This window comes from Falco biarmicus, chromosome 7, assembly GCF_023638135.1.
Source record: "Falco biarmicus isolate bFalBia1 chromosome 7, bFalBia1.pri, whole genome shotgun sequence".
Taxonomy (NCBI): Eukaryota; Metazoa; Chordata; class Aves; order Falconiformes; family Falconidae; genus Falco; species Falco biarmicus.
The window spans coordinates 44,207,504-44,351,682 of record NC_079294.1 but is presented as its reverse complement, the minus strand read 5'-3'; the positions used below and the strand labels follow the sequence as shown (position 1 = coordinate 44,351,682).

General features: G+C 43.7%; 1 protein-coding gene across 1 annotated transcript; it reads right to left on the bottom strand.

Annotated features, from left to right (window-relative positions):
* Positions 1-31,720: 31,720 nt before the first annotated feature.
* JAG2 (jagged canonical Notch ligand 2) lies at positions 31,721-104,225 on the bottom strand. The gene is made up of 26 exons (XM_056347065.1): positions 103,878-104,225; positions 103,295-103,618; positions 77,135-77,189; positions 69,788-70,042; positions 68,666-68,726; positions 56,947-57,077; positions 56,447-56,566; positions 53,990-54,103; positions 53,738-53,851; positions 53,067-53,180; positions 52,468-52,514; positions 52,020-52,193; positions 49,620-49,770; positions 49,165-49,329; positions 48,419-48,532; positions 46,946-47,059; positions 46,462-46,575; positions 45,391-45,507; positions 44,349-44,376; positions 43,215-43,300; positions 40,883-40,996; positions 40,568-40,683; positions 38,682-38,927; positions 38,117-38,248; positions 36,955-37,111; positions 31,721-34,020 (listed from the first exon to the last, which is right to left on the bottom strand). The coding sequence occupies exons 1-26, from the start codon at positions 104,208-104,210 to the stop codon at positions 33,548-33,550; spliced, it is 3,969 nt and encodes a 1,322-aa protein (XP_056203040.1). The 5' UTR covers positions 104,211-104,225; the 3' UTR covers positions 31,721-33,547.
* Positions 104,226-144,179: the final 39,954 nt, after the last annotated feature.

Below are 144,179 nucleotides of genomic sequence, written 5' to 3'. Positions count from 1 at the left end.
CGGTAGGTAGAGAGAAGAACACAGTCATCAGACTCAGGATAAGCAGCACAGGTAACATCTCCACATGCAAATAGCATCACCCAGCTTTTGCAAAAGGGTGTGCTTGTGCTCAAACACCAGGGTGGTGCAACATGGGCTTAGCAGTGTTAACAGCCACCACCGCGGTAATAAAAGGCGATTAGAGCATTAATGCTAACAATACGGTTTAGGCAGCTTTTTCCACCAGTCGATCTCAAAATACTCCAAAAAAAAAAGGATCAATAACTTGTTTTTATAGATGGAGAAACAGTGGCACAGAGCAGTGACCTTGTCACTGCCATCCAGCTGGCTGGCAGCAGAGCCAGCAGCAGAGCTGAATTCACAACCCATGCTTTTCTCAGCCTAAAACACACTCAGCTTTGCCATTTTGACTTTCCACAGCGCCATTCTAATATTTGGCAGAGAAAGGCACATGTGTCCTCCACTCACCTCCTCTGTGTTTGGGGCCTATCAAATGTTAAATGAAATGGCAGAACCAGAGCAATAAAGATTTCTATCAATGGGGGACCTCCCACTGCACAAGGAATGTATTTAGTTTGACCTTCAAAAAAGTAAGTAATTTGCCAGAAGTCAGCCCAAGCTTTTTAGGGGTATCTGTGCTTCTTTCAAGGAGATGGTCTGCGTATCAGATGAGCCAGAATCTTCTGGGATGTGAAAATTACAACAGCCTCTTTTTCTTTTTTTTTTTTTTCTTTTTTCTTTTTTTTTTTTTTTTTTTTTTTTGTTATTAGGTATCAGAGTAAATAAGTATAAGCCTTACATGGAGCATCTTGTTGGGGCATACATTGTATATGCTCCAGGGCGCAAATATTTTACACACCCTCCCCTTTGATTTTTTTTAATGGAATATGCAAATCGTGCATGTTTCAGCTGGGATTGTCTCTCTTTGATCTGACTGTTCTCCATCCTGGAATTTCTTGCAGTGGGGAGAAACCAAACTGGGGTGTGCATATAGAGGGAATTTCATCCTGCACTTTCTCCAAACCCATCAGGGGCCAGCAAACTCACGACAGAGACCCTGAATGGTAGCAACAGGTTTGGAATAAAGTCTCTACAGAGGAAGGGCCAGAGAGCACTGTCCCTGGCCCTTGCAAAGGATGAGCAGAAGGACTTTGGTGCCTCCTTCTATGCGAGGACTCACCTACAAAGGGGATGGTTACGTGAAAGGAAGTCATGGTTTCCTCTGAATTGCAATGCCTGTCCTCAGCCTGAGATGGTGGAAGCACTTACAGCCAGGACCAGTGAGTGTGATGGATACATGCTCATGTGCAGCAGGATGGAGAGCAGTGTGTGGCTCTCCTGCCCAAGCAAAGACCCATACTAGCCAAATCCCTGGCAGCACCTGCTCTCAGTGTAGCTTCCGTTTGCTGCCTTTGCCCAGAACCTCTTGGCCCCACAGGGTCTTGAAATAATGCAGGGTGAAAACTGTCTGGTGGGAGGACTTTCAGGTGTCCTGCTAAGTAGCAGACATGCTGCTTCATCCACCGGTGAGTCACAAGATAATGGTTTTTAAAAAATGCACTGCGGGGAAGGCTGGCATGAGAGCCACCTGCATCCAGCAAGGATGCCGGTGCAGGCGCCGCCGAAGAGGTCAGCTGAAACAACAAGTGGTGCCTAGGCTACGCTGCCAAAACAGCTCGCGCCGGGGCTTGAATTACCGCCTTTGTGCAAACACCCCGCGTGGCTGCCACGATCAGCTCCCTTTCTCTGATGAAGCAGATAGGGCCAAAAGTAAAACAGAACAAGGAGAGAAAGCAACATATGGCAGTACATGTGGATTTGCTGGACAAAACGTGCTCCTGCTCCCACTGGAGCCAGAGGAAGCTTCGCCTCTGACTCCAGTGACAGCAAAAGTGGAGCTCAGGGGACTGGAGGAGCATGTGGGCACACAGAGAAGTGAGATGTTGATCAGGGATGTATCCATGGCCAGGAAGACCGGTCACCTGTATGCCAGGTCATGCTGCAGCAAACCAAGCATAATCAGGAGTTTATACATATTCAGAGAGAAAGATTCGAGCTGTCCGGAGAAAATCATAATAATACTGGGGGAAAGAGGGAGGGAAGGAGGGAGGGTGTCCGTCCTGAATTTGGAAAGTATTCTTGTTTATTTCTACTTGCCTGTGAGGGAGATGGCAGCATAATGAATCATCCTAGCCGCATAAAGAGCACAACTAAGATTCTACCTGAACAAGAAGAAAGCTTTTTTCAAGGCTCATAAATGCTTATTGATTTGTCCTTTTCTATTTGTGTGCCTCTGCATTCCCAGGAGCACAAGTGGAAAGAAAACATCCCTGAAAAAAAAAAAAAAACTATTAGCAGAGGTCTGACCCTTAGCCCCTTGATAGCACTGAAGCCACTTGCCTCCAGCAATGGATTTGGTCCATCCTCTGCTGACAAAAGCAAACCAGCCCGGGTGTGCGGAGCCCCTGGCCCGCAGCCATGCCCTCCTGCGCTCCCAGCTGCCTCTCACCTGCACACATTCACCCTTCAGGCAAGCCCAGGACACTGCCTGGGGTCAGCTGGGGGGTAGCCAAGAGTTTGGCCCACAGTGTCTTTCGGCTTATCAATGGACTGTTGTTCGGCTTGGGATTCCTGAGCTCCTTAGTCACGTCTTTGCAGGTAACTATAAATCACCTTCTGCAGAGCCCAAGGTTTTGCAATACTTGGCCCTTTGCAATTTTGCCTCTTCTGCAAATAACAGGAGTGGCCATCTTTGCTCTGCTTGAGACAGACTTTCAAGTTATGGGCTCTGGGTGTATAAGAATTAGTTGGGCTGATTTTTCTTCCTTGCCAAAGTTATTAGATTTCATTAAAAGCAGCTAGAAACACAGTAAGTTCCCCTATGTTCTTGTTTCTCCAAATAAGGAACAGTTGCCACTGGGCTGGAAAATTGGCAAAAGCATCTATAAAAGCTTCTCTAAACAGGCTTGGGAAAAGACTGGGAAGGGATCGCATACCTGGTCAAGTTTATGTCTCTGGTCCAGGACCTCCACTGGTGGGTGGCCTTGCCCCTCAGGTGAGCTCATTGTTGTTTGCTGGGTGAAACCCTCCTGCTGTTGCTGTGACGGTGATCAGTTTGGCAGAGGCAGGTGACTTCTGGGGTCTCCCATCCTCCCCACATCAATTCCCATCCCATCACTATGGGTGGTGGAGTCTCAGAGGACAAAACCCGCACCCATGCCCTGCCCCTGTATCTCATGCCATGCATTTCATGGCACAGCAGTTCGGCTGGGAGCACGGCTGCAGGGATACACCTGCACAGCTAAATGTGGGTCCCAGGGAGGTCCTGGCTGATGGCTTAGGAGTGTTGTGCCCATGGCACCATGGCCCTGCCACCACTCCCAAATGTGCTCAGGTACCAAGGGGGCGTACTCTCTGGGGAGACAAAGCTGAGCTGATTAGCACCAGCCGTGGTGTCCCCCAGCCTCAGGTGCCAGCAATGCCACCCCAGGAGCACTTGGCCAGGCTCACAGGCTGTACATAGCTGATTGGGACTGTAGCACTTCTGTGACATTTGGCTCTGGGGCAGCTCATGCAATGGCAAAGTATTCCCACTCCCTCAGCCCTGAGCTAATTAGGACAGAAACAAGTGCACTGCAGGCTTTAACATTTACTGCCTCATTTTTCACACAGGCTCCTTCCCTTTCTAGGAAGTTGCGAAAATCATGGAAAAACCCCATGCTATTACAGCAAACCATCAGCATGGCTGTCATGTCTCTGTCTCACGTATGGTCAGCTCTGCCCGTGAAAGCAGCTGCCGCATTGGCTACTGAGGCTGCTCAGGGTTGGGTTTATTTTTTAATATTTTTTTTTATTATAGGGATAGATTTGACTTTTCCACTTTTCAGGTTCACTCACCCTCTCGTTGGTGCCTTTCTCTCTCTCTCTGAGCTTGCTTAATAATGCATGACAAGGATCACAGGCTGCTTGCTCTGCCACAGCAGTAATAATGCAGCATGTACCCACTCCGTGCGGGGTCAGGTTTCTGCCGCTCGGGAATTCAACAGATGGAAACGCTGGGATTCTTTCCATGGCCCTCCTGCCTCCCAGGCCCCCAGGATAGCAGAAGATTATCAGGGGCATATCCCAGCACAGTCGCTGGCATGGGAGAGGGAGGACCTATGGTGAGGGCTGGGGGGAGGCAGAGGTGGTAGAAGTTATTATTTTAATGAAACTGCTGAAGATAAGACCCTTCCCTCTGCCTGGGAAAGCAGTTCATTCATAATCATATTGCTAATAAAATCAGTTTTGCATTTTTAAACTGATTTTGTTTTCACTGTCATGACTCACCTGATTAAAAAAGTCAGAACCAAGGTCCCCTCACCTCCATCCCCAAACTGATGCTGCTGTTTTCTGTCCTTTGTTTTCTTTGCACTGAGTCAGGAGATGTCCTCTGTTCCATATGAGCCTGAAGAAAATGTCCAGACACTGGGGTCTGCCTAGACTCCCTCACCCAGCAGGGCTGAGGCCGTGGTTGCAAGCTTGAGTGCTTCTGCATGAACATTGCACTGCCGTCCCGAGGCTACTGCTGCTTCAGATACCTGCTTCTAAAGATGTGGGGACTGGCTCACACGATCAAGCCCTATCCCTGTTCATGCAGGGGACTTTGCTTTCAGATTGGTCCCATTTGTGCCCAGTGCCCCATAGGTGCCAGTTTGGACAGCAGAGGAGAACAGGGAATTTTGGAAGCTGGTCTTGTGGGCAGCAGGTTATATATCTTATTTCCCTTATCTCTGTTGTCTATGACAACTAGGGTTTTCAGGTGACAGAAGATGGGACAGAAAAACCTGGATTAGGAAGAGCCAAAATGCACAGGGTGCACTGAAGAGAGATGTGACCAAGCAGATGTTGCAGCCAAAGCTGAAAAAGAACAAGAAAAGACATCTCATTTGAACAGGTTTGTGTTCAGAAAACAAAGAGCCAGTGGTGGTGATCTGTGTCATGTGTCTCTGTATCTTCTTTACACTGAGAAGCATGGACAGAAGCAACAAGGTGCAGGCCAGGGATTTCAGGATTTCAGGATCAAGTGTCACCCATGCTGGTGTGTACACAGGTGAGGACATCCTGAAAGACAGGCTGAAACCTACACTCAGCTTTGAGCTCTGCAGCTGCCGCCCATCACCTCTCACATTCATTGGCATTGTGGCATGATGGTTTTTTACTTTGGCCCCAATCCTTTCTATATGGGGAAAGACCTGGTCTTGTCACCAGGAGTCATCTTTCCTTCCAAAAAAACCCACCCACCTACCTTCCGGATTTCATCCCAGATTGAATGGCTGCTTGTTTCAGCAAGAGCCGTCTGTACTGTAACAAAAATATTCATCTTAATTTTAGCGTATGAAACATTGCAAAAGTCAAAGTTGGTTATATTTTGCAGTTATGGCAGAGCCAGCTGGAGCAGTCTCACAAAACCGGCAGTGCTGTCAGAAATGATTGCTGGAATGTGAAAACATCAGTGTGGCAGATATTGTGAAGTTTTGGGGATCATTCAACCTCCTCTATAGTTGCTTCCAGTGGCATTAAGTAACAGGAACCCGTTATTCAGTGCCATACAGTATCGGTGTGTACCTGGGATGCTCAGTTATGGCAGAGTAAGCGTGATGGGAGCTGGTTGCTGTGCCTGGGCACACTGAGTGCGTGCCTACAGCTGGTGCTGAGCCAGAGGCTGCCTCCCCAGTGCTCCTCAGAGGGTGCACGCTGTGCTCCTCCTTCTGCATCTGCACCCCTCATTTCACCTCCTAACGCTGCCCCACGCAGCGACAAATCGGTCTAATATGGGACTTAGGTATACCCATAGTGTGAAGCCATCGGTTTTTGTCTCAGGCAGGACACGCAGGGTGCTCTGGCAGCTGTAGGAGCAAAGCGTGCAGGAGCAGGAGCCACCATGCTCCCGGGCATGCAGGCGGGCTGGTGCAGCCCTAGGTCTTCACGGCCAGCAGGGCAGGCAGGGGAAGGATACGTGCTGGGCTTTTGCATCCTCAGCTCCTGCTTGGGGTGGCAGGGAGGAGGTGGTAGGGTGCAGCGGGGCTGCCCTGGGCCTCTCACTGGTGGTCAGTGACAGACAGCTGGGAAATCACCGCGGGGCATGGCGAGCCTCCCCTTGGCTCCGGAGAGGAGAGGCAGGGCGTAATGCGAAACATCAGGCAGGCGTATCGTTTGACTTTATCCCTTCATGAGGCCACTTTGTGGCCACTGTCAATCCTGGATGACAAGATATGTAGACGGAAGCCAGCATTTGCTCTGTGTCTCAGTTTGCCCGATCCAGCCGCATGCAGAGGCTTAAAGCGCCTTGAGAACAGGGACAGAGACAGCTCCTGGACCAAAATATGTTGCTGCGGGCTGACGCAATCCAGGCAAGAGACAAGGGGACTTAAGACAGCTCATGAAAAAAATGCCATTAGACTCACTTTTAAACTTTGTCTTCAGGCTTTTGGACTTAAAAATAACACACACCGTTGACCATTTATGTTTAGCTCACTGGGGGCTTTCTTTCCTGCAGGAATGTGAGGATTAGATGGTCTTCTCCGCTTCTGCAGTGACTCCACCAGCGCCCTGTGAAGTGATCATGTTCTCCTCTCCTAAAGCCTGGGCTGGATTGGCAGCAGTGGTGCAACAGCAGATGCATGAATGAGATTCCAGTGTGCTGCGTCCCATCCAGGCGGGAAGGAGGGGACCGCTGCACAGGGCAGGCTCCGTGGTGGGCTGGAGTAGGATCTTCCAGCCAAGCTGACTCTAAGGAAAACGTGGGTGGCGTTCAGCTCCATTTTACAGGCAACAAAACCTACTGATAGCAATGCCCTGATTTCTGAGGGTCAGATCCAGCTGCCTGCCTGAAATCGATGGCAAGCTGCCAGCAGGTTTCAGTGGAGTAAAGCGGCTATGAGTGACAGTAGGAAGTGGCTACAGAGGTTTGTTAACCAAGGAAGTGTTAGAAAAGCAAGTACTTAGCAGGGTGCAGCAAAATCGTCAGAGAGGTGTAACACTATGTTGTGGTTGGAGCTAGGACTGGAGCCGTGTCTGGGGATGTTGGGGACTCAGAAACCTCACTCTGCTCTCAAGTCTGAGCTCTCTGCCATACGTCAAAATAAGGTGTGGGGTGAAACAAGCTGTGGGTCCAGTGCTGGCTCCCCTCCAGTTCTTCCGCAGGACAGACACCTGAATCTGAAAGACGCAACCCCTGGCCTCAGTCTAGGCAGCAACTTGTTCTTTGATTGAGTTGTGAATATACGTGTGCAGTCCCAAGGCACAATCCCTCAGCCTGACGAGACAGTGCAACTGAATGCAAACGCCTCCTGCCCCATGAGGAGAAGGGACTGCCCCAAATGGGAAGCTCATTTCTGGGCACCCTGGGCAGGAGCCAACCCGTTACACAATGGGCAGAACAAGGTCTCAGACCCCACTGCCGAGTGCCTTGGCTGCTGCTAGCACCTCCTGGTGTCTCTGGTGTGCACCTTGGGGTCCGGAGAGCTGTCATTAGCCAGGACATTCCAAAGAAAGAAAAGTGTTTCCTGAGCTCACTGGCACATTTCTTTCTTTTTTTAAAAAAAATGTATTTTAATTAAGCAGCTTTTTGGCCAAGTAACAATTTGGGGATGGTGGGTAAAATAGGAAATAACAGAGGAGGCTTCCTAGAAGAGGCTTAGAAATAGCGTTCACACAACTGGAGAGCAAGCTTACTTCTGAGAGTGAACCTGGGCTGCAGGCTCTGCCTCACAGTAGAAGACAACTTTGACACAGGGAGAGACACTCGCGTCTTCATCCCTCAGGGGACAGACAAGTGATGGAGCAGTGCTCCAAAACAAGCCTGCTATACCTGTACACTGTCTTGCAGATATAGGGAGACAAATTTTTTTCAGAAGGAATTTCATTAGCAGGGCCAGTGAGGTTGGAGTAGGTGCTGGCTGCCATGCTGGGTATTGAGGGGCTTTCCCAAGGTGGTACCAGCCCTCTGTCCTCCTGCAGAAGCACTCTGGCCAGCCAGCCAGAGGGCTGTGGCAGCAGACACTGCTGAGCTCTGGTCTGTGCACTGCAGGATATGATTCACAGAGGCGCACTGGGCTTCCCCAGCGCTGGGGAAGTGGTTTCAGCCCAGATAATGCAATACCTCCCCACCTCTCACAGCAGCTCAGGGCACCGGTGATGCCTGTCAGAGGCCACTGAGGTTGCCATGACTTTCTCCGTCAGACAGTTTCAGGCTTTCCTAGTGCCTGCTTCTTGGGTCATTTCACCTATTTTGGGGTCTAGCTGAAATACTTCTGTGGCTCCCTTCACACTAGTGCCTCAACACATTTCACCTCCAGCTGTGAGAAGAGCTGATGCTGTTACCTTTGCTTCACAGAGTCTCCTAAGGTACGCTGGTTTTGGAGGCTTTGTTACAGTATTGCTACCACACTTGGGTAATAGCCACCTCCAGACCACTGGCTTGCATTGAGATAGGCAGCCCTCTTCCAAAGCTGCTTCAGCCTTCTATGATCTTTGTGGAGCACTTTGTTATGTTAAGCGTAGGAAGTAGCATAAGACATTAGGGCAGTGGTCCTTAAAATATGCTTGCTAGAGAAGGAACATTTGCAAGGGTGAACTTGAGGTGAGAAGAACACATAGCTCAGATGTCAAATGCTATACTGAAAAAGTTGTAGCGAAATAAAGATTGGCAAACCTTGTGATGGCTGGTTTAAGAGATCAAATATTGCCTTCAGGCTACCTGTAAAAATGTGGAGCATCTAAAGACACATGGGGGCTGGTGAAAGAGAAAAGTGGTGGGTGATCATTCATACCAATCTAATAATGTTGGAAATAATTTGAAACAAATTAGCAGTGGAAACCAGAGGGTCAAAAAAAAAAAAAAAAAGAAGAAGTAGGAAAGAACAACCTGTAGGTATTGCTAATATTTCTTGTCCTTTATGAGAAAAAAATTTCCTTGTGAAAAATTGGACTCTCCAGCCAAGTGAGAATGTGTAATTGTAATTCATGTGGAGAAGAAACTGTCGGTTGTCATCATTAATGTTAATATATTAGTACTGGATGTTCCAATGAGGGCCCTCTGTGGTCAAGTAAACATGCCTGCAGGGCTTAGCTATCATCTCTTCCTTTTAGAGAGCACCTAATTACATCTACAGAGACCTATTGCACATTTAATCGTGATAAATTATCGTTGCTATTCTGACACTAGAGCTGCCTATCTGCTGAGCAATGGTAGAGATCAGGAAGGAGACTTAGTAGGTGGTTCCTAAGTAAAGTAGAAATCACTACTGCCATCTGAGTGTAATGTGTTTTATTTCCACACACCTTCTGATCTTCTGGGTCTGAGCTGGCCAAATGACACAGACAATTTTCTTTTCTTCTGACCTCCCAGCCTTCTGCCAAGATGCAGTTCCCAAGAGGCAAAACACCAGGACATGGTCTACCACAACCATTGACCTGACTCTCAGGATGAAAGGAGGTGGCTCACCCAGCAGGTCTTCACAGGACTGAGCACCCCATGGAGATCCATGAAAGAGCCTGTGTTGAAGTACCTCAGGACAACCGCAGAGGTATTTGCCAGAGAACTTTCTTTGCTTATGAAGGGAAGAGATCATCTCTGCCTCATGGGGCCTTTGCAGAAACTAGCTTGAAGAACAGCAAAACCTCCTGGTGATCCCTCTGCATTTATGCAAATTAACTCTTAATGGGGAAAAAAAGAACTTCAGATTTTTTTCTGGTCACCTTTCTGATTTGCAGCTACAAAGTTTTATCCAGTGGTACCTATTAAAATATTTCTTGAGAGCCGTTGGGGTGGCACTGTTCAGGCAGGCCAGGAAGCGTTCAGAGAAGCAAACTGGCTCTCTTGATGCAAATGAGCCCTCTGAGATAGCTGGAAAGTTCTTTCTTGTGGGCTTTGCTAAATATGTGGTCTAACGGGCCGTTATTTGCTCCTTTGTACTGACGGTACATGCTGAATGCACACCCTGGCATGACGTTATGCTGTTTGTCCAGACTGCAGGCTGGGCACTAAAATTAATGAGCACAGACACATTGAGCTTGCAAAAACAAGAGGTTCAGAAACCACTTTCAGCTGTACACCAAGCCGCACAGCTAAGGGCCTTACTTGGGCCGCGTTTGCCCTTGTTTTCCACTGGCATAGCCCTGATGACTTCACTGCCATATAAACAGGGTCAGAATCACATGGTAAATATCTCTGTGCTTACAGTAGGACTTGAATATACAACAGTGGTACAATACGTCTGCTTCTAAAATCCCGTGTGTTTCCTTCAAGCAACTGTATAGAAGAGATCGGAGAGGTGCAGGCCCGAGTGGCTCCAGAGCTCTCTGCTTCGGTCTGCTGCTGAGACAGCAGCTGAGCAAACTACCAAGCACCAGGAAGCCCTTAGCTCACTCTGAAGGAAAGCGATTATCCCTAAATGGCTGGGGAAGTCAGGCAGGCTGTGGTTGAGGTCTCAAGTCAAAAAAGTCTCCCCCATCGGTCAGCACATGGTCTACCCTAAAATACCATTACATATATATATATATATATAACCTAAATAATCTATATATAACCTAAAATACCAGTCTGGCAATGATGTGCTTAACGCTGATGGTGAGCATTTTCCCAGCTCAGTGCCCATGTGTGTGAACAGTCCCACAAGAAAATATCACTGAGAGCTCCTCAGCCTTGCTTGTCCTGGGGCAGCAGGGACTACACCGACAAGGCCTGAGCCAGCCTGCCAGCCAGGCTCTCCTCTTACGGCCCAGCCAACAAAGCCCTGACCACACATGCAAAGCTGCAGAGAGCTTCTCCATGCACATTTCTGCTGGACAAGGTGGTCAGGCCATGGTGGTTTGGGGCTGGTTTGGGGTGGCCTGGACCACCACACCAGAGCAGTCGTGGCATCCATGGTGGAGCAGGAAAGAGCTGGTGGAGTGAAGAACATTTCCATTGCTGTGAGCCCCAGCTCCCCTATAGCATCCAACTGCAAACTGCAGCGAGGCAAAGAGAGACCATTTCCCTGTACTCTTAGTGGCTTTTTGTCATATTTTCGGCATTGGTTCACATCCTGTTCTTTTTTCACAGTACCTTTGAACTCCCTTCTGCCTGTCCCTTCCAAGCCTGATGCAGCGAGGATGCTCTGCCCTGCCAGCACATTTCCTTGGGGAATCTCCCTGCCCTGAGTCCTGAGCCAGCCCCCTGCACGGGATGAGGGCACCTAGTGATGTTCATTTGCCACAGGGCAGCAGGGCTCTGGTTTGCTCCTGCTTGCCCGCACATTCCCACCGGGGATAACAGTATTGTCTCAAGGAGTGGCAGGTATAGGTAGGGGATCAGGAAACTTGTTTGGTCATGCCGTAAGCACAGCCAGAACTCTCTTACCCGCTCTTATCACGCAGGGCTGCAGTGCGGCTTCCCTACTGCAGCAGCCCATCTGAGACCTGGCCAGCGGGGCCCGAGACCCCAGGGCAGCAGTGCCACCCAGGAGTCACTCAGGCTGTCCTCCTTGCGCTGACGGCCACATTCAGCTTCCTTGGGGATCCTGTAAAAGCGTGGAGGGATGGGAAAGAGGGCAGGGGGGAACCTGTGCATTCATTGCAGCTGTCTCCCAAGTCGGATACTGCTACGAGGCTGGGGCCAGCCTCTCCCTTGCCAGCAGCGCTGTGTACTGGTGCTGCACCTGGCCATGTGGTGAACCCCAGTGAAGGGGGGCTTGGCTACCCATGAGCCTGCACAGGGGGCAGCCGGGCCTCCAGGAGGAGTGCCTTGGCATCAGGTGACAGAGATGGGAGAGGACCCATCAGTCAGGAGGTGCCTGTGCCACCTTATCCCTGCTACGGCCAGCTTTCCTGCACTCGTGTTATCTGCTTATGAGTGAGGTTTGAGAAGGCTAAGCCAAGGTTTTGGACAGCTTGACAGATCCAAAACAAGATATTAACTTCAGCATGGTGTTTGCCACCCCTCCAAAGCCTGGCTGGTGCTGCCTGCCTGGTTTCTGGTCAGGAGCAAAGGTGAGTGCCAGATCTGCTGTGCTCTGCAGCCCTTGGCACAGAGGGTGGCCTGTTTCAGGCAGCAGCAACCAGGAGCAGCTAATTAACCCTGGCCTTATTTGAAATAATTGCTATGCAAAACAGATGCATGCAGGACTGGTTAATGCATGCCCCTGTTCCATGGTCAATCATCTCCTCATGCTCCTGGACAGCTGGGATTTGATGGTAGTTCCTCTGGACCTCTTGTCTGGAGGAGTTTCTTCCATAAGGAGGAGCTGGGAGGGTGAAAATTCACATCCTGAGATGCCCTGTGCCTCCCTGCTGCCCACCCCACACATGTATGACAAGATGAAGCAAGAAAAAGAAACAGGAGTGAGGATTTCTGATAGCATTTGAAGAGAAGGAGGGACCGGTCTTTAGAAGCTGGGTTCAGGATCATTTCTGCACTGAAGCTGGTGAGCTTAGCAGCTGTATTTCAGCCTTTTGTTTTAGACCTTGTTCACCATGAAAATACTGTGATACCCAAAAGTATAGGGGTGAGCCAGTGGCTGCAATCTTTGGGTTGGGTCCAAGTGTGGACAAACTGACCCTGGGCTGTTGGCTGATGCAGCACCAATTCTCTCTTCCTCACTTTGTTGCCCTTGGGGCTGCTGTGGCTGACAGCATCTTTACTGACCTCCTCTAAATCCAAAAACAAACAGAATTTTTCTATCATGTGAATACTGCTGTGATTTATTGCAGAATAATCTACCAAAAAGGCAATGGGGGAACAGGTCAAGACAGGAGGGTCACGGTGTCCTGGGCAGGCGCTGAAAACAAATGGTACAAGAGGCTTTAGAGCGGAGTTGGGACATTGAATCAGTACAGAAGCAAGATGTAAGCCTTCGGTTCAGCAGAGAAAGCTGCTGACTTCAGTTTCAGGCTCCAGGGTTGAACTCAGTGCAGTTAAAATATTGCAGAAGAATGGGCAAAGGCTGTTGTGGAAATTAAAGCGCCATTGCTTGTTTGCTTTTTTCCCAATATACTGCAAGGAGCAGTAGCAGCTAAGCAGCATCTCATGGGTTTGTCCTGCATGTGAGGCATTGCCATCATCTACAAGCCATTCTTATAAATTATTTTACAATATATCACAGCAGATCTTCCGCCAATGGAAACTCTCTGTTTGTTCTTGGATTTACGGGGAGAGGCACGCTGGGGTCTGGCTGGGCCAGGATTGAATGTGTTTGCACATTCCCTCCCCTTACAGGATTGAATCCCTGTCAGCCTGGTGATTGATGCACTGCTGAGCCAGTATATCTGATAACCAGAATCATTAACTAAATTGTTGGAGGGTCAGGGGTCGGAGGGCCAAACACCGTTCTCGCTCCCAGTTTTACAAGGTTCCTTTGTCACATTGTGTGCAAGTGCAAGTCGTGTAGGCAGGGAAAGCCACCGCAGAGCCCTGCAATCACGGCCGAGCCACGGGGGGATGTGGCAAGTGAGGGACAAGCTGTTTGCACAGGGATGCAGAGAAAATTGTGGGTCTTGGGTCACTCAGCCACCGGATCTGCCATATCTTTGGAAATGAATGCAGGATTTCCCTGTGCTCATGGCTTCGTTTGAGAATGGCATTTGCCTTTCCTCTCTGCAGAAGGAGAAAGGGCACTGTGGTTGCAACTGGCTCCCCCCACCCATCTTCCTCACTGCCCTCCCCTCCTCCTCCTCCTCCTCCTCTGGGAAAGGTCATTTATGGGACGCAGCCTCTCTCCCTGCTCCATCAGGGCCTCCCTGCAATTTCTAGCTGTCACACACACACAGAGAAACTTTTCTGGAAAATTGCCCTCCATTTACTTACATCTGATGCACAAATGTGTGCGGATCCTGGGGAGGCGGCCACTCTCCCAGGCAGATGTCTCCAAGTGTTAAAAAAAAAATCAGCTGCAAGCTGGGATGCTCCTATTCATCCTGGAGGGCAAACTGCAGCAGAAAGAAAGGGCTGTGCCTGTTCCCTAGCTCTTTATGGAGGGGCTGTTGCTTAAAAGAATTGAACCAGATTCAATGCACCACTGAGGCATCTAAGAGGGGATTTAGGGACTGAAATTTGCCTGTGAGCACTGATACATGCTTTGTGAACAAATAGCTGTGTCCCTGAAGAGGTTATCAGGCTGCCAAAAAAAAAAAAAAAAGGAGGGAAGAAGCAATCGACTCAGGTTGGATCAGACAAGAGGGAATGGGAGGAAGTGGCAGCAGGGAGGTTCAGGTGGGCACAAGGTGGGGAGCAGTTCCCCCAGGATGAAATTCCCGAGCAGAGACATGCGCTGCCCAGCATCTCGAGGAATACTCTGGGAAAAGGGTAGAAGGAAAACTGGTGATATTAAGTACATCCATTTCAGTGACCAAAAATACTATTGCTCATTCTTCAGTGTCACAAGAATACATTTTTGACATAGTATATTCAGACAGCTGCCTGCAAATATTCAGATTGAGTTCTCTACTGCCAGGGAGAAAAAAAAAAGAAAGAAAAAACCAGAAGAAAAAGAAGAAATGAAAAGGAAAGGAGAAGAAAGTGCCATTTCTTAAAAAAAAATGGTAACTTTTTGTGGGAATATAGAGCTTTCAAAAGTGACTTTGCAAGAAGCTATACTGGCACTTTCTTGCCAAGGTCAAGATATTCTCTTGGCCTTTTCCAAGAGCCTCTTTTTTTTGAAACAACTTTTCATTAATTTTTAATGCATATTCTATTACAAACAGCACAAATAGCAGTGCAGTTCAGAAAGGACTGAGCCTGGAATGAGGAGCATTGATTGCATTTATGGAGAAGGTTCTTCTGACTTCTGAAGTCCTACTTGTACCTCTGGAAGATTTCAAACATATATTTTTTTTTTTATTACATTTTGGTTTGGAAGCAATGTTTCAAACTCAGATAAGTTTCAAAATCACATAAATACCAAAGGAAATTCTCGTGCTGCATAGCTTTACTCATTTCCCTCGCAGACCTGTGAAATGTGTCATCACCAGTGCCACTGCCAGGCTGAGGGGCGAGGAGCTGCAGAGCTGGCAGAAAGCCACTTATTGGCTGTGGGGAATGGGAAAAACTTCCAAGAAAAAACCCCACATCACCCACTTCGAAACGTGGACATTCTTAAATCAAAAAGCCACAGGCAGCCAAACACAGAGCCCAGGGGATCTTGCCCCTGTGCGAATATATTGATATTCATTTGACTGAGCACCAAAATGATTTCAGGGAAGATTTCTTGGGGTACATCTGTGAGAAGCCTGAAAGGCAGTGGGGTGTCGTGACCCTGTTAGCATCCCCTGGTGAGGGAGGTGCTGCAGACAGCGCAGCAAGGACCTTTTCCAAGTTCAGTCCGAATGATACCCGGTGCTGTTTGTGGCCTGGGCTCTGGCTCAAGAGGGCTGTGCTGTAGATTTGTGACTTTATTAACCCTGTGGCTTGCTGACCTTTGAAAGGAGACAACCTGGCTGCAGTCCCTGGGGAGCTGCAGGCAGAAATGGAAACCAGGGATGGCTGGAGACAGACCCCATGGGACACCCAGCTTCATGACACACTGTGGTGGGGAGAAAAAAAATGCTGAAAAGCATAATATTCAGAGGTGCTTTTCTTCAGCTGCTCTTGGCATGACTCCACTCCTAGAGATAGGAGAGGGCCATCAGGAAGCCCCACTGCAGACTGCCCAGCGCGGTGACACAGCTGCAAGGAAGCAGGGAGTAACAGCTGCAGGACCAGTGCAGGCACACGGTGGAGACCAGATTAGAGGTGACCCAAATTCCTGGGCTGGAGCACTTGCCAAACAGGTTCTTTCACCTGCACCACCAAAATTTGAGGGCTTCTGTGGACATGGTGGCTGCACACCACAATGTTTGTGGAAAGCAATGCTGCATGGCTGCGGCCCACGCCAAGGGCTGGTCCTACACCAGCAGCACTGAGCTGGGCTGCTGGGCATGCTCTGTGGTCAAAGGCAGGCTGGGCAACCCTCCCTCATGGTTGGCTCCAGACCCAAACACGAGCCCAGACCTAAGGAGCAAGCCTGGGAGCGTCTCTGTGTATGGGCAGAAACCAAGCAGGTACTCTCAGAAGGTCCCATTGACTCTCCATCAAGTAACTCACCTTCTGGATACATGGGGGAAGGCAGAAGAAAGAAGGTGCACTAAAAACTGGCCTCATACAGTAAGTTTTTTGCACGTCTTCCTCTCCTATGTCCTAGGACATTCTCCCTCTGGGGTGAGTTCCTGCACAAAGAGCCTTTTGGTTGCCTTACTCGACAGCAGATTCCCAGCTGGATGTTGTCCCAGTCCCATTGCAGATGTGTGGGCTCCAAACGCTCCGCACTTGACTCCCCATTTGGCAAACCACCTTGAGGTCACTTGGCAAATTTGGCACCTCGAGGTGTCAAAATTGTAGCTGACTCAGAGGTGGGCAGAAGCTGCTGCCATGAACTTGGTTTGTGAGACAACCGCACACGTCATCTCCAACATGAGAGCTGATTAATGCCACCGAGGTGATTGCTGGAGCATTTGCTGAATCACTGCACTCCTCTGCCTCAGATGGGTCTTTTTTATTATTCATTAGTCATAAGGAAGAAAGGCTTCTCATGTTTGTAAGCCATGGGCTGCTCTGTGGCATTCAATTAGCTTTGCAGCAGGAGGCTGCTTGGTCTCCTGTCCAGATTAAAAGCAACAAATATTAAATGTTCCTTCTTCTGATTGTATATTTACAGCAGGGTAGTAGAAAGGTGTGAGTATTCCTGTGTGAAGACTATATTTTAAACGAGAAATTATTTGATAACCAAACAGACCCCATGCTATGACCCCTTTTAGTGACATTATTGCAGGGATTGGTGGATGAAATGGTAAATTGCACATCTCTGGAGTCAGCCAGCTGTGGGCAAATGATTCTTAAATTGTCATCTGTGATGCAACACTGCACGGAGGGCAAGAAAACACTTACTTCCAAACAAGCTAATAATTCTCAGCAAGGAATTTGTTTGGTGAAGGTGAGTGAGGTCCCTGTGAATTCCTTGGAATTATTGACTACAAGGCTTGGGGGGGGCGGTTGCGGGTTGTAGGCGGGGAGTTTTGTTGGGGTTTTTTTGCTCGTTGTCAGAATTTCAGGTGCATTCTGGTGGGAAATGTAAGCTGTGGCATACGTTTCTATCCCCTGATAAACTCTGCAAAGGATTTGCATTGAGAGAGGACTTTCTGTAGCAGGAAGGACAATTCAGTGAGGACCAATAATTGTGCCTGAGGGATAAAAATGGGGATAAACTGAGCTGCCTGGGGCCTATGCAGAAGAATTAAAAGAGAGGAAGAATAAAAAGAGAGAAAGAATAAAAAGAGAGAAAGGATAAAATAGTAGTAGTAATACAATGAACTAATAATGCAATGAACTTTGTTTCTCAGGCAGTCCTGCATATTTATATGAAGTCATGCTGGGTCAAAACTGACAAGCCACAGGTTTGATGTTTCTTTGGTAAAATAATGGCTCAAGTGAGGATTTGGTTACAGCTAGCTCCAGGACTTGAGCATGTCCTTGTGCCAAGACACTAGCATGTCATTGCTCTGGGACATTGACACTTCATTGCTCTAGGACATTAACTTGTCACTGTTCCACGAAGTGAGCAAAGCCCAACAGGCCAATGTCAAGTGAGTCTTAATGGGGTATTCAAGCTCTGGGGAATGTTTCCGTTCTGTGATGAACTAAACCCAGCTTGAGGAAGCAGCTGCAGCTGTGAAGTGATTCCTATGGACAGAAGGACAATTCCAGAAGTGTGGCCCACAGTACAAATCCAATGTGCTCTTTGCCTGGTTTCTTACCTCCAAAACTGGAGGTGAGACCATGTGTTGCCAAAACCTGGGCCCAGACTGAAGACCAAGGAGCCCTTTGATCTCTAATTTTTCTGTGCTAACAGGTACCAGGCCAGGCACTAGCTGGCCAGGGAGCAAGTGGGCTTTTCTCCCTGTCTCTAGAGCAAACCACAGATGCTCCTGGCTCTTCTCCACCCAGGGCAAAGCCAAAGTCACAGTGAGGTAAGCACAGCTCTTGGGCTTTGTCATGGGATGGAGGGAATGAGGAAGATGGCTGTTTGCTCTGTACACCACAGGTTGAGTGCAGAGGGAAGGGTGCAGGGGAAGCATCCTATGGGTAAAAAACATGCCGTGGAAAGGAGACAGCTTTCTGCAGTGAGCAGCTGTGGCAGTCAAGGTCCTACATCCTGAACTGCCTCACCCCATCCTTCTCTCAGAGCTTTGGGGCCTGAAAGCATTGCCATAACCTGGCATGAATAGTTCAGATTTTAGATGGTGACTCATTTTTCCTCCAACATTTGGGTTCTGTTGATGGTTTTTCTCCTTTTCCTTTTCAAGGGCATTTGAAAAGCCCCTGTGCTAATGACTTGAGCCTGCTCCTCTTTCAGTGTTTGAGTCAATACCCTTCCTTTAGCACATGATGGGCTCAAAGCACCACTGATTGCTCCCCACAGCACTATTACCAGACCTGTCTTGGCTGGCCAGGGATCCCCTCCGGGATGCTAATACCCATGTCCAATGCAGTACCCCGTGGGCCCTGAGTGGTTTCTCTGTCCCCATGTTGTGTTTTCATCACGTTTATCAAGTCATGCCACCTCTGAACAGCCCTTGGGTATTTTGTCAGGCTTCAGATTGATTAAAGGATGCTTTCCTATCTTTTAAAATCCATTGTTTATTCTTTATTCACTTACTTCTGTTGATTCAATCTGCTGCAGAAATGAGCCATTGCATGGAGGCTCCTCTGAGCTCCTGGAGGAGCTGTGCACTTGGGCAAGGTGCAGCCCTCCCACAGAAATCATCAGCTCCTTGTTCAGTGGTGGCCATCTTCCATGGAGATGCTTTCCCAGGACCTGCTGCTGGGACAACCTTGGCCATAGGGGGGTCTTCAGTTAAACTCATCCCAAAGCACCTGGTTTTGGTCACGGGCCCTTTCCAGAACCTGAGGAAAAATGAAACATCTTCAGTTTTGGAAACTGTGGAACACCAGGCTTCTAATGCTGCATGCCAGGGATGTACGTTATTCATCATGGATGTAAGAGGCACAGCAGCAATACAGGGACAGGGGAGGAAGGCAGACCTTATAGTCAGTCTGTTAAGAAGTTGAGTCTCCCCTTCATTTTAGCAAAGGGGACTGAGAGACCGCCTGCTATACATGCTTTGAAGGGGTGAAAACATTCAGTGTTACAGGGATCTTTAACATTACCAAAGGCATGGGTGGTTTGAGAGTTAAGGACAAGCATATTTGAACCAGAAGGAACGTACATGACTAAACAATGATGGTGACCAGTTACTGGGGCAAAGAGAAAGAGGCACTCCATCTCCCAGCGTCTTCCAAGCAATGTGGGCTTTAGTGAAACTCAAGCGATTGAGCTCAGTGATCTGGGTAAAGCCAGATTTAGCAATTCCTTCTGGTCATAAAAGCTATGACCCTGCTGGTTCTCACAGTTTAGTGGCGGGAAAGGGCTGAATTTGGTAAACTCAGACATAAATGTCGTGTGTTATATTTATACAAAAGAGTGCAGCATTCTCTGTAGGGAAGCAGCCCTCTCACTGCATGGCAGCAGTGACTCATCAAAGGGTAGCAGCAGGCCTTTGCCCCCAGGAGGGTGTCTGGAAGCCATCCACAGCTGTCCCAGGGTAGCGGTGCTGCTGGCATCCCAGACCAGCTTCTCCACCCCCAAGGAAGCTTGCAGGCAGAGAGGGAGGGTTTTGCGTACCTGGAAAGGCACCTCCAAGAGGTCCAATGTTGGCAGCATCCTGCAGCGCCAGGACAGGAGCCTAACACATAGAGGTGTGCTGTTTCTGAAGATGGCAGATAAATGGCATCTGCATTGCTGTAAGCAGATCTGATGACAGTCAGCTTCATCCCACATTTATGTAAATGCAATTATCTGAACACTCAGAGACCCCTAAGCTTTCCCAGCCAACCACACTAGCCCTATCCCACTGATCCCTGCAATAACAAAAAAACCACAAACGTGTTAAAACACTACAAGAAATACAAGTTTTGTAACTCTCCAAATCCACTTTGGTTCCAGGACAATACTCTTGTAAGACAGAGGCCGATTTCCAGCTTTTGTCTGAAAGACAGCTTCACCTGCTGGGCAGAACCCCCTGGTACCAGCCCCCTGCTCCCCCATGGGGCACGCACATGGGTGACCAGAAACGCTGCCCCAAGCCCAAAGCTGAGCTTGGGCACTAGTCTGCTGTAAGGCTCATGGTATTAACCAGGCCTCCTATGAAAGGATCTTGAGCATGGAGGGTAACACAGGGAGTGGCGTGAAACCCATCGGGGAGAGTAACCAGAGCAGCTGCATCGCTATGGCAATGGAGATAAGGGGCAGCCCTCACACCGCAGCTGACGAGTGACATGTTTTCTAGCCCTTTCAATGCCTTGAAGTGTTTTCCTTCTTGACTAGAAGTAGCACAACTTAAAAACAATCAATGTCCCCTTGGAGAAAATTAAAAAAAAAAAAAAAAACAGCAGCATTTTTCCCTTCTATTTTTAAGTCTCGTTTCACCACAATAGCTCCAATATTTCACTCCTGACTCAAAGGCAAAGTCCGAGGGAGCAGGATATGCTGTAGGGTATCTCTCTTGCCACACTATTCGTGTTATTTTCAAGTTCCTCTCTCCTGGGTTGATCTTGGCAGCAGATCACAGCGCCGGCGCAGCACAATGTAAACCGGAGCCATTGTTACTCCATCTCCCGCTCCTCATCGCTGCAACAACATTTCCCCACACGCCTCCCAGCAAATTGTTGCCATGTCCCGTCCCACCTTCCCCCCCCCTCCAAAATCCATTAGCCTGCTGCAGTTCAGCTATTCATCTAGCCCCCTCAGAGGCACCGAAATAAAATGGTTTCCCTTTGTCGGCTGACATTACGCAGGGCTTTGACGAACGGTCTTGGTGACAGCGGTAAGGAACTGGCTGCCTGATGGTTTGTGTCATATGTGCTGAGCGGGCAGAAAAGGGTCGTAGGGAAGCAGGCAGCTAGTGAAACAGCCTTAAATTGCTTCATCCCCTTCCATCACCTGGTGAGGGCACAGCAGTGGGTCTGGTGGAGGGCTGGGGAGGTGACCTCTTCACATGGGATCAGGCTGTTGTGCCATCCTAGGAGCATACTGTGGTCTGGGGTGGCTTTTGCTGATGGAGCCAGAACTGAGGATGAGTTGCAATACCAACGGAAAGTGAGGGCTTCAGTCTTCATTAATGGCAGCAGATGCTGTCTGCTGGGGTTTTTGCTTACAAATTGGTGGCTAATGAGGCCCTGTATATCTGTGTATGCACGTGGGCTCACCCCTTCAACAACACAAAGCCAAACACAACACAAAGCTGATGCACAGCAGGGTGCTCAGCCTCAGCTATCCCACCTTGCCTCTTGTGGGTGCATGTTACCCTGGCCCAGCAACTGCAGCAGAAGGATGCTCAGCCAGCAAAGGCAATCCCATCCCTGCAGAAATCCTCATGGCCATGCTCTGTCCAGGCTGGCAGTAGACGGTACCCACGATGGGCTGGGAGCAGCGATAAAAGCAATGTCCGTGGGAGTTCACTGCCAATTTCAGTGAAACAGGATCAAGCCTTCTGTCACTTGGCAACCCGCTTTATTAACATGAACTTGTATCTCTCTCTGCTGCTGTTTTTCCAAGGGCTATTCATGGTTCAAAGCTGTAGACAATACTGTTCCTTTCTTCACTCACCGCCACCTAGTTATCTCTGGCAGAGTGTGACTCTGGAGAGAAGCAATTTGAGAGAGGAAATACATTGGAGATGGAAATAGCATGGAAGATACAACAAGGACTTGACTTTCTTGTTTCTGTCTTATTCAAGATTATGTTTCCTGACTGCATCCCCAAAGTCATTTGAGTTGTTCTAAAAATTAAGAAAGGAACAAAAAATAATTTTCATGCACATTATAGAAAATCCAGAGTGATTCTGCTGACTTCCATGGTGTGGGAGTGGGAAAGGGGGTTTGGAACCTGGCCCTTGGCTAAAGCATGAAATACAGGGAAGTCCAGGGCCACAGGAGAAAGAAATGCTATATCCGATTCAGATACCTAGATGGGAACATTTCTGTCAGCATCCCAATTCATCGCCCACTGCAAAACCCATCTTGGTCTCTGCAAATATTCAGTGTCATAAAAATGCAGTAGGTGGACAGAAAAATATTACAATGGAAAATTCTACAAATAAAGACTGTGGCAAGACAGGTTTAGTTGGGAGGAATGACTGATAAAACTCAAAGCCATATGTGTCAAATCTTGGGTGTAGTCCTTTTCCTTGGAAGTCTGTTGGATCAGTTCACCTGTACGGCAAGAAAATTTGTCTTCTCATGCTGGGCTTACCCCAAGTTCCCTGAATTGACATTGAAAGTTGATTAAGAAGCTTCCACAAATTTCATTCATGGAAAGGTGAAAATGAAATACATACACACAAAGACAGGACAATTTTTATAGTAACAGCTTTGTAATTTCAACAAAACTTTTCTTGAAAGACCAAAGTTATCCTCCCATGGGTAAGTCTGATCTGCTTTCTTTGATTTTCTGAAAAATGTATACATAGACTTAAGGTGGTAAGTTTGTAATGAATTAACCAAAAGGCATAACGGAGCATAAACAGAATAGAAAGAAAATGACAGGGAAGGTGTGAATACAATAACCTTGAGAAACAACAAAAACATCCAATCAGCCTTTCCCCCACTTGGCTGACCTGCAACAATTCAGGCTAAAAGGTAACCGCAGCCCCTGCGGGAGGGCCCAGTGGCCCTGCTCTGAGCGGTGCCCTGAGGCTGGAGGGGGCTCAGGGCAGCCCCATGGGCAGAGCTCCTGCTGCTGCCCCACCACCCAGGACCGAGACACTGGTCTGCAAAGCAGCACTGGGATGCCAGATTATCCCCTCTGTACTTTTGGGGCCAAATGTTGGAAAGCCTCACCAGGACAGTGGCTCTGAAGAGACCCCAGGATGCCAAAATGCCCAAACTGAAACTTTCTATTTTGATCAAATCCAGCTTGATTGCAAAGGTTTCTCCTGCCTGATCCCAAATGGATTTGCAGATGGGGAAATTTATGAGAAATAAACAACTACAGTTAGATTAACACTTGCAGGCCTCTGGCTATCCTGGTAATAAATTAAAAAATTAAAAAAAAAAAAGGGAAAAGGAAAAAAAGGAAAAGGAAAAGAAAACGAAACAAAAAAAAAAAGAAAAAGAAAAAAGAAAAGAAAAAGAAACCTGACAGCAAATATTAGCAATAGATTTTTAACAGGTGGAGGAATTATCGTATGTATCTAGGAAAGAAAACAAAACAGGCACTCCTAAATCACTAGCGCTGTTTTAAACATGAGCTTTTAAATATAGTGTGTGAGCAGCAAATGAGTTCTAATTGAGGAAAGCTTGTAAACAAACAACAGCTTTCATCTGCAGCATCACAGGCAATACAGGCTTTGTGCTGGGGGTTGGACTGTGCTGCGAAGCCCAGGCCTGGGAGTGGAGGCAGGTATGGGTTCTGATCTCCCTGATGGATTTCAGGGCAGGAGCATCCTGGAGCAATGAGGAACAGCAAACCTGGACTCACCTTCTCAGGGTCTGGGTGAGCAAAGGGAGCAGCGTCAGGGCAGTGAACCAGGCACACACAAGGATCCCAGGGCTGCTCCATCTCATCCAGGTGCTGGAAAGAACCAGAGCAACATCTGGAGACAGCCTTGGAGCAGTCAACCTGCAGCGAGAGTCACTTTTTTAAACCAGCTTTAAGAGATGTCACTTGTCTTGAAGTAAGAGAGTTGAGGGCCCTTTCCAGTGCCCATGTGGGCATCTGATCCTTGCCACATTCACTTTTCATCTCCTGCTCTGGGTAAAGACTTGCCTCGACATCCAACATCTATCGAGCACCATGAAGAAGTATTGGAGGAGCGACCTGGGGAAATGGGAGTAGCAGAAAGGAGGGAATGCAGCTCTGAAAGATAGCTGGGGCTGCGGTCAGGGAAGAAAGGTCTGTTACAGCAAAGCATGTGAAGTTAATGCTCAGCCTGTGATGCAAGAGCAGTGGAGATACAGCACGTCAGGAAATGTCTAAGCAGTGCAGATACAATCAGGCTGAAAACACACTGAGCATGCCAAGGAAGTAACCTTGAATGTCTGCTGGTATTTTTCTCTGGAAAGCAACAACAGGATATTACAAAGGGACAGAAACATGGACATGGTTGCCAGTGCTTACCTAGATATATAAATTACCTGCCCTGGAAATGAGCATGAAAGGGAAAACTGTTTATGCCTGGTTCCAGACCGGGGCTCCTTAAAAGGCCAGCGCTGGCTGTGCTGGCAGCGGTGCCCTGCTGAGCTGTCGCAGTCAGCTGGAGGTTTTGACAGCCGAACGGTTGCATTCAGTGTTAGAGTTCAGCATTTCCACTGGGTCTGCAGGGGACAGGCCATGAAAAACACTCCTGTTGCAAGAGAGGTGGGCTGCAGCGGCCAAGCTGTGTGTGCATCGGGCATCTGCTGATAGGAAAAAGTAGCCCGCCTTAACTCAGATTTTATTTCCAGAAGTTTTAATTGCTCTCTGCTCCAAGAAATGATTAATCACCCAGATGAGCTGAAGTAGAAACTGGCAAATCAAAGCCACCCTTGTTTGGAAAACACTTTACCCACAACCCCCAGTTTAGCACCATACACCACAGCAGGAGAAACACAAACCCCAGCAGAATATAGCACCCGCAGCTCCCAACCCAAGTACCCAAATTTAGGCATGTCGATAGAGCAGCTTAACCCTGAGGATTGCTGGGACCCATATAGACCACCAGAGTCAATGGAAGCAGCAGGTGCTTGGAAACACTGCAAATCAAAGCACTCATTTAGGGCACTAAATATAGAGCAAAATTTAAACACCCGGGCTGGAAAATGTCGGCCATGTAGTCCCTCCGTTGCATTTTGCTGTGGGTCTCGTGCACCCAAGCTGCTGCTGCATGATGCCCGTAGAAGGTGCTGGGTCTCTGCTCCCACCACCGCTGCTCATTAACAGGCTTTTATCCATGGTGACACAGTGCAAAGTAGGTTCTCCTCCTCACTTTTTTAGAGGATATTGCTGCACTTGAGATAACCTCACCGGTTTATCTGTACCGAAAGTGATGTCAGCGGGCTGTCAGAACACCTCCCTGCCCACCCATCACATCCATGCCGCCTCGGGGCTGTGTGCAAGGGTTGTCCCCGTGCCACCATGCCGGGGACCCTCTCCAGGCTGAGATTCGCATCCAGGCACCCCGAGCAGCCCTCAACCAAGGCAGTGCCCTTGTGCTTCCCCGAGCACGGTCAATAGTGTCACGGGACAGCGGAGCTCTTTGCTACCCATTTTTTAATTTTTTTTTGGTTGTGATTTTATTAAAAAAAAAAAAAAAAAAGAAAAGGAGGGAGCAGGGAGTTAAGAGAGGAGAGCTTGATGATCTGCACTCACCTTTTAACTCGCCCAAATGTCCAACTCCAGCAAATGCCTTGTTTTGTCTCCTGTTGAGAAGCTGCTGCACTAGCCGTTTCCAGTTGCTTCTAGGAAGTGGAGGTTAGAAAATGCTGCAGCAGTGGAACTTTTGGTGCCATGTGGAAGGGACAGCCCTGCCCAGGGGACTTTCAGTCCCGTGGAAGGCAGGCCAGGTCAGGGATGTCATCTTGGCCGGAGCAAGGGCTGGCTTGCCCATCTCCTGTGCAGGCTGACTTGGGGTTCCAGTGCCCAATGGCCCTTTCTCACTCCGCTTTACACCTCCTTGTAAGTAACACATGGAGGATTTTGGAGTGTCACCTAGTCATGTAGGCATACATCAATGAAGGGACCACCAAAGAGGGAAGAACTAGATAAACTGGCAAAAGGAGAAACAGATACAAAACTGTCCCTGTATTTCTAATCTGTAGAGGTCAGGTCCTGGGACTGCATCCAGCAAGGGTATAAATGGAGGGAAAACTCCCCTTTCCCCAACAGCTATCATATGTTATTTTAAAATTATGTAACACAACTTTATATAAAACTATAGCTCCTAAATATATAGAACTGCAAATCTGAGCCATTTCTGGAGTTACGTTGCTGCTTTTCCCAGCATTAGTAAAACCTAGAAAAGCCCTGCCAGGGTATTTCCTCAGCTCCTAAAACAACGAGCTGTCTGCAGCAATTCTTAAACATGGGTGAGCTTTTAATAACAGGCAGCCCAGCCATGGACAGGAGCTGCCTCTCTCCACCAGACGACAGTGTGGAAAGCCACCCAGGCTGCTCTCCTCCTGGCTTGAGCAACCACATGTCTACCCAGGGCTGAGCATAGGACAACAGCCACTCAACCCTTCCTCCTTCTCCCTTTTGCCTCTCCAACAGCAAACCTGAGTGCTGGTTGTGCAGCATGAACATGGCCACGTTGGCCTCCCCTTGGAGAGTGCAGGGCTGTGGGTACACCGCTTCTGAGAAAGACTGTACCAGCTGTGACTCGTTGCACAGCTCTTCAACAGCAGAGAAATTGAAAAGGAACGAAGCAACACAATGTGGTACCCAACCCATCATGTCTGCAGTTGCTGATGTAGCGGTACCCAAAACATGGTCCTCTTCCACACTCACCGATGCCCACATCCTTTTCAGCTTCCTCCTTGGCAGGGAGGCTGCAGACTTAGTTCTTCTACTACCTTTGCGTGCACAAATCCTGAGCATTGGCATATTCCCTCCCTAAAACAAACAGGATCACAGTGCTCAGGCCCAGTGTGGAAACCCTCACTCCACCTCCCAGTGCTGCTCCTTGCAGACAGTCATGGGTAGAGCAAGCTTCTCCAGGGACCCCGACTCTCAGAGCAGCAGGATTCAGACAGCTTTGCACCTTCGCTCTAACAAGAACCAGGCACATGTGGAAGCCAGGCACGACACAACCATCTCCACTTCCTCCTCAGTCTCAAAGCCCACAGGGGCCAAAAAGCAACCAGCCCACCAGGGGCTGCCAAGAAAGGATTTGAATGAAGTAGAGAACAGTGCTGGTCTCTGTGGGGTGCCCACACATCAGGTGCTGTTCGGTTTGGTCATCCTGACTCAAATGTGGCAGAGAATAACTTGGAAAGGCACGGAGCTTATACAGGAAAACCAGCTGGAGATGTGGAATAGCATCTCTGCCAGTGGAGACAGAAGAGACTGGGACTCTGGACCTCAAGACTTAGCAAGAGAGGGGTGTCTGCACTGTAAATCCCAAACGATGTGAAGACGGTGAAAAGGAAACAACTACTTGCTGTATTCACGCCACCTTATCAAGGAACAGGTTCACAACAAACAGAAGGAAGCACTTTTCTACCCAATTCACAGTGCAGTTGTGGAACTCATCGCTACAGGATGCTGTGGAGGCCTAAAGCATGAAAGGGATGATGCATGGAGAAGAGGAGCCTACCAAACATGTCTGTCGCAGGAAACCCCTAAACCACTGATCGACAGAAGCTGCATGGGTACGAGAAGGGCTCCTGCTGCAATTTGCTGCTTTATTGCACATTCTCTAAGCATCTTCCACTGGGCACTGCAGAACATAGGATGCCAGACTAGATGGACCCTTGATCTGCATCAGCTGTTGGCTGAATCAACTTCCACCCACAGGTAGGGTTTAGTTAATTAATAGGTGGGGTTATGCCCAGAGTTATGCCTCCAGGCAGATGGCCAAGCCTTCAAAGGACCTTACATACACCGCTGCCACAGCAGTTTCCAAACCTGCTCCACAGCTCCCTGCTCAACCTTCTTTCATATGCAGCCTATCAGCACGGCAAATCTGCCACAGGGAGAAGTCCCCTCCAACCCAAGCCTCCTTCAGATGGGTGGGAGAAAAGATGAGATAGCAGCTGAGAAAGATCTACAAGTTAACACGCCTTTCCATACCAAACAGGGCTGAAGGATTTGCACTTGGTTGGGTTTGTGGGTTTTTTTGACAGAACGTTTGAAAGCGATAGTCTCTCTTGGGAACCCCTAGGCCAGAAAACCGTGTGACTCCCTCATGGCAGCCTTGCATCCTTACAGGATTGTCACATTTACACTCGCAAAGCGATCCTTCTGCCTTATCCATCACTAGGAAAAAAGAAATAAATCTCAAAATGGTTTTCAGAAAAGCACACGTTCTTTGTGTCTCTGTGGTTATAAAGAGTAATATGGATGGAATATGATTAATATGAACAAAAGCGTAACGCCTCCTAAACACTGCCTGTTTAAGGTTTCTACTTCCCACCCCCCCACCCCCATCTAGAAAAGCCTGAAGACTTGCTGTCACAGAAAGAAATCAACTAAAGTTCCTCCTGTGAGTTTCTGAAGACCTGGTCATTTTCCACTCAAGCTAGTTGATTTACATAGTCCTTTCATAAAGGTATTGCAAAGTACCTTTTGAGAAGGATGTGCTCCATCTGCGTAGTTGTAGGAACAGGTTACAGGTACGAACTACAGGACTGGTTATTTGGCTGCAAGAATCATCAAGATGGCACTCTTCAGTCGTTGGGAAATTACATGCCTAGTGCAAATCCTGCCAACTCTTGGCAAATAACCCGGTCTGTTAACTTTGAGACAGGGGAGTTGGGTACAGACATTGCCCTGTATATCTGTTTCTTCTTACTCCAGAAGTAGTACGTACAGTGTAAAAAGGAGACTCCTATAAACCACCCAGATTTTACTAGTTTTTGCAAGGGAAAAGGTGACTCAGTGAACCATGAAACTTAGTGATGCTTGCAGAAACCCCCCCCACAAAACAACATCCAATTTAAGAATGTTGCCTATGACGTTCATTTAAAAAAACTGATTGCAAGCAGATGTTTACAATCACATGCTTGAAGATCAAACATTTGCACTTAGTGTAAGTCCCTGTCATGCTGAAAGAAACCACTTGTATAAAAATTAAAATCAGTAAGTTCCACATTTCCATACAGAAACATCGTGTACATGAAACTGGGTGCTGTAAAAGGGATGAGCATGGGAAGGATTTAGTCATGTCTCATTCCCAAGGGGACCTTTTGCTCCTTTAATGTTTTATAAGCCCATTTCTTATTCCACCATCTGCAATGAAATAAGGACAAGAGGTTAGTTAGGGACTGCTTTGCACTGAACAGAGCAAGTCTGAGATTCACATAGTTTTTCCAAATCAAGGACAAGATTCCTACTACGAGTGACTCAAACACCTGTTTTACTGTTGAGAGAAGAGAAAAAGCAAAGCCAACCTCTACCCTCCTCGCCCCCAGAGGTCACAGCTAGACTGCCTAACAGAAGGGATGCTAACTGCCTGGGACAGTTCACGAGCTAGTTGAACTCTTCCTCAGGCTCATTCTTTCACTGTTGCATCCAAAGGACTAGGATAGCCCATCAGCACTCAAGATTAATGAGACAGCAATAGCACCATAACTGAATTGAACCAACTAAATTCCTGTGCAAGTCCTGTCCATGCTACCCCAATCCCTTGTTGTCCAAGCTACTTCACAACTAGTGGCCCAACTAATGTCCTCTGCAGCTTTCAAGGCAGTGACTAAAAATGCCTTTTAACTCTTAGGTTGTTCTTGAAGAAGTATGGTAGGGCAGCAGCAAGTTATTTTGCTAAATGAACTAACTTCCCACATAAGCATAGCTTGACCTCAAGGGGACTAGTTGCATGGTCTGCTGGAGAACAAACCAGACAAGACCAAATGGCCAAAAGACTCAAGCTCAACTGTGTTCCACATTCACACCAGATCTTGAAAAGATCAGAGAAGAACAATTAGCCTGGAACTACTCGTTCCTTAGAGCAACTTCAAGGAAGAGCTAATCTGTTCTTGTAGCAGATATGATTCTGGAACTAACACAACACTTAGCACATGTGCACCAGCAAGAAGTTGAGATGTAGAAGTTCAACATTTCATGTTAAATAAGTCAAAAGGAAACAAAACTACTGAATAAGGTGTTGTGGAGCAAATGAAGAAGACATGCAATTAAATTAAGAGCAGTACAGAAATTAAATCTGCATAAAATACATCAAGTTAAACTGTGCAAGTCAAAAAGTTTACTTTTTGTTCCTCCTCCTCTTTTGTTCATCTTGTTTCACGTATCTCAGTCTACATAACTTGCCCTTGGTCATTGCATGAAGGTTGGCATAAAATAATTCTTGGTTTTGGCAGGCAAACAGCATTACCAGGTTGAACATTTGTCCATACTGGTTTTGTGAATCCATAGGGGAACAAGGCCTGGACACAGGATCAGCCATTGTGGAACACTCTACCACTTTGTTTGGAACAGTGGGTGACGACCGCTGTTGTGACTCATTACTTTCTATGCTATTTCAGTAACATAAAGCAGCAGAACCAGCACCTTCAGGAGCAGTGAGCTGCACAACAGAACAGCAACAGCCTTATTCTATATGTATATAAAAAATTCTACTCTTTCTCCTTTTGCCTACAGCAGCAACACCCACTACATTTATTTGTATTCACGTAGAACCTCCAACAAGGAGCATTCTCTTTGCTATTTTAAGCACACTGTGAGTATCAAAAATTGCTCTCTGCAGCAGATACTCGCACTAGTCTGAGACTACAGTATTTGAATCTTTACAAAAAACCACATTTTTCTACACTGGCCCTGTCCTGAGTGGTTACAGCATTGCTCCCACTACTTCTGAGGAGCTAATGGCAGCCACTAAGTTTTCCCAAGGCACCATGGAGTTGATTTTAGGAAGTCATTATTGAAAAAAGCATTGGTTCTTTATCTCAGCTTTCAATTTCCCCTCCCCCATCTCTTCAAGGGCAGGAGAAAGATATTTGAAAAGTGGAAGTCAAAGATAACAATAGAATTTGATTTTGAGAACTTCGAAACAGCTCTCACTTACCAAGATAAAGACAAGCCAATACTCCAAGGAAAACAGTAACAAAGTAACTGTATAACGACTGGAATAAAAACTTTACTATGATCTAGAATTCTGCTTTGGAGGTTGATAGCTACTAGGAAAAATTCAACTTTTGTATTGCATATTATCTTACGTAAGAGTTCATCTTTTCCTACAGAAAATATTCTACACAAAAGCCATTCAAGTCACGCAAGAAACAGGCACAGACCTACTGAACTGAAATTGGAGCACAACACGTAAAAGGTCTGAATGGCTGCACAACAGAGCAGAAGTCATTGCATGAAGGTTGGCATAAAATAATTCTTGGTTTTGGTAGGCAAACAGCATTACCAAGTTGAACATTTGTCCACAGTGGTTTTGTGAATCCATAGGGGAACAAGGCCTGGACACGGGATCAGCCATTGCAGAACGCTCTACCACTTCATTTGGAACAGTGGGTGATGAAAAGAAAATGAAAAGCCTTACTTTAGAAACCAGCTCAACTGGGCAAGAATATCCCTGCATGCTCAAACAGCCCTCATCACCCAAGGAAGCAAACGATGCCACTTGGAGGGCAGTCATCCCAAACCAGTAAGTGCCAGGTAAACCCAGCCTTGGTGCTTTGCAGAGGGGCAGTGCAGGGAGCGTCCCGGTTCAGGTACCAAAGGTGTCTGTGTCCCGAGACCACGGGTGGGATACCACCTCCTACGCACGCTGTCAGCGGAGCAGTACTGGGCAGGGGACAGCGCTGCCAAGTTGGCTCAGGAGGTATCGGCACTTGGACGCAGGCTGTCAGCTCAGCTTGCAGGAAGTGCCAGGTATTAAATCAGGATTTTGACTCCTCCTTCAGCCTCATCACATCAGAACTACAAGCACTTAGAAAGCAAACACAATCTGAAGTATCTTACACACAATGAGGGAATCATTTTATTAGTTTATGGAAGACAGCAGCATAACAGTACAAAAAGTTACAAGAGTAGCAGAAAAAAAAAAGTGTTTTTGGTTTAAATACTCAGGATTATACTGGGGAACATGAGAAGGATAGTACCCTTTTCTAAACTAACTCCTAAGCAGGTTATCAAAATAAGTTTTGAATATTTAGCACAAGTAAAAAAGTTACAACAAACATCATTATAAAATGCTTTAATAAATAGTTTCTTTTCTGAAAGATTTTTTTAAAGAACATGTCAAAAAAATGTACTAAAACAGAAGATCCTGCAAAGCAAATCCTGCATTCCTGTATAAAATAACTGATTTCGAAACATTCATGTTTACATTGTTCATGGGCCAGAGTTTACACTCTCAAACATCCGCTCCTCTCACTGGTAGGGTAACTAGGTGTATGTAGTGTTATGCTTCTTCAGTAATTAAAATAAACTTATGGTTTGCCAAGTTAATAGCGATAATAAAGCCTTTAAAAAAAATTTGTTAAGTCTTCCATTACAATAACCATATCTAACGAGGTACTCCCATCTTCTGAGCTTGCCAGCCTTTTTTCTTTAGAACGAAAGATGAATAAAGCACAACAGAAACAAGACTGAGGAAAATATTGTTCCCTTCATTAGGCCTGTATTTAAACGCAAAAAAAGTAATACCACATGTAATTAACATATTCACAAAAGAAAAAAACAATGCCTCACTATGTTGGTACTGTACAGTAGATGCACCCGTTAGTGTTCTTGAGATGGGCTGAACATGGGGATAAACAAACATTTCTGGATCTATTTACACGTAAGTGGTTATGTTCCTAAGTAAATACAAATGACCAACAGATTCCTAACATTGATTGTATTAACATAATTTTCTAACCTGGACATAATACCAAAAAAAAGTCTTATAAACTGCCATAAAACCTCCTTTTCTACAACATAAATTAAAAGGAATGACATGTAAAAAAAAAGACCAAAATATTTAAGTTATTAAATCAAATATACAGAGTGATTCATTTAATATGTACATATTTACAAAAAAAGCACTTTCACTATTAGAAAATAAACTGTGTCAGTTGGGGAACCTAGAGTTCTCACAATTTTACTATATTGATATGGCAGTCTTTGACAGTTGCTATAGAAAAAGTTTAATCTCAAGGCACTTGTCACATGCTTCAATACTGCAATTCTAAAGTAATTAAACAGAAATAAAAAGGCCACTTTTAAACCACAGTTGAAAGATCTCTATAATTATTTTTTTTTGTTCCTATTAAAAAGTGTGTAAGGCAAATTTGGGAAAAAATCTTACAGAAGCTACTAACGTAACAAGTGCTGTGAGCTGCCATTAATAGAGATTCAAAGTCAAGAAAGCAGTTTAAAGTTCACACAATTTCCTCAACCAGGAGGTTTTAAAGCCACCATTAAATTAGAGCAAGTAATAAAAAGAAATACATTCTGTAAACAGTGTACAGTCTTTTGTAATAAACTTTACACATATTGAAAATACAACCTCTCCTCTGCCACACAGCGAGTGTATTATAAGTAAACTTTACAAAAATAGCAACTATCAAAGATTACTCATTTTTTTCATCTGACAGTCATTGAATAATTTATACAAGGCTAAAGAAACAAAATAAATTTTATTTATTATTTTTATTTTTTTTTTTACGCAAAATAAAGAAACTATGAACATTTGACTCCAGATATTTTTAGTCCTTGATGCAAAGTGGAGATGTCAATTTTTCCCCTCCCCAGTAAGCGTAGGCGCAGTCTGCCTACATTCCAAATACAGGTTAGTCTCTACTGCCTTCAAAGTTTGACGCATTCACATTTTTTACAGATCTGTTGTCCATTTTGCCTATTTGATGGGATTTCTTTACTGGACTGCTCTCTGACGTGTCAGATGCCTTTGTCGGCAAAGGCTTTGCGAGTTTGTGAGAGAGGAATTTGTCCATTTCCTCATCTCTTTCTTCCTCTTCATCCTCCTCTTCCTCATACTCTACATACTCCTCTACTGCATCACAAGTTCTTTTTTGAGGAGATATGAAGTTCTTGCATTCATAACGAATGTCTTTGTTACTGTAAGATCTGTCTATAGGATTTCTTATGGGATTTAAAGGTGCCCACTGGTTATTGGCACCCTCTTCTCTGTGAGGACGACTTCTCTCTCTCTCTTTTCTTCTCTTCCGAGTCCACCACACGCAGATGATTATACAAGTCAGCCATACAATACTAAATACCGCACAAAGAATTGGAACCAAATAATCTAGAGGGCAAATAAAAAAAAAAAAAACACACAACACAAAGTCTTGAGTTAACAGAACTAGATCTATAGCACCAGACATATGCAAGAGAAATATCCATACATAACTACGTTACCTCTCGAAAGATTTGTAAGAATAAGCGTCATTGCAGCACAATGATAGTGGTCTGAATTCAGCAGTCCATCTAGAAATGCTCTTTACTAGTTTAAGCTGAGTTTTCCCTGTGTACTGAGGTTTGGGGTGGGTGGGGTGGGGAATGCTACATTTGAGATTATTTTTTTTTCCCCTCCAACAGACAAACTGGTTATATAAACAGAATCGCTTTCTCAAGCGCCTAAGGTAAGTTGACCCAGAAAACTTCAGTAATGACTCTCTCAAGGGGGGTGGAGGGAAGGTGGGGGGAAGAGTTGTAGGAGGCAGGCTATAGAGTACTATGCCTCTAAGTTGCTCTACAAGTACTGGCATTTGCATCAGAAGTATGTCCTGTGTTTACTATCAGAAAGAAGAGTCCTTTACCATCAAGTCCAGATCTATATATCAGCCATCTCAGAAAACATTCGGGTTAGAGCTATGTAATCAAATCATTCATGCACTCTTTAGGATGTTCCAGTTTTAGTTCAGAGTAAAACACCTGAGTATTGTCCCCAGAGACAGGAGTCTTTACTGCTCAATAAACAAAAGGAGTTACGGCAATTGCTTGTCTCCACGTTCCCAGTCACAAACCCCACGAGTGCTCTCCCAACCACACAGACCCAGGTTCTTTCTCTGGGAAAGAATTCCTGAAAATTTATGTATGCTTGGGCTTCTTTTTCCCCCTCTTCAAGGGCTTTACTGCTAGGATAGAACATTTTTCTGCTTTTCTTGATAAGCAAGAATTCTCACATGGTAAGAGGCAATAAGACATGAGGTGCTCGGCTTTTTGTAGAGACAACAGGACTGCTCAAAAGCTCTGTGTACAAATCATGTCAACCTATCACTCCGATTTCCAATCCAAACAAATTCCCTCTGCAGCTTTAAGACAACTGCTTACAGAATAACCTGCAAATAGCTGCACAAAAACAATCAACTACTTCAACACTATGGTCCATTCTAAAATTTAAGAATATATTCAGAAGACATTTAAGTGGAATATGACACGGTTTCAAACCTTTCCTTCTGATAAAGGGGGATAAACTGTGGATGTGGTTGGCCTTAAGGGATCTAAAAACTGTATGTTAGTAGTCTGCAAAAGGATTGTCCTCTTAGGAGTAACTACTATTCTCTCCTCATTTTTCATAAGCAATCTAATATTAAACCATGAGTGGGGGGGAAATACTTCAATGAAAAAAGGAGCTCTTCATACCAGCTTCCCCAAGATTACATCACATTCTCACTGCTATCACATCTAATATTTCATCATGAGCGTGGATCTAAGTTTACTTTAAGATTCTTATACAGAGGTCTGTATACATATTCTGAACTTGGAATATTTTTTTCTTAAAGCTAGAGGAAATTTACGAAGCATTTAAATGATCGCTTCCATCCAGACACTTGAGCACCCCACAGAAATGAGATTCTCAGAGAGCTTTACACCACATTTTGTGATAGGTTTCTATCTAATTCACCCAATTAAGGGGCAGCAATAAAACAAATGAAATAAAAGAACATGAGAGTCCAGGTTGCACTTTACTTCATAACTCCACTTAAAGAACTAGGGGTGAGAAGTCAATACTGAGCATCCATATTAAAACGAGGAGCCTGGAAACCATTCTCTATTACTAACTGCAAGAGAAGTCAAAGTCTCTCTACTCTCTTAGGAAAATATTTGAATCTTATAGAGATGGGAGGAAATTAATCCCTATCCCTTTTACCCTAGCATTTAACACTATCAGAAGAAAGAGGCTAAGGGATGTCAGAATCTCAGCTTGATTCTTTATCTTCTACGCAATTTCTGTTCAATACAAGAACAAAGCTAGTACACTCCTTCAGGAGGGCCAGGGAAGTAGTACATTTACCAGGGCTTTAACAGATAAAAGGCATTCCCTAGAAGGGAAACACAAGGGAAGTGGAACCAGGCAGTTTACTAACTAATTGTTTGGACTATGGGCGTAAGATCTTCCAGAAGATTATGTGGGGAAGGTCTAGGAAAAATTTGGGAAAGTCTCTTGCTATTGTAAGATTTCCACTCTGGGGCTCAGTTGAACTTGAGCTGACTGCTGGTCTTCCAGCAGACCATCTCCTGCCTCCCCCAGGCAGGAACACAGGCATGCAGAGCTGTCACCTGCTTATACTGACGTGGCTCTTGGAGAGCCAGTATTCAGAGATAAATGTTTCCCCGGTCATACCACATCCTCATTAAGGGGGATGGACATTACATTTTAAGCCAGCTGTGCGCTTGTGAGAAACATTGAAAAAGACAGCAAAGTTTTATGTTATCATGGCCAAGTACTGGAGAATACTAGGCATCCTTAACTGTCATTAAGGTAAACAACACTTAAGGACTTCGGAAGAGACTTGGTATCACAGTATGTGTCTTCCCCCTTCCCCCCATTTTCGTTACCTCACAGCCTCACTCCTATAGCGCAGCAGCACCAAGGGCTGAGGTTGGGTTCAGGTTAATGTGGGGAAATAGGAAAGGATTGGAACAGTGCATGAGGAGGACGCTGGCTCTTGTGAAAGCTATACTTAGACTGGAGAATGGGGTTGGAAGTCAGAGCCAAAGCAGTGGCAAGGGTAGCTAGGGATATTACACTAGGGATGAGGTTAAGTTTGAACTAGCAGACAAGCACAGAGTCTTGATTTTAAAACCACCTTCTCTTCAGTTAGTAAAAGCAATTAGCAAAACAACGCAATCTACCTTTTTCCCCAACATGTAAAGAAAGATGAGAAAAACACCTGACAGCAGGGGAACAGAAAATGCTTACGCACACAGAGGACATATGCATTTGGAACCTTACCTGATGATGAATTCCCAACAACAATGGTCTCTACTTTGACTTCAGTTACTGCCAACATAACAGTGCTGTTTTGCCGCTTAGTGATTGCATTTACTATTGTATTAGCAGCATTCTGTATAAGACTATTATCTTGTTCATCTCGATGCGGGACGAAAGACTAAAGGGAGTGAAGGGCAAAATCAAAAAGTTATTGCAGTCACTTAACTGTGGAAATCTGCCTTTTAAATCCAGCTACATCTTAATTGAGTTCACTAGGTTGAATTTACCTGACAGTAGTTACAAACAGTGTCCTAAAAGTTTACTGTTGCAATAGCATGGCTGGCTCTATCCAAACTGCAGATACAGCGTCAGACTTGGTGGGTAACACACCTACTTGCTAATCTAGCATACCTCAAATAAAAGGCAGCTGACTTCCATGTTACTTACACTGCTGAGCTAAACTTAGTCATAGTTTGGAGCACTTCAAGACATGTGGATTAATCTAGATAGAAGCTTGGACTAATAACAGTCTGCTCTATTTATACCATACACTTTGCTTCCTGCATCATGGCTCAGCATGTTCTTCACAGTACTGGTAGAGACAGTCAATCCAGCTTCTGCCTGGATGAACACTTTACTACAAAAATTAACTCTTTCCTTGAAATTAAGCAATACACAAGCCTTGAGTCATTGGGCTGTAAATGCCTCTGCAGCAAGCCTTTAGCTCAGCAGGGCAACAGTTACTTTCACCTACTCAACTTGCACCTTCTTCCACTTAGCACTTATTTATTTAATAAACATTCTCAAGCAGTCACACTCTAAACGCACAGCAGAAACTTCTTCACAAGAGCAAATCCAGCCACCTGCAATCATATCTCCTTACTGAGATCAATAGCTCAAGATCTGACAGAACAGATAGGCACCTGTTCACTAATTTGGGCTGAATTAGTCTTTACAGTAATTTAATCAGGAGGTTTAGGGAGTCTTCTGTCATTAATGAAACCTGTGTTTCAGCTATCTAGCATTATAGGAAACTGAGAGATCACAAAATTGCTTTGTAGGCAGGCTAAGCCACTGACTGCAGTACCTGCATTGAAGTGAAACAAGCTTAAATAACCTTTTCCCAGCTCAAACTAAAAATAAAACATTTTCCTATATATACTAATGCAAGTCTCATACTTACAATAGCAACTTCCACTGCATTCTCTGTGGAGTAAGAGAGATCACACAGTATTATCAGAGTTCTGTCCCTAGAAACAGTCCTAGTAGCTGGTAAATACCGGATCTCAGAACAGATATTTTCAGTTGTAGTGCCCTGTTAGAAGCAAGGGAGATTGTATGACTTTAGTTCAAGTGAAAAATAGTACATAAACACCTTCAGAGTTTTTGCAGTTACTGAGACCTGATCAAGGTAGCAAAAGGCGGCAGCAAGGAAGGGCAGAAAAACGAACAGGATTTCGGAATGAAGGGTGAGAAACTGAGCTTGCATGACTATCCGAATACAGTCTGAGCCCATCTTGCAATATAAGAAAGTAGTTCTTTGAGATTTAAAAAAGAAAAGAAAATACTCAGTACAAACCCTAGTTCTGCCTTGTCCTTTAGACAACGCACAAGACAAGGAGTCTCACAAACCTGCAAAATTTATTTTTACAGCAAGCAGTCATATTAGAAACATTAATCTTCCATGCTTTGACATGTAATATATCCCTACATATATTGCCATTCTTCATTAATAATTCTGTTCTTACCTGAGGGACTTTGTCTCCGTTAAAAATTAAAGTAATTCTAGCACAGTCATTGTCCAAGTATCCAGAATTAGGCAGACACTTGATATTGGCAGGCAGAGGTTCAGAGGCACTGCATTCTCCCCAGTCCGTGCATGGCGGCTGAAAACATTTCATATACTTCTCCTGGCATTCTTGACCCATGGGACACTGGTTATTCAAATTATCCCAGTGTCTGTGTAGCAGACAAGGTTTTTTCCCACACCACACCTAGAAATTAAGAACAAAGTACTGTTACAGTTAATTGCTCTTATGCATCAATTCAAAATAAGCAGTTTACATAAGACTGTCATGATCTACTACTGACTGGAAAAAAAAAATCCGTATTTCAATACTGCTGTAGTTTTAGTAGCAGATGGGGCTCAATGTCCCACAAAAAGAGGACATTTTGCACAGATAAGAGTAAAAACTGCAAAAATTACCCAAGGCACACCTGACTAGTCTTATCTCCTTAGAGCCTTACAGATTTGTCCCACATAACTGAGTTACAGTAAAGTTCAAGCATTTATTTTAAACCAGTTGTCTAGGCTTCTATGATCTAGAAAGAGAAACACCTCCACAAAGATTAATTTCTTCAGCACTTATATGTAACTCTTTAGTATTTAGACTGAAATCCTTGCCACAGGATGCTGAATACATTAAGAGTTGATGCATATTGGTGATAAGCACTGTCACTTCAACCAGTCTCCTGAAATAAAATAGTATGCTGGTACCCCCAAGTTACTGAGGTGCAGCAAGCTCCCAAACACAGCTCCATGTCATGATGTAACCTTTAAAGTTCTATATAATATTACACAGCTATTAGTTTAGGAACTTAAGGATCTCTTAAAGCACAATTATCAGCAAGAAAGCGTATCTGTTCCATCACGCATGAAAGAACCAGACACCACATGTGGATAAATTGCATTTACTGCACCACCATTCCTGAGACTCTAGTTACCTCCACATACTGTTATGTTCTGAAGACATCTCAAACTTGAAATCACAATGCCATAAAGGGTCTAAAATAGCATTTCTAAATGAGTAAGTGCAAGATTTAGTTCTTTGCCTACGGTACATACATAGCTAAACAAATTAAGATTAAGGATGGATAGATCAGCAAGACCCAGAAGTTTTTTAAACTGGTGCTTCCAGTGAAATGTGGGAGACAGCCGTGTGAGGCAACGTTATAAGTGCTATTAGTGCTCATCTGGAGCTGCCCACCTAGCCCTACAACTTGTTAGCAGCACTGATCTTGTCTCTCTCCAGCTGTGATATAAAGCTGTACAGGTACCAAAAATCCATGGAGAAATGATCTATCAGGAGGGCTGAAAGGCTTGGAGCACATATACCAGCGTGTTCAATCTGCATTTAGGCTGGTCTTATTTTAAGTCACAATCACCAGAATATAGGCCATAATACATATACAAAGGTTGTAATCTGTCAATTCATAAAACCTACTGAAGGATAATACAAAAAAAGTGATCATTACTCACTGAAAAAACTTTTCCTCCCACATGTCTTCTACCTTAGAACTAGCGTTTCACAAAATTAGGAGCTCTAAAACTCTGTTTGCAAAGCTTTGGCAGAGTGATTTATTTATCTTTTCAAGGATCATTATTCCATTCCAGTTCATACTTTTGTGCAAAAAGTGCCTTTCTGCTTCTAGAAAGCTTGTTCTAACCAGGTAGAGAGCAGGAGAGTAGCTTATCATTATAAAGAATATCCCACAAGCATTTTTACAGGCAGTCATTAGGCATTTTGTCCTTTTTTTCTTTTAAACAAAGCCAGTTTGGGGGAAAGATTAACTTGTGCATGAACAACAGTAAGTTCAGCCAGAAGGATTTAATAAAATAGGTCAAAATGCCTACCTTGGTGCAGTCAATACGGCCATCCAAACAGTGGCAGTTGTTGCATTCTTGATCCCACCTGCTGCCATGGGGAAAGGTTATTCCTTTAAGCCAGCAAGGTTTTCCAATTCCAATAACTACAAAAAAAAAAACAAACCCAACAACACACTCAGACACTTGACCTCTGAGTTACTGAAGCTATACAGATTTACATTCAAAAAAATACTAGCTACTGTTCCTAGTCTGTAGCACAGACTACTTGTGCATAAACTCTATACCGGCTACATTGTACTCTACTGGTTTTTGGGTAAAAGCAGACAGCAGATATAGGAATACCTTCTTGGCACCTAGGACCAATTCTTCCAGGGGGACAAGTGCATCGGTATCCATTTATTTCATCTATACAAGTGGCACCATATCCACAAGGGGAAGACTGGCATTCATCAATATCTAGATAACAAAAATAGATAAAACTCAATGGCAAGGACATAGAACATTGCAGTTACATGTTTACAGTCTCTGTAATCAGACAGTACCTGCTTTCTTAACAAACAAAAGACAGTTTGGCTTCAGAATTAATCTCCTAACTGGACAGTTCTACCATTTTAGCAGTAACCTCTAACAGATTTCTCATAATTGCACATTAATTGAAGTTCTGATGATCAAAGAAGCAGTCATATGCTGACTCATCTCACAGAGCAAAGGTGTTGGACAGCTGAAAGTGCTAATGTCTTCTCCTTCAGCAATAGAACTGAAGTCCCACATCTTGTGCTAGCACTAATCTCAGACATTTAGGTTTCCCAGAAAAGCACAAGCTTTCCAGAAGTTATCACAGTGCAAGAGCTGAACAATGAATTGGCTCAACAGTGCTCAAAAAAGTGACTTACTGCAATACAATTGACTATAAGGAAGAAGAGTAATAGCTTAGTTTGTAACAGCCATTTCGTGTTACTTTATTAATAACCTTGATATAGAGAGAGTAGATTAATTTAGTATATACACACTTAGCACAAAAGCCTCTTTAAAAAACCTTCAAAGATTCAGAGGCTTAACCCTAGAAATCTACTGAAAAAGGCAGGGAAGCATAGCGCATTCAGATGCACAGCAGTGTTCCTTGTTATCCTGGGGAAGTGACCAGGAGTATTTGATGCAACAGTCCACCAACAAAGGCGACAGAAACCAACCTGGCAAGCTGGGAGCCACAACTACTTCATTTTCAAGCATAACCATTCTCTTCTGAAGCATCTTTTGAAAGGTTTTCTGCCATTAAAAATGAATGCCCACTCCACGCCCTCAGAAAAACTGTTTAAACACCAATTCTGAACTGATACACAGTAACAAGTCATCATCTGTGTTTAAAGGACTGGACTTCGAAAGCAAACATTATGAACAGCAGTAGTGGGACCATTAACCATGCAGGCAATGGAAAATATCAAATGCATGTGGAAGGGCTTTTGGTTCTATCACAGCTTCCTTCAGAAGTACACCAAGATCAAGTTTTATACAAATACAGAAGAATATAAAATACTAAAGTGTTATAACTACTCTTTCTTCCTCTCCTCAAGCTATGTAGATTTAAGATTCTCCAGCCTCTGTATGCTGAAAAAAGTGATTGTTAACTCTGTTTTTGTTATCAGCCATAAAAGGCATTTTTGTCAGAGCTACCCCTTTTTCTCTACACCAGTCTAAAGCAAAATAAAAAAGTCTGCAGTCCCATTACAAATGTACAGTATTTGTCTTTGATTACAAATAGTTCTCTTTGCATTTCTTGTCTGTAAAAGGAGAGATCCATATCCCTCATTGTGTGTCCAGACCTAGACATCCGATTTTCTGTCACCCCTGGTCCTGTGTCCAGAGATCACTAAGCTGATGCTACTACAAGTAATACAGTCACCCTCTGACTAGAAGGGCTGGCTCATTTACTATCTGCCAGAATGAGGATGAATTCTCAACTTGACAGCACACCACCATACCGATGGAGTGGAAGGACAGAGTGCAAAAGCCTTGAGGCTACAGAAGACACAAAGTCTGATCTTCTGAGGAGATAGAAATAAAATAAGGTATCTATCACATACAAGTCAAAATGGAAATATTCATTAAAAAAATCCAAACCCAAAACCATCTTCTAAAACACTCAATGCAGTTTTAGGGTCTTCTGCTCCCCCTTTTCAGTTTCTATCCTTCAGGATAACGTCAGTGTAACAGGTTTGGTTTATAGTTTTGAAAGACCTTCACCATACTTCTGTTATTCACCAGCACTACACTCCTGCTGTTTTGGTTTTCATTTGTGATTTATCAGTGGATTTCGGTTTCTAATGTTAAACAGAACATCCAGTGATATATGTCATCTTTAACAAGCTGCTTATCAAGAAAAATACTTAAGCTTCTACGAAGCCTGCACTCCAGAACCTTCAGAATTGTCTGACAAAATCCAGCAACCAAGTCTAAGTATAAACCAAGCCAACTCATTTCAGTTCCATTCAGTGAAATGAAGAAAGGTACGTAAGTTGCCATTATTAGCAAGGTATCAGTACCTGACTGACTGACAGGTGGCTTCTGCTTTGTTATTTGAAGTTCAGCTAACCTAATGCGAAAAGGGTCACAGGGTGTTCTTTCCAACTTGTGTGTCAGAATGGTACAACCTTTCAGTACCTATACCAGTACTTACTAATTCTGCAGTCAGGACCAGCAAACCCAGGCGCACATTCACATCGAAACCAATTCACACCGTCAACACAGATGCCTCCATTGTAACTGTAAAAACAATAAACCTATCATTAACACAGACTGTTCTCAGAGGTAGATTCACTGGTCTAAAGACAAGCAAAAACCATAGGTCTCATGCAGCATGTTCAAATGCAAATTTCTATAGTTGCTATTCACAGTACTTTCCCACCACTCAGGAATGCAGAACTAAAGTACCTGCTAATACATAATACCAGTCTACTTAATAAGCCATCCACATTGTTTCATTGCTCTCCAATTAAAGCTTTGTTAATTAAACCTTTTGTTGCTGTTTAGAGGCACAATCTATCCCCGTCAACAGAGAAAGCATAATATTAGACATTAGCATTGCTTAGTAAGTCACCTGTTAAAACAGCAACATCCTACAAAAGTGCATGCATGCACGGGGAAGCAGATCAACAGAACTCAAGGAGATAAGACAGCACTGTAAAGTGAATATGGGGAAAGCCCGAGGTTTTGCAAGGGTTTGGCTTTTTTAGTACACAAAGTACAAATTATTGCATCAGAATGGACAACAGAAAAAGATAAGGTACATGGTTTGCTTCATCCACATATCAGTATTTTTCCCCTTCAACTATAAATACCAGCCTATGTATTTTAAATACTCCCATTATATCTTCCCAAAATAGTAATTTTGTTTTAAAAACACATGTATACATAGTATTTGATCCAACAGGACATTTTTTATATTATCGATAATTATTTCCTGTAAACTAACAGGTTTTGGTTTCTCATTTTTTATTCTAAAATTCAATTTAGATGCTTGAAATGTTATCAAGACATTCATTTCATATTACTGTAATTTACTAGTCAGTTCTGGCATGAAAACTACACAAATACTTTTATCTGTTCACATATGAATCAATTCAGGATTGTTTTGTGGTCTTTGCTGCTGTCAAGGAATAGATAAAGCATAGCAAAAGTTTGGTTTAAGATTTTTACAGAGGCTGGCTTCAATTGTTTTAGGCTAGAATGAGTTCTAATCTAGAATAAAAATCTGTATTACTGTGTTCACTTATTTTCAAAACAGGTACAGAACCGCAGTTCACATACTTACCATGGATGAGGGTTGCAGTCATTGGTATCTATAAAAAAAGAATATGGACTAATGTAACTAGTGGCACACCTATTTTCTAATGTATATTATAGTTCAAGAGACACTGTATTTGATAAGGAAAGAAAAATAGAGAATTGAACATTTTCTTCCACACTCGCAAAGGAAGTTTAACTAGACATAACAGACCAATTAAATACCTTCAATTTCATGAACAGACTGACAAATGCAAAATTGTACAGCTTCAGTGTTATTTTGATAGATCAATGGCACAGACTGATACACAGCATGATGACAACATAATAGAAATAAAATGGTATCAGTTGCATTGGTAGAGGGTAATTCAGCCAGGCTCTAAAAGCTTTCTAAAAGATTACTACTGCTTTGGCACTTCACATGTGCATGTGCAACTAGTCAGATTTCTTATAACAAATCCTTCCCATTATAAATAGCTCTAAACTACTTGATAGCGTTTATACTAGTACTGTCAGTTTTAAAACTGCTAATTAGGGCAAACATCAATACAACAGTAATTTCACAGTAGATTCAGAGTAAAAACAGAACTCAAATTTAGCTTTTCCATTCCCTCCCTCTCCCTTTATGTTACGCCTTTAGGAGGAAAAAAAAATAATCCAAGTTACAGGCTTTATTCCACCTAACCAATTCATTGTGTTGGTACGTCAAAGTAGTTAGCCGCTATCCTCGGAGAAAATGATGGAATATACACTACTGCCTGCATTTCCACATACTTTTCATTATTAAATTATTTCTGAGGGGACTTTTTTTGTTCGGCACATATTCCCAAAACCTATTTTTATAGGAGGCTGAAAGTCTTATTTTGGCAGAGACTAGTTGCAAAAAGCAGCATGACAAGGTCTCCATTCATAACTTGAGCGTCATCTTCTTTACCTACCTCCCACCCTGAATGATTCAGATATTTTGGCAGATGAACTCTATAAACTTGCTTTGTTTCAGTTAGCAGTTCTGTGCCAGACACTCCTAATATCCCAGGGGAATGCAGGGGAAGAAAGGAGAAAAGCCTTACTCTGTGTGCATGTACGTCCCTCCCATCCTTCTTTGCAGATGCAAGAAAAGGAATCTCCACTGCCAACACACGTTCCACCATTCATGCAAGGGTTTGGAATACAGCTGCTGTTTTTAGCTTTGAAAACAGAAAAAGTCTCTGTTTAGCACAGAAAACAAAAAGTATCATCTGGATCTGTCAATATCACAATCCTGAAGAGCATTTAAGTCAACAGTGCAAGACTTGCAAGAAGGTTGAGACTCCCAAACCAGTCACTTCGCATGATAATCTCTCACCTACCTTCACCATCATCCCAATTCAATTGTTTAATTGAACCATGATATTTTATAAAAAAGATTGTCTACTGTTTCCCCATCTGTGTAAACATCCTTCAAATACTGCTAAATTCTTACTTTGGCAATGAGTTGCCCAGGTAGTGAGGTTTACTTCATAATAAAATACTAGTGTTTAAAATTCAGATTTTGAGTAAATGCTGCAATTGTACATATAAAGTAGAAGAACTAAACTAAATTCCCTTCATCCAACTTCTTGGTCCTAATGGAAGTTTCACATTCAAAAAAAAAAAAGTACCATGGAGACTACATTCAATCCCCCAAAAGCTCAAGAGTAGCTCCCTATGGTAGGCAGAAACTCTGCAAATCCCCTAGCAAGAATCACTTAATTTTATTTTTCCTGAGTGTGTCTGCTCATACACCTTTCAATCACAAACTTATTCACATTATGAACCATCGAGCAAAACAGGGGACTAAGTTCCCAAGAAAACCTTTACACAGTGGTCTCTAAAGACTAAAAGAGAGGGGTCAAGACACAAGTCCAAGTGTTGTAAATCTGCCTAGCAGTAGCTGTGTAAGACCATGTAAGCAGCCTGCAAAGAACAGCTTCCTAATAATCAGTAGAATGTCAGGTAAGTGGAAGAAATTACTCTAAACTCCAGTCACCAGTCAACCAGAACACCTTTGAACTACCCAGCTAGAAGAACAGTGTGCCTGTTTACTAAACAGTTAAGTATTACTTGAACACTTCTCCGCTTCTTCTGGAGACACTTATCTGTAGATGATTTTAAAAGCTTACCAGTGTTGCAAGTACTTCCTATCCATTCTGGAGGACATGAACAGCGGAATGTATCTCCATCATCATAGCACGTTCCACCATTGCTACAAGTATTCGCATCACATTGGTATTCACCTATACGTCATAATAAAACAGTTTTAGCTTCCATTACTCCTGCTGAATTTTAAGACCAGGTACTTTTTTACCACAGTTACTTTTAAAGAGACTTCACATTTAAATGCAACAGTAGTTCTACTTGCTGTATTTACAGTAAAAAATCAGAAGGGTGGAATCCAAATGCATCTTTTACAACACTATTTCACTACATGAAGGAATACATTTTTTAAATATTCCATTTTGTTGCTGGGAAACTGGAAGAGGTAATGAAAATATGCCTGTTATTTCACTGCAATTGTTTTATTTTAAATTTCAGGAACTCTAGTCTCCTGAGAAAAAAGAAAACAAATCTTTGGGTAAACTAAAGATCAAAGTAAAGAACACTTACGTGAATGGCAAGTTTTGCCTTTCCAGTCATTCTTACACTCACAATAGAAGTCATTTACCAAATCAATACATCGGCCACCGTTATGACATGGGTTAGGAGAACAGTCATTGAAATCTAGAAAAAAATTATTCAAATTAGATGATCTAGCCTAGCCAAGGCCATGAGAAAGTATAAAATACTTCTTTATAAGAGTAGTAGGTTGTGCACTATTTAGGAAGACAGCATTCCTAATTGTCGTGGGGTTTACGTAAGCAGGGGAAAAAACTCTGATTTAATACAGAACAACATGAAATAGGAAAGATTTTTCTGGCCATTTAAAGCAGAAAAGTATCATTCAGTATGGCTTCTAAGTAGACCACCAAAATAGTTTCATTTTTCCAGCAAATAGCTGTATTCTGACCTTCAGAAAAAACTTGCTAGTAGGGACCACAATGTCCTGAAAAGGAGCTCCAACGCAGGACATCCACACAGGACAGCTGAGACTCCCTCTCCTGCTTTACGTCTCAAAATACAGAGTGCCTTTAAGCCATATAGATGGCTTAACAATACATATACATATATGTGCGTGTATACACACATTCAACATATACATAGGTACATGAATTTCAAAGAAAGTTATTTTCACTTGAAACAAATGTTTTAATAGGTAGAACATAATTATTCCAGACTGAACTTCATCTAGACCACACAAAAAGCTCTTCTGACAGCGATAGCTGCCAAAAGTTTCTCAGTCTTTATTTCACATCTCAATTGGTGCATGTCCTATAATAAGTCTCAGCAAGTCCTTGCTATCATGTTTAAGAAGGGGCTTCATTCAGAATAGAAAAGGAACCAGCTGCAGTCTCCTCTGAGTTAACTTAACCATCTGCTGGCCTAGTACACTACTTTGTCAACTAAGGCCAGTATGTCTCAAGCCAGAGCAGCAAGAGTAAAGGCCTGCTCCCACTGATCTCAGAATACAAAACACTGACTCATATTCATCAAGAAAAAATTCAGGCTTCAGCAGTTCTTGTCTTACTAAAGGAATAGATATTAAATTTATAAATTCCTTCAGTAAGGTGGAAGGACATTATAACTTGCACTGGCTTCAAGCTAAAAGGCTTTTCAGGTTTGGAAAATACTGTGTATGAGTGGATTGGGTAAGGGACAAACTTTTACGTACAGTAAGTACCAAGTAGTACCTAAGCTTATAGCAATAAAAGCAATATAATGAATAGACCACCTAACAGGGTCTCTTCTCCTGAGATATATCCTGTACTTTACTGAAGAATCAGATTATGGTCCTATTCAAGAAACTGAGACTTTCACAGCTGCTACCCAAAAATCTTCTTGAAAATCCTTTTATAAATAACAGTGGGTAGACTAATTACAGAACAGAGAAACTACCCCATTGTTATTAACCACATACCAACCGTCACTAACAGTTACAGCAAAGCTGTAATATTTGAACCTCCAATGCTTAGCAGTACTCACTTGTGTCACACAATTCTCCTTCCCAGCCGCTTGAGCAGAAACATCTAAATGAATCGACCTCATCAATGCATGTCCCACCATTCTTGCAAGGTTTCCCAAGACAATCATTGATATCTATGACAAAAAGTCAATTATTACTCAAGGCTGTCTTCACCTACCTGAAGGAGTGATCAACATTTGTGTTCCTAGGAAACTCAGTACAGAATTACACTCCATTTGTACGTATGTAAGAACAGCTCAAACATCTGTTTTCAAGCCTGGTAGCATTTCTAGATGTATTCTCTCTTACCTTGCAAGTTGAAACAAAGTGTTAAGTTCACCTGGCAAAAATATCCCAGTGTTAAAAAAAAACCAACCCAAAACAACAAAACACAACCCTAAAAACCCCACCAAAAACTGGAACACCAATACACATGCTCCTCCTAAGCTGTGCTGTCAGCGTGTCTGTCCATTCTTTATCATTCCCATGTTGGAGAACTCCATGGCTTCCTGCAAGACTGTGCATAAACGTAGTGGATACAGACACATTCACATTGAAGTTGGACTAAAACCAGTTTTCTTTCATAGAAGTGTGAACCGCTACAAAACCTGTTACCAGAAGAAACTGCATTTCAAGCAGTACACCAGAGAATGATCCATGCAACTTTATTAAAATTCTAATGTTTTATTTGAAGTTGTAAAACTTCATAACAAAAACTAAGAATGTTTTAGAGCAACAAAATCATTTAGAAGAAACTTCTACTTACTTTCATGACAGTATATTCCAGTAAAACCTCTTTCACAGGCACAAGTAAAGTTCCCTCCTGGCTGACTAATACACCGTCCATGAGGTCCACAAACATTAGATGAAATGAAACGGATTCCTTCTTGGGTAGCATTAGTGAAGACTTCTATTGTACAGCTGTCTATTACTAAGAACAAGAAGTGTATCATCAGACATAATCTGCATCACCAATCACTTCTTAGTTTTAAAAAAGTTATCCAGAAATTAAGACTAATCACAATGCAAAAGTTAAACTGTAAGTTAACTTCTGCCTCTTCATAAATAAGGGCTGTTAACAAGCATTTCTTCTCACTACCTACTTCACAAAGTGAGTACAAGAAAAGTTTTTCTGCATTATGCTATTCCCAGAAATACTACTGTTCTTTTTTTAATGCACCACCAATACATTAAGACAAGTTTCTGGACAACAGCAGGTACCTTTACAAGAGTTATTCTTGCAGTGGTCCTTGAGATGAGAACAATTCTTTCCATCATAGTCATCAGGGCAGGCACAGTAATAATCTCCTCCCAGATCATAGCATTTAGCCCCATTCTGGCAAGGATTAGGTTCACAGAAATCAATATCCATCTGTAAGAGACACCATAGTTAGCAGCAGCTACTTTGTCTCCCAGGAGTAAGCAGTATTATCTGTAGTGCCAAAGCTGATGAAGCTAATATACAAGGAACCTCAAGTTTTAAGAAGGTTTATGAATCACATATATTGCATTCCATCCTATAACACAGAGACATACTTCAGGTTACTGTGGTCAATCCTAATACAAAGCATTTCTGATACTGCCAAAAAGATACTCCTTCGCAAGAGGCTGAATAAACACATTTGCAAGAACTTACTTAGCAAAGAACAAGCCATTAAGAGAATCTTACCATTACTATTCTGGATCATTTTAAGTCACTTCCCTGTCCTTCACTCCCACATACCAAGTGCTACAACACAAATTAAATACCAGTGCACTTGTCAACTTTGTGTCTGCAAGACACTTAGAATACAGAGAACCGTAGAAAAATCCTATTACCTAGAGCGACTTCTCTTCCCATCTCAATTAACACATATAATTTATTACAGAACCACATAGCTTGAAAGGGACCTCTAGAGGTCAGCTACTCCCCACCTGCTCACAGTGGGTCTAGCTAGACCAAGCTGCTCAGGGGCTTATTCCTACAGATATTATCACCATACCAATTTACACACAGAAATACCAGGTACATTTTGAATGCTTCTTACCATCTGAATTAAAAAGCAAAATTCAAACCTAGCTTCATAATATAACCCTTAATACAGACAAACTGCTGTAGCAAAGCAATTCTACTTCTACATCTTATGCTGACACAGAAGATCAGAGTGGTGATGCCCTAAATTGGCCTCAAAATCCAAAGGAATATTGTTACATCACAGTATCTTTCTTCTAAATTGTTGGTCTCAAGGATTGCTTTCTTCCCCTCCAATGAATTTTTCCCCTCTCAACATCTCATGTGAGAAAGATAGCTTTCTCAACATTACAGACATAAAAGTAAGTCCAATAGTGGACTTTGTCACTATTTTCAGTAGTTCTGTAGCTAAACAGGAGAAAAAACCAAAACTTACTAAAACAGAAAGAATGCAAATGGTGCTAAGAATTTAATTCAGAGGAGTACTAACAATTCCAGCTGCAATAGAGAGATTTTTCAGCAAGCTATTTTGTGCTCTCATATGGTACATTCAAAGCAAACTACTAAGAACAGCTAAGGTCTGAGAAAGATTCTCATATCTCCTCTATCAGATGTCTCCATTTGCTTCCTTCCATTAGTGTAAATTTCCCCTTCCCAATGCAAGTTCAGTAGCTGGTACTTTAGCATCTGGAATCAATGGTAGATATTTCCTGCAACACACAAGGCAAGCAGCCAACTCCCCCCTATTATTCAAACCCATTTGCTAAAACTTTAATTACATAGTATGGTATGAATCAGCCAAGAGTAGAGCACTCAAGCTATGATCCTTATGTAGAAATGGTACAGGATCTATCAGGTACTGCATCAGTTTAACAAAACTGGTCAGTATCTGCAACCTTTTTAAATTTCAAATAAAAGGATGGCATTGTTTCTTTAACAATGCAAATAGAGTAAGATTACTTCAGCATATAACAGACATCACTCCAATACCCTCCACAAAAAATTCTGGAGCAAATCCAACAAAATTCTAACACAATGCCTCCAGTTGATACTGTCTTGCTAACCATAATGCATGAATTTGGCTATCAGCAAAAGCCAGAAAGTGCATACTTAAGGGCAGTATAGTTTTACATTGAAAAGTCTAATGTCCTCCCTAGAATGAAGATCTTAGTGATAATTCATAAAGTACTTCATGATAATTAACACTTCAATATTTCAGATCCGAATTCTTATTTAAGCAGCAGAACTACACATCCCTAAAATGATCTCAAACACAAAGTTCTGAGAGCTAATACTTGAGTATCTGTCTGCCTTTAATTATGTGGCTACTCCTACCAACAACAGCAGGATTCCTTGAAAGGCAATTCAGTTTTGTACTTCAAAGTTACTAGGATGAAGACCCAGTAACAAAAGACCACAGGTCCTGAAAAAATTTCCTTCAAACATTTAGGAGAGCCAACACCTATGTGCAACAACTTGCAGTTTATCAGGCTGCAAATTAAAGTGCTACAGCACCACACAACAAATTTGTTTATTCAGAGTATCAAGTAACAGCTACATTAGTCAGTAGCACTTTAGGCTTGGGTTACTCCCATTTAAACGCAGAGATATGTTTCTTTCAAGAACTCAATCCATAAGAAGTATTGCAATAATGTCACCACTGCCCTCACCTCACAGAAGACTCCCGAGAAGCCCTGTGAACACAGGCAGCTGAATCCATTTACCAGGTCTTTGCAACGGCCTCCATTTTGGCATGGGTTGCTTTCACACTCATTTGTTTCTGTCTCACAGTTTTTTCCTGTGAAACCACGAGGGCATAAGCAATGGTAACCATTCACTTCGTCCTTCACAGAGATGGAGGAAAAAAGCAAGAGTAGAAAGATTTGTTTAATGATAAAACTTGCCCACAAGAATTCAAGTTATCTCTATATTCTGGATTTGTGAACTGCAGCAGTGCCAGATAAGATTATTTTGTGAAATGGTGCAAGAATCTGTAAGTGCAACACTACACTTAACATTTAACCTCATTTAACCAACCTGTAACTGCAAACTATAAAAATTCATAACTAGCCAAAACAAGATTAATTTTCAACATGGCATGTAATAAACAAGAGTTACCTTACAAGTACCTCCATGCTGACATTGTCCACGGCAGTCATTAGTATCTATGGATAAAATACACAAGGCATTAGAATTTGTAGTGGAAGACTGTAGAATACAGGTATAACAAAAAAATGGAGATCAAAATTTTTAGAAAAGATTTTTCTAGATGTTTCCATGGAAAGCAAGGACACTTGATGATTAAGAGATTCTCAATTTAAAAATATGTAATAGAAAATGACATTACATATTTCTATTACACTGTAATCAGCTAATTTCATATCTAACAGTTTTTTAATTTTTATTTGAATCATCACATGGTATCATAAAATATTTTTAATTGAATCAGCACATGGTATCATTCATAATCAGGGACGAGCGAATAGATAATTCTAATAAACCTCTCCCTAAGTGTATATCTAATCTCATTTTAATACCAATTAAATGTCCAAATAAATTTTCAAACAGGATTTTCAATTTAATTTGCTGGAGGTTAGAAAAATCCTGACAACAGGTATTTTTTCTTGTACAAGTAAATGGACATATCATTCATCATAAAACTTTTTTTAAAGACTAAAGCATCCTATGGTCAACATATATACTAAAGAAATACTAACTGATATGACAATTTACTCCTGTCCATCCTGGAATGCAGTCACAGTAATATCCACCAATGAGATTTTTGCAAGAGTAAGCATTAACACAGGGTTTCCCCTCACACTCATTAGCATCTGTGAAAGAAGATAAAAGAAAGAAGAGAATAAAGAACAAACCCAGAAACAGATTACCACAGCACCAAGCAAAGTTTCCATGCAATCCAAGCATCAGAAGCTCATATTATACATTGGTAGGGCTCTAAAACCATTTATATACCACAGTTTTTTAATGCACACTTGTCTACAGTAGCACATGCATGTTATCTTACTTATCCCTTTGCCAAAACTCAAAAAGGCAATATGTTAGTCAGGGCAAATCCCTTCCTTGCCTTGATAAGTTTATAGTCACTGTTCTGCCACCATGAAGAAGGAGCTACCATCACCAATGCCATATTTTGAAACAGAAAAGTTATCGGGCATTCTAGAAGAACTACTGTAAGTAAACTTAAGTTGGGGCTTAAATAGTTACAGGTTAATTTGAAACTTCTGACTGTAAAATCTACTAAAGAGCAGCTAAGATACCAATAACAACACATCTTCAATAAAAATCATGTTGAACACTTACACAGATTTATTCATTATTTAGGAATAATCTCCAGTGGTCTTCAAAACTTTGGAAGGTAGTAACTTACCAAGCTGACATGTTGCTCCAATCCACTGTTGTGGACATATACACTCAAATGCATTAATGCCATCAATACAGGTCCCTCCTTGAGCACAAGGGTTAGATGCACACTCGTCAATATCTGGAAAAGTCAAAGAGTGCCTTCCATTACATCATCTAAAACTTGGCTTAACCTGTTGGGTTTTTTTACAGCATGATATTATCAAGCTGTATGAACCCTTCCAAGCGAGTGGCCAGTCATCAGTAAATGCATACCCACCGATAGCACACGTTGGTCCACTCCACCCCGATGGGCAGTGACACTTGAAGCCTGATGAAATTTCATGACAAATTCCACCATTAGCACAGGGATTAGACACGCAAGCATGCTCCGCTGGGGAGAAAGAAGGAAAGAAATTCTTGCTAAATACTCTTCCAGTATCAATTAAGCAGAACTCACATGGTTAGAAATTGCATTCTGATTAAAAGTGACCAAGAGCATGAGCAGTGTACAGAAGTTGGAGCCTCCCTCTCCCAGCCACAGAGTAAGATTCCCAGGAGAAGACTGAAAAAGGATTTTACTGACGATGCATGATCCTTCATATCTACTGACTAGAAAGCCTAAAGATAGATGATGGGTCACTATCTCAATATCTCAGGAGCTAGAGAAGTTCTCCATTAACCTACTGCATTCAGCCATGCACTTCCATATCTGGAGTGCTACAGCATTTTTTTTTTCTTTCCCTTCAGTGAGACAAAACAGATATGCTGTACACAGAAGTCTGAACAGTAGTAATAATTTAAGTATCAAAGGTCTGTTTAGCTTCATTCTAATACTGCTCCTTGGAAACAGCAAAGAATAGAGCTACTTGCAATTATAGGCAGTCCTGCTTGTTGTCACTCCATGTAGGGCTGTAACACTTGCAGAAGCTGTGCTAAGCAACAATCAAGTTGAGGAGGGACAAGCTGTATGCCATCACTTTTGATATTTTCTCTCTCAGAAGCCAAGAAAGCTTTTGGAAAGAAGAAAATAATCCCCTTACTAAGTAAGAGTTTCAAATCGTTGCTAGCATTTATGTTTTGAAAACTTTCTCTTAGGAATGGTTATCTAGTTTGCAAATTGAGTTTACATAGCCTATGATGTTAGGTACTAGTACCTAAAGCAGCACATACCAATCTACTGCTAATAATCAGCACGGAACTCATTAAGTGTACAGCTCCCTTTATCCCTGCCTCCTTATTTGAAAAGCCAAGGTGCTTCCCCAGAACTTCTGGGGCACGCCAAGACAAGATTTCATCTATTTTAGCCAAAACTTTGCATCACATTCTACCAGCTGCAGAAAAATTCAGATTTGGATAGTATCATTAATACCATATAGCAGTCTATAGAAGTTCAAAGGAGATCTACATCCTGACAAATGTGAACACCTTCTGCTGATAATAGTTCAGTGAACTTAAGGCCAAAGAGTTACGTGAAAGGAAAAAAAAAAAAAAGGTTCTTTCCATCTACACTTATAACTATCAAGGGATAGCAAATTCAAAGCCAGAAAACTGTGAATGTCACATTTATGAAAAAGGATTTAATAGTCAATCATGGGAAAGAAAGTCACTGCACAACACCCAACTGAATACTAAATGTGAAAAAGTTGATCTGAAAGTTTTCGGTTTTCTCCAAACATCAAATAGGCAAGAAATAGAAATTGCATATTGTGTTTCACAACAAAGGGACAAGTAATCAGGAAAAATCTCCAAATACCAGAATAGTCTCCAGTACATGAAAACTTTGGTCTTTGTGTAACACATCACAGATATAAATGAAAATAGCAATATGCTTTCACATTGGACACAGAACTGTTAAGGCTCTAGACAAGACGGCATACTTCATCAAAAATATGGTTTAAATGCTTTCCTCCATTTTGCTAATGGGAAGAGGAAAGAATTAACTTTGTTTAGACTGCTCAAGTTGACTCTGTAAGAGGGCTTGAGCACATTTCCATAGTAGTTAACATCTCATTATTAACACAAATGAAGTCCCATATTGAAAGATTATTTTAAAAATCAAGTTTCAGTTGATCAAAAAGGATAGTCAACACATTTAGACAGCCAAAAATTGAGCCAAAACCACACATGACAGTTAAAACTGAAGCGCCCATCATAGCTACCTCCTGTAGTTCCCAGCTTGTATAAGATGCATGTTTGCAAGCAAGCCAGAAGACAAGAAAAGGTGTAGCAGGGAGAACAGTAACAGGGAAAGGTGCAACTGTAACCCATTTCCATGAAACTATAGCCCAACTGCATGTTTAGATTAAGGAAGTGAAGAAATCAAAGGGAAAAAGTACTCTCAGTCTTATCTAAATTCAAGGGAAACTGTTGCAGCATTTCTGTTGTTTTCAGTGGGTTTTTTGACTAGCCAGCCTAAGGCACTAGACAGGAGAGACTGAGCTGGCCTATCCCGCTATCACACAAAGGAACAATCAAGTTGAAAGGACAGGTTGCACACTACCACTGTTCACACCTCCCTTCTCAGAAACAAAGCTAGCTTTTGAAAAGGAGAAAACAGCTCCTCTAGTCTAAAAAACAAAACAAAAAAACCCAAACAAACAAAAAAACACAAAAACAGCCCCCCAAAAAACAACAAAAAAACAGTAAGCATGTAAGTGGCACCTGGCTAACTAGAATGTAGCCATGCCTAAAACAGTTTCAGATTTCTAAAGATACGTGCAATATCCAAAAGTACCAATTTCGCAGTTCTTTCCAGAGTAGCCATCTGGGCAAGCACAGCGATATTCATCTGGTTCAGTATTCATACAGGTTCCACCATTCAGGCAGGGATGATGACTTCCACAGTAATTCAGATCTGGACAGAGAAAAGCATCAATCAACAGGGAACACAAATCTCACCATTTTAACCCCTAGTCAGACATACAGATGTCTTTCTGGCTTGAATATTCACCCACATCATCCCCATACTCCGTTAGCTAGCCTATCATCATCCACAGAACAGGAAAGGATAAGCAAGAGGACAACTGCATGAGAGTTAGAAGACTCAGGACCATTCCAAGTCTTTGGTCTTAAATTTCCAACACTTATGACATTTAGACATGATCTGCCACACAAGAATTAGGCAGAGAGATACTCAGGTAGTCACACACTAGCAGGAAAAAAAAATATGGGGGGGTTAATGAGTTATCAGTTAATCATGCAACTTTATTTTTCCTGTACATTGATGTTAAGTACCTTTGTTACAGAGCAGGCCACCCCAGTTGGTTTCACAATTACACTGCCATGGTTCATTACAGCTCCCATGAGCACAGCCCGGGTAGCGGACACACTCATCACAGTACTGTCCTTGCCAACCATAATGACACCTAAGATGTAAGTTTACATGTTAAAAGTTAGCAACATGATGCTTAATTCTCAGCATTACAGGTATTTAGAACACTACACTTACCATTCTCAAGAACAAGGTCAACTGTTCAATGTGTAACAGGCAACACAACTTTATTTCTCCTGTTTAGAAGGGACATACTAGTGCTGTTGAACATCCTTACTGCAACTCATCTTGCTCAACCGTATTACATACTACAGCAAACACCACCAAGCACTACTACATGTTATAAGAACCGTACATAAACTAGGCTGTTCTTTCACAAGAAGTCCCATCTTCACATAATCATCACACACTAGGATAAAAATTGTGATTGGTATAAAAAAATAAATTGAAATTACTTTCAAAAGGAGACTGCTGGCTTACTGCACCAAGTACCATAGCTTTTTTCTCTCTATCAAGACAGTTTTCAAGATATTACCTAGTCTGCTTTAGAGTGCTACAAGTCTTGAAAGACCAGGGCAGCCAGAGAGGCATGTCTTGACAATTTTCTCAGGATTTAGTTTCTTAAGAGAACCTTTTTTACAGATTTTTCCTATTATATCCTCAGTGATCTCTAGTGACATTATGACAAAAGTGCTCTTTGGAGAAAGGAGAAAAGAGAACAGAAATAAAAGCTATTAGTAATTCATTTATTACAAAATTTTAAAACTGTTTAAAACTAAACCTCTTCAGAGACCAGTATCTTTATGTTATCTGTAACAGAACTCTGCTAACAAAAGCAACTGATTATGCTATAGGAAAAGTATTAAAGTCTGAACTGAAAAAGAAAAAAAAAAAACAAAGAAGGAGGACATAGGCTAATGCTTTTTTTTTTAACATATATTTCACACACATTTTCATAAAAAAGAAATAGTAAGCTTGCTCTTTTGGAAAAACAAAAAAAAAGGTTCTGCCTGTCATTTTAAGAGTATTTCTTACAAACGATTTAAGAGCCATACTAGCAATAGAGATGCATAAAAACACACTGAATGGGAGCTGATCACATGCATGCTAGTAGAGCCCTAATGCCTAGAGGAAAAATGCATTAGAAAGGAAACTATTTTTTTTTAGATTTAACACCACCATTCTATTATCAACATGCTTTGAATACCAACAGAAAATAAATTCTTAAGTCTTTGGGGTGTGGTGAGAGAAGACAAGGAAAAAACTATAAGTGAGTAGCCTTGGTTCCTTGTGAATATTTATTTCCCCCATTTTAGTAAGCTGTATCAATCCCCAAAGGAATAACATGGGTTATGCCTGCAGCATATTATTTAAATTTCTACTATTTACACAGGCAGAAGGAATCTAGATGCAGATCTTTGCAAGACTTTTTTTTTTCTATAGACTTGTCAGTCCCAGTATCTGCTCCTCATTCTACACCTCACAGCTGTGGGATCCTACAGAGACCCTCAGCCGTGTACCTAGCCCAGGGGCCTCCAACTGCTCCTCTGAGGAAGCCTGGAGAACATACATATTTCAGAAGCAGCTTTCTTTTGCTGTATTAGCAGTAAGAGGAAATAAATACTGCTCCCACTAAATTTGATCTCTTCCTTCCTCCTCAAGGACAGAAAAGAAAACAAAATCTTTGCAGGGGCTGGTAATAAGCAATAATAATAATAATAATAATGATTAAAAAAAAAAAAAGTACTGTAACTCACTTTACTGGCCCCAACCCAAATCTCCATCCACGCCAAAGCTGGCACTACTGCCAGTGATTCACCATGACTATCCTGGCCAGAGCCAACTCCCCACCCACATATAACAAGCATTTTCAAGGGCTGAAAGTCTGCATCACAAAGCAAATAATCACAGTAACTCAATTTGTTTTCCAAACCCAAAGGATAACAAGTTTCTTTGTTCAACACTGCACTGGTGATAAAGAGTGCAAAGAAAAATACAGCCACCTTCTTCGAACTAGGAGGCACCTTAAGCACCTACTTGAGTTTGTAGGTACGCTCGACTGCATTAAAATTAGTTCAGCAGAAAAGGGTGGCTGGTTTTTCATGATACTCAACACAAAGTTTACTGTCAGTTACCACCAAGCCTGAGGGAAATAATTTCTAGAGTCGAAAAGCAGTCCAAAGGAACACAGTGTTTACAAGTCAAAAGGTTACTATGTGGTAAGCTGATCAGCCTTCAGTTTACAAGGAAGAGTAAATTAGGATTTCCTCTTGAACAGGAAGTCTGGTCGCATCCTACATTAGCAGGTGCTAGAGCAGCTTTAATTCCACTTCCTTCTAAAAAGATAATGTTTACATGGATCTCAGCTCACCCCTAGAGCAAGATGCGATCAATAAAGTGAAATCAATTCAGAAATGGGCATTGTCATTTATGAGAAAAATATCAAGCCAAAACACAAGGATGAAAAAAGGTTAATGATCCACTATGAGAAGCCCAAAAGGTACAGTATAAAAGCAACATCTTTATTTAAAAAACCAAACCAGAATTCCTTTTTAAGTAACAACTACTATGTAAAAGCCAAAAGGAAACAGTTAGGAGTGGGCTAAAGTTACTTCTTCCCTGACCCCCACAGCTGAGAATAATCTGTTGGAAGTTTCTACAATTCTAAATTTTTTTCATGTCTGACTAAATAAGAGCACCAAATTTAGAGAATTCTTAAGGATTCCCATTGTTCAATGGGCAAAGAAAATTCTTACTGGAATCAAGATTCTACTTCCTCTGTCCTTCCCCTCTGCTGACTTCATCAGGTCTAACTTGTCTTTACAACCAAACGCACACAAAACAAAAATCAGAGATCTTAGCCCTTGCTGGGTTATTAGCAGTACAAAGAAGCTACCATAAATAGATTGTTACAGTTTAGTAACTTCCTGATGGAAGGCTGAAGTACAGGCATCTGCTCCCAGACCAAAGCATCCCTTCCGGTCAGGATTAACGCAGAGCAGGCAATAGGAATAGAAGAACAATTGCTAGTTATCTTGAAACCAAGAACCTGCAGAAAAGATCCTGATAGTTCTACAGACACGCTTCACAGCTTTCATTTTCCTTTAGATGAAAGTCTGGTGGGCAACAGGAAAATGAGAATTTAAATACATGGTTGGAGGAAGGGGAGGTGGCAGGAATTAACATTAGCAAAGCTTCTAGATAACATTTCTGTCTCGAGATTAGAGAAACTGCAACCATGCAGGAAAAATACTGGTGTCATTGACAAGTATATAAAGCCACAATAATTTAACTTGTAGTGTATATTTGGTTACAGTAAGACAGTGGGGCTTCAAACAGCCAAATTCCAGGATAAGAAAGACTTTCTACAGTAACTCTCAACATGTTTGAAGTAGTAAATTTAGTATCAAGGAATCCTACAGAAGCACCCGTCACTACACACAATTCAAAAGATACATAGGTACTCAAGAGGCAGGAGCAGGGCGAAGTGCAGAAAGGAGAAAGAAATACAAGACTTGGGATTTGGTGGTGTTTTTTTCTTTTCTTTTCCCAGGGCTATTAAAAAAAGCTAAACTAGTCAAGTTCAATAAAATAGATTTTTCTACAGCACTGTGCTTTCCTTATGTTTCTCTGAAACAGTTATAACTAAGGAAAAAGCTGATACTGATGCCTTTATTTTCCTCTGAGGATGTTTGTGTTATAATTACTTACTGAAAGCTAGGTTGAAACTGAGCATTTCCAAATCAGATGGCACAAAGTGTTGGAAAGATCTCATGTTGCTGTATGTAAACAGTTACATGATTTGTGAGGACAAGGCCCTGAGCAATCTGGTTTAGCTAGTCCTCCTTTGGGCAGGAGGTGGGACTGGACGACCCCGGAGATTCTTTCCAAACTCCATGATTTTATATCAAATCCTACAATAGCACTTATGCAACTGATGTGGAAAAGCAAAGAGATGTACCCTGTCCTGATGGTCTGTAAACCATGGTCCCTCAGCACCTTGCATGATTAACTCCTCATCCAAAAGGAAGACAGACACCTGCTACATTGCCAAAAGTTAGTGTGCTGTCAACAGTCAACTTTAACTCTGCTGTTTAATACTATCTTCACACATGGTTTATTCCTCTGGTTATTTGAGAGTTCTGGACTTTCTGTGCAGAAATTTCAGCTGAGAAACTTCATATTGCAGGTCTCATCCAACCACTAATCTACCCCGACTAACTGTATGAAAAGGCTCATAATACATGAGAACGAGAAGATAACTCAATAGGTTCTGTTCTACACCTAGCTACAGAGCTTTGTCAGCACTTAACACTTAAATACACCTAAACCACTGTCCTGCTTTCAGCTGGGATTGAGTTAATTATCTACTTAGGAGCTAACGCGCTCTGTATTGGCTTTGACCTGAGACTCTGCAGTTTGTCAGCCCTTGCTAGTGAAACGGCTGGAAGGGCACAAGGAATTGTGAAGCGGACACAGCCAGGCCAGCTGACCAGAACTAGCCAAAGAGGCATTCCATACCATGGGACATCATGCCTGGTATGTATACCTGGGGGGCTGGCCAGGGCAGGTGGATCATTGCTCAGGGGCTGGCTGGGCATCAGTCACAGGCGGCGAACTGTTGCGTTGTGCACCATGTGTTCCCTTCTTCCTTTCGCTCTGGATGTTATTCTTTCCCTTTCCCTTTTCATTATAACTGTTATTGTCATTATTAGTGTTCTTTCATTTTTATTCTATTTCAGCTATTAAATTGTTTTTCTCTCAGTCCTCGAGTTTTACATTCCCTTCCAACCCTCCTCCCATCCCTCTGGGTGAGGGGGGGAGTGAGCAAGTGGCTACATGGTGCTTAATTACCAGCCAGGGTTAAACCACAGCAACCACCAGTGTGAAGGAAATCAAAACTAAGCTATTTCTGAAGTCTATGTCAGAACATGGGGCCTAAAAGTCAATTTAAAAAATCCCTCCATAGGGAGGATGTAGGCAACATGGTGTAAGTCTTTAATTACCATAGGTTATACTTTAGTGGTATATTGCACATCCTACAAAGGCCAAAGTAAAGATTACAGAGACATATTTACACATCATTTTTTAAGCAGGCTTTTTGGAGGGAGCTTCTCCCACTCGTATTTCAAATGGAAGCTGTGGCCAAAACACTGAACACAGGAAAACGAAGCAGAACAGTGACATTAAGAGCAGAAGCAAAATGCATCATTCAGGGGTGGGGGAGAAATAACCCTCTTAAATGGAAAACCACTAAATTTTCTAGTGACGTGAACAGGATGGCGTTGCATAGGCCAGAACAATAGCTTTATATTAGTTATTTACTTAAAATAACTATAAGAAAGTCTGTTTAATCTTTTAAGAGATTAATTATTGCACAGCAGGCAGCAATATGGTCTAGCTGTTAGATCCTACAATTCTGAGCATCCGGCTTCAATGTTATAGTTAGTACAGTACTCATTCACTAAGATTTGTCCCGGAACCACTTTCCCCACCTTCCTACATTTGAAATGGGCAAGATAGCTTTGTGAATAGGGAAGGAAAAGATGAACTTAAATAATTTAATTACCTGAAAGCTTGTCATCTTTTCCTCCCACCCCCAGCATTCTTACTGCACCAAATGATACAAACCTTTCTCTACAAACTTTTTCTCCTCTAATAAAGGAAGTTAGTGAAAGCTACCCTTCTCATTTACTGTATTTAGAGTTTTGTGAAGGAGCTGATAGGAGGGACGATTTAACCCTTGCTCAGTTATCCTGCAGTAAGTGGCCCTAAGGGTGTGCTTGCATTTGCATTAGTTCACACCAGGAGCATGCTTTTTAAGTGAACTGCCTGATTGTTCCTGTCGATGGTGTGTTGGTTCTCATCAGAGCTGTTTTGGAACAAAGGAATTGAATTCCTTTTAGGTTAAGCTAAGGTAATGTAAGACCATGTATGCCAGGAGGCCACCTAATGTGTTCCAGCTGCAAACAGCCATTCAGTCCACAAGAACAGATGAGAGCTAGGCTAAAATTTGTTTAAAAAACAGCCTTAAGTGGTTTTAGCATGGATTTTGGGTTCTCAACGCTGCTTTGATCTACTATTCTAATTTTTCTGCAGTGCCTACTATTGCAAACACAAATTAAAGCACTACATGTTTTTACTTCCTGTATACCTGCTCACATTCTCGTGGAAGCAGCATCCACCTTTAGGACATACTCTCTGCCTTCCTACTCACTAACCATCCAAGCAAGTGCTGAGTGTGCCTCAGTTCCTTCACCAATAAAACATGGAATTCTTTTTTGTCTGAGTATGTTTACTTGTGAAATACTTGCCAACAAGGCATACCACTAGGACATAAAAAACAATAGTAAAAGCATACTGGTTATATTAACAGGAAAAAGAACTTGCATAATAAGACAGGCAACAATTGTAACAATTTTACAAGTTCTTGAAACTTGAAGCTGTGAAATGGTATCTTGCATCAAAGAAGAGACTAGGAAGAAGATGTCCAGGTACTAGTACCAAGTGCACTCCTGGCAGGGCCAGACAATAGCCCTATGCTCCTTAGGGACCACAGCTGCTCCAAGACCACAGGAACTGAAATGGTCAGATGCCACAGCAGCTAACGCACTCCTCAAGGTTTTTTCTAGTTTACTGTTCAGAACAGCTTATGAGCTGTCTCATAATTCCATTCCGGAACAATTGTGTAAACCAACCATATCAAATAGATCTGGCTGATCAATTTGATCTAGTTAGTATGGAAGCTTACCATCTCTTACTTTCTCCTCATTTTTAGGAGCAGGCATTTTATTGCCTTCTTTTTTTCAGTCATTTATGATCTTTTGTTAGTCCTCTAGAAGTCTTTCAATAACAAACTGTTTTGAAATGCCTTACCAGATCTCCTTGTACCCAAGAATGAGTTTACAGGAATCCAGCTGTCTGGATTTTTTGGGTTTTCATTTTACTGTTTTTTTTTCCCCTCCACTTCAGAGTTCCCCAATGCTGACTGTTAACCATGTAATCCACCCAACTGTCCTGAAAACACAAGCAACACATTAGTGATATTGGTAGGCCTTCTACTAAAAAGGGTGGAAGACTATGCAATCCATTAACATTTAACAAAGGATGTCTAGAATACTATGACAACCCCAACACTCCAGGTAGTTAGCTGTACCTCATTTTGCAACTCAAGCTTTTGTTCCTGTATCTCCGTAAAAGTCTTGAATAATAGTTGAGCAGGTTCTGGCCCTTATAGTGACAGAGTAAGGGAGCAAAACCACTTGGGAGAGCAAAACCACTACAGCATCTGCAGATACTGCTGGACACAAGAAATCAGCCCTGCAAGCAGGGCTGAAGTGGAATACGAGGACTACAAAAGGCATGGCACTGGACAGGATGTTTGAGAAATCTGTTTCAATAGGGCAAACATCAGGTATGTGATTAAATAAAAACAAACAAAAACCCCACCAACACTGTAAAACCAAAATTGTCACATATAGTTCAGGAGTAATTCTAGAATAAGACAGTTCACAGCACAGATAAAACAGTTTACTTAAATTTTTAAAGACTGTATGCTTGCTTTGCTCACCTTGCACAAATTCATGTTAGAGTACTATTAGCAATCTCACTTCCAATTCATTTCCGTTAGTCTACACATTCTAAAGAAAGTTTTCCATCACAGTTGTGTGAAGCAAGACTTGCATTTCCCAGGACGTAACCTAGGTCCTACCATAGCTCCAGAAGCTGAACACAAGCTGAGCAATGTTAGAGAAGTGATCCCTTATGTTTTGCTTTGGAAGAGAAATTTAAACATTCAAAGGCAACAGGAAAAGTAGAAACATTTCTGAAAACACCATCTTCCTGGCAGGAATATGACAGTGTAGGCCAAGATACGAGGCATATCTGGACTTCTGCCAAACCCATACCACTCTGGATCACAAGGAAGTGAAAGATTAAGCCATTAAGCCTACTGACAGTTTATGAGTGGTACCAAACATACTCAAGTCAGCAGTTTTAATCAAGGAAGGAGACTGTCACTTATGGTTTCTCTATATTCAACTTTCATAATTTCATAAGGCGATTGAGCCTAAGCCAGTTATAAGCCATTAGATCAAACTTCATTCTTCTCTAGACAGTTTAATGGAATTTAACAAAGTACTTAAAATGATGCAAAAACATACAAAAAGCACCAACCATCATTGCTTGGCCATGTTGCTTCTCTGACAATCCTTCCTACTACTTTGTGCTGGTGAATCAATCAATGAGACCATTTGCCCTGCCACTGCAGGCTTAAAAACAAACAAAAAACAAAACCCCACCCACAAAAAACCTGAAGAAGATTACAGTGGCCAAACCCTTTGAGTCTAGATATGAATAAAGGTTTTTTTGGTTGTTGGTTCGTTTTTGTGTGTGTGTGTGTATGCACGTGCACTTTGGTGTGGTTTTTTTTTAAGAACATTTCAATCTCCCATCTTTGCAAGAGTTAGCTAAGATGCTTTTGCTTTCCTCAAGGATGTAATTTTGCTATTATTTAGCAATTTATTTTTTTTTTTCTGAAATGCCTCCACAGTCACAAAAATCTATCACCTAGACCCAGCCAAACCACAAATCATTCCTACATCAGGTCATGCCCCACTTATTTTCCATTTCTTTGAAGAAAGCTTAACAGAAGAAATGGCAAACTTCATAACTCCATAACTTTCTCAAAACAATGGGTACATGAACCTGCCCAACAGATGATGTACAGTTACAGCTAATAACATATTCTTTATCAACAGTCTGCAGCCATTCAGCTACTGAAGATCCATTTTTGGTATAATGTTTAATCCAAGAACAGCTCTAAATTACATTGAAACATCAAAGCATGGAAGGTAGATCCTTTCTATGGGAGTTAGGCTGAAGCCTCAGAACCATTGCTTAAGTCACCTGCATGTTCATACAAGTTGAAGGTGGAAACAATTTTCCAACTTTTCTATTTATAAATGCCACTGCAGATTTTTGAAACTCATTAGCTAGTGGCACCAGTAGATTTCCATAAATCTCAGGCCCATGTTTTTCTCGCATTTTCATTTTCTTTCTGAATTAAAAGGACATTGTTTTCACCTGTTAAATGACAGTGGCAACTGTCCAAAAACCAGGATGAAGGAATCCAGATTATAATTCAATAGCACGAAACAGCAGTTTCTTTTAAATAACAGCTTCCTTTGTACTGCTGAAGATAAAGGTCATGTCTGTAAGCTTTGCTTATTTTTAGTTCAGCATCATTTTTCTACAGAAAGCATTATCCATTTGGGTTAAAAGCAACATTTCTAATATAGCCTAATAACTATTACAGAACACAAAGTTAAAGTTATCTGTGTGAGCAAGCTCAGGCTACCAAATCATATTTAAAGAGGTAGCCAAGAGTCTTATGCAATACTGCAGATAAGAGTGGCCACACACAGAAAGGCCATTGCTTTTCTTCAACATGCTGATCACAGATCCATCACTTCAGCAGACAGGCATTAAGAAACAAGGCAGATGGCACGCAATCCATCTGAAACGAAGTCCCTCATTCCTTCCCCCTGAGAATTCTCTGAGAATGAGAAGTCTCTCATTCTCATTTCAAATGAGAGAATGCATCCAACAAAGCAGTGAGATTTGTGATCAGAATCCTTCAATAGACTCAGCGTTATTTTTGTGAGCTTTATTTAGTTGGACAGGTTAGAATGAGGCATCTAGACTTAAAACACTAGATGCTTCTTCATGGCAGTGAACTGATGTAAGGAAAGGTTTCACTCATGAGACCACCGACTGACAGACACCTTAAAGGTACCATGGCCACCCAGCCCCCATCTTCAAAGGTTTTGTACTCCCTTCCTCTCCAACTTCTGTTTTCCCAGACACAGCTGGTATCACACAGAAATGAAAGCTAAGAAGGAAACTGCATCATCCCCTCTCACCCCCACCAAAAAAAGTGTATTGTTTTGTATTTACTTAAACTTGTTGCTTTTTTACCTTTCTTCAAAGGCTCATTGCATTGAAAAAGCAAACATTCACAGGCTCTTAGGACACTCCTACAATACCTACAGGACTTCAGAAACCCTTACATGAATTAAAATTCATTAGAGTAGGTTCTCAAGGGGAAAAAAAAAAATCATTCTTGGAAGGCTCCAGGAAAGGCATACTACTTAGTTGGGCAGAAGTGATACTGGCCCAGCTCACAACCACAATCAAAATCTCTACTTGCAACTAAATAAAAGTATCACCAACATTAGTAGGGACACACAATACTTAAGATTACAAGCAAAACATTTAATGATACAAAAAGATCACAGACAATATTAAATAGAAATGTTCTTTTTTACAAAAAGGAAACTGTTTTAAACATCTGCCTTGGGGAAAAAAAATATCTTTTAAGGGAGGTTTTATAGCTCTTCAGCAGTAAAACTGCACATGCGCTGAAGCGCTGCAGCTCGTACACTGGAATTTACGGTTTTCAGTCAGTTCTGAGAGCTACAACACAACAAATCTTTCAAAAGTCAACAGCATCTGATTGGTTTCTTTCTGTCCTGAAACTTCTCTGTGGTGCAATGATTTAAGGTTTACTTTGTTATCTGCCATACCCCACTGTCAGAAACTTCAGGCTCTTTAGCAGGACAGGACTTGCTTGCATGTCACCCAAAATACCTCAGACTGGCACTTCAGCCCCAGCTTAGCTCTAAGCCCTGCGAAGCTATGCAACCTGAATCTTATTTCTGCCACTTCTGTGATGGTTGTTGCAGTTACTAGTAGGAGGATGAAGCAGAATTGCCTTAAACTATCACAGCTTGCCACAAATGGTATTTGACAGCTCTCAGGGGTTCTGGCAGCCAGTTCAGTTTCACATCATTTCAAGCAAGCAGATTCAAATACAGCTTACAATGGAACTGCTGCACAAATCTGCTCTTACAATGATGCATAACACCTCTAACCACAAATAAACTCGGGAACTTACACAGGATCCCAAACTTGCAAGTACACCTGCCCCATTTCTTCAACAGCCAGTAGAAAATAAACACCCCATTTCCCCTTGACCTACTACACTGGATGCCTGAACCTTTACAAGGAAACAATCAACTCCCCTTGCTATCACAGAGTCTACTTCAGCTTCATCACAAACTAAAAGAAACATTTCAGACAGTTCTTTCACATTTAGGAAACAAAAACCATTCACCTGGGGTAGAAAGTTTTGGTTGGGTTTGCCACTGTATCTCCATTGCTACCAAAAAGACCTTTTTTTTCTTGGAAAAGCTAAGTTTACTGTATTTTGGTGATCAAATATATGTATTAAACATTCTAGGACTGTGAGCATTTCCTAGTCTTAATAGTCCAAAGAGCAAGTTCCCCTTTTTATTTGAGGGGAACAAGTAGCACATAGAGATCAAAGCCCCCAAGGATTTTAAAAAGAAGAAAAAAGATTATTCTCGTTTGATAAAGGCAGTTTTGGATTACATGAAGCAAATCTGTTCAGCCCTGTATGTGAAAAAAAGGACTGCAAAACAGTATAAAGTATATGCAGTTCTTACACACGTGAAATCTCCTTCAGACCTATTTCCATTCATGTTCTGACACAAGATTTTTTCCATTTTAAAGTAGACTTCTTAAAAAGTAGCAACATACACAGAAAATGCTAGAAATATCAGTACTCCAAATAAAATACTCAAGTGCACACAGACTTACTTGCATTCCCCAGGTGTACTGCAACCCCCATGGAGCAAATTACATCCTTGTTTACATACAGCTGTAAATATAAGAAGAGATTTAGGCATCAGTCTGGGCAGCTAGGTATCCATTAGTACAGCAGCAAGCTGAACAGTTCCAGATAGGGCTTCTGTCATTTAGCCTATTTGTTAGCTGTGCAAAGCAGACTGTCTTTTGCCATGCTCCAATAGCTGTTGCTTCCAGCTAGCTACTTCACAAAACACAACCCCATTACAACTCTTTATGAAAAGAGTAACTTAAGGTAACTCCTTGAAAAAGTTGCTACCAAATACATTTGCAGAAAGAGTATCAGCACTGAAATGTTTATCAAATACAGGTTTTGTTGGTTTTTTTGTTTGCTTTTTTTTGTTTGTTTGTTTTACACCTGGTATTAGACTGGTATTATGCTGGAAATCCCAAGCTTCAAAAGATACACATGATCTTGAGTAAATACTAAAAATGGTCTCCCCTGTCATTAACAGGCTTTTTACTGAAAAGGGCCAGAAAACAAAACTAAGTACTTAACACACTCTTCTTTCTGTTGAGGAATTTTAGTGCTGATTATTCACTGAGACTGAAGGCAAAATGCAGAGATTTGATTGAGTGGTTCATTAAAAAGGATGACTACACTTGAATTTCTGTTCACATTAAGATCTATTAAAAAGCTTCCAGTCTTGCGTACATTACACTTAAAACTTTTTCACTGCAAAAAAGTGTTATAAAGGCATTTTTACAGTATCAAAGTCTACAATATTACTGAAATCATCGCTGTTCAAGAAAAGCTTACGCTACTGGATGTAACGTCATTTTGCTTTGAAGTAACACCACCATCCAATAAAATCAACTTGTAAAAAGATGTTTCACTATTCTAAATCTTAAATTTGTTGTACAGCTCCTGTAGCGCACACTGCAAGCAACACTGTATCCTATGCTGGGCTCCACTCTTCACAGAGGATATGTTTTCAAAGATAATAATTTAAAAAGACAATGTATATGTTAAAATTAATATGCTACAGCCCTCACACTACAGAAATACCTACTGCAGTTTACACCCATTATATATACACTAGACCTAATCTAAAATGAAGCAAACAATACTACCTTGTTTACATTCTTCTCCCATCCAACCTTCCATGCAGGCTTTGTTTCCATTTTGATCACATGTGTAGTGACCAACAAAGTCATCTCGAGGGCCACAAAATTTATTGCACAGAGCACTGTAGTAGTTTTCATCACACTTCACTCTTATTTGTACTTCAAAATGGGCAACAGGACCATTAAACTGTAGTGTCTTCCATCGATCTTCTGGGTTGATCATGCCAGCATGTGCCACTCGTTCTATCAACAAGTCTTCACCTTTTTAAAACAAGGTAAATTCAATAGGCAACAAATTTGAGAGATACAAGAGCATATAAATTCACATCAAAAGTATTCAACTGGTTAAGAGAAAACCTAGTAAGAAAATGTTATGATGATAGAGATGTACTGTATAACTGAATTTTCCTTTGCCTTGCAAAGTCCGTTACAGGAAGGCCAATTTAAAAGAAGTCTCCCAAAGGAAATATTAAAAAACCCTGGAACATAATCCATAGGAAATAGCTTATTTTTCAAGTCAGCCAAACATACCACACCCACACACGGATAACTAGCAGTTTTATCTTGATCTGAGGCTCTTTTTGCCTCCTTTTTGTTCTTATAAAATTGCAAAATCTGCATAACCTCATAGCCGAGATAAAAGTTCTCTGGTGCAAGTTTAGTTTTAAAAATAAAGCAAAACACATAGTAAACTCACCTGGCTGCAAAATTCCTAAGCAATAGTAAGTGCTCTGGTAGGCTTGTGTTATGTACATAAACTAACTTTTTTCCATTTTTATCATTCTCTCTACAATAAAGGCAAAATATCTTTAACAAACATTTCATAGAACAGTGTGTAGCTAGTATTTGACCTTTTGAGAAGAAATATACAAGTGAACCTACGATTGTCAAGGGGCCACTGTCAGCTCTGTATCCTGCCTACCCTTATCCCCAATGGAAATACTGGTAATTGTGATTACTGTTGCAATATTTTATAAGCACCCTGCCTTGCCCTCACAGAAAGCAGCAGCACTGCTACTGCCAGTTTGCACTGAGACCAAATGTGCACAAAGTATATCTATCTATCACACGAGACAAGATGATTCTAGGATATAGGACCATGGAACTGCCAACAAGTATTTTCATTTTTATGAATATCCATTTTGTATTTTTATCCATTTTAACTCTTGGTTTAGAAGCTTCAGTACTAAGCAATAAGATGCAATTATAGTCAGTAAAATTAAATTACACAGTTGGTTCAGTAAATGTTAAGAAAAAGCAAAGCACAGTAAGGGTAACTGTAGACAGTGAGTAACCCCAGTGAAAAGAGTTTTCAAGTGTTTTCACTATTCAAATCCAGCAACATCCTACCACAAGAGTTTTTCTAGGTGGCTCTACAAGCTGCAGCTGGAACTCCAAACACCATTTAGGAAATAAAAAGTTATAGAAGCTTCACTTGTATATATGAATTTCATACTCATTTATGAAATAGCTAGAATATTGCCAGCTCAGAACTTCAGCATCCGTTTTCTTTAAATAAAGATTCTTTAAAATGCACTTTAAAAGAAATAAAGAACTAAGAACTTGCACACAGGAAGAGACTGTAATGGCAGCGACATAATCTAAACTTCAGATTATTAATACAAAACATGGCAAGCTGGTAGCAAGCAATACTAAACTATAATTTTCAGCAAATGCCTTTCACCTCTACTTACTTTCTAGAACTCATTCATCTAATCCATTTATAAAATAAAACCAAAAGGAGTAACTTTCTCACCTAGAAAGTTATTGACACCATAGAAGTATCCTGTGCATCTTATCAAAGCTGTACTCTCCCTCTGGCATGTAAAAAGGCTCGTGACAATTTTCAGTCACTCCAGTATTAAAGGAAAAAGAAAGCTACAGAACTGATGGGCTCTGCAATGTACTCTGTTACCTTAACATCTTTTTCCAAGCTTGCTTCTATCATAAAAATCTTTCCTCTACTGAACTTACAAAAAAACAAAGAGCTGTTTTAATTAAGCATTGAAAGGTTCTCCAATTCTTAAGAATTCAAAGTGTCTCTCTGATTTAATATTAGAAGTGGTATTGCCATGTATAGGCTACAATTCATGCTTGCCTGCACAAAACATTTTATGGCTAGACAAGACACATTGAAGTCTACCTCTGTTCTTTAATTTCTACATGTGAACTCCTGTCATCCAGCAGAATGTGGTCAGTAGCAAAGCTGACAAGAAACCGGCAAGCTAGAAAAGGCTGCCTCTTACTTTTGCACTGAGCAGGTTATCTATCATACCACTAGTCACTACTAAAAGCTACATGATTAGATTCAACATTCTTTTATAACCTTTTCCTTCTCTAAGGACTATTGATCTGAAAAACTAAAGGAAAAGTGCTGAATCACTGGATGCTCAAAGAATTTGAAAAACAACAAGTATGTCTAATAGAGCTATTTTCCAACTATAAGCAACACATCATCAAAACAGCTGCAACAGCCACTGCTGGAGAAGTGTTTCCTCAAAGTGCATCAGATGGACTGAAGAACAAATCCAGAGATTAAGAGAGTGGTTTATGTAACAAAAATCTTATGAAGCATCTTCATGTTAATGCAGATTCACCAGTCGCAGTTAAACAACAGCAACAGGCATTACACCTATTGCAAATATACCTATGCAGAATAGTCCTCTTGATACCTGGGGTCGAGAACAGGGGAAATAACCCAATAGTGCTTTTTTTTTTATTTATTATTTTTTTGGAGCATTCAAACTTTATCTCCACAAACTCCTCTGGAAAAGAATGTATTGAGTCTCAAGAGCTTTTCCCCTAGCTTGTATCAGTAAAAGTAGGACTTAACAGCCTAAACAAGCAAACCAAATAATTTACTCTGAACTACAAAAGGCATCAGGAAACCAGCTCCAAGCCATTTAGTTTCTAATACTAAATTCTTAAGTACCAGAGTAAGCATAAGAATTATGTTTTACTTCAGATTTAAAACTGATCCAAAATAGAAGGTCCATCTTTCAAAGAGATCTGTAATCACAGGAACATGTTTGTCAAGGTTTCTCCTTCCTCCCTCACAATGCCAAAGTGTTTCTGAAGATAATCAGTCTCCCACATTTAACTGTTTTGATGAGACAAGTTTGCTCCCTGCATCCAGTTTACCATTAAAATTAATGGTGTTAGGAACTGTCACACACATCATTTATAGCTGTCAGTAAAGGCAATGAGCTGCATAACAGAATTTGTCTGGTTATTGGTCAAAAAAGCAGCATATACTACTCAAACCTCCCTTCCCCACACACATCTCAGAAGCAGTAAGGCTTCTCTTCCTTGTACTAAGAAGTTTTCTTCCAAAAGCCTCTCTAGATAATCAGATAGTAGCACAGATGCTTGCATAAAAGGAGATGATGGCTAAAAGGTGGTTCTTTAATGTTCCCAAGACATCTGATTTTTGGAAGAGGAAGCCTTATCTGAAGGGTATTTTAACTGTAACTGCAATCAGGAGTCATGGCTACACTTAGATAAGAACGCTGCTCATCAGCACCCAAACTTTTAGCAGAGGTCAGAAGTTCCCAACAAGCCACTCACAGGGCAATACAAAAGGTAATGCTGGTAGCTGTTTGCAAAGAAACACACACATGGTAGCACATGAACTTCATGTCCAAAGGAACAGGAGGTGCCCATCTCAGGAAGCACATTCTCCTCAGCCTTTTTCAAGCAACCATTTAAAACACCTGTAAGGGCATATTAAGCCTCCTACAGACTAACACAGAAGGCGGCAACCACTGCATCCCTGCAGTGGACATGGTCAAATAAAGTTACTTTACATGTGAAGATCACACAATCACAGAATGGTCAGGGTTGGAAGGGACCACTGGAGACCACCTAGTCCAACCCCCTGCTAAAGCAGATTCACCTAGAGCGGGTTGCACAGGATCACATCCAAGGGGCTTTTAAAAGTCTCTAGTGAAGGAGACCCCACAGCCTCTCTGGGCAGCCTGTGCCAGTGCTCAATCAAGGTAAATAAGTTTTTCCTCATATTCAGATGGGCCTTCTTGCATTGCAGTTTGTGCCCGTTGCCCCTTGTCCTGTTGCTGGGCACCACTGAAAAGAGCCCGGCCCCGTCCTCTTGACACCTGCCCCTAAGATATATATGCATTGCTAAGATGCCAGCTTGCTTCACAATGGCAGTGCTGGGTTAGGCATTGCCAAGAGCTCTGCTATACAACTAGAATCTTGTTAAGTCAAATGACTTACCTGGAAAGCAGCCTGAACTGCTGTGACAGGTAACAGAGAACAGGCCCTTTACAGTGACTTTGTATCTAAAGCAGTTTCCTCTCCCCCTCCTCACCACTCTCAAAGCAAACTAGCAGTAACATTATAGTGTCATGAGCTTACCTCCAAGCCAACCCTGCTGCTCAGAGGAGGAAAAAAGCACACTTGTAGTTCAGGAATCAGAGTCTGAAAGCCCCTCTTAGAGTCCATAGTTTGTAAGTACTGGGGAAACATTTGCCCTGGAAGACTTCTTGTTGAGAAGGTACTTCACAGATCTGCTCTGAGCACCCCTGCCTTGCTTTCACTGAGTGCAAGTAAAAATACAGGATGCTAGGACACAGAGAGAGGGAAGAATGACAACTGTTGTAAAATCTTGAAGTTGTTCACTGGAAACTCTTCTTTCCAGGTTTTGAGGTTTTTTTGCTTGTTGGCTTGTTTCTGTTGTTGTATTTCAAAATACTCACTTGTGAGTCCAAGCTAGAACACAGGACCTGCATTTAACTTTCAGCCTTACTCATCCCCATTAAATAAGAGCAAAATCTGACTTTGGAACTAATTAATCAGCTTATAAAGAGACTCTGACAATTAATTTGATTAATCTTTCTTACAGTAGCAACAGAAGACACATGTAATCTGATCCAGAGATCAGCACAATATTCAGGATATGATGGGGAGTTCGGCTTTTCACAGACTCTTTCTTCATCCCCTCCAGGATGCAGATAGTGTCTCTTCTCTGGAGGAGTTGCCATATTCCCTTTCCTGTTCTCTTACATAGGATTTTTTTACTGATCTGTCCCTGTTTGGCAGCTCAGCAGTCCTTGCAGAAATATAACGGAAGTGTCTTTGCATCTTGACAGATTCACAAGCCAAAACCTACTGGAGGGACTCTGTGCCAAGACCATGCAAAGGAAAAAAAAAAAGCCAGCATTAAAGAATTCTTCCTAGGAACCCAATATGCAAGTCTAAATTACAGCACGGCAAAGCAACAATCTCAATTACGGAATTGGTAAAACTACAGAAACATTTAACTAAGACAAGTATTTAGCTAGTCTTCTGCCAAATCACAGGCCACGACAGCCTTCCTAAATTCACATGACAAGCCTTCTAGGTTTCAGATGCAATGCAACTTAACAGCACCTCTCCAGCAGCCTACATTAAAGGGAATTTCACCTTCCATTAGCAGTTTCTCAAGAGAGCTAAACTGTAACTCGATGCTGTATTATAGACTCCCACAGTTCACGGAAACTTTAAGGAGATGGCCCACTGTGCCTCCAGAAAACACTATATCCTGTTGGCTTGAAGTTCAGAAAAAAACCATAAAAACTACATCAATGCAAGTAAATAGATTTGTTAGAGCTGCATTAAAAACTAGAAAGCATAAGAAAGACTTAACACAAGCTTAAAGTTACCATGCCCTTACCAAGTGTACTTAAGAAGAAACCTGGGGTTTAAAGCTACATGTTTGCCAGAGGATTCTACAGACTCTAAGACATAAACATAGCAAGTTACAAGACCATTAAGTAGCTTATTAAAAAACAAAATTCAGCACTTAAATGCATACAGATCTGTTTTGCAGGATAAGCTTTTCGTGTTCACTCTCTTCTACACCACCTCATGAGCCCATATGCCACCTAGAACAAGGGCACAAGTATCTCAATATTCGCTGTACTATTTGCCCCTAGGTAAATTATTCCCAAGCTGGAAACTAGTGAAAGAAGTTAACTTCATGAAGTACTTTTTGAACAAAACATTCGAAAGGACTCCCCCAGTTTGTTGCTGCGTAGGGTACCTAAATTTATTCAAGATTCAGGCCTACTCCGCTCAGCACACAAGATCTCATTTTTAATACCATGTCCAGCTTCAAGAAGTGGCATTCAAGAACGCTGTGGACCAACTGAAGGGTTGCGGCAACATGAATTACCAGAGATCTAAAGAAAATATACCTATTAGAAAAGGTTGAAGGAGCTGTTAAACAACAAGACAAAAGAAGCTTAATTCTAACAGAGGAAGGGCACAGGAACAAACTACAAACTCATCATTACTTTGTCTATCAGTGGAGATAAGGTATGTAAAAAAAATAAATCTAAGTTAGGAAAGTCTGTCAGGAAAATGCAAGTGGAGCTGGTCCTGATCTTCCAAGAAAAGGACCTGGAAACTCTCACATAGCCTTAAAATCAGTTGAGCTTTTCCAATTGTTTATTTTTTATCTATTTAATTTGATACATCTTGATAAGGATGGTCAGTGAAGCAGCAGAGAATGGAACCTTAATTAGAAACTGATGATGACTTGGGATATAAACCTTTCCTATCTTAATGCCCAAACACTTATCTTCCTCTATATTGATCCCAGTCTCGATTAAATAGTCCATCATTAACCACAACAAAAGCCTGAAGTTCACAACACTTGCAGCCAAAAGCACCAATTATTTTAAGACAGGTTTGTAAACCACTACCAAATATTAGGTTCAAGCTGGAGTCCTAAATCAGCAACAATATGGCAATCAGCACCTTCATATGATTTTGAAGTATTATACAATAATCTTTGTTTTCTTTCAGATCAATAACCCTGCTCTGATACTGAGCTTTAGCACTTACAGACCAGAATTGCAAGGTAATTTTCGGTACTTCAGAAGAAACAAAAAGGAGAAGGAATCACACCAGGATTTAGAACACACTAATCAAAACCATCAAGCACGGTTTCTTTATGGGAAGCAAGAATGCTTATTTGTTTACCTGATCATGAAAAGTATTGCATAACGTGGTTATGGGTAAACTGAGTAGAATGTGAAGTACAACTCCACAGTACAGATTGCTTTCCTTTTAGAAAAGGCCTACAAAGATTTTTAAACATTTTTTAAAAGCTAATTATCAAGAGTCATGTATTACAACCTTCACTTACTATTGTTCATTCTTCTTCCTATCAGTAAGAGTTTTTCACAGTTCCTAGCCCAATATTCACTGCCTGGATTTGTACACGCTTGCATTCAGACTGATTTGAAGAGATGGCTAATTGCAGCAGCATACCATTTCCCTTCTCCCCAGTCTGTGTACATACAGCTCAGAGTAATAAGAACTGAAAGTTTTACATAAAATACTCACCAGCTTTTGTATCATTATCCCAATCCCATGCTTCTATTACTAATGTGAACGATCTCTGAAAAGAAACAAGACAGTAGTTAGTAACAAAAAAAACTAGTTACACACCAGACAATGATTTGGAATACACAGATAATGCTGCTAACAAGAAAGCCAACTGAGAGCAGTTACAAATTTTACTTCTCTGCTGTCATGTGAAAGCCCTTGCAGGCATCTTCTCAAAAGCATGAAATGTAACAGTATTAAAAATTATGGGGCAAAGCATGCTAACAGCAAAACAAAAAACATCCCACACACACCAAGAACTGAATTATTATTCTTCTCCTCCCACTGCAACTAATTTTCAGCTAGCCCTAAAAGGTTTGAATGAAGTGAGGCATTCTGAGCACTGGAAAACAGCTAGGATATGTAAGACTTAAGTACTAAAGACAAAAAAACACAACAAAAGAAACCAACCGAATAGAACCAGAGCCATCCTTTACGGAGATGTCTATCCAACAGATTTTTTTGCTGTATTCTAGAAAAACATATATATCTGAAGAAGAAACACACAAAATTCCACCCTGCATCTATCAAAAATTCAGAGTTTTTTCTTATGAAAGGGGTAGTGTGAAAAATGGACCTGCAAAAGACACAGCAGGAACATCACTGTTAATGGAAGTGCACTGGGTAGTACACTTTCCACTGAGGAAAGAAGAAAAGCATGATTTCAAAGAGTTTTAAAATTATATGGAATGAGCACGAAGGCTTTACTTCACTAAAGCATAGCTTTAGACATTTTTCTTGGTTTTATGACCAAATATGCAAGTTAGCTGTTGATATTCAAATACTAAACTTATTTAGGAAGAAGTTACCTTATGCATACATGTAATGGTTGCCTGTTTTGAGTTTAACATGAGTAGCTGTCAAATTCTTCCAACTTCGCTATTTTTCAACTTCACCAAGCTCACAGAGATTCTCACATACATTTAGAACCAAGGAAAAAACCCTCCAAGAACAGTTACTGCATTGCAACACTATCCTAAAACACTCATGTATACATCTTTGTGCTTAGAGGCAAGCCACACCAAAACCTGAAGCTCATTAAATACAGCAAGGCCAAGCCTTAATGTGCGCAGAATTCACAGGCTAATGATCTACAAACTCACATGATCCTGGGGACTTTCAGCCAAGAAATTAAGAGCACTGTTTTAGGATGAGGATTATGTAAGAATTCAGCTATCTTTTATAGGGTGCTTAGGACTCTGTTACTGTTATCTCAAGAGGTGTAGATTTTTACTTCGAGATAGCTCGTGCTTTCTATGCCTCTTGCCTCCCCACCGAGGAGGGGCTTGACCACAACACTGAAATATCCCTATTTTAGAACAGCAGCAGCAACAAGACAAATCAGTGCAGCATCCTAAGCAGACGGGCTCTTTGCCCAAGGTCTTTCATGACTAGAGCAAGGGATTAAGTCTATTCAGAAGGGCACTTAAGTGAGCACATATTTTCCTACTGCTGAGTTACATTAACATATAAACTATAAATTATGCCTTTGAAAAACATTTTTCTTCTTACTTTCAGCTTCAGACATATAGTAGGGAAGATGATTTTCCATCATTGAAACTGATAAAAATTTAGTGGTAAATATTTAGGTTACTCTCAAGGAAGGAGGGAAAAAGGGAGGTCAGCAGGGACTATACTGGACAGAGGCATACTGAACTGGAACTGCCTTTGGAAAAGGACAACTGATTGAGATCAGCTTAGAAAGTAAACACCTGTACTTCTGAGGTACGACACCACAGCAACAACTCCACAAATTTTTTGGAAACAAATGTTAGTGGAGCATTTCAGTAGCTTCACCCTCCAGCTCCCTGCTCTCCCTGCCCCCCTGCAGTCTCAGCATTTAGGGAAGCAGGACAGGATCCTACTGCATTCTGAAAACACTACCTACCGCCCCCCTCCTAAACTGCTACCAGAAAAATAAATAGTATCAGCAAATACGTACCATATAGTAATCTTCTGTCAATTACAAGTCTCTTTATTTTGCCCTAGGCAGAATTCTGATCCAAAGCTGTTATGCACCTCTCCTGTTAACAACTTATCTTCTAACATATTCCCCCAGTTTTTCCTGTGTTCCATTGATCTGTATTAGAAATACAAAATAGTGCTCAAGTGCTCCCAGATGTCCACTTACTCACTTTTATATAAATGCTGGTCTTTCCTACTGCAAATTGGCTGTTGCATCTGACTGCCCACACAGGCTAAGGCAGAAAAAAAAAAAAAAATTAAGACAGCAAGTCCAGCTTAGGAAACTGATCAGTCAATTATGCCTTCCCATCATTCCACTTGAGAGCAGATTTGTATCTTTGCCTAGGATGCTAGAGAATTCTTGTGGGTAAAGAGTTCCACACAACACACTGCTCCTGCACGCTCATGCTGGAAGGTGTGAATGGGGATGAAGAGACATTCTACCAATTTTAAGATGCGTAAAATAAGTATCTCTGGTGGCAAATCTGACCACCTAAGCTGGCATAGACTCTGGAGTTGAAAATATTCCTTTACTACTTTATAAAAACTTCACAGTATGTCACAAGCATCTATGACTGGCACACAGCTCTTCTTCCAAGATGTGAAACAACTGCATTTTTGGTCAAACAAGTGACCCCTGCAGCCCGTGTTGCCTCCTGGTGGCAGGCAAGGCAGGGACGTGGCTCTGCAAGCCCCAGCTTGCACAGGCTTGGTCTCAAGCATTTGCTTTTAGCACCCTCTCGCTAGTGACCATCAAGAGCTATAAGCCCATCTCTAAAAAGCTTAAAGAACATACACAAACAAAGACAAGACCTAGACTATTAAATCCTTTCACTTACTAGCACCCCATAGCCTCAGTTTCCCCACATCTGCTTAGGGGCTAACAGGCTACCAGTTGGATATTTACACGTGAGCAAGCATGTGGAGGGTAACATTTTAGGAAGGCTTGTAGCCACACTTGCAGGAAATTAGAGATGTTTTTCAAATGGCAATAAACTGTATTGATAGACAAATGTGTATTTACTGGAAGATCAGTTCCAGCTGGGACAGTTCTCAGTTGTGCAACTTCCCGCTTTCTACTGACAGTTACACAGTCACCCTTCAAAAAATCCCCAACAGGCACAGGAATAATGTAACCAGAAGAGAAACTGATTTTTGTGGCTATTCTACCTCTAGAGAGGACAGTTAACTTCACAAACCCAACTTGTCGTCTTTTCCTCACCCTCCAGCTAGTTAGTAACTTTAAAGAGGAATTCCTCACCACGGTAGCATGATGGATCATCATGTTACAATTACTACATCTCAAAACAGGAAACTGATCCTTAATCTATGGTTCAAAAACACTTCTCACCCCCAACCACAAGTCTTCCACTAAATCTGCCTAAATTCTTTTGAATTTTGCACTTCACTTCAAAACAACAGCTGAAAATTTACAAAGCAGCCGTGTTACTGAAAGCTTTCATGGTATGCTGCACTGAGAGCTCTCCAGTTATTGCTCAACTATCAAACGTCTGACTATCAAAAAACATTTATTAGTGGAAATTTTGATATCCATACACTCACTCAACACTGTAAACCTGCCCAACAACCACAGTAAGAGCTATAGGCTGCACTTATAACACTGATATAAATTCTGAGGAATATTTTTAGCTTATGTAACAGACATACTTATTTTATAAAAGCTCCACCATTGGCTTGCATTAGTCATGTCTGCACTTTCTGACATAAAGTCTAACACAGACTACCCAGCACATCTGCTAGTACCAACTGCAACTCACTCTTCTGTAGCACAGATACTTACACCAGAAAACATCTTTAATTGCACTTACAGAAAACAATTGCAGGACTTTCATTACTTTAGCTCTTGCCCAGAATCTAAGATCTACCCATACTGCAAATCTTTAAACCCCTCACATCATCCAGCAGTGTATTGGCTCTTTGATGTATCATTAAAAACACCAGGCTAGCTTAAAAGCTATTTAAGGTAATAAGTTCTCCACAGAGGCTATTGATACAGATCTAAGTGTGCTCAAGTTCCAGCACAAATCTAACAGAAGACTCTCATTTTCTAACAAGTATCCTAAGAATGCCCCAAATTCATGCGTCTCTTACACATAATGTACGCACACACTTCTATTCGAACTTGCACAAAACTCTTGCTGTAGGCTGGTACAGCTAACACTTCACAACAGGACATGCACATTCCAGTCTGTTCTTATATGTAAGAAAAGCTTTGTGAGGTACTGTCTGTTGTTCAACTAGTACTAGCAAAATACTTAGAAAATATTTTGAAAGTGGGGGGAAGGGATGGTGGTGAACAATAGCACTGAAAATGCACTTGATTCTACTGACTTTGGTGTCTAGGTTTTTCTTCCAGAAAGAATTAAACATAAGGCAGTATTTGCACTTGTCAAATCATAAAATAGAAGATGTTAAAGGCTACAAGTCGGAAGAGCATCAGCACACTTCTGCAGGAGAGTACAGCCTTACTAAAGCACTGTTTTGTAGGAGTTAACTGTACAGATAATGCCAAGTAGTTTGGAAAGATACAGATTAAGCCTGTTTATCCAAGTGATGCTGCTGCAGTTGTGTTTTTCTTCTCAGGATTGGTGTTGACAAAAGCAACTTCAAAGCATTATTCCACTGTTTACACTAAACAAAACACTCCCCATACTATCCCAGCGACCTCCTTTCTGGGGAGGGGGGAAACAGACCTGTAATATTGGTTTGGCATTGTCTTTTCACAAACTATTACTATTACTTTGATATTTGCAAATTGACATTCAAAGGCGGGGTGGGGGTGGGGTGTAGACAAACAAGACATATCAGACTTTTAATCCCAAGAAAGATGATCAATCTGCTGACAGCACTTTCAGTCAGGTATAGAACTTACGTTCTCCAACTCAAAGTCTGAAAAAAGCAAAAAGTGAAGGTTGAACAGAAATCAATGTTTTCTGCATCGATATTGTGCTATTTGTATTAAAATGCTTTTATTCTTTTATCCTAAAAAAGAATTACCAATTTCATGTGAATAAAAGGACTGACTTTCTACAGGTAAAAACCTTGGAAGACATCAGGAATTGTCTGTGAAGTAGAAAAAAGGGTGGTTCCTGAAAAAATCCAGAGCCCACCTTATCTTCCTGTTTCTCAGTAACACAGTAACTGTACAGTCTCATCACCAGTCAATACATTTCCTTTCATATTGCGATCAAGGATAAGCAACACTGGTATTTGAGCACTTCAAGTGCAAACACATGTCAAACAGCAGCCTATCACTATCCTTATTACTAGTCTAATTTTTGTAACTTCTGGAAGAAGTCATTGCCAATATGTCTTGCAATGAAGTCCGTTAAGTCTTGATTAGCACAATCAACTCACACTTGCTTTCCAAAGAAACTTCTAGAGAAGTGAAGCAAGCACAGGTCCAGGGGCTTCCCCCTCTTCCTCCCCCCCAAGCAGCCTGCTTGCCATGGAAAAAGCTGACTTCAAGGCAAGCATATTACATTTCCTTCCCCAGGAGCTCTGCACCAAGTTCTTACAACTTCCTCATGAATAACCCAGAGGTGCAAAAGGAGTAAGGAAAACACAAAGAATGATTCTAGAAGGTCCGGGACTCATCTTCAACACAGGTTTAACAGCAACAGATGGAACAAGCTTGCAGGTTGACCTTTTAGAAGCAGACATTATAAAGCCATAATGGAAACCTTTACTGAAGAATAAGTGCTCCCCTTTTTGGGGTGGTGACGGTGGTGGTGTTTCTTTTAAACTTGAAGGGTATTCCAGCCACACTCACATGCAAAAACTTGTCTGCTGAACTCAGAGGCTATTCCATCACACAAAATTATAGGGATGCCCATCCTCTAAGCCCTCATTTTTGAGAGGCAAGCACCACTGGCGTAGCAAGTCCTAGACAAAAGCCTTCCCTTTGGAAACCAGGGCCAAACAATCACATTTTGTTAGGAATGCTGTGGAAGGCCAGGTTACATCAGCAGCAGATAGCAGAAAGCTGTTGAGCAAGTTGAAGCCTTCTATTTGAGAGCAATTACTGCAGTTATACTCCTTCTGGCCCAGTCACAAAAGCAAGACAATGTTTACAAACTTTGGAGCCCTCCTGTTGTGTGAGTGGAACTCTACCAGTTAGCCCCACCTGACAATCTTTAGGAAGCCTGCAAAACCAGGGGTGTAAGGGGGATATTTTTTGCCATGGTTAGCAGCCAACAGGCAGATTATCTCTGCCTACATGAGTTTGAACACCTCATTCCACTCCTACCCCAAACTAAGCCAAGTCAAAACTGAAGGGGGGTGCATGTGTGTACACGTATGGGGGTGGTAGGAGGAAACCTAGATGTCTAGACTATTAAGACTCATTTCATTGCAAAATGAGCACAAATAAAAACAACAGGTGAATAAGTTAGAGTCAGTCTTGGAATTGATACATGAAATTTAACATGCAGGTAGACTCACCTTCAGTTACAGAAAGTTACCCAGCAACTAGGTAGAAGAATCCTACCAACAACCAGTTGCATGCATCTAAAAGATAAAACAACTTCAAGGAGGAACTCAAAGGGGCATTACATCATCTATTTGGCAGTGCCTGGTATGTTCTGAAACAGGAGCATAGTGTGCTTTTTCCAAGGTGATAGAACTACTAGATCATGACATAGTTTACCAGATGATATATCTATAGGAAGATCTTCAAATGAAGGTTTGAAGATACTGTGATCTTGCTGCAATGGCAGAATGCAACAGGAGTTTCTCAGTATGAGGGGTCCTTGATATATCACAGGACAACAAACATTTTAGCTGTGGAGTTCTAAAAGTCATCTTAAGTCACATATCAGCTTTAGCTAATGCCTGTAGAAACAATGACCTATTTTCAGGTAGCTCACAAGAGGCCAAAATGCCGTATCTCCAACTAGAGCTCCTCAAGGGAGGACATTAACACAATCACCTCAGACCACATACAAAGTCAAGAGAAAGACCACTGGAGATCCACCCACATATGAGAAGCTAAACCATCAGAAGGAAAGACTCCACAACTCTAAGCAAATCTCAGCCAATTCAACCTTGTGACAAATGACAAGTCTTAGAGGCAGTATTTGTTCCCAATACCTCAGTACCGGCCCTGACATTTGACAGCACCCTGTCAGACAGCTGCTGGAGACAGAGCAGCACCCCTGAGTAAATGGGAAGCATGCACCTCACTAACTGTTTTTACAGTGCCAGAAGCAAGTCATTATCTTCTTATTTATAAGAGCTGTGTGAGATCTGACCAGGCAGTAGTCATGTCAAGACTCCACCTGAAGGAAAAACCTTGACCTGCTGGCTACTCTCAGCTCACAGGAGACTAAAGGTTCTAGATAGTCCATTCCTATTTTAAAGCTGTGCCTTTCACACTTACACACATAGCAGCAATGCTAGTCCTGTGGAATAGAAGTAATTCCTGCCTCTGCTTTTTGTAGCTATCTGCTCTTCATCCCCACCCTACTCCAACCCCCCTCCTGATTCCAGCATATACACATCTTTGCTGTACTCAGCTACATTAAGCTCCAACTCTGAAGTCCAAGCTGTCACCTGTAGTCACTTAAATTTGAACAAACACCATAGGACTGGCTTCCAAATAATTTTCCTTACACTTCCGGAACTAAACACAAAAAAGGCATCGGTGAAAACTTGGCTACTCTGGTACAAGGGGTCCTGTGATAGCTTGCCTTTGCTGAGAGCTTCCAGCAAGAAATGAGAACGGTATCTATGTTTAATGCCAATTTATGCTACCAGCCACCACATTTACCAGTGCTGTTGAAACACTTCTATTTTACTGCAAATGCTTCCTGCCTGTGGCATCTCCAGTCACATCCTGTGTGCCACAAGTCTCAACAAAAGTATTCATTTATAAAAGTAATCAATACATCAATGGCGACATAGATTATTTTTTTGTGCCAACCATATGAGCAAGCACAGAGCTCATGAAAAAAATAATGAATTTAATCTTACGCAAACGATCAGTAGCTACAATTTTATTCTAGTGACTAGAATAGTGGCATTCTAGGTGGTCTTTAAACTAGTTCTTAGGCTAACATACACAAAGTTTAATCTTACCAATTCTTTCTTTCTCTTTCCACAGTATCTTTAAGAATTCTTTGCACCAACTCTCATAATGGGAATACAGTATTTCAAATCTTGTCATTTAAGCTTCCAAGCTTGCTGAATGTAAACTGATTTTCAGACAGCCTCATATAACCCTGAGTTAATGACACCTGTAACTTGGTGGTTCTGAGCAAATTTGTATTGCTAATTGAGGTTTCACAACGTAAGTCTTGTGACCCGTCAATTCGATAAACAGCTGCTACTCCTTCAATCCATCAAAGCCATCTTGTATTCAGCATGTGAAGGGAACTCGCTTAGCTAGAAACAAGTTCTTTGATCAGATCGCAGTAAGAGATTTGCTTCCCATTCTCATCCATGTCTTCACTATATAATATTCAGAAGTCAGTTGCAGAGTGCACCGTGGCTAGGAGAGGTTAGAGAACAGGGGCAAAACCAAGGAAGACTACGTTCGGTGTTATGCCACTATGTGGTTCTGTAACTGAAGGTGGAGGGAAGCAGTGTGGGTTCTCCTGTTTTCCCTCTTGCAAGAGATGGGATGAACAGCACCCCTCAAGACAGAGATGTTAGAAATCAAAGGTCCAGAGAAAAGCAACAAGAAAGAAAATAGAATCAAGTTATTTCCATGAGAGGAATGAAAGTGTTGGTGAAGACTTCCCAGCCTAGAAGAAAAACAACAGGAGTATGTTATAGATGTCTACAACACTACAAAAGGCCCTGGGGATGGTTACGAACAGATCATCCGCTTACTTGTTCTTGAAAAGAACTAAAGGGCATCAAATTAAGCTTACAGCAGCCACGGTGAGAAGAAAAGAAGGAAGAGAAGATGGCACTTCATGCAAAGCTTGGCAAAATGTTACACAGAATTGCCCAAGTGGTTTTAAGAGCTTTGTTGATCCAAGGGCAGAATGGCACCAATACATAGCAGAGACCAACCACAACTAGTTCAGAAAGTTCCCAGGCTGAAAACAGAGCTTGGAAGAAAAAGAAAAAAAAAAATTCCATATTCTTGCCCTTTGCCTTCCATGAACATTTGCCTATGTTCCCTGAACTCTGGTTTCAGTACAGGTGCTGTTGTGAAGCAAGTATTCTGCTTTTCCTGATGGCTGACATTAAAACAAAAGTACAAAAAAAAATTACACTGTAGAATCTTGTATGCCTGTCTGAACCATCAGTATCTATCCCAGGGTAATCAAAATCACGACCAAGGAATATTTGAGGGGAAGACAGGGAAGCCAGGATAAGTAAAAAAACAGTTCTAAATTAGATTTATAATTATACCTCAGAACTCTGCTTTGAAAGCCATGACAGAAGTAGTCATAATTGAAAAATTTAACCAAGATTCTCCTTTCTGCAGTACTGAAGTGTCACATAAAATAATTGTAAAAATCACTAAAACATGTACACAATATATGCATAGCAAGCCATGTAACCATTGCAGTAGATGGAGCAAATGCTATTCAGAAAAAAGACAAGAGCTGAGCTAGACCTATTAATTGGGGGACCTTACTATGCGGAATAAACGTTTAAAGGACTGTAGGCTTCTGAAACTTCCCCTTGAGGAAAAGGTAATCACTCTTAAAAGACTGTCTGGATTAAGCCAGGTGACACAAAGCACAACATACTGTCATCCAAAGCCAGAGAAAAGAAATGCACAAATACAGCAAGCATTTATCATTTATTAACTAGCTGAAGATTGACAAGTGTCAAGTGAAATACTAAGCCTACTGATTCTATAGCAATTTTTCACATAAAAATTTGTCAGCACATTTTTGATAAAAATCATGGTTTAACCATAAGAAAACCAGTATTTGCCTTGGGGAAGACTAAACTGAGGCTTACACAGAAAGGTAACTGAAATAACTAGGCACTTCAGCTCCAAACTAGCTATTCTCTTTACAGTAGTCAAAACCAAAGCCAAAGGTGGCTGGAGCTTCTCCTAGTTACTCTTACTCCACTAAGAAAGTGATTCTGTAATGTGTATGTATGCCACTGAGCCAAGTATCACGGTTCTAGACAGACATGTTCTTCTACACTAGCTGAAGAGCAAGCAAGAAATAGTTCCCCATTAAAGGCCAGACCTCTCAGTCACTTAGGTACTAGTCTTTCTAATATGGAACAAACAGCTTTCAAAACATCACCTGTATTCTCCAAGAGGAATTAGAGGAAGAACAGAATAGGAAGGGTGAAGATTAGGTTAGCAGGACTGGCACAAAAGCTGTGAAGGCAAGAGTATTTGTGACAGTCTGGAAATAGCAGCTAACAAGAAAGAAGAAGTGTTAAGAACTTTAAAGCTGAAGTGGAACAAAAAGTAAAAATGTCACAGACTTACTGAAGTTCCCCTAACTTGACCGAACCACCTCAAAATGCAACACTGCTACCCATAAAACCTGTCTTCAAATATAGTAAGGAATCCTTGTCATTACTCAAGATTCCAGACAAACTACAGGAAGAATCATGGAATGGCTTGGATTGAAAGTGACCTTAAGACCATGTAGTTCCACCCCCCTGCCATGGGCAGGGACACCTTCCACTAGACCAGGTTGCTCCAAGCCCCATCCAGCCTGGCCCTGAGCACTTCCAGGGATGGGGCATCCACAGCTGCTCTGGGCAACCTGTGCCAGTGCCTCACCACCCTGATTGTGAAGAATGTCCTTAGATCTAATCTAAATCTACCATCTTCCAGTTTAAGGCCATTCCCCCTTGTCCTATTGCTACAGGCCCCTGTAAAAAGTCCCTCTCTGGCTTTCTTGCAGGCACCCTTTAGGTACTGGCAGGTGCTGTAAGGTCTCCCTGGAGCCTTCTCTGCTCCAGGCTGAACAACCCCAACTCTCTCAACCTGCCTTCATAGAAGAGGTGCTCCAGCCCTCCAATCATCTTCACAACCCTCCTCTGGGCTCACTCCAACAGGTCCATGTCCTAATTACATTGGGGGCTCTAGAGCTGAATGCAGTGCTCCAGGCGGGGCCTCCTGCGAGCAGAGGGGGAGAATCACCTCCCTCAACCTGCTGGTCATGTTTCTTTTGAAGAATATCCAGTCTCCAGAGCAAGCCAGATTAATTGCCTAGATTTCTAAAATATGATCCTAGATACTCTGCAGGGATATCTAGAATCTCCTGATAAAGGGAAACTGTAGATATATCTGCTTAGCCCTTTGGATCTGCCTCAGTAGCTCTGAGGCCAACAGTGGCTATAGGCTTAGTCCTGGGCTCAGACAACACAGATCCAGAACTTGAGCCAAGATCAGACTCCTTCGTGACCCCTGGAAACACATTTTAGACCAAAATGAACAGGGGTGGGGAAGAATTAAGACATTGCAGGCCTTCTGGAGCCATAACTATACAGGTGAACCTATTTCAGGTCAACTTTTTGCTTTGAACTTTTGCACACTGTCCAGTAGGAAAAAAAAATGCCCTAAACGTCTTTGTCAGTACCCACAAAAGACCTTCTCCTTCAAGTCTCTAACAAGTCATGGGAAAAGACTTCCAGAAACTCAATACCATTCAACAACTCAGTAAAACTGCTTTTCTTCTACATAAGGAAGCCCACCCCACCACACACACACCCCAATCTGCAAAGAGCATGGCAGATTTTGCCTGCATCTTGGAGGTGAACTTCAGATCTCCTGGACAGAGGCCTAGCACCCCACGAAAAGCTTTAGGCATGGAAAACTGGCCTCAAAAAGGACAGCTTCACCCAACTGTCAGCTCTTCCACAGTTGACTAAGCACTACAATGCTCTGCTCACACACAACCACTGCAGAAGAACAACCAACACTATAAAGAAGGGTGATACATACAGAAAGTAAAATCCAGGTGAAAACAGTCTTAAACCGTTCTGCTTTGTTTCAAACGGCTGATGAGAGCTAATGATGCACACAGAGCTAATGCAACCAGCAAATGCCCGCGCTCACAAGAAGCATTAGCCCTTCCACTGCCACAGCCCCCCTTCTGCTAGCTAATTTACCTAACACATCCATAAACATGAAACCTTTACACAATGTGATTAAAAATTAACTGATCTTTAAATATCCTTTGATATAGGTGTTAGCGTGTCTGTTCCATTGACGTTTTCTGGAAAGTAAGTGGGGATATAAGAAGATATAAGTTAGATAGTAGAAAAACCAGCCAATTACCAAAACAAAACTGTTGTAAATGTAACCACTACCAAAGCAATAGAATTTGGTATGGTATACTACAACCATACAAAAAGACAAGACAACATCCCAGTAGTTTACCCTGAGGGTAGTCAAACAAGTACCAGTTTGTATTGTACCTGTTTGAGAAAAGCAGGAAAGCCTAGTGTAACCTCCCCAGGTTTCACAGTTCTAGAGCAGAAGCAGCAGGAAGGGAAATGAAATTAACCCCACATGCATCAACCCTGCAAACCTGCTAGAACCTCAAGTAATAGCCTTCCCTTCCATCCTATTCAGGGAGAATACAAGGTGTTGATTTTTAATGAAGATCAGAAACTGAGATTAAATAAGAAGTTATACAAAAGAGAAAGTCTAGCAATTCCAGCAGATGTTTCTCTGCTAGTATCTGATTTTGGGGAGGGGGGGGAAGTCAGAAACCTGCCAGAAAACACAGGTTTAGATGGAGGGTCACAGGATTAAGTTTTAATAGATATTTTGCCTGATCATTACATAAAAGGAAATAAACAAGCTATTTACATTTTAAGATACTTTAATGACTTTGCCATCTATTAAGATACAGTCCACACTACCACTGCTGAAGCTAGCACTAGCAGTTCCCAGAAATCCACTGAGTTAATCCAACAGCAAAGAACAGAAGAAAGTATTGATGAAATTAGAGAACAGAGGAAAAAAAGCATTTTAGAAAGAGATGTGTACGAGTACAATACCATGCAGACAGCTGGGTACTCTCTTAACCTCATTTTATTAGATTTAAGCAGGAGCTTTCAGCTTTGCTACCACCTTTGAACCCTTTCAGACAAACTTGACATTAACCAAGTATCCACATTCTACTCTTTTTCTAAAGTTTTGGAAGAAATCCAAGATAAATTAAGCCCATTATACATACACTTTCTTGTTGCATTAAAGAAAGTGTAGCTAGATTGTCTCTTTTGAAGTGTATGTAACAACCATGAAGACCCATTAATGGTTAGTGCAAGATTTGTTTTATGCTAATGTTTAGAATTCAAAAGATGAGCTAGTAATTAATACTGGTCTTCCCCTCCCCTCCATGCGGCATGGATATTAGTGTCCTCTGGGCACTTTAAGCCATGCATCGTTATAATTTCAACTTGAAGTCAAGGGGGAATTAAACTAACTATGTAATAACATACTTTAATTATTGTTCTAAACACAGAACACCTGCATGCACTCTTTTGTATTGGAAATATGCATACTAAGAGGGCGGGCAAATACAGAAAAATAGATATGCCCCCAAGTTCTAAGCATGCAAAGTTCCCAGGAATAGAGAGTAGTGTTTTAATCTTAATCCTTTCAAATAATGTTAGCTGCTGACAGCACTGCAGTCCTTCCCTTGTTTTTGAAAAAGCAAATGCCCACAAAACTAATTCAAGCTAACGAGCCTAAATGTCTTGCCGAGGAAGAGGGGAGGCCCATCTGAGCCTCTGTTCCTAAGGGAGCACAGAGATTAGGGTACTGGTTTCTGAGCCCTCTTCAACGCTCTCAGTCCTATCCAACAGGGTCAACTCTGGAGCTAGCTGGGCAGCATCAGCCACATATGAAAGAGGACACACGAGGCAAAGGCAACAGCTGCCTGATCAAGCATTCACGGAGCTCCAAAAAAGAGGCATCATTTTTCTCCAGTGGTGTTGACTCCTAACACAGGTATCTGTATAGTTCACCATAAAGGAACACAAATGTCTAGGTTTTATTGCTACATGAGCTGTACAACAGCTTCAGCCAATTTGAACTTCACATTTTCACATGAAAATTATCAAACAGGTTGTAAATTTCCTCACAGTTGGTGACAAAAATGTTGTTCATCCAGAAAAAGGGGATAACACATTTAAGTTGTCCTTTGTTTAGGCCCCAAACTGAACACTAGTTCATTTTTTAATTTCTGCATATGCCAAAGAGGCTGACAAAGTGGGTTTTTTTCTGTTTGTTTCTCTATTTCAACTTTATAGATAGCTGCCCACCTTCCCTTATAACCTCCTCGGCTCTGAACCAGGACACTACAGACACAACCACAGCTACATTTGTATCTTGTTGTGTTCCATAAATTTACAGGAATAAGTTGAAAAGAAAAACAAGTCACCACTGTAAGAGATGGTGCAAACTCTTTCATGTAGATCATACACAAGGAACTTGAATAAAGGATTAAAGAGAGATTCTGCACACAGACATGCACACTTAGTTAAATACACATGGTAGCACCAGAGCTAAGCTGTGAAAAAAGTTTATAAGCATGTTCCTGAACAAATACTTGTATCATATTCCAGCAGCAAGACTGAATCTTCTGAACAGCACTTTGTGGCTACAGTAAATCTTTATCACATGTTTGCAGCACCAACCACTATGTTGTTTTTAATTACTATTAAAAATGAACAGCTTACAGCAGCAAATGAATGCAGCATACAATACATGTAGCCTACAATTCAAAGATACCTATCTGAATATATAAAAACCAAGACCTGATCAATCCCATCATAACAAAGCAGCATCAGAACTTTAATATAAAACCATATCTTTGAGATTAATATAAACTGGAAGGGATCTGATATAGCTTTCTTTTACCACAAAGCAGGCAAAACCCACAAATTGACACATTTTTGGAAGGAAAGCTTTAAGTGTAGCAAAGTACATGGAACAACCTTTGAAAGCAGGCACTTGCCCTGTAAATTTACTCTAAGCAAGTGAATTAAGAGTGCTCCTCTACTTTTTCCCTTCTCCCACTGACATGGATCTGGAAGCTATGAAAGGGAGATCATCTCAGCAAAACTTTATGTTCATTTCATTGTTGACCCCTAGTTACTTCTCTGGTGGGTACCAATATTACAGCCTTCCTCATAAGGATGAGTATCAATGGAGAATAGAATGAAGCCACATAAAGCAAACTAACATTAAAAAAACCCTGGAGACTAATTTTGCTAGTCCAAAGCTGGACTCATAACTCATGAATATGTACTAGTGAATACTTTTCAGTTTCTTTAATACTTTATTTGCCACTGACTCCTTCTGCATGTTCTGTATTCTCCAGACTCCTGGCAAGCTGAAGTTTCACAGACTAAGCCCTTAGGCTGGACTTTCAGGATTCGGTAGGGACAACCAAAATTATCATTGAGAGCGAGCTGCCACAAGTCAAGAGTATCTTTTCCTGCCAGCTAAAGGTTACTTTGTTTACCTTACATTTGCAGTGGCCTGGGAGTAGATACAAACAGCATGAGAAGATCTGTTGACATGCAACAATTTGTTCTGTCTAGACCCTATGACAATTATGACCTGACAGTACAGTTTTAAGTCCAGGACATGCAGCGTTAAAATAAAAAAAATCTGAACTCTGGAAGTTAACCTCTAAAGAATTGTCACCAGCTAGGTTTGAGCAACCACTTTACTCTTCACCTCTCACAGAGCAAGAGGAGATGCAAAGCAACTGCAAGCTATAAAGCACACAACAGTGAACTTACCACAGCTTAACAGCAATCATGAGAAGGCAATGCAGGAGCACTAAATATCTGACAACCAACATCTTAAGTGTGTATGCAAGTCTAAATATTCCAGTTTCTCTACCTCCTTCCCTTCCTCACTTTCCAATAGAAGCAAGTGCTGGTCTGTGTGGATGAACCATAGGAACAAGTAGTCTCGTCCAACAAAGGTCTCCAACAGCCAAATACAACATTAAAACATTTTAGGCCTATATATAAACATATGGTTTACACAACAGTTTATTACCAACACAGGAGGTGCCATCAGCTCATTGTTGCATACAAAACCCAATTATTAGTGAGGGGCAGCAGGTAGTTATACTTGCTCTTAATACTGCAAGTAAACACAGCCTGACTTCTAGACTTCAGTGATTCCATGCAGCCAGTTACAGTAAGAACTCCATGTTGCGATATAAGGAAAATCATGTTTATTGCAAAGTAAAACATAATTAGAACTATAAAGAGCACCTAAAAAAATTAGTATCTGTGCATTATATAAGAGAAAGGAACTGCCACTAAAGGCTGTTAAGCAGTAGTACAGGTTACCAGACCAATGCTATCTAAAATTGTCCTCAATGAATAGGAAGAACAGTAAGTGGTTCCAAAGCCTGCACACCCTAAAAAACTTGTACTTCAGTCTGGATTGGAGCAGATCAATGATGAAGCTATTTACATATTTCTCAACTTACTGCTTAAAGCACATGTAAGTCAAGCCTTCCAAGTATGAACAAGCTCCCTAATTAGAACTTAAGTTCTCCACTGAAACCCTGGACCTCTAACATTAAAAGTTTACATTGTGTTCAAGTAGACATTAAACTTTACAATGCTGTAAACAGAACTATACATATTCAGGGAAAAAAAAAGATTGAAAGAATCCTGTATGATGTCTTAGGTTAACTGCCAGCTCATGTGGTATTTTACTACAATTTGCATGTACAGAACTGCTTCTGAAGGAGTAAAGAAAGCTAGCTCTACCTGAAACTAGCATTTTTCAACCAGCTGTAGGACACTGCATCAATATTAATTAATACTGGCTAGTCACTGAAAGTCTGAAAACGTAAGATTTATCCAATTTGAACATTAGATGCTTAAAGTTACTTAAGCCAATATGTCCAGTGTACTAGAAAGCACTGGAGAGACTCGAGACCTAGTGGACTACCTGGAAGTAGAACAGTCATTGCAAGAACAATTTAAGTATAATAATAATCAAATAGTAGCAAACTGCACAAAAACTACCAGAACACATCCTGCTAGGAAAAATATATAAATATATATATATAAAATAAGGACTTTCAAGCCTGAAGCTGGATGTAAACAGATTACAGTTTACGTACTAATAGGCCAGTCTTATCTCAGATTTCAAAACAAAACAAAAACAAAACAAAAAACCCAGCAAAACTTCAGAGAATAAACACCTGTGCGTCTGTCCAAGGAGCATATAATTGGTTACTCAAGGACTATTAGGTTGTTTCTTAGCAACCTCTGCAAGCTCTAATCAAGTGAGACTAAGATTGTAATTCAGCCTTGAAATGCCTTGCCCCTTCCACCTAATATAGCATTGTCACTGCTATTGAGGAGCAGTCATTTCAACCACAGATAAGATCCATGCTTACTCTGTGTTTCAGCTGAGAGTTCCTCTTAGCACTTACTAGCAGATCTTCATGTCAAATACACTTTTTACACTTTATTTAGTATCTGAAACAGCAATTAATAAAATGGACCTTTAATGTTCTTCCTTTTTATACAAAATAAAGGTTAACTACAAGTCTAAGAAAAAAATCACCTTGGGAACAAAGTTTAATAAGGGAACATAAGCTATAGCTCAAGTCTTAAACAACAACATTTTACAACAGTAAAACATTGTCTGAATAGAATTACAAGAAAAATGTTTAATAGCAAAAGCAAAAGTAAAGATATTTCAGGTTAATAGGAAGCATTTACCTCAACGCTGGATGGTATTTAAATCTGGTGATGCTGAGATCTACCATGTCAAACACATTGCATTTCTAAAATTAAGTATCTTTGAGCAAAACTCTAGCCATCAGACTAGAAAAAAAAAGCCAAAGGCATCTGAGTAATTGAAAAAAACACTCAGCTGTTCAGTCCTAGTCTAGCATCTCTGCCATAGTATCAACAGACATATGACAGTCTCCATTTAAGACAGCAGTCTTAAAGATTAAGTTTTATAGAAAGTATTTTTCCTTATACAGTAAGCAAAGGCACCAAAAGTCTATGGTTAAATCAGGGACAGCCACTCCTCCATAACTCAAGATGATCTGCACGACAGCCATCACACAGCTCTCTTCAGCTCTCTCCCTCCTGACAGGTCTGCCTGGTGTAGAGCAGGAGTAGGCAGCAGCTATAAGGTCCCACAACCCATGGGAGGTGGAAGTTCAGCAGCTGTCTGACAGGACCTAGCACAGATGGTCTCAGCCACCCCTACTGGTTCATATCCCAACCCTGGGGGCAGCGGCATGGGGAGCAGTCAGTCCACATGTCTGCCTCCTGCTTGCAACCATTGAAGATGCAGCTCGAAAACCACCAAATGGTTATGGCAGACAGTACTGCCAGTGGTCACCTCCAGCCAAAGATCAACCAATTTTAGACACTCAGAACCAGAAGCCAGAGCAGCTTTCTGCCAAGAAGCCCAAACACATATCAGAGTGCTGAAGAGGAAAAGAATGGTGGAGTTACTGCCAAGGAACAGTGGCAACTACCCTTTGGATAAGCATCTGGCTAAGCATTAATATGCCAGAAGCAACATCAGTATATCCTTATTCCTCACTCTTTGAAGTAGCTTCCAAATTGCTGCTCCCAAACTCCTTCCAGATTAGAGAATTACTAGCAGCTAGAACTGGAGAGGACCAAGGGAAAGTAAATTGGTGTGCTAGCAGGAAAGTGACCCTCCCTTTTTATTCTCTTCAGTAGGCTGAGCAGCTCTGAACCAGAGCAAGCAATGCAAATAGGACCCACACAGAGTTGACAAAACATTGGCCTTGTTTTCAGAAGAGGGAAGGGAGGCTTTCAGGCACACCGTATTTTAAAGCTTCTGCAGGTGACTAAGTATATGATGTGATCATAGCTGCTTTATGAACTTAGAATAGTTTCTAAAGTATGTTCATAGCATGTATTTCAGAGCCAACACTCACACAAAGAAACAACTACAGGAAAAACAAATGAAGGAGTCAAACTACACAGAAAGGATGAATTCCACTCATCTCGCCTACATGCAGAGACCCAATGGTGCTGCTTAAGAAGGGCCAGACAGCCCACAGTTGCAGCACAAATGAAAGTAATTTTAAAGGTTTTAAAAAAATTTAATATTATCATTTACCTTGCATGTCCATCTCAAAAATAATCCTTCTCATAAATGAAAAAATTGTAGCAACCAATTAATGACAAAGATTAAAAATGCATTACACCACTTTGGCTTTTTTACATCCGGAAAACATAGTAGTTTTGCCTTATTTATTGTTTGACAGAAACTTACTTCGTTGCAGCTTCTGTGGTGATAAACAGTGAACCCTAACAGTAACTCAATGCCAGCTGGACCTGTGCAAGGAACGCAAGCAGTAGCATCAAACACAGAAGGTAGCTTCTAGAACAAAGCTTCTCAACATCTACACCAACAGATCTCCTTGAACTTCAACAGGATCGCTCAGAAAGTCTACAATTCAGTCAGAACAGGCCCAAGTGGGCCAAACATCACGTCTGGTATAAAAACAACCAATTATAGTGTCACCCTAACCAATTACATTAAAGATAAACCTGATTGTTTAAGATTAAAGCTACAAGTAGTCATGTCTTTACTAGACCTTTTGTATGCAATTTTTTTTTTGAGAAAACAGTTTTTGAAACCTCTTCAAAGTGCCCAAAGGCAGTAGCACAAAGTCTCTATCACACTGTGGTGCATGGAACATGCTCTGTTTTTACCTCACCCTCTTTTCCAGCTCACATCCTCTAGTGTTAAGAGTAATCCTGACTGCTTTAATACCTATTCCATTTTCAGTCAAAGATTTAATACCCACACCAGCTGTGTGGCCAAGAGTGTAGCATTTCACAGATAGGCTGGCTGGAGTACCTTCTGGAATAAAGATTAGAAAGTTGGTGAGAGGTGTATAAGCGCTCTGCTCTCAGTATCTGGGAGGTAAGGTAGTTTGTCTTCAAGTTTTGAGTTCAGCCTCAGTGTTTCCAATAAATAAGCAAGTGTTTATTTAAGGAAGCTTTGAAGGAGTATAAATAGAAGTGTTCTTTACTATCTGACCATCTCTGTGACATTCAAAAGCCCCCCCGAACTATAAGGTACAAAAGCTTAAATAGTTAACAAAATACTGTTCTCTGAGGCATATTTGTTTCAAAGACACATGAAATTCTAGGTTTAGCAACATCAATGTAAGAAAGATTAAGAGTGCAAAGAACATTTCTGCTTAAAATTAGAAGACAGATTTTCTATAGTTACATGAAACTTAAGTCTTTAGGCTTTCTATTCTGGGCAAGCTGCAAATAGTTGCTGGCACACACAGCATGCCAATAATAAATCCCTTTTTCAAAGAGGGGTTCTGAAGTGCTCACCATTAAGGCCTTGATTCTTTTTTAGAGGTGACACCTGCAGCTGCTATTGAAATCAACCAGAGTTGTCACTACCCAGCATTGCTAAAGTCAGTCTCTAACCCAATTAGCTTCTTTTAAGAAAGAGCATAACAAACCCCAAAAGCTACTCCTTGCATTCATGTCACCTGAAACTAAAGGGATATCATTTATATAATAAACCATTCCCCCAACCTCAGCCTTTCATTTCTCATGAGAAAAGTTTGAAGGCAAACACAGTACTGAGCAGGTGAAAGCGTAAGATTCCCCATCTACTTCCCCAAGACTGAGGAAACACCGATCCACATTTTCTGACCCACGACCTAGCTGTCCATGAATTGCAACAGGCAGGGCAAAGCTTTATGAGCACAAGCACTGCAGGCGTTTTGTCAAAAAAAAAAGAAACAGTTTGGCATGGCAGCTCCACAGCAGTCCTGGAGACTACTGACAAACCAGTCGGGCAGAGTCAGTAAGCAAGCACCAAGTTCAAGGTGGTAGGGAAGTGGTCAAGTATTAAAAAGGAAGTTTTGTGCTATCAGCAGAGCCCTCCCCACCCTGGGGAACGAAAAAAAAAAGTTAGGCTGCTGGCAAATAAGACATTAAACATTTATGTAGTTCATCAATATATGGCTATCAACTACATTATTTTTTCCATGCTGACTTCCTCTGCTAATGAGGTGGGATGCATGTGCATTACAACCCATCACTACACCAGGTCAATTTTACATTTTGGCATAAGATCTTGCTCTTTCTTCTTATTCCCTGCCCTCAGGTCTTACGTGGGATTGTGTTTGCATGCACTTAGGTTTTTTTAAGGGGAGTTTCAATGGAACAAAGTACAACTATTTAGAGGTAATGCTTGCTGTGTATCACTTGAAAATGCTTCATTTGTAAAATTCTGATCTTTTTCATGGTAAAAGCGTACCTACTGTTCCTCAGGTACAGTTGTGTACAAGTACCTTTTCCAGTGCTAAATGCCCTAACTTTAACCTGCCTAATTGAAGCATACTTGTCACAACTGGTTGTCATTCACACTGACAGGATGCATGTTTCCTCTATCAGGGAGCACAGAGTAATTAATCCAGGATATTTTTGTCACAAAGCCTCAAGATCCCGATCTTGAGCAGTGATGGCTGTGTTAAGACAGAAGGTAGACCAACTGTAGATCTACCAGCCAAACAAAAATAGACAAGAGCATTTCCTACAGTCAGGCTATCAAGCTCCCTACAGGCAACAAGGATCCCAGATAATGCACTTCACGGCTAGACACCTTCCAGAACCTCACCGCCTTGTTTTTTCAACGTAGAAGGACCAAGAGAACTTGATGCAGAATCCTGTACTGAAACAGACAACATCTGAAAGTGCCAAACACAACACTGTACCCTTTAAGTAATAAAAGCTGTAAGGTCAAGCATTCCTGCTCAGGTTTTGGCAGGGGAGGGGAGGGGTTGCTTTCTAAGAAATTCAACATTTACCACTGCAGCCAAGTTATCCTCTCAACAGCTTTACATATTTGATGGTTCATGCTCCTGTCTGTGTATGTTTTAGATCAAGACTGAACCCTTCCAGGCATCTGGATGAGACTCACACATGGACTGCACATGGATGAAACTCACACAGAGCCTGGCTATTAAATTTATGTACTTTCACAAATTCTTATCTACCTGAAAATTAACAGTCCTTCAGAAGTTTAGAGAGGTGCTATAATCACACTATAAATAGGAAAAAAAACACAAGATCAGTGCTTACAAAAATAATAAATCAGTTGCACACATTCTAGTGGGGAAGGCACTCTTTATCCAAGCAAGTTGCGAGGACTGCCTGAACCTCTTATGACCCCTACTTCAGGCAGGTACACAGAGTCCTAGCTGAGCACCAAGGAGAAAGAAGTGAAATTGCTGGTCTCCGTTACTTGCCTCCAAGGCCTTGAACTCTGGAGTTCACCTGTGGAGTTGAGTATACTGTACTCATACGTATATTGCACTGACTGTCACACTAGAATCTCAAAAACAGAGGAGCTGAGGGGAGATAATGATGTATACTGTAATACATGATTTCAACATCCACAACTAGTCAGAACAATTCTTCTATGTGACTAATTAACTGAAGTAATGGATGGCATACCAATATTTATGGTGCAGGAAAAGCTGTGAATTCCCTGAGGGAAGGAACAGGGTGGAGGAAAAAACCCACACACAACTCCATTTCGTGCCATCTTGTGAAGGAGCATGAAAAATGGTTCCACACACCCCATCCAGCAGAACATCTATAACTTTAAAACATCATCTTCAGAAGCAGCCTTCAATTAAACCCAAATCTAAAATCCTGCCAACAACCTAATCATTACTGATAAACATTGCTGCACAAGGTATTTCTGCAGCGTCAGTGTCTGAACAAACAGCTTTGTGGTAGAAAAAAAAATATGCTCAAGACTAATGAACCTAAACTGTGTAAGTGATCAGAATCACTTTTTCAAAGCTAGTTGAATTCTTCAGTCTTTTTTGTTTTAAAGTTGTACATAAATTTCAATTGTATCATTTGTTTGTTAACAATCTCAAATGAGCTTCAAGTTTTACAGCAGGAGGCAAAGAAAAAAATGTGAGGTAGGTGGGTAAAGAAGACAGCTGTATTGTTCTAGCTGTTCCTCAGCCTCTCCCACTGCCAGATTGCCGATGATATATCCCAAGGTAGCAATTTTAAGAACTTTTTGGCAATATCCCAAGTTCCTCTTGCAAATCAGAGATCAGACAAATGATATTAAAAAAAGACAGGAAATAGGAATAAACTGGATAACTGACACTGTATCAAACAGTGGAAGCCACTGAACTCTGGTACTGCAGCTTTACAGAAGAGATACCTTGTTCACATCTTGAAGTTTTAGCATGTAAAATTTAAAAAAGAAAAAATCAGCATGACAAAACCAAGGCAAAAAAACACCCTTCAAGATACTACTTGCCTTACAGCTACTGCTAGCTCAGGACACTGCAATATCAAACAGACATCAAGAAAACCTCCCTCGAGCAATGTATACACTAATACATTATTCTCCTTAAGTGAGGGAGGTATTCAGATGCGGTTCAGTAAGAAGCCCACATACACCAATGCTGGCTTTCATTAGGGTTGGATTTTGCAGTCTTACAAATCCAAACTAGAACTACTGAAGTAAGTCTTTCACTCACTGCCACCACCAAGGCAGATTTGTTTCAAAAGCGAAGGATGCAATTTCTGGTTCTCTTTAGTCTTTTCCCTTCCCAGCACATTCAATACAGGAACATTAATTTCATTTCGTTACTGGGGGTGTGTGGTGTGTGTGTGTGTCATACAAAAGACTATGTCTATATTGGCGTTTCTTGTTTGCAAACTTGAGTATAAAAAGAATATTTTTAAATTACCCCAGGGAGCTGAAACCTAACCATCTAACTCCATCTACTTCAAAAACCCGTTGCGTTACACTAGCATTACGATTAAGCCTCTCCTTGCAGGGTCTGTACAGCTTACATACAGTTGTGACGAAGATGCTGCTGCATTCCCCATCAACAGACTGCATAGCCAAAGTTCAAGATGTAACTACAACGTACAGGAGGGACTTTTTTCCATCACTGCATCCACAGACTGCAATACAGGGACTGTTTTTAAAAGTACAGCTACTCCACAGCTTATTTTTAGACTCGAGGGTGGGCAGGGAGAGTATTGAGTAAACCTTCCAAAAATCAGCCAGCCACCCACTAAACTGCAGTGGCACTATATAAATAAATTACTGGCTGCTTTGCAACAGCTGCAAAAAACACAACCAGTAGAAAGAAAGACCAAATATTTCAAGTCCTTTAAAACACTGGAGGCAATGATACAAGAAACAGCAACAGACAGGGTACTATATGCTAGAGATGCTGTGGCCATTTACCTGCAAGAGGCAGGTCAAACAGGCCTTTCTTAGGACTGGATGAGCATAGAACAACAATATCCAGCTGCAAGGTTAGAATGTGCTTATTCCAACAAAGAAAACCCAAAGCAGGCTGGGCTTGGAGACCTGCATTGCAAGGATGATCAAACTCTCCTGTTTCAAGTGGCAATACTAGAAACTGGCAAAATAAAAGCATGAGTTAAGTTACCTTTACTTCCTCACACAGATAACTTATAAAGCGTGAGGTGCTAATGTTACCAAAATCTCCTACAGAGGAGTTTATGATTTCACCAAGCCTGTACTAAATGGTCGATAAATAGGAGAAAGCATTTTCCCTTTGATCTTATAACTTAAGAGCAAAATTCTGAATACCCTGTCTTTATGGTATTGGCTATATCTATTAACGGGAATGCTTCCAAACTCAACAGGCCACAGGACCAACAAAGGCAATTAAAGAAATTGCCCAGCTTGGCAACCAGAATGCAAGTGCCTCTGTGCAGAGATTTTTATCGGTTGTACCATTTTTTTCAATCATCTGACCTCTGCAAAACCCCTACCTTCAAATAGCAGTCAGTTCTTAATATAGGGTGCACAAGCATCAGGCTGGAGGGTCCCTGGTAGCACAGAAAGTGATTTTAAACGGCCTGGGTTCCTTTAGCATGAAATACAAGTGGGCAGGTTTGTCCCTGGCCATTATTAGCAGTAGCTTGGCAGGCAGCAGAGATCCTGCGAGCTGCCGGGAGGGGCCGGCAAGGGCCATTTCACGTTAGTCACCAGGTGCCAAAGGTAACCCGCAGGCTCCCGATACTCACCCCCCCTGCTGAGCCAGCGCGCTGCACCACCCCCGCTCCCCGGTGCCTCCCAACTTGCCACCTTGCACCCCGCGGCCCACTCGGAAGGGCCGAGAGCGGCAGCCGCGAGGCTCCCTGCAGGAGCCCACCTGCCTGCAGCCCGGCCCGGCCGCTCGCCAGCCCGGCCCCCGCGCCCAGCACCCCCGAGCGGCAGAGGGCAGCGCCCCGGCCCCCGGGAGCGGGCCCAGCGCCGGCTGCAGCCCCCGGGGACGCGCCCCTCGGGCAGGCGGGGGCTGAGGGAGCGGACTGGGGGCGAGTGACGGCCCCCCCCGGGATCCTGCGGGCCGGGGGCAGCACCAGGGTCCCGCACGGCCGCAGCTCCCGCCGCCACCAGCCGGGGCCCGGAGCCGGTCTGTGACAGGATCCGAGCAGGGCTCCGCTCCGGAGGGGGCAGCCCCGGCCTCCCCCCGCCGCCCGGGGGGCGGAGAGCGGCGCGCTCGGCCCTGCGCAGGTGTGTGGGGGGCGGGGGTGCCGCCCCAGCCCTCACGCCCACCGCCGGCGGCTCCCGCCCCTCCGGTCCCCGCGCGCGCCGCCGCGCGGCCCCGCCCGCGCCCCGGGAGGGGCGGCAGCTCGCGCCCTTCGCGAGCCCCGGCACGCGCCCCGCGCGCCCCCACCTGCGCCGCCCGGCAGCGCCCCCTGCCGGGGGCAGCCCCGCGCTGCGCAGAGCCGCGGGGGCTCCGCGGCCCCGGGGCGCGCTGCTGCCGTCGGGCTTCGGCTTTCAGCGGGATTCTCTCCGCGCCCCCCCCCCCCCCAACCCCAAGCCCCCTCTCCGGTTTTCCCCGCACCTGCAGCCTGCTCGGGCGCCCGTCACGCGGTCAGTCCGCAGCTGCCCCCTGCCGCCGGCAGCCCCCAGACAGGCCGTGGCGGCCCCTCCGCCGGGCCGAGAGCTGCGCATCCCCCCCCCGCCCCCCCCAGCCCCGGGCCCCGCTCCACCGGCCCCGACCGGGCTGCGCTCCGGCCGCTCGCCCGGCTTTCTTAACGGAGGAGCGGGCAGGCGCTGCAGCACCGACGGGGGTGGGGGCGGAAGGCACACACAAAAAAAGGGCGATAACAGCGCGATCATCAACCTACCGGCCACGCAAACTGAAAGGGAATAACAATCCTGCCCGTCTCGGGGGTTCTGCCTTGATGGGAGTATTTGTTGCTGTTCAAATAGAAAATATTTCCACCGAGAACGGGGGTAGATCCGAATCCGTAGTTGCAGGGTCCGACCGGAGTGATCTTGGCCTGATATTCCTTGAGGCAGACTTTCACGTAAGTGTCGCACTCGTCCCGGGTGCAGTCCTGGTTCTGGGGGCTTTTCATGCCATCGCAGCATTCCCCATTGAACAACTCGCCGTTTACATTCCGCACCGAGTTAAGCTGCAGCTCGAAATAGCCCGTGGACCGGGACACCTAAAAATAAAAATCAAAGGGGAGACAGCCTCGTTACTACCGCGGCCGGGGGCGCGGGGCTGCGGGGAGGCGCTCCCCGGGCCCCCCCCCTCCAACTTCGGCCGGCCGCGGGTCTAGCCCCGCCACGGCGGCGCGTACGCGCACCGGCGCGGTATCTCTATAAACAGGGCAGGCGCAAGGTGGACGCGGAGCGGGGAGGAGGGAGACGTGCCGCGGCGGCGCCCCGCGGCCGGGCGCGCAGCCCCCCGCGCCCCCCTACCTGCACGCAGGAGGCGAGGAGCAGCGCCAGGCCGAGCGCGGCAGCGCGGGGGGCCCGGCTCCGCCGCCCGGCGCCCCGCATGCCTGCTGCTCCGCGCGGCCGCCTCAGAGGAGCCCGCCGAGCCCACCGGCCACGGACCGGCGGCCGCTCGCGGCATGGGCGGCGGGGGAGCCGCCCGCAGCGCGCCGGGGGGCGCAGGGCATGGGCTGCCGGCGGGGCCGCCCGGAGCGCTCCGCCGCCGCTCCCCTCCCGCGGGCTCCGCTCGCCCTCTGTGCGCCTCGGCTCCGCGGACACCCAACAAGTAGGTGCCGGAGTGACAGCTTCATTACCCATTCGCCGCCGCTGCCGCCGCCTTCATATTAATGAGGGGGACGGCCCGGCCCCGCGGCCGGCGGGTGGGGCCAGCGCCGCTCCCGCCGCGGCTCTTAAAGGGCGGCGGGCGGCGGCGGCGGCCCCCGCCCTGCCCTGCCCCGCCCCGCCGTGCCGCTGCCCTGCCCTGCCGGCAGCGGGGGGTCCGCCAGCCCTGGGGACGGCGGGGGTGCCCGCCCGCGGGCGCGGAGGAGCGCGCGCGGGGTGCGCGCACCCACGCGGGGTGGGGAGCGCCCGCAGCTGCGTGTGAGTGAGTGGGTGGGTGGGGTGCGTGCGCGCGCCGCCCCGGAGGAGCGCGCAGGGTGTGCGCGCACCCGCAGCGTCGGAGGAGGCGTCCGTGGGATGCGTGCACCCACAGCTGTCGAGGGGTGTTTGGGGTGGGCGTGCCCCTGGCCGTGGACACGTCCGTACTCATGCAGAACTGCGCAGGGTGCACGCGTGTGCAGGCACGGAGGAGCACGTGTGATGCAAGCACACGCAGTCGAGGAGAAGTGTTGTGTGGGAGCACCGCAGCAGCGTGTGCAAAGTTCATGCACTCCACAGCTGTGGAGGAGAGCGCAGGGTAGGAGCACCCACAGCTGTAGAGGAGAGCGCAGGGTATGAGTACCCACACCTGTGAAGGAGTACACAGAGTAGGAACACCTGTGGAGGAGAGCACAGGGTAGCAGCACCCACAGCTGTGGAGGAGTGCACAGGGTGGGAGCACCGGCAGCTGTGGAGGAGTACTGTGCACTCACAGCCGTGGAGGATTGTGCTGGTTGGGAGTGCCCACAGGCATGTAGGAGCACAGTGCATGCAGATTTAGCTGTGGAGGAGAACACAGGATGGGATCATCCATGACTGTGGAAAAGCACGCGTGATGCATGCACCCACAGCTGTGGAGGAGTGCATGGGATGCACAGGCCCACACTGATGTAGGAGGTGTGCACCCCCAGCCACACAGGAGTACACACAGCATTGCTTATAGAGTTCTCTCGGTGACATGTGCACTACACAGAGCAGATGGCCGAGTGATGGGATCGTGTCCTCCTCCAGTGGTGGCTCAAGCAACTATGAGAGTAACTGAGCAGAGATTTCTCCTTTCGTTTAAGCATCCTGTGATTTTGATCCCTGCTGACAACTATGAAAGCTATACATCCAGACAACTGCGTGCTGTGGATATGCTATCAAAGCCCAGATCCGCAGTTCGGACCTAAGTTTTCCTTCTGTTTCTCTCCCTCCCCCCTCTCCCTGTTTAACTCTTTAGCACTGATCAGCCACTGGAGTGGACAATTGGAGAACAAACAGCTCAGAAATCAAAGGGCTGTCATGTTCCCCTGCACGGAAAACCTTTCAAAGAGCCTCCCCCTGCCTTTTCAGTGCCCCGGCTGCCTCCCGTCCCTCCAGCAGCCAGCCGGCACGCTGCTCCTCTGCTATTCATGGCCAGCATGCAGCTGCAGCTACTCTCCTAGGCTGACACAGCAGCAGCTGCTATATGTGTGCCAGCTGGCTAGCTGCTCTCCAAAATTCTCTTGTCCTCCCTGCTCCCCTTGCTTTCCTGCTCTCCTGCTTCCCCATCTACAGACCTGCTTCTCCTTCCCCACCCATGTCTCCCACTTGCCACAATCTGCTCCAGTTTCCTATCTCCCCACTGTCCTGAGCCTACCCCTCTGCTGTCCCGGTTCACCTTACTTGCTCTCCAGGAAGCATCCCTTACTTTCCCTCTCATCCCTCCTGAGCTCAAACAGGAGCTCTCTGAAGTGGAGTGGTGAATATTGCTTTTAATTATTTTATGTGTCCTCTCTTTGAAACTGTGCCTCCCAACATAACTGCATTCAAGCATTTTTTTGGTTAAGATAACCTCTGATATAACCACCCTTAGAAGGCAGCAAAGGGAAAGCAGGGGGAGCTGAGGGAGGGCCAGTACCTTGGTCTGAGGTGTTATTTTAAAGTTGCTTTGTTTTGCTAATCAGAAACTCTGCTGGGTCCATACCCTTGCCCAGCTGCACTGCTTGCTGGGTTCCAAATGGACAGGCAAATGCTCTTTAGTTTTTAATTACTTTTTCTGGTGGCTGAAGGGAAGGAGTTTCTTAGATGAGCTTTCTGCCTAACGATTATTTTTGCAGTGGATGGCAGCCAAAATATTTTGCAAGACAGGTATTTTGTTTGCATGTATCATCATAAACAAACATAAAACCTCATAATCTACATTCAGCATTATGTGGTCAATATGCCTGTGGAGGAAGACATACATTTTTATCACTAAGCTAAGCAAATGTAATACAGAAGAAAGATGATCCAGTAGTTACAGCATATGCTCCGTCTCTACAGAGCCAAGCTCGGTTACCTGCTGTATCACAGAATTTCTTTGTTACCTTGAGCACACTGCATGCTCTTTCTGTGCTTTGGTTTCGCCTTTGTAAATATTCTACAGTACTCAAAAACTCTGCTGCCATTTTAAAATGCCTTTTCTTGCTGTAACCTGACTTCACAGGAGCAGAAAGTGGAGGTGCAGCTATTTCCAGGCATTCTCTCTGCTCAGGAAAATTTTCATTTTATTCTTCTTGGTGCTGTAGCCCCATTTTCAGCCTGAACTCCCGGTGGTTATTATTTCTCAAGTGCCATGGATTTCGCTCTGATCTTCTTCAGGTATGGAAAGTTCTTTCATTGTAGGTTTGCACAGATAGTGATGGTTTTCAGAAAACGCAGCAGAAAGATTTCTTAACATACAAACTCTGAGCTTTTAAAAAAGCTGGGTGGGCAGATCGGGAGGTGAGCGCTGAGCGAGGCTGACGGGAGCAGTGCCTTGCAGCTGAGGCAGCCTGCACCAGGTCCTCCCTGCGGTGCCAGCCCTGAATGGTGACAGCTCAGCCTCCGGCACAATCCCTGCCTTCCCACCAGGCCTGCCTCTGGCTAGCATCCTGAGGAACGTGAAGTTAGGTTAGATGAAACACAAGAGGTCCTGAGCAGTCCTTGGGGTACCTTGGTCACTTCTGACGGGCCACCGAACTCTTCTTCATCCAGGAGTACGGTGACAGGGTTTGCCGCCCTCTTCCTCCAGTGCTTCCCGGGCTCTGGACCGCTGCCGCAGGACAGCTTGCAGGACCTGGCTTTCCCTGCCCCCAGCAAGCCCGCTGGAGGTGGCTGGCTCCATAACTCATTCCCAATCAGCTGCGCTCTCCAAGGCCCGCTTGAAGCCCTGGCTGCCAAGTGTGACGTGTCTCCTCTTACACCCACACCTGCAGCCCAGCCCGCTGTCACCCAACCCGTTGCCTTTCCCGGCCGTCCTGCATCTGGCTGCACCCTGTGCCAGCAGCTGTCCTTTCCCCAGTGGGTGAGGCCAGGACCGTTCCCTCCCCGCTGTGGGGTCATTCTCCCGTCCCTTTCCCCAGGGAAGGGTCTCTGGGCCTTTGTGTTGAGTCATGGGGCCATGGTGCAGCCTGGTGCAGGCAGGCACCTGCTTGCAGCTCAGGGGAAGTCAATATAAATTCCCCTGTGCTGAGCACAAGCTTTGAGGTGCTCTTCCTTCACTCCCTCCCGACCAAAACAAGGGCTGTCATGATCCAGATAAAAAAACCCCAGACATAAATATCCTTCCATCGCTGCTCCCTCACTTCCTGCTGCTCCTTCTCCTTTCTCCAGCAAGCCCTGCTGATGGTAGCAAGTGGGAACTGGGGTCTGTGCATGGAAAAGGGGTGGAAACAGGGCTGAGAAAACTCATGCTTGACTTTAAATGGGGTTTGAGCTTTCAGTTCACAGTTACTCATCCTGCATGAGGGGCGCGACTGGAGAACATCGGTCCCTCTGGCAGGGAAGGGATGCACTCATTGCCAGTCTCAGGCAGGGTGGAGTGCCGGCATCCCACACCTCCTCATTCCCAGCTCTCTGGGCCAGGATTTTTGCTTTTGTGCTCTGGCTGTGCACTTATGCTAATTTTATGCCTGTATGCAAATTCTTTGCAAGTGTGCTCATTAAATCATCTGCATAAAATATCCCTGGAGGCTCACAGCGGCTAGGAAGGGGCAGGGTTTATCCATTTGCCTTATAGACAGCAGAGGTAGAGGGATGTCATTAGTCAGTATGAGTATGGATGTGGATATATCTCATTTACCCGGGCCAGAATGTGTCTGCTTGGGAAAGTTAAAGGCAAGAAGATCATTTTGGATGTTGTCCATCTGAAAATTGGCAGGGTAGGAGTTAACCCTCCCTTTCTGGCCAGAAAGGCTACAGCTGCCTGTCCTGAGAGCAAGGCACTGCAGGACAGAACCAGCTGTGAAGAATTAATTTCTCTCCTTCCTCCTCCATGAGAAGCCTTGTGAGCTGGGGCTAAGATTATGAATGAAGAAGACTGCTCAGGAAGAGAGCTAGAGGGTAACCAGAGGAGAAGGATTTTTCTTTCTCTTTGTGGAAATTGGCTGGAACAAGGTATTTTGAACTTTGCTATGGACTTGGCAAGGTACAGACATGTCTTCTCCCTTGAATTTGACTGAAGAGTCCTGTTGGATTTGTGTGGCTCATGTAGTATCTTTAATGAGTGTGTACATGCACGTGGGTGCTCTTCATGGAAGCAAAGCAGACTTGAACTGCAAAGATGTTGTTATGAAATATCTTCCAGTATAAGTCCTGGGATTGGTTTCTCTTAGTTAGGATTGAGCTGCATAGTACAGCCCAAGAAAAGACCAAGCAGAGAAGACATAAGGTAGTGCCTATATTTGTCTTCCTTTCTGACTACTACTAGGAATGTAAAGTTATGTTTGATGGAAGTTGTGCCAGGAAAGGAGCTGAGATCTTGGCACCACCCTTTCCTATGTCAGGGGTTGCCCAGCTCTCAGCTGGCGCTGGTCTCTGCGGGCTACAGAGCAGAAAGAAGGTGGTTTCCTATCGTTTCAACTTTGCTGCTTGGCACGCTTTCTACTTTTGGAGCCTGGTCTTCTGCCAGCAGAAGCGTATGCTGAGTCTGGCTTGAGAAGTCAGCTGGTCTCAGTTTGTACGGCTCGGTACTAAAGGCCAGCAATATTAATAAAATGAAGGAGATGTACTGAACAGTCTTTGAGAGTTCCTCCTAACTGATCACCTCCCGTGTTTCCAAGACCTGCCTAAAATGTTAACACTTGAGGGTGAGGGTGGAGGTGTTAACTGGTCACTTGCTGGGCGAGGCGGGGGTGGGTGGGGGAGAGGAATTAGAAAACCAGCCTAGCTGATCTGACTTCTGAAACTCAATCCACTGCTTTAAAAGTGTAGTTCTTGCTTCCTTAGTGGCTTATCTTTGTGGATTTTCAGAAGACGACCCATCTGAGTAGCCTTCTCAAAACTGACTGAACCATGCTGTATCCACTATCCACAACCAACTTTTGCTCTTCAGGTTCATTGCAATAATTCTCAAAGACTCTGTGACTTCCCTGGTGTGTGAATCAGACAAAATAAGGTCAGAAGGGATACCCAGAGATTATCTAGTCCAAGGAAGGACAAATGGCCCCTGCTTCTTTCATAACATGGGTATCTGATCTCTTCATAAAAACATCCCCAGATACAAATTTCTTAGCTGTGATAACCTGTTCTAGTGGTTAGCTGTCAGAAAACGTGTGCTACTGCATTGCTGTGCTTTGATCCCACTTCTTGACCTGTTTGCAATGGATGTGGAGCCCAGCATATGCCCTTCCTCTCTACTGCTACTCTTCATGTATTTGAAGACTGTTGTTGTGCCTCCCTCTGATGCCTTTTCTTTACAATGAAAAAAAAAAAAGTATTTTTATGGTTTTACATGATCATAGGTCATATTTTCTAGACCCTTGATCATTCATGTAGTCTCTCTGCCCTTGTTCCTCTATTTACTTAAAATCCAGTGCCTCAAATGGGACACAGAGTTCCAGTGTGATCTAAGCAGCACTGGATGAAGTGAGAAGACATCACAGACCAGGCAGAAGTCACTCCTAATTATGCAGACAAGTGTGATTATATTCTTTTAATGTTTTTTTTTTCTCTTTCTTGCAACAGCATGATATTGTTGGCTTCCGTTTGGTTTGCCATCCACCAAACAGCTTTTCAGCTTTGGAGCTTTAGATCGTGTCTTCTAGTTATAAGAATGTCATGTGAATGTCAAAATCCCTGATAAAGGATAGGGTTTATTGCATCTACTAGTTCTTCTGTACCCTGCTGCCTCAGTAATAGGAAAAATATCTGGGTGATTTAACAAATCTGTGTCAGCCATTACTCACTTTCTTGTTATTTTCCAGATGTTTACAGAACATTTCTTTATTTGTTCCAATTCTCTCTGGGAATTCAAATTCAAAAAGAAGTTATGTCTCCCTTAACCAGCCTTCTGACACCTTGCTGGTTCTCTGTGGCGTCCCAGAGAGCTGTTAGCAGTCTAAGCACATAATACTTAATCCAGGTAAGTGTTCTTCACTTATTCTGTCTTCTTTCCAGACTGAGATCTGTCTCTATCTCTATCATCTGTGGCACTAACTGTGTTAACCATTTGGGTGCGAGTGGTCTTTTTACTGAAAGCTGAAGTGAAAAAGGCAAGTACTTCCACTGTCTTCACATCATGCATTGCTCGCTTTCCTTCCCTGTTGGATAGTTCTTCCATGGCATTCATGTCACTAAGAAAGTATTTTGTTTTCTTGATGCAGTTGATCCTGTTAGTTGTGTTTCTTTTTGCATAGTGACTTTTTCTTGTTTGGCCCCTACATCTTCAGCCTATGCGTTTACATTCACATGCAAATGAATCTCTCTTCCATTTTCTGAATGCACTATTTCTTGTGTTAAAGGTCAATGAAGTGGTCATGATTTAAGCAAATCATCTGTCTCTTACGACAGTTGCTTTCCCTTCTCTGCTGGGATTGTTTGAATTGATGTCCTTACCATTGTTTCTTTAAGGTGCTGCGAACTTTCCTGAATTCTCTTTTCTCTGAGACTTGTTTCTCATGATTATCAGTTCTATGAGGTTTTTGAAATATGGTTTCTGGAAGTCCATTGTATTTATTTTGCTGTTCTCCTTCCTTCCTTTCCTATGACTCGTGAACTCTGTTGTTTCATGGTCATTCTCACCCAAGCTGCATTCCTCTTGCATGTTATAAGCAGTTCCTTCTCTTTAGTTAGAGTCAAATTCAGTTCTCGTTTTGATTGTGTATCAAGGTTTTAATCTCTTCTTATTTATTTCTCATGCTCTTTGCATTATTTCATCAGGTGATCCATTATCCTCTTCAGCATCCCTCCAATGATTTTCTTACGAGTAATGGTATTTCCCCTAGTTTATAACGCCTCTGTCCAAGTACTTGGTGCTTGTATTTCCCCATTCACTTTTGAAACCAGTCCTTGCAGATCCTCGTTGCATTAATTCTGCAGGTCAGGACACAGAGATGCTCTTCCTGCCTTGTGAGTTGAATGCTAGTTCTGATCGCCAGTTCTTTTTATTGGGACATCCATCCAGGTTCAAGCAAGTCAAAACCTTCTTGGTGATACCACCTGCACAGCCATGCATTCATTTCCAGGAAAAGCGTTATAGGTAGCTGGTGCCACTCATGACCAAAACAGCGAGTGCTTAATCGTGGAAGGAATTTTTCCTTCCTCCCTTCATACATGAACTGGCCTGACTAATGCTGAGAAAACCCGCTCTGGATATGTTGATTCTAGCCAACTGCCAACATGCCAGATCTCTAATTCCCCTGGAAAATTCACACGAAATTATAAGATGCAGTTAGAAGTTTATCTAACTGAAACCCAATCTACCTTTAGACTAAGCCACTGACATCTTGGATAATCTGTGGTCAGAGGAGGGAGGCCTGACATGCTTCTCCTGTGTCTAGACCACTTGGCAGAGCAGGAGCTGTTGTTGACAGGAGATCCTGTTGTCCTGCTAAAAGTAGACAGCAGAATTCAGGAAAATGTGATGAAATATCCATGTCTGTGGGAAGGGCATATTCAATGAGAAGGGAGGAAAGCAGGCATCTATCTATGTGATTAATGGTTAAGGTGCAACATATTGAGGTATCAGATGTATGTACATAGATATAATGGTGCATTTCTCTTCATCCAAAGACATTCCTTTCACCACAGTAGTTGTGTGGTTGGCCTTGACCAACTTACAGCTTGTAAAATGCAAGTAAGGTAGAGAGTATGGTAGATGACAGGAAAAAATGTGAGGTGTTCAAAGCTAAAATTCCATCTTCTCTGTTTGAAGCATCCTACTCACTGTCAGTGGAGTAGGGTTCATGCATTCCTCACTGCTATTAGGCAGCTGATACTGTCCACTATTTCTGGTCACCTGGAAAACCTACCCAACAAGGGATTGTTTTATGTTAGGATCCTCTGTCACTTAGGGACCACTGTAACACAAAGTGCTTTAGAAGTAAAGCAGTCAGACCTAAGGAAATGCAGAATTCTACATGGCACTGCTGAACGCCACCCTGGGGATGTCCCGGTGTGAGCATCGTGCCAGCCCGGCCTCAGCAGTGGAGATGCGCAAGAGAAGCTCTTCCAGTGCAAAGATCCAGTAGTGCACCTATTCAGTGACACTGATTTAAAAAAAAAAAAAAATAAAAAAAGATGACCAATAGCTAACACATTCCTATAGTTGGGGTTTTTTTCCAGTTACTAATGCATTTATTTGAATCGCTGCTTGATGCATAATTTGATCTGATGTGCATGGTCCTGCAATCTTTCTTCTCCCTCACTGGCACTTCTAGCCCCTTATATTTTGATAAATGAAGTCAGATCTCTTTCTAAAAACTTCTGTCTTTGGGCTTTTGTGTAGATTAGGTTGTCAGAGAAGTGACTGTCCACATCACAGCTCTTGAACTAAAATACTTGTCTCCATTAACACTTGGATCTTGGTCAGTCTTTGACTTTTCTTTCACCCAGTGCCTTCCAGCACTTTCTGTAAGAAGGTGATGTGCAGGAGCAGACCTCTAGCTTGCAGAAGACAGCTCAATTCATTTGAGATAAGTGATTCTGAGCCAGGACATCCATTGTGCTAGATCAGAGTCACATTCACAATTCATCTGTTTATGCCCTGATTAACCATTCAAATAAAATTTTTATCACTCCTAGTTAAAAGCAGACATAAATGAGAGCTTCCTCTTCCGAACAAGAGACTGTGCTCCAAAACAGAATTCCTTCTTCCTGGAGCCAGGCAAAATAACCAAGAGGGTCGACAGATGATTCATCTACCAGTGCTCTCCATCAAAAACTCTAGCTAAAACAAGATTACTTAGAAGAAGAGTGCTATTAAAGGAGGAAACTGCTGCTGTAATTTTGTTAAGGAACATGAGATTATTTAAAAGCCTTTTTAAAAGTGTGTTTGTTCCGGGAGAGGAGGGGTGAGGGAGGATTTTAGAGGAAGGGAGAGAGATTACTAGTCTTTCTTGCCTATAAAGATTCATGCTGCTTGCTTTGCCTTAGCCAGCAAGGGTAGTGATTTCAGGAGCTGTTGTAAGTCATTACTCCAGCCCTAATGAATAGAACACAACCTACACCTTAGCTTTGCAGAGGCTAAAAGCTTGGGGAAAAAAAAAGGTTGTGGGGCATAGAGGATTTGGTGCACTACACTGCACATAATTGCAGGTTAAGATTTTTTTCCAGCCTGCATTTTTGTTCCTGGCCATGATGATCCCTAGCATACTCACACAGCAGCAGTCCCACGTTGTTAGGTATTGCTCTGTAAACTCTCAAAGCCATGAGCAAGCAAGTCTCAAAGGATGTGCCCTGCTTCACTCGCCGATAGCCAGTTTTGCACGTGCCTAGCACATGAAGCAGCGATGAAGCAAGCAGTGAAACAGGCTGCCACCGCTTTTAGCACACTCCGCTGTATCTCACTCACAGCAAATTACACAGTACATATGTGTTAGCGCACTGACCCTGTAGGAAGTGGTTCAGGGACCTACAGGGCAGAATCTCAAAGGTGGGTGATTCTGCCAGGGTGGATCTGGCACTGGCTGCAGACCTTACCTGGGGATTGCTGTTGGATCTGGTCTGCCCCTGGAGCCCCAGGTCCCCTCCCAGAGTACAGCTGTCCCTGGGATCGAGGGCAACGCCTTCACCTGGGAAGCTGGAGATCCCGTTCTGCTTCTGAAAGTGGCTTCTTCACGTACCAACTGGATGTACTGTAGGCATTACTGTGAGAGAGAAAGAGGATTTGTGCTCTGCAGACACAGATCACCGGCCTGGAGTTACATGTAGCCACTCCAAATGTGATTCTGTGTGGAAAAAGCTAAGGGACCAAAGGGATCCATTAAACCAGATGCTTTGGTCGTATGAAAAGCATTTTGTGTACAGTGTCAACTCACAGCCAGAGCTGTGCATTTTGATCAGATTTTCAAGGTCAGTCGGAAAGCTGATGGTGATCCGGTCTGACTTCAACTGGTTTTCAGGCTTCCACTCCGTTTGCTGTTATTAAAAGAGAGGCTTTGCAGCAGGGCTCCCCACGTTGGGCTCAGGAAGGGCCACTTACTGGGAAGGATATGGCCTGAGAGCTGCCTAAAAAGCTGAGAAAACACTGCTGAGTGGCAGAGAAAAAGCTCCGGGACACGGTACAGGTTGTGTCTGTGCATTTATCCCAGGCAAAGGAAGAATGCTCTGGAATGGAGCTGATACCTGTTCGTTAACTGTGTGTTGAAGTTGTGCTGCTATTGTAAATTAATGGCATGTTTTAAATGCAGAACTCCACTGAACAGAATGTTATAGAACTTTGGCTTTGTTATGGGGCGGGATGAGGAGTTTGGAGGAACTGTGGCAGTTCTGGACTTCAAAAAAGAAATGTTACACAAAGAAGCTTGGAAGTTGAGAGAAGTTCCAGCAATGAACAATTTTGAATAAAAAGATTTAATTCATGCTGCACAAAAATGTTCAGGATGTGGCTTGTTTTCTGTAGTTAATCCCTTCTAAATATTTAATAAAAAATAAAAAAAAGAGAGAGAGGGGGAATGGAAATGGTGCTTTGTTTAAAAATAGGACCAGAGGTTCTACTAAACACATGAAGAAATCCTACAGTTTATTGTACCCTGGGATCCCTCCCCTCGAACAGGCTCACCCTACTCGATGCAGTCCTAGAAGAGCCAAAACCGAATTAGCATTTTAAAAACATATATCTAGGATATGGTAGCTCCCGAATTTGGGTTTAGCCCTCAAAGCGTGTGTCCGAGGCATATGCCGCACACAAGCCGTGATGTATGTATGCAAGGAAACAGGGGAGCAGACCTGCTGCTACTTTAACGGCAAACCGACCCTTGTCTGGAGAGATGCCCCCCCAGCTCCTGTGTCAGACCCACTGTACGGCCAGTGCAGGCTCCCCTCCTTGCCATGCCGTATGAAATCTCTCTCCACAGGCCAGTAATGTGCCCGGGGCCTCTGAAACCCTGGATCTATCCAGCATAGACCAAAACACACGGAGCTGGCTGCACGCCAAAACGCAGGGTTTTGTGGGTGTATTGTGTCCTTGCATATATTTCCAGGCAAAACATATTACACCTAGCTTCGGATGCCAAACTTTTCCAATTATGAGAGAACAGTAATTCACCAAGGAGTAAGTATTCCTTCAATTTCCTTTGCTTGGAAATGATACTGAGAATCTGTTCTGAATGGAGGCAGATGAAAAATGCTACATGTTAATGCATATTCTGGGTTAGCTCTCTTTGTTAAATTAGAATGAATGCTGTTCATTTCCCATCTGGTCCTCTTTGACATTACTTCCAGAATATATTCACAGCTCTTATTTGTACAGTACAAATGGCTGGCTGTAGTACCAACTTTACATTTTATAAGCTGCTAAAATGTTGGTGCCAGATCGCAAAATAATGTTCTACTTCTAGGAAGCATCTGTGGACATTACTTGCTCCAACAGCTTTCTTTTTTTCCTCCCCTTATTTTCTTTAAATGTAACCATATATGTGAAGTGAGTTTGTTGTCAAACCAAGTGAAAGTTGACGGTTTGACAGTCCTGGAGCCTGCAATCCTCCTCACACAGCGAAGATGCAGCAGGCAGATCAAGAAACGTGTTATCAGCCTCCTCATCTCTTCTGTGCAGTCTTCCCCGAGGGCTGAGAGAGCAGATATTTCTCCATCTGCAGCTGCTTGTTGGTGCCTTTGCTGGCTGCTGTGCTGAGGGATTTTGTGCTCTGGATCCCTGCACACTTGGGTTGCCCTGAAAAATAGCAATGCATCAGAAACTGAACAGCTCTCAGCCAGCGCTGGATCCAGTGCTGCTGACCTGAGCTGGTTTTCTGATTATTCCTAAATCTTCCAATCCGTGAGTGTTTGTTTCTGGTGGTTTCCTTAGCAGGCTCCCCATTCCAGCAACCTCCACCCTTGCCCTCCGATGTGTTTCAGACCTACCTTGGTAAACAGAGTGTTGTGATCCGAAACGCCCACGTTTGTCTGCCTGGAGTGACCAAGGGCTGCAGCGCCACGCCGGGAATTCTCACCATAGCAACTACTGGCACTGACAGAATTTGGTACTTATTAAATAGGCTGTTTGTTTACCTCTCAGACTGTGAGAGTAGGCTACAACCTGTAGTGAAACACCACGAGCTGAACAATGCTGTGCTGCCACTAGTATCTTCACATGTAAAACAGATAATTACTGTGTTCTGTAAAGGAAACAGATACAGAAAGCCTGCGTGGGGTAGGAGTGTTGAAGATGTAGGGTGACACAGTATTATTATCGGAAGATCAGCAAGCATGCTCATCAGATGCTGCCAGGCGGTCTTAATGGATCCAGCAGAAGGTGAGTCCTGCCAGTCACATCTCCTTGACAGACTATTTATGTGACCGTGTTTATGGAGGTCAGTTCATGGGCTTAGCAAGCAGCAAATATATGGGCAAAGACCAAAAAGAAATTACTGGCACCCCAGCAGAAAATAAGCAGGCTTGCAGATAGAAGCTCAGTGATCAGCCTCTCAGGGACCAAATATATGGAAGTGGTTTTTAAGGTGTTTGTCAATGTCCAAATTGCAGAATCCCATAACAGTGCAAAAGTGATTTTCACAGAACACCTCCCGTCATCTGTGCAACTGTTTCAGTTCTGGCAGTGTGGCAACTGCCGAGCTGTGGTGTCCCGTGGATGCTGTGCACTGGCTACAAACTGCCCATGCATGCACCCTGGCAGCAAAGCCTCAGGGCAACCCTGTAAAATCAGCTAATGAGTCCCCAGCACCGCCAAATCCCCAGAGAAGGGACATGTGCAACATGGCCAGAGCACAAACTGGGGGCACCAAGCACTGAGCATCACGCATCCTGTGGCACGCAGCTGCAGTTTTTATCCAGCACCCGAAAGCGTTGCCCACTCCCCCACATATCACCTAACAGCCTGTGATCTGGGTGGGAATTCCTGCTTGCCCCTGCCTACCACCTGCCTGAGCACCACGGAGGCTGAGGATGTTCTCAGCCATGAGGGGCCCAATCCAGGCAGCAGCCACAGTGCGTGGCTATAAGATGCTGAAAAAGGAAAGAGAAGCCATACTGCATAACCCCCTCCTGGCATCCACACTGAAAGGGGCCAGGGCTGCTGCTTAGATCCCTACCATAGGCAGGGAGGGGAAGGGAGGTGGGCTGGAGTCACTTCCCATACCATCACCCCATCAGAGCATTTCTGTAAGAGGGACAGGTCTGAGCCCCAGTGCCTTCACCTTTTAGGGAAGCACAATAGCTGTCCGGTCACGGATGGGATGATTAGGATTTTGTGCAGGCAGGTGCTTGCAGGAAGGGAGGGCAAAGGGGAGAAATACCTCCATAGCAAAGGTGAGCCCGGAAAGCAGCCTCCATAGCTCTGCTGGCTATAAAAAACCAAGGACTCCACAGGTGTTTATTAACACTTTTCCTCAGGTCTTACCTTGAACTAACCTCTCTCCCTTTCTTATGCAGTAATTCTTGCTCTTTTTTTCCCTAGCCTTATCAGTTTGTTAGCAGTCCTTTCTTCTGTGCAGGTGCTAACCCTTCTTTTCACTTACCTTAAGTAATTCACAAAATTAAGCTTAAGGAATGGTTCTCAGATATCCCTATACTGGAACTGCTGCTTCTCTTTCAAACCCAATGAGGGGGTTTAGACCTGGAAACCTGCCTGTTTTCTCCAACCCTGTGAGCTTGTATGATGGGTCGTTATATTTCCATATAACCCTGGCCTTGCTTAACAGCAAGGAGAGGAAAGCCCTGTGCTCTTGTCCCCATTCCCCCAACTCTTTCAGCACCTGTTTAATTGTAGATGCGGAGTGCTATCCTTAGGGGTGCCTTGAGCATGAGGCTGGGGGGCAGTTGCAGTGCACTCCTCACCTCCTAGCTAACAAGAGCCTCAGTTTTCAGCTTTTTGTTTCAGCATCAGTGGGAGGAGGGATGGAGAACACCTCTGTATCCCAGCCAGGCATGGGTGCGCTGCCGGGGGTCTTCCAATGGGTTTGGCTCCTTGTCTGAATGTGTGTGTGGTGGGAACCAGAGGGTCTGGTCCCCACAGCTGGGCTTTTTCCTGCTCGCAGCAGCAAGGAGATACCCTAGAAGACAGCGGGTAATAAATTGCTACTGCAGCAATGGTTTTGGCTGCCAGGATCTTGGGAAGGCTTGGGCAGGCTGGGCCACCACAGCTTTGCTGCCACCACTTCGAGCACAGCTCTGAGTGCAGATCATCCCAGCCAGACCCACACCTTGATGTGTGGGGTAGCACTGCAGTTTGCTTGTATATCACAGACCCTCATGACTTTGGTATCCTCCAGTTCTGGGTGACTTTAGATGGCAAAGGTTTCATTTTCTGAGGTGCCAGGCTGTCCTTGCTCTTGCTGCAATCAGGGTAGAGCACAGCAGAAGCAGTAAATTAGAACCTCCAGTTTGGTTAGAGAATGGGGATAGCAGCAGCAGCATACCCAGAGGGGAGAGGTTATTGCTCTCCCTTTGAAAGGGCAAGGATGGAGTTCAGTGAAGGTATGAGGATTAAGCAAATGCTAATGGTGAACATGTAAATGGGAGATCAGATTAGATGGAGGGCTGCAGGCCCTTCCTTACATGTAGGGACAAGCAGAATTGTGGGGCAGCTACTGGCCACAGGGCTCTTCTCTTGCTTTGGCTGCTCCTGCCTTTCAGAACAATGCTGCTGAGCCTTGTTTCCAGGTTGGTCATGGCAGGTTACTATGTTGCTTTTGTTCCAGCCTTACCACGTACTATGACCATGGACATTTTACTTTTCGAAGTATTTTTCTACTGACTGTCATAGGAGCAGGAGTATGACCCAAAATGTGGCCTTGAATGTGATCATATGAAAGACCTTCAACAGCTAAAATTTCTTCAGTATCAGGCATTGCGTGGGGCTTGAAGATACAAAGATGTTGAATGATGGTTTCCTGCCATTCAGTTCTGCAAGGAGAGGGGCAATGGCATGTGTCAGGCTCTGATGGGATGGTAGTTCCGCACTCACCCATGGGACCTTTCAGCCAGCCTCATCTGCACCTTCCTCAGTACAGGATAAAATCATGGTCCCTTGGAAATTCACCATAGGTTCCCAGGGACAAAAGGACACTTAGAAAATGTATCTTTGCTGAAGAAGTACTCACTGTGCAAAATTAATTACATTAAACAGAAAAAAAATATTTGCATGTGGATTTTGTACATGAATTAGTTAGGTAAGAGGGAATGTTTTATTTTCACCAGATTATTTCTTGCTGCCTTCCTACTTCCATGATTTCTGAAGAATTGCAGTTCCCCAACTGCACTTCAAACATTGAGAGCGGTTGTGGACAGTGTGGAGTTGCGCACCAGAAGAACATCGGCTCATTTTTCTCAGTGCATAAGGAGGTCCCAACATGAGTCTTTTGCTGGATTCAAACCATCCATGAACACCAGCAGTCACTTCTGGTTAGTGCTTTAGAATAACATCAGTGGCTTTCCTGGGGATGTGTTCAAAGTAGGGACTGCTCCGCATCTGTAGGTGCAGGGTTTCCCTGTGGGGAGGGAAGGACCTGACTCAGTGCACATTAACCCTGTGGGACAGTGGTGCTGGGCTGTGAGGGAGGTGGAGGTCAGGAGCTGAACCTCTCCCCTCCCAGGCCCTGAGCTATGGGACTGCCTGCAGATCCCCCTGCCCACTTTAAATATGCTCCTTCCCTCTGTGAAGCTGCACATCCATGATTTGGGGCTGAATCGAAACTGGGTTTCAGGGGCAGCTGAGCCCAAACAAGACCCGAACCCCAAAATTTATCCTGTGTCAAACACCTGGGAGACGACTGCTATGAATTAGACAAGTCCCTTTGTTTCCCATTTCTGACTCATCCTCTTTTACTGCCTCACGTTTCCAGCAATGAATAAGTCCAACTGCCAGTTTGGAGAATTATTTTTGTGACAGAGCGTGCCTGATGGAAGAGACACCCATTGCTATCCATTTCCATTAGCAGCCTGTCAATAGAAATTAAATTACACGAACAAGGCACTATCAGTGCCAACATCACTGCAGGAAAACATTAATTAATCCTCATTTACATTAGTCAATGCTACCATCAAATAGACTCTTCAGTTGCTACAAAAGACATTTCCGCAAATGATTGTTGCTGTCTGATAAACAGATTCACAGAACCTCACTGACTCACTTGTTGGGCACTCGCCATTGCATTCAGGGTCTGAACCAAGCAAATGCTTTGTGGGCTCCTATTCAAAGCCCAGGTTAAATGCTGGGCCTCCGGGTCCTATCCAAACCACCCCAGACACCAAAGAGGTGGGGCTTTGGGCTTTAAAGAAAATAAATCCCCAATTAACTTACAACAGTCAAAGCAAATTTATTTTTCTAAGGAGCTCGTGATGTGCCTGTCACTGTTACATCTAAACATCACTAAGGGTCTAATGATCTTGCAGAGGGTGCTATACAATAGGAGGAAAACAGGGGGGACCGATCCTTCCCTTCTGTCTCAAGAAGGAAGGATTAAGAGCTAAACTCTCTCCTGAGTGAATGTGTAAGACAGACGTGCTGTATTTAAATCACGCGTTGTCTTTACTTTTGGAGTTTTGAGCCCTGCTGAAATTCAGATTTGTGAACAGGCTCTGTCTTCACCGCAGGCTGAATGAAGCTCTGGACACCACTGCCCTTTGCGAGGCTGCAAGCCCTGCAGCTCATTCACCTCCGGGGTCCTCTGCCCAGCTGCCTGCCCACCCTCTGGGAAAAGGAAGCAAGGAGCAGGGCTGCTGCATCACAAGAGCTGTCTTTAGCACCCAGCTTTTGGGAGATCAAGAAAAACACGGTACATGGCCAGATTCACATCTGGGGCTCATCCCGTGCAGTAGAAGTGACAACAGTGTCACTGTAAAGGGTCCTCATGAACCCAGAGGCTTCCCTGATGCTCCCACACTCTCACCATCCCATCCATCTGTTGAGCTGGCACAACTGACCTCACTGCCAAACATCATGGATGTGGATCTGAAATGTAAGCAATGCAACCCTGTTGCCAGCAGGCCTTGGTTCCCTTCCAGGGCACCTCCTGGGGAGGGAGGGTCTGCCAACTGGGATGGGACAGAAAGCAGTTTGGAGAAGTCAGGTGGCTGCTTTGGAATTGTAAGCCCAGTTGTTAGATCTGGATACTGCACGCAGCAACATTCACGCTATTTCCAAGCCCTCTCCTGGATGTGGAAGGAACACTAAGACCCAACCATCAGTCCCAGATGGGGCGCGTTGTTGCTCCGGGAGCTGCGGAGGCATCGGCTCAGGCTGAATGACACACCAGGCAGAGCTGGTCACTGCAGGTGTCTCCACCTCTACTAGAAGCCAGAAATGAAGCCAGCAGTCCTGGTGACAAAAAACAGTGATGAAGAAGGAGTGGTGAGGAAAAAGCAAAGAAAACACCAGGGTGTCTTTAAATCATGGCAATGACTTTCTGCATAAGTTGCGTTGCACAGCTGGCTTTGCTGGCCACTGAGGTGACCGCGTGTACCAGCACTGCAAACACTTGATTGTTCTACTTTGCTACGGGAGACAAATTGGTCTAATGGGAAGTGGGAATGGGTGGAAATGGAAATTGTGATCACCAGCAGCTTTTGCCAAGAGATATGAAATGCCATTAGCAGTTCTCCGTGGCAGACTGCTGGGTCGTGGGCGCTGCTCCTCCTCCCTCAGTGCTCAGGAGAGTACTTCATCCAGCCACCACCACTGCTGGGCAGCTGTTTGGAGGCATGGAGCTGAAAATTCTTAATTCTGCTGGAGACCTGTGTGCTTGTGCTTGGGGTCTTTCTTTTACCCCTGAGGAAAAGTAGTACTGGTATGGGTCTGTACACTGAAAAGTGCTATTTTGAGCCAGTAATAGGGGACAGAGAAATATGAGAAAAATCAGCCTAAAATCTCTGGATTTGGGTAGGTTTTGAAATCCTATTCATTGCTTTGACTGTATAGTGTCTGTCACTAACTGCTGGTTACTGTAATAAATCTCTAAACCTACTGTAAATGCCCTTCTATTTCTTTCCTTCCTTTCACAAGGCACGTGTTCTACCACCAAATGACTATATGGGGCTGTATTAAGCAATAAACAGCAGAGTCCAGATAAAAAAGCTTAGCTGGAATAAAGATAAGGCAGTACCCACACAATCAGTGCATGCACAGGCAAAACCAAGAGCAGGAAATGAGAGATGCACCTCACGAACACTGCGCACAAAAGCAAAGTAAACCCCATAACCCTTCAGACATCTAGCCTGGGGAAGCGGAGATGTAAACAGCATGTATTTATTGGTCCTGCCTCAGCACAAACTGTCCTGGGAGTGCAGGGACTGGCAGTGGTTTCCACCCTGGGTAGGAGATGCTGCAACGGGGCTTTGAAGCTCTGCTGGTCCGTGTAGGGGCTGCTTTCTGCGGTGCCCAGCCTGTCCCCAGGTGTGCAGATCACCAGCCTCATGCTCCACCTCTCTCTCCGCTTAAGGATCCATTGCTAGGGAAAGAGCATTCCAGTGCACATTCCCCCAGAGCTGACACTTGAAAAGATCTCCGCAGGAGATGACGGTGAGCAGCCCTCAATGAAAGCATGAGCTAAATCTGATTCACAGCCATCATTTGAACCGTGTTACCCAGTCACCTGCTACCTTGCACCGAGTGCCAACGCTAATATAATGAACCGCTGAGCCTTCACTTAATAGCTACACTGTGACTGAAAAGCGGGGGACTCCTACATCATGTAAATTTGCCTAGATTTCATACGCCTACGGCTGACCTCGAATCCCTTTTGAAATGGTTTAGCTCCATTTAGAATGGATTTATTCTGGGTTTTTTTGTAAAGTAAATGAAATGGGAATCAGGTCCCTAATGTTATGTTAAACTGCATTGAATTACCTATGGCAGAAAATCTCAACTCAGGTAAAATGGCAGGTATCTAACATTTTTATATACTTATCTCTAGCTTTCCTTGCATAAGCTGCTTTTTTTTTTTTTTTTTTTTCTCTGAGTCTTTACCCACTTTTCCAGATCATGAACCTTTCTGCTTCGAAGCCAAGAGTGAGGATGTAAGGGCTGTTACTTCAGGGGATTCTCACCAGGCAGAACAAGTAAAATCAGGAATAATTAGATAAAAATGTGGCACCATGAAAGACTGATATTGCTGAAAGCAAAGAAACTGGATAGTCTTACCTTGGGGTTTTTAAAAAGCAGTGATTTAAAGAAGCCAACTGCAGTATGTGTTAAGACATCAAAGCCAAAAATCACCTTCAAATTACTCATCACCTTAGAAAATGCCCATTTAATTGAAAACAATCTCCTTAACTAAACTCAGAGACTGGTTTCAGTCAAGACCTCATGGCATCTGACCAAGGCTTTATCCAGCACACAGCCAGGGTATCTCCCACGTGGCCAGTATTCCCATGGCACGGTGACGAACAGTGTCCATGTCCCATGCCCCCTGGTTTCTCCCGCAGCCTGGGGACAGGCAGCTATGCAGGGCACAAGGGACACTCTGCCCAGTGGCAGTGACAGAGGTGATTTCATTCTCTTTTGCTCCTGGACACAAAGTGAATCCAGCCGGCTGGAGGCTCAGTTGATTGTAAGACAAGGTGGGAGACCCCTGCCTCCCACGCTGTATGCCACCTCCCTCCAGCGTCTAAATCTTGGCACTCCAGGAGGGGCTGGGGACTCACTGGGAGCACACGGGGCTCTGGGGAGCTTTTTCAGTGTCTGCCAAAGAAAGAAGGTGGTGAGTTAGATGAAGGAGAAGAGATGGTCCAAGGAGGGTGTTCAAACACCACACTGGAAAAACTGTTTCTTCCCCTGCACCTCCCATTGTGCAAGTTGCACAAAATATATGATGTGGCAAATGACTTGCTTGCAATTTTTTAGTGTTTTCCTCATTTTCTATGTGCCCACCATGAGACACTCACTTATTTTACTGTGATACATTGCTACCATGCTTCACAGCACCTGAATGCCTTCCACGTGAAGTGGAGAGCCAAGGTGAAGTCCCTGGAATTTAATGATCATTGCATTATTTGCTTTGCTGTCTTTCCTGTCCCTTCATGGGTCTGCTGAGCATCCACGTATGCATGCACTGGGGGAGGGAAGAGAGAGGATAGGTGGGAGATATCCCTTGACTTGGCTGTGGTTCAGTAGGGCTGTAAGGGCACAAGCGCTGGATTAATACTTGACTTCAGATTTCCAGATGTCTGAGTGCTCACAGCTGATGCAAAGCTTTCACGTTCGAACTACAAAGTCTGCTTGATGCTATAAAACATGAGCATACAGAAACATCTCCAGCCAAGCACTCCTAGTAATTGGGAAGGTGGCAATTTTGACCTTAATCTCCTAGCTTCTCCTTTTTCCAGCTTTCAAAAAGAGGTCACACTATCAGGTCTCTCATGGAGTCATGCTGGTGAACTCAGTGCTGGCAAAACAGCTCAGCTACTGCAAAGAGCAATTGTTAGCAATGGGGCAAGAACACTGAGGTGGTGGTGTAATTAAAGACATCCTTAATCCTGCTGTTTTACCTGTGCAGTACTTGGTTTTGTGGTACCATTTATTGTTTCAAAGATATGAACAGTTCCTTATCAGTCCATGAGAAATAAGAGGGGAAAAAAGGATCATCCTCAGAGATTGCAGTTTCATGTCTTTATCCTGGGATGGTTGTTCACTGACTCACTGAAAGTAACTTGAAAGATTTTCTACCTTTAATGTGAGTTACATCTCAAATGAGACACAGCAACTTGGTAGGGTGAAAAGCTGCTGTAGAAGGGACATGGAGAATTGCCAGGATGGTGAGATATTGAGTACGTTTGGCTACACACACTTCTTAGTTGTGTTGCTGTAATCCTTGGAAGTCTAGCTGTGGTTCAGCATCCCATTTTGCAAAGTTCTTGTTGATTCTCCTCCTTTATTGTACATTTGCTTTGAGATAACAGATAATTGCATTGGAAATAGAAGTTGGGCAAGAGACCAGGACGGGCTTTTGCTCTCAAAGGCTACCCAGAAAAAGTGGGGCATTTCCCTGGATAAGTACATGCCAGACATCCCATCAGGATTGTGTTTAATCAGTCAACAGTGATGACCCCCCTAAAAATTGCCATTTGCCTTAGATAAGACATATCTCTCTGATAACCTCAGTATTTGCCTTATTCAAGATATTTCCCATAACGAGTACAATGAACTAGATGCTATTTGTTTAAGCAAAATTATTTATGTAGGGAAGGCTGGTGCTGTGACTCTCATACTCGCAGGCACTCTTGGGTAGCTGACAGTCACAGGGATGTCCTGTTCCAAAGGGGCCATCTCCTGCAGGGCTGTGGTGAGCCACCCCAGCCCCCTGCCCACTGCTCCTGGGAAGCTCACCCACATTTGCTACAGCCCAGCTTGCCATGGAGAGACTGAGCAAAACCGCTGATACATTTTTATTCTGTGTTTTCAATGTCTTTCTTCTGTTTTCAGCCAAGGTCTTCCCTGGTTTTCAGGTGCCTTGGTGGCTGTGGCCAGGTGGTGGCCAGGGACAGAGAGTGGGTGAGGATGTGACCGGGTCCACCATCTGGAGGACATAGAAGTGGATTAGAGCTTGCATGGCTGGGAAGAACAAGCCTGTGTCTTTCTTATCTGGTAAAGCAAGAGGCTGAACACAGGAGACATTTCTATGCAAGCCAAGAAATGGAGGAAATGCTACAGAAGGGAAATGGAAGAGGAAATCTCCTACTGGAATCAAGGCGAGCTTTCACCCTCAAGAATACTTCTGGAAAACAATCAGCAGAGATTTTAACTTTTTCACTGCAGTTTATAAATACATATGTGTGTATATATATATATATTATATATATATATATATATGCATGGATGTGTGTGGGGGGCTGTGTCTGTCTATGCCAAATCCCCCAGCCCAAGCATGGTATGCTGACCACTCAATTGAACCTGTGAAGAACATTATACAGACCTACAGACCCAGGAATGACAAGGATTTTACAAGGGGCATATACACACACAGGACCCCAAAGCCTAATAAGGAAACTCTTTACCATTTGTTTAAAGACTACATAATTTATGTTTTTCATCATCTCACAGAGAAGGTTGTTTACTTTGATTTGTTGATGCAGCAATTTTAAACATACTGTATGGTATGTGGAGTCTATCTGGAAAAGAATACACCTTATTGATCATGGCGTAGCCAACCCGAAAGCCATGGCACATAAAGAAAATTGAGTGTAAAGGATAGAGAGAATACCATTCTCGCTCATGTTATGCACCAGCGGCCTTAATGCAACGTTTGTGATCAAAGACACCTTGCAGGAAGAATTGCAGAAAAAGTAAAGGGAAAGGTTAAAAATGCCAGATTTGAGGTGTGCCTTGGGGGTAGAAGGAGGGAGAGGCACCCACGGAGTCACCACAGGCTGCACAGTGCCCTGATGCCATGGGTTGAGGTTTGAGTTCTCGGGGACAGGTAGCCGTGAACCCAGAGGAACAGCAGCGAGGCTACTCCATGGAAAATCTGCAGTGATAAATTGTTTGCTCTTAATATAAGCAGGTTCATAAACCAATCTGATTCCTGAAGCCTGATAGAGACCAGATACCAGAAAGCACATTTTCAGCTGCAGAGCTGGCAGAAATCATACCTGGGATCCTGACCCAGGTGTAGCATTACATCGTGCTTCGAACAGGTTTGATTAGTTGCGATGTCCTCGTGAACTTACCCAGCACTGTCACGTGTGGTGAGGCTCTGAGGGCTAAAAAGCTTTGATTTTGTCATCACAGGCAAAGTGTTGTGTCTTGGGTGCACACAGGCTGCCTGGCAGCACTTTGGGAGCACGGACTGCTCTTTGCTGGGCTGCCAAGCAAAGCACCATCGGCTGCGGGGCTGCGTGTGGCCCATCGCCACTACCTGCAGCATGGAGGTGGGCAACCTGGACAGACGCCTGAGATGCAGCTCTCCCTGCAACTGCCCCTTCTGTGCGGGAGCCCGGCCAAAAGGTCCCCTCTTGGTTGCAGAGCGGGTGTAGCAGCAATGCCAACCTGTGGGCTGTGACTGTGGGTACCAAGCCAGGGTGACCCCATGATTTCCCTCTGCACACATCTCATCACCCCCTCCACCCCTCAGCTCCTACAGCAAAGAGTTTAATGCCCCTCCTTTTGCTCTGGTTTCCTTGCATCTTCTCTTGTTTTCATTTGCGGTACACAAGCACGCTGATGATTTTAAGTGGGGACAGCAGACCTTCAATTCTTCAAACTTTTTACAAGAAAAGAGTGCACTTTGCCTAATATGGGCTGCTCCCTGGGCTCTTTGCTTACATCTATAACTTTAAACAGAAGGAGTGGGTTTTGCTGGTGGCTTTTATTCCCTCCTTGCTCTCATTTGTTTTACTGTAAGGAAAATGTGGCCATGTAGTCTCACTTCTTTGTGCAAAGGGTTCGCATTCAGGCAACAGATGAGAAGTAACAAATTAAGTTCAATAGCACATTTTCATAGACCTGATATGCAAAATCTGAAAAAGCCAGATTCTGCCTTCAGTTCCTGAGCCAGATTGAAGTAGGTGGGCTAACCAAACTAAAATCTAAATCAAACCTCTGACTTTGTTTATAGTAACTACTTTTTCCATCCTGAATGCTCTTAACATAAATTGTTTCTTTTTTTTCTTTCTTTCTTTTTTTTTTGGGTGGGGGTGGGGTGGGGGTAATGTTTGCCTTTTATGTTTACATCTTAATGCAGCTGGGAATTTATTGGCAGTATCTCTTATCAGAACTTCTGGCATTGTGCCAAAAATTTATTGAGGCATTTTGTAGATACAGAAAAAATAACTTAATCTTGCAAGGACTCTTCCCTGTCCTGTAGCTTAATTTTTCATTAGAAGTCATGAAATCAAGATATCAAGCAGCAAAGTGGCTAATGGCTAGAAGTGGACTAAGAAAATCCTCTCCTTATCTCTTCCTCCCACTTTGCAACTGATATATTTTTAAACAAAATGAAGTTTTAGCTCCACTAAAGTATTTTGGCTTTTGTCAGAAAAAAAAAAATTGATGACTTTTCTGGAATAGAGAAATGCTTTTTATGTAAAAATGACTGTTTCTGCTAGGAAAAATGTCTCAGCAGGAATATTTCAACTAAATTTACTAACAGCTGTGTGCCCTCTGTTCCTATTTATTAGTAGGATATATTCCAGTCAGTACTTGAAATTAAATAGGCAGTTATTAATACAAAGTAGTTTCAGCCTCTGAATTCTTATGTTCAGATGATTCAGCCTGAATTTTCTTTGTTCATGCAATAATCCTTATTTTCCTGTTTGAGAGATGCACTTGGTTTACCTTCAGTGTTCATTTTGCACTGAGGACCTAATCAGCCGCCACATGTGAAGAGCATAAACATGCAAATCCTTTTCAGCATCTCATCTCTCTGTTCCCTTGGTTTGTACTGCAGCAATACCCACGTTGTCATTATAGATACATATATGCCCCGCTGGTATATAAAGAGCAACAGCTAAGGGAGCATCAGGCAGTGTGAAGGAGGGGAGGTCACCACCATGTTGTCTCTTTTGGAGACTTGGAAGGCCTGCAGGTGTTGCCTGCATGGCTTGGTGCAGTGGCCCAGGTACCAGCGTGGTACTGCCCAGACACACCAGCCCAGGCCAGCGACCCATCTCCAGGCTCGTTAGCTCCAGCCATGCTGAGTTTCAGTGAAACCAACCCTTCCCACTCCTCCCTCCCCGTTACTTGTTCCTGCCCTGCTCCATCCTCTTGGCCATGCTCGCAGGAGGGTACCGGCATCTGTTGAGGACAGCGGCAGAGATCAGATTTGGCTGCAGGGAAAATGTGATTTATTATTTTTCCTCCTTCCCCACATTATTTTCCAGCTGTATGTTTCCTGAGCTGGCTGACAGAGATGCTGTGTGGGTAGGTACGTGGTGGGAGGGTTTCCCTGGTGCTGGCGAGGGACAAGGCAGGGAGAGATGCAGGGATGCTGAGAGCCAGCTGTGTTCTTGAACAAGACTCCTCACCCCTGCATCTCAGCCCAGGTGGCCAGAGCAGCCTCTGGTGAAACAGAGCCCAGCTGCTCCAACAGGCTTTTCATTAAGCCACTGTACTTGTGACTAATTTCTTAAATATCTCTTTTCCTTCTTATATTCTCTCAAGAGCCTCCTGCCCTGCAGTTGACTCACATGTGAGCAGGTGCTGCCGGCAGAGATGGTGCATGCCAGTTTCTCCACCCCTGCCTCTGTACTGAGCCCCAGTGCTGCTACCCCAGCGTCCCTCGTCTTCAGCACTGGGGACGGATTCTTCCCAGACTTGTCCTGCTGCCTGTGGGGTCAGAGAAATGATGTCGTGAAACATCTCACAACATTCAAAGACCCATCTAGGTGAAGAAAAAAGCAATGTTACTGTTTGCTTTACCTCTCCATGAGGCAGAAAGGGTTTTGCAGTGCACAGGGGGGGCTGGGCCTTGGAAAACAAAGCCTTTTCCACCCAGAGTCATCTCATAATTTCTGTGACGATATTTCTAAAGAAATCACTGTTCTCAGTGCTGAGTACTGCATGGTGCAGTTTATGGTATTGTGGCCAGGCAGTCAGGGTAGGCCTATGAACAAGTTGGTCAGCTGCATAACAGGGATGAGAATTGGATTTAGCCATAGCTGTCACACCACTGACAAATTAACCTGCCCTCCTAACCCAGTCAGTCTTTCTTAAGAGAATGACAGGAGGGGCCAAACTCACACGATGTTGTAATGCAATAATCACTGGAGGACTTGGTCAAAAATTGTAGATCTTGCATTGCCTGAGAGTAAAGTAATTCAGCAGCCTCAGCCCCCTGCATACAGCTCAATGTGCACCGAGAGAAGGCATGGACACCAGAACTGGACCTCATTTTGCATCGAGGGAGAGGTCAAGGAGGAAGTCAAGGGAAGGGGTTGCATTTCCTTGAGCCAGGCATGGGCAAGGGGATTTTGACTGTGGTGCTGCTGTGGGGTGTCCCCTCTGTCTTCTGGCAAAGCCCTTTTATTGATTAATGGTTAAGGCATAATTTGAGGTGCTGTAGGCTATGGGAGAGGAGAGGAGGCAACCGTGTGTCACACACATTCTTTGTATTGATGTTCCCTTTGGTGGCCCACAGGTCACATCCTGGTGCAGCAGTTCCATCCATCCGGAGAAGACAAGGAACTGTGGTGTGAGCAGCAAACACTGCCCAGCTTCCCGATTGCTCTGCATGGACACTGGGTTTGGCCAGTGAGACTGAAATGGCACAGCCCAACTATTTTGGGAGCTACAGCTGCTCCTGTGAGCCGTTGGCCAGCCTTGCTCTGCCCTCTCTGCTGCTGGAGGCACTGCACGGTGTCAGCGAGGGCCATGAAAACCAGCCATCCCTGCAGCAGCAGAAAACATCACCTCAGAGCACTCTGCACTGCGAAGAGAAAGGGCAGCAGTTGCCTGTCTGCAAGGACCTCACACCATGTTGTTAATGTTTGGTGGCAAGAAAAACATCACTGGGAAAGACTTTCCTCCCCAGTGCAGGGGCACGGCTGCACTCTGTGTCGGAGCTGTGCTGAGCCAGCCAGTGGATCTATACAATTTCCAGACTCCTTTCTTGCTCGTCCTTAGCTTGGGAGAGCAGATGCAGCATCACTGAGCTCATTCCTGCTTTTTCTTCCATATTAGGCAGACCCCTAAGTGTTGTGCCCTTCACAGAGCTAACATGATCTCCAGATAGCAGCAGATGGCACTCGACGGCTTGTGTTGTGTCCGCAACTCCTCATGCATGTTTCACCCTTCTCCAGGCTTCAGTTCCCTCCCCCCAACATTGCGTCCCATCACATCATCTCTTGGGGGTGCACCCGCTAGACCATGCTCTTTCTCCTGTTCAAAGCTAGCCAGCTGGCACTGGTGGATGTGGGCTCCTAATGAGCGGGTACCACTTGGACCAACTACTGATGCTGTGGAGAAACGGTCCCCAAAGAGGAAGCAAAGATGTCTCTTTGCCTTGGCCAGCGGCCTCCCTGTGACCTGTACCAAATGACAAAAAAAGACAGTGGAATAACTGAAAAATGCCATATAACCTTTGTTCACCTTGGCCTCTGCTGACACGTCGTCCCCCTCCCATGCTGTCGGGCTGCAGGGGAGTGAGATCATCCACGCTCTCACTTGCGGCGGGTCAGCCCTCGCTGGCCCACCTGGTGTTCATGTTGCTAAATATAACAAGGATGAGTGGCACCAGCAAACACATCTAATTGTCATGCAGCAGATTTCTGCAGTAGATGTCTCGTGCTGATTTACCACAGTAGTCATCTGAAAGATGGAGCGTGCACAGGATAAAAGCCTTGGAGATGCCTTACAGACACTTGTCTGTAACAAGTGAAACTCCTACAGAAACCCATCCCAGAAACAGTTGGATTTTGAGCCACCGCAAATGTTTGAAATATCTAGGCTACATATTTATCTTAGCTCACAGCTTCGGCACTGAGTGTGTTCTGCAGTCTGTAACCACGGGCCAAGGAGGTTTTGCCTCTGCCTGGCAGATAAATGACCCAGCGATTGGTTTTGTGTGATGGATTTAACCAAAAGTTAAGTGTGTGCATGATCAAGGCGTTGCTCATGCAACCCCCCCAACCCAGCAATCAACCTGGGTCAAGAGTTGTGAATTCACATGCTGGTAGGCAGATAGATAAAACCTGCTTTAATGCACAGAGAAGTGACTTAACCCCAGGTATGCAAAACCAGGCTTGATTTCATGCAGCTGATTCCCACAAACGAATCCATCATTTTGGCACTTGGTACAAACAAGAAGATGGGAAACAATGGGCTTGCTTGATCACAAAGGGTAGATTACCTGGGTCACCTTCTTGGGTGGAAATATGCCCTCTGCCCGTGTGGATTATCTTTGTTCCCCAGATGCTTAGGAGGCATCCTCAAGCACAGATCATGGCAAAGACCAGCTGGCATAGCTCCCTGTGCCTCCTTTGCAGACCTTGCCAGCCCCACACCATGCTCTGACTTTGCTTTCTTATCTCTGATGGTATTTGGCTTTGGCACCCATTTCGTCAGAGCCTGGGCAAAGAGTTTTACTGCTACCTGCCAAAGCTCCCTGTCTTCCCCAGCTATCGGGAAGGGTGGTGGCACCCTGAGGTCTTCCACCCTAGTGGGAAGGCCATTTCACACCTTGTCCTTCATGCCTGCAAGGCTAACTTCAACGTGGATGCTGTGCAAGGAGGAATAACCTGAGATCTGGGACAGCGTTCAGACATTTACACCTTCCCCTCCCATCACAGAGCAGCCTTTGCAGCCAAGGGGAGATGGTTTGCACTTAGCTCATAAAAATAAACAGTGTTCTCTGCTGCATTCCTGGACGTAATGTTTGCAGATCTGATATTCACTTGTGCCGCTCCGGCAAGCATTAGTTGGCTCAAATACTAAATATTTACATAGCACGTGTCACGTGCAGACTGTGAGGAGGGAAAGCATCATTGCTCCCACTTACAAGGGAGTTAAGTGATTTGTCCATGGCTGCTCTGGAAAGACCCTAGCAAGACCTAAAAACTTGCAGAACCCCGGGTCACAGGGCTGCCGTCTTTCCCTGAGCATTTGGAAGCCATCCTTCTGGGGAAAGGTGTCTCTTGCCAATGTGAAGGGAGCAGCAGGGAATTCAGCACAGGCAACTGGATAAATCTGTGGGTGCCCTGTGGAAAATCAGGCCCTTGCACACACTGTGACGGCATCACCAAGACCAGGCGGCTGGACCTGGTGCACGGCTTAATTCCATGCAGGAGGTGATGCCAGAGGCTTTAAAGAAGCAGCTGCCCCCTAATTCCAGAAATCACCCGGACTTCTGAGAAAACTCATCTTTTCCAGCCTGCACAGAAAACAAATTGTAGCTCTTTCTGTTGATGACATGCCATAAATTATCCTGTTATATAAAAGGGAACAGCAGCCCGAGGAGTTGTGCTCCAGCCAGCTAGCAGGCGTTGTGTTTTAGCAGGGAAGGGCAACCCCCTTGTGTTTAAGTGAGATGCCCCCAGTTTACCCAGGTTGTTGCCCAGCCGCCTGCTGCCTTTCTATAGGTTTCTACAGTAAAGGTCGCATAGATGGCTTGGGAATAACGCTCCCCTTGCTGCGTGTCATGTGGATGGAGCTGAAAGTCTCTCAGGACTGGTTGTCTCCTGCATGTTTATTTTATTCAGCGGTATCATGTCAGTGTGTCTGCCTAAATATAGCTTCTGTGAAGAGCATTTCTAAGTTTCCTGTTACAGTTTCACTCACAGTTACCTTACAGTAAATGGAGGAAAATCAATGTAATCTCCATTACGCGCTGCGTCTAAATGTGCCTTGCTGGAAATTCTGCCCGGATCGATTCTCCTCTCATGAAAACCACCCATCCTCTCTGCCTCCTCTCCTCCCTCTCCCTCCTTTTTTGTTGGAATAAACCACAAATTTACCATTTAGAAAAACCTTTCCCTCTCCTTTGTCTGATGTGCCCTGCAGATAAGGCTCTCACAGGAACTGACAGTGCAGAAACCATGGAGTCACTGGACAGGGTTGCAACTGCAAAGCCCAGATTAATTGACTCTGTGGCATTTGGACATGACCATTTCAGCAGCTTCTACAGAGCAAATTGAGCAGAAGGGTCAAATTCAAGGTAATCACTGAACAGCAAGCATTAGCCTAGAGCTTGCTTCTTTTGTCTTTTTACAGACTAGACAATCTACAAGTAGCAAGAAAATGATTGATTTAAAAATGTATTCCCTTTGCTGTGGTGTTTAAACACAGCTCTTTTACCCGTCCCCACTGCCTTCCAGTACCATGTATCCACAGATAGAAAAAATACTATTATCAAATCCCTGCAGTGTCGGTGTCAGCTGGTCACCAGTAAACAATCACAGCTATAAAATGATCCAACAGATGTTATGCTAGAGATGAGTAGTCTGAAATAGAAAGTCTAAAAATACATCTGCAGGGCCAAATCACACCCTCTTTATGCTGTGCTCTGCCATTTTTGGCCCACAACTGGCTTCTTGGTTCCAAGTGCAGGTAGTCCCGCAGCCACCAGCACACACTGGGACAGGGCAGGGCGCGGGGATGTTGTCACATGGAGCTCTGCCTGCAGTGACCACCCAAGGAGCAGTCCTTATCATAAACAGGTTCATTTGAGTATTATTACTACTACTGCTATTGCTATTACTATTATTATTATTATTGTTGTTATTATTATTATTTTCCCCTCAGATATATCTGTAATCCAACACAAGGGCTTTGCTGATTCCCATAGACTTTCAGAAATGGTGCATATTGATAATATATATTGTAAAGACTTGGACCCGAACTAGGGTCTAATACCCAGTTGGGCTGTGCTGGTATGTGGAAAAAGAAAACCAAAAGCCTCAGATGCTGTACGAAAGTGGCGTGGGTTATGGCAGAGAGAGATCAAGTCACAAAAGGTGATGGTACCACTGTGCTACCCATGGCAGGATGGAGCTGGAGCCAGGGGTCCTGCACTCTCATCATGGGCCCCCAGTCCCTGAGTCCAGCAGAGATGTTTCATCAGGAGATTTTGTTTTTATCTTGCTTCCACATCCTGGGACTCTGAGCCAAAAGAAGAGCCCTCAGGGGTTAAGCAGCTGCTTTACATAACAGTATCTATCAAAGCCTGGAGGCAAATGCAGGCTTATTTTGTGCTTTTTTGAAAGGAGGGACCTAGGAGATGTGTCAGCAGCATCCTCTACACAGAAGGGTGCTGGGGACAGGAGGACCCCAAAGAGGGACCCTACAGACCTGTCACCATCGGGTCGTCAGGGGCTTTGTTCCTACGAGTGAGGAGCAGATGACACCAGCCGTTTTGGCCTGTGGTTGTACTATCTGGGGCTGTGATCCTATCAGACCTCGTGAGCCAAACAAGACCAGGCGTGGCAGCAGCTGGCTGGGACATTTCCAGGAAAAAAGCAGCAAGCAAGCAAGCAGCCTTTACAAACCTGACCCTTTGCTCAGTTCAGGGCCATGGGAGGAGGACACGGGGCAAGATGGGGCATTAAAGCCTCAAATCCAGGGTCAGTTCAAAGACCCCACTCCCAGCCCAGCTCTGTGACATGGCCTGAGCAGGAGGAAGCTTTTCCCAGCTATTCTGGGCTGTCAGTACAGTTTCTTTGGCTATTTAAAGGTTGTGTCTTCTGTTTGGACTGAACAGGGAGGGATGGACCTGACACAATCCCTGAGCAGAAATGGGACCTGCACAGCCAGAAAGGAGGGATGGGATCGGAGGAAGGGGGAAGAAGCAGAAAAGCTCCTGGGAGAGAGTAATATGTTCTGCTTTCGTCTCTGAAGGCAAGTGGCCAGCAGCTTCGATAAAAAACAGCAACAGCTGGAGAAGACCTGGCAGCTTCCATCACTGCCAGCCTCTGGGGCAGGAGGGATGATCCAGAGGACAGAGGCAGATGGCACAGGGAATATCTCAGTGCCCGGGGATGGGGCTGGCTGCCCCCCAGCCTGCTTGGCAGGGCTGCTGTGTGATGGGCTTGATCCTCCCAGGCATACTGGTCCACACCAGCATGGCACATCCATCAGCCACACATCCATGGACCAGCTGCCCTGTGTGCTGCCACTTCCCTGGAGCAGACATCTCTGCTGGAGGAGGTATGGAAGTGCCTGATCCCTTGGGCTGCAGACACTCCCCTGTTTCTACAGACAGGAGAAATGCAAGCGACAGGACATGAAGGAATGCAATGATGCTGTGTCAGAGGAAGTTGAGATTGGACTTTAGGAAAAGGTTCTTCACTGAGAGGGCAATCAGTCGCTGCAACAGGCTGCCCGGGGCAGTGGTCACAGCACCAAGCCTGTCAGGGTCCAAGGAGCATCTGGGATGAGACTGTTAGTCATATCATTAAGTGTTAGGTAGTCCTGCGAGGAGCAGGGAGTTGGACTCAATGATCCTTATGGGTCCCTTCCAACCTGAGATACTCTATGATTCGATGATTTTATGTGTTTTGATGGCTCTGGGGACATTTGCCTGTAGGAGATGGTCACCGTTGCTCCTCCCAGTCTGTAGTGGCACAAAGACAATTCCCATGTTCCCAGTCTTGGAATGAGATGAGGATCAGAGACTTAGCAGCTCTTTGCAGTCATTGCTCCAGTGAGTGCTGATTTCTTGTTTCACAGCTTTAATAGAGAATCTGATGTGATCACAGGGTCTCCCCCCCTTCTCCACTGCCTTTGCCTGGTGGTGAACATGCTTGTGTCAGCTCAGTCTCAGAGACTGAACCATGAGAGCCCAGTCTCCGTGTGGCAATACAGGAGCTACCAAAGACATGGAGATGGTTTTGTAATGGAAATCAAATGAGATTACTTCTAAAACACACTGTCTGGTAGGGTCCCAGCTCAGCCCCAGAGGTGTTATATGAGCTCTCTCCTGCCCAAAAGACAGTGCTTCCAGGGATGGTGTGCTTCGACTGTCTGTATCCTTCATCCAACACCTTCCCAAGCTAGGGCACACAGTGCTAGCTAGGATGCTCATATTCCTCTGTGAAAGCAAATAATAAAACCAGAGTGAGTTTGAAGGGATGCCCAGCCTGTGTCTATTTTCTTCTGAGATGGCTGTCACACTTCTAATTTTTCACAGATTAATTCTTGCTCCCTGTGTTGGTTTTTTTTTTCAGTTTTACAGAGACTTGAAACTGAACTCATTTACTCTAGAAAGAATGCTTCTTGCTTCAGCTTCCCGACATGGGTTAAAATCAATAACATTAAAGTTTGTTTTAAACACTTTAGTTTATCAAAGCAATTTTCTTAGCATTCCAGCCTGCTGTCAGTTTTTTCACTGTTATTTGCAATGCATTAGGTGCAGTAAAAGTGTTTCACAATCCCGTCTGCTTTCAGAGACCTTTCTAACAAACCCTGCAATGAGGATATAATTCATTTGATGACCTTGGTCAAAAACAAACACAGGCCCCAAGGTGCAGCATGTGCAAAGGGGTTGATACACTCACAGGTTTTGTTATAGAAAAGGTTTTATGTGTCACCGTCTTGCTGCAGGTGGCTGGCTTTGTGTACATCCAGCAGCACCGCTGCTGCTGGCTGGGCAGCTAGCTATTTCTTTGGCTCATTTGGAAACCTTGAAATATATTTATGCTTTTAAATAAACCCCATAGCCTGGCAAATTTCTGTGCCCATGAGCTGATGTTTGCAAATACATTATGCCGTTATCTCATCAGCTGAATAAATGCATGTGCAAAGTTGCTCAGCTGCAGAACTTGAAACGGATGATCAGGCATTTTTGCGAGTGAGAAGAGTTTGGAGAAGGCAAGGTGGGCAAATAAATCTGCCACGGATGAAACACCTCTGCAGGTCTATGTCCCCTAATGGGAGGGCAGGTGGATTTTACCACTGGTGTCCTCCCGTGTTGCAGACCTGCCCGATTGGTACAAAACAGGGTTTAAGCTGATTCAGAGCTGCTACAGACTCAGCCACTTCCATGGAGTATCAAGCTGTACATGGACCAGGCTTTGAAATTTCTTCAAAAAAAACCAAAACAACAGGTCACCTCTTGGGTGCTGGCTGTGGCATTAAAAGTCTAATTTTAGGCTCTTGGCTGCAGCAAGCACCCCTGTACATGCTCAGCTCCTCTGCCAAGCTTCTGTAGGCTGCAGTGGAAATTTGCATCAGGGAGGCTTTACCTTCTGCACTCTGAGTTGGGAATGAGAAAACAAGATACAGAAGGATCATCTGGATAGAGCTGCCTCTGGGAGGGCAACACATGCAATAGAGATAGAAATACTTGATGTTTTTCAGCACAGTTTTAGGGCCAAACTTGTGACTTCCCCCATCTTTCCACCCTCCTCACATTAGCTCCTGGCAGCTGCAGGCTGCTGCTGCCCTGACCATCCCCTGGAGCCCATGGAGTGGTCCAGGCTCAGCGCCAGCACCAGCAGTTACAAGTAGAAACAAAACTGAACCAGAAGGGTGGGTATGAGCAGTATGAGATGCTGTTGACTCTGATGTCCCATCTCAAATCTGCTGCACATGGGGAGGGAGATGGGGACTGCAGAAAACTTGTCTTCTTGTGGGAAGGAGGTGGGAGCAGGAATGGATGGATGGTGGATGCTTGGAGGAAGGAGGGGACGGCTGCCTGCCACCCTATACCCATAGTTTCATATACATAACTGATACTCTGAGATGACCTCTGGGTTATCTGAGGATGCAGATTAGCTAAGTACTTGTTTGCAAAGGACAGTTCTTTTACAGTGGTGTGAGTTATCTGAGATGCAGGCTATATGCATGAAAATACAATACTTTGAGCTCCTCAATTCAAAGCACTGTGATGTGATAGTGAGATACATATTCTAGGGTCTTAAATCATGTCTACAGCACTGATTACGAATTCGCATAGTCCTGTCTCAGCATGCACCCGGATCAGGGTCAGACCTGGAAAAGATTCTTTGGGGATGGACTATTCAAGTGCTCTGAATTCCTGCTCGGTCTCTGCAAGAGGGTATTGCTTAAGTGATACCTTCATTTTCCAAGACTTTCAGCTGGGAGAAAGCCTGTGCCACTTGCAGAGAAGGTCCTGCCCATGTCTGGGACACAGCAGTTACATGCAGCCGTTGCTACGCTCCTTACACAGGATTGATTATAGACACAGGGCAGCTGGCACAGACAGATCCTGCCCCTACCAAAACCAGGGACTGACTCGCACATGCCAGCGTTTCACCAGGCACATTTCTGCTCTACTTCGTACCCTTTTTCGTTGTTCATTAGAACCTAAAATCCAACAGAGCAGACCAGTCAGGCACCACTCAGAGAAATGCAGGCATTTTCTAGTGTTTAGAGGAACAAAGATGGTTACCACGTCCCTTTGTCCTGGCTTTCTTGTGCCCATTTGCTAGGCAACATTTCAACAGCTGACTGCATCACCAGCTTCCCTCCAGCTGTTTATTCCACATTTTACAGGGAACATCTGCACCACTCCTGCGTTTGCCCTGACTGAAGGACTTTTTCCTCTCCAGGGATTCCGGAGGATGAACCTGCAACTGAGCTACCAGCCTGGTATGAATGGGTAGGCTGATTTTCAGAGGAGCTTTTTTCTTTCTTTTTTTTTTTTTTTAATTTTATTTTTATTGTCTTTGTATTTAAATGGCAATATTGAACTTTTGCCATAAGTTCTGGTCCAATATGTCATATCCAGGGGTGAGATTCATGGAATGTTTGAGGCAACCACTCTGACAAAGGATCCAGAGACAGCAGGTAAGAAAGGTGCTGTAGGTCCATGGAGATAAATTAAACAACGTCCTGACCCGTCCAGTGTGTATGCCAATACAGACCCATGCACAGGGATTGCTTTCAGCAGCTGCATTTTCCAGGACATATTTCTAATGGAGAGAAAAGAACTCAAATCTGAAGACTGTGACTTAAGGACAAAAAGCCTTCATCTCCCCAAGCCTCACTGAAAAAATCCTAAACAGGTAAGGCCCAATACTGCTACCAGGATGCTCTTGTTTTAAATGAGCCTTACTTAAAGAAGGCCCAGTTGGTGTGCTGAGGATGACTTTAGATAGGGGAGTTAATTAGTTTGCAACCCACAGCTGCAAATATCAAACGTTGGGACAAGCTCCTTGTTTTACCCAACTCTGCAGCTCTTCAGAGGAAATGATGGCCATGCGCTGAAATGGGAATTGCTGGGGTAGCCTCAAGCCAGGGCTACTGATAAGCAGCAGCAGCAGTAGGGTGGTGAGGCAGGCAGAACATCTCAAAGAGCCGCAGGGCAGGGCCTTGCTGGGGACAGCCATGGGCAGATGCTGGAGACACTTTCCTGACCAGAAAAATGTCCTGGGGCGAGCTCAGAGCCAGGTATGGCTCTGGAAGGAGGGGAGAGAAGTTTCTCTGCACGTTTCCATCCCTGTGTCATTTTTCTGGTTGGCAATGTGGTCAGATGTCCTGGAAACCCTGCAAGCGTTCCTTTCCCTCAACAGCAGATACAGAGTTTGGTGTTGACAGTTCCTTCCTCATAAGCCAGACACGTTGGTTCAGGAGCTGTGCCAAAACAATCAAAGCAAAGAAAAGCCACGCTATCTTCCTGTGTAGTGTAAGTCAACACAGACCCTTCCCTGGCAACAATGGAGCTGTATTTGCATCCAACCTGGTTTGGCCCCGAGGCTGCAAATAAAGCCATGTCATTTCCAGCAGGACATCGAGCAGTTGAAAATTTCCCTCTGTTTTCAGAGACCCCTTGAAGTAGGGATGCTCACATTTCCAAGAAAATCAATGAAAGCTGAAATGCTTAAGCCACATTCCTTTATCATTACAGTGTGGGACACCTGGACTTCTTGTGGGAGTGGCAGGAGAAGGATATAATTTGATATGATCAGAGATGCAACCGTGGTTCCTAACATCATATCCTAACGTTCCTGCACCGGACTGAGGCCACTGAACCTGCAGGTGTGTTTGTGCTGGGCTAGGGGAGCCACCAGCCCCATGGTTGCTCCAGTCTGGACACCTCCATCCTGCAGGAACCACAATTTCACATGAGAATGGAGAAAGGGTTTTCATGGCAGATATTTATGGAGTTATGATCCTTTCTGGGGTCCCTTGGTGGTGGTGGGTGTTTGATTTGTGCTGTGGTACCCATCCATCTCCTCTAGGGCTCTGCAGGACAATGATGAGAGTGCTGTGTGCCGCCAAGCGCTTTCCTCCCAATCGCTGCTTGAGTGGACCGATCATTTGGGATCCTGTGTCTTCTTTTGTGATGATTTTAAAGCAGTTATACGATGAGTTCAGTGCAAAAACATCCCCTTAGCTGGGTACCAACACGCAACTTACTGGGGAAAACACCTTCCTGAAAAAGAGCCTTTAAAACACAGCCTGGTTTCATTCTGCCCACTCTCGATGAGGCAGCAAAGCTCCCACTGATGGCTGTGAGCAAAATGAAGAGCTTTTGGCTTGTGCATCTATAATTGGACTGAGCAGAGAGCAAAATATTCCATTATGACAACTTCAGAGTTGAAATAAATAGGTCTGGGCAAATGTTGATTTGTAGGATAAACAAATTATGTCAATTCAATTTAGCCCCCTCTACTGTTTTAGTCCTTTGTTCCTTGATTTAAAGTGTCAAATACAGCGCTCGTGCTGTATGCATGACAAAAAACACGTACCGGGAAAGACATATAAATCTGCAAATAGAAAATATATCCAGTATCCTGGTAGGTCTGCTGTATCTCCCTACTGTCTTTCAACCTTCCAGACCTCAGCTTTTACGCAGGGCTGGTGTCCTACAAATTAAAACTCCATTTACAAAGCTTGAGCAGCTTGCAGGTGAAACGATGGCCTTCAATGCAGTCACCTCTCGGGATTGCAGCGCTGCAGTCTCTTGTACTAAATAAGCAGACTGAGCTACATTTTCAGGTGAAAACGACATCCCTTATAAAAGGCTGTTTGGTGGTGTGATGCTGGGAGGGAGTCAGCCTGACCTGCACGCACAGGGCTGGGTGCTGAGTCCCTCCCTGCCCGTCCATCTGTTATCACCCGGGAGGGCACAGCCCTCGAGGCTGGGACTTTCCTTGAAGCTCTGGAAAGCCCAAGCCCGTAAAGCGTGTTAATACAAATCACTCGGAAATAAGTTTAGTTGAAAACAGACAAAATGAGGGATCCCTCCTGAAGCCACATGCTCTTTCTGAAAAGCCGAGCCTGGGTTTAAAGGGCTTTACTTCCTCCAGAGGTCTCAGGGAGGCCTGTGGCTCCTCTGACCCAAGTTTAGACCGAGACATAATTCAGCCCTTTTAATAACTGAAAGGCATTTGAGTCTTCTTAGTCCAAAGGAACAGATAAGCAGCTTTCTGAGTACTCAAACTCAGGCTGATTTTATAAGGGGCATTAGTGCAATAGTCTTTCCGTGCTTAATAATGTGTTTTGCAGCCTAATAGGAATATTAGTGTACACACAGTCTTAGAAGAATTGTCTAATATTTTTATTGTTTGGCACTTACATTTCTTGAAATGCAAATGACAAACTATTGTAAGTTAAGACAGTATTATGAGCTGAGATTCATGATTTTTGTTGTGAATATGTGGATGCACCGGTACACTAAACGGCAACAGCTAAATATTTTAATTTGGTAAAGAAGAGGTGAGCATATTCAAAAAATCAGTACTCAAACATAGATCCCATGGGACTGTGAATGGATGGATCAAAGAAATGGGTCGAGAGGAAAATGGGATCCCAGCCTTCGTGCTGCAACACAGTCCTGAAGTCCTAGTGCTTCACCAACCACTTTTTACTTGTTGGACTTGTGTACACAAACGTTGAAAATTTCAGAAATTTTAGAGGAATTCATGTGATCTAGAGCATCCGTGATCTGCACACAAATGGCTGCTGGGTGGGCTGAGCACTGCATCAGTTTAATGACCTGGAATACCACTAAGCCACTCTGTATCAGATGCTTCTGCATAGGATCTAACACCTCTGGGTGGCACAAAGGGGCAGGCACACAGCCCTGTGCCCCAGAACGACCCAGCTGGCCCAAAACTGGTTAAAGGGAAGGAAACAGTTAGTTCCCAACCTGCACAGATGGTTCCTGTTAAGTCCCCTGCCTCATCCCTGTAGCTCAGACTGGTGTTACATGGCAGAAAGTGTGCTGCTTTTCTGGCAAAACAAGAGGAGCCACAAAATGATCCAAGCTGCATTTGATGGCTTTCCTGCAGGCAAGCACTTTGCTTTTGTTTTGAACAGCATTATAGGATGGATATTTGCAGATGACAGAGGGCTGCAGCAGTAAGCCATGTTGCATGAGATACCAGACTACTGTCCCTACAGCCTTGTGGACTCTTCCCAAGCTCCAAAGGCTTCCTCATGCTGTGGGAGTCTCAGCTAGAGGTGGGACCTGAGCCCCCCGAAGCGTGCAGAGTGGATCTGCCTGGCTCCAGACTCCCCTCCCAGACCGATCTGCTTCCAGAGACTCACCACAGGCTCTCTGCTCTTCTTGAAAAAAAAAAAAAAACCAAACCCAAAATTCTTATGCCACATAACAGATCTAAATATAGTATCTGAGGCAGGGGGAGAAGTTCCTCATTTTTGATTCAAGAGTAAATGCTCTGGGTTAGTTCTGCAATGCTGCATGCACATACTGGAGGTACTTTACAAAGCCAGTGAGGCACAGCAGCTCTGGAAGCGCCAGCCCTGCAAAGCTGAACCACCACCACAGCTCCAGCTCCCGAGACCCTCTCTGACCTTTTCCAGAAACAGGACTTTACAGAATAACATTTCACAAGAAAACAACTTTGCTACATAAAAATGAGTCACATTGTTTAATGTTAGACTAGTTGTCTTGTGTGTTTCCAACTCCTCTCCCTCCCCACCGGGCAGCCCTGGGTAGGTGCTGGAGTACAGATGGGAGAAGAAACTCTGGGAGAAACGCATCACCCTGTAAGCGGCAGAGCTTGGGGGCTGGGACCGTGGGATGCTTGTGGCTCGTCTCTCTCCAACAGCATCATTAAACCCACCCTGGAGTAACTAATCCATCCAAGAGGCAGAGGTGCCGGGGTGGGCAGTAGCCAGAGTCCCTGCACCTGGAGGCAGGTTTCATGAGCCCTGCTTCTTTGGAAAAGCAG

Coding starts and splice junctions, on each gene's coding strand:
- JAG2 (XM_056347065.1), bottom strand. CDS start 104,210: ATGGGTAATGAAGCTGTCACTCCGGCACCTACTTGTTGGGTGTCCGCG. Junction 56,567..56,946: donor TGGCCTGCTCTGTAACAAAG/GTACTTAACATC, acceptor TTCTCTGTCCAG/ATCTGAATTACTGTGGAAGT. Junction 38,249..38,681: donor ACGGAGACAAAGTCCCTCAG/GTAAGAACAGAA, acceptor TGCTTCTAACAG/GGCACTACAACTGAAAATAT.